At 70.5% G+C, this 132,352-nt stretch overlaps 6 protein-coding genes across 9 annotated transcripts in view; 5 read left to right on the top strand and 1 right to left on the bottom strand.

Moving 5' to 3' along the window:
* The first annotated feature begins 24,088 nt into the window (after positions 1-24,088).
* Positions 24,089-45,822, top strand: INF2 (inverted formin 2). Its single transcript, XM_054567687.1, has 22 exons — positions 24,089-24,186; positions 33,186-33,585; positions 34,568-34,683; positions 34,754-34,913; positions 35,294-35,327; positions 36,058-36,196; positions 36,630-36,771; positions 36,894-37,724; positions 38,049-38,194; positions 38,280-38,341; positions 38,736-38,838; positions 38,927-39,012; positions 39,464-39,564; positions 40,037-40,107; positions 40,188-40,295; positions 40,501-40,571; positions 40,717-40,837; positions 41,069-41,233; positions 41,310-41,412; positions 41,586-41,747; positions 42,206-42,805; positions 45,590-45,822. Exons 2-22 carry the CDS (start codon positions 33,195-33,197, stop codon positions 45,616-45,618), a joined length of 3,741 nt encoding a protein of 1,246 aa, XP_054423662.1. The 5' UTR covers positions 24,089-24,186; positions 33,186-33,194; the 3' UTR covers positions 45,619-45,822.
* A 3,179-nt stretch (positions 45,823-49,001) lies between these two features.
* ADSS1 (adenylosuccinate synthase 1) lies at positions 49,002-63,299 on the top strand. Its single transcript, XM_054567776.1, has 13 exons — positions 49,002-49,244; positions 54,401-54,503; positions 56,472-56,534; positions 57,058-57,108; positions 57,406-57,472; positions 57,918-58,025; positions 58,120-58,201; positions 58,886-59,012; positions 59,348-59,502; positions 60,119-60,243; positions 61,478-61,575; positions 62,705-62,854; positions 62,950-63,299. Exons 1-13 carry the CDS (start codon positions 49,053-49,055, stop codon positions 63,000-63,002), a joined length of 1,374 nt encoding a protein of 457 aa, XP_054423751.1. The 5' UTR covers positions 49,002-49,052; the 3' UTR covers positions 63,003-63,299.
* A 4,836-nt stretch (positions 63,300-68,135) lies between these two features.
* Positions 68,136-72,431, top strand: SIVA1 (SIVA1 apoptosis inducing factor). The gene is made up of 4 exons (XM_054567688.1): positions 68,136-68,323; positions 70,270-70,464; positions 71,044-71,200; positions 72,285-72,431. Exons 1-4 carry the CDS (start codon positions 68,206-68,208, stop codon positions 72,340-72,342), a joined length of 528 nt encoding a protein of 175 aa, XP_054423663.1. The 5' UTR covers positions 68,136-68,205; the 3' UTR covers positions 72,343-72,431.
* A 2,155-nt stretch (positions 72,432-74,586) lies between these two features.
* On the bottom strand, positions 74,587-91,299 carry AKT1 (AKT serine/threonine kinase 1). Its single transcript, XM_054567777.1, has 12 exons — positions 91,082-91,299; positions 88,699-88,821; positions 81,298-81,426; positions 79,242-79,353; positions 78,934-79,081; positions 78,476-78,673; positions 77,802-77,870; positions 77,552-77,677; positions 77,139-77,482; positions 76,816-76,903; positions 75,239-75,341; positions 74,587-75,089 (listed from the first exon to the last, which is right to left on the bottom strand). Exons 2-12 carry the CDS (start codon positions 88,742-88,744, stop codon positions 75,010-75,012), a joined length of 1,443 nt encoding a protein of 480 aa, XP_054423752.1. The 5' UTR covers positions 88,745-88,821; positions 91,082-91,299; the 3' UTR covers positions 74,587-75,009.
* A 5,125-nt stretch (positions 91,300-96,424) lies between these two features.
* On the top strand, positions 96,425-97,663 carry ZBTB42 (zinc finger and BTB domain containing 42). The gene has a single exon (XM_054567690.1). It carries the CDS (start codon positions 96,425-96,427, stop codon positions 97,661-97,663), a length of 1,239 nt encoding a protein of 412 aa, XP_054423665.1.
* Positions 97,664-117,860: 20,197 nt separating this feature from the next.
* Positions 117,861-132,352, top strand: part of CEP170B (centrosomal protein 170B) — a 19,801-nt gene continuing 5,309 nt past the window's right edge. The window contains exons 1-13 of one of the 4 annotated variants that reach the window (XM_054567779.1): positions 117,861-117,945; positions 120,067-120,145; positions 120,855-120,985; positions 125,183-125,272; positions 126,131-126,209; positions 126,934-126,992; positions 127,882-128,017; positions 128,702-128,806; positions 128,964-129,431; positions 129,652-130,376; positions 130,484-130,654; positions 131,043-131,133; positions 131,308-132,352. The exon at positions 131,308-132,352 is cut by the window's right edge and continues 626 nt beyond it. In XM_054567779.1, the coding sequence (XP_054423754.1) occupies positions 120,881-120,985; positions 125,183-125,272; positions 126,131-126,209; positions 126,934-126,992; positions 127,882-128,017; positions 128,702-128,806; positions 128,964-129,431; positions 129,652-130,376; positions 130,484-130,654; positions 131,043-131,133; positions 131,308-132,352 (3,074 nt within the window). In that variant the 5' untranslated portion in view covers positions 117,861-117,945; positions 120,067-120,145; positions 120,855-120,880. Of the gene's footprint in view, positions 117,946-118,441; positions 118,553-119,533; positions 119,649-120,012; positions 120,146-120,854; positions 120,986-125,182; positions 125,273-126,130; positions 126,210-126,933; positions 126,993-127,881; positions 128,018-128,701; positions 128,807-128,963; positions 129,432-129,651; positions 130,377-130,483; positions 130,655-131,042; positions 131,134-131,307 lie in introns of those variants that run through there. The other 3 variants (XM_054567781.1, XM_054567778.1, XM_054567782.1) reach the window with 3 other exon arrangements.

Consider the following 132,352-nt stretch of genomic DNA (forward strand, 5'->3'; position numbering starts at 1 on the left):
GCCTTCCTCCTCCCCAGGTCTCGCTCGCTGCGATTTTAGGGCTGGGGCACTTCCTCCCACGGGGCTCCGAGGTCCCGGCCGGGGCCCGCGCCCTCTGTCCCCGCCGCTGCGTTCATGGGCCGAGTCTGGCGAGACCTGGGAGTTGGGGCTGCAGAGAGCGGACGCCGTGGGTGGGCCTGGACCGCAGGGTGGCCGCGTGCGCCGGGCGCAGGGCCAGGCACAGGTGGGCAAGGCCAGGCTCAGGCCCCGAGGCCCCGCGTGGCGCACCCAGTGCCGGGAGAGCCGGCGTGCGAGGAGGGCGGGCCCCTCGCAGCCAAGGGCAAGGCCACGGCCATGGGGAACAGGAGGCCCCGCCCGGCAGCCACACTCACGACGCGCTGCTTGTACTTTGGGGGTAAATTCTGATCGATCTAGTGCTTTATGGACAAATATAAACATACACATAATTGAGAAAAGTAACAAAATGAAAGACAGGCACCAGGATTGCAAACAGATCATCGGTCATCTCAGGAGGACGAGGGATAAAGCAGGAACAGAGGAAAGCTCACGCGGACGGCTTCGCTCCCTAGAACACGAGCAGGCTGCCATGGGAACGGGGCAGGGGGCGCTGGCAAGTCCCTGGAAATCCGAGGTGCGGCCGTCAGACAAAGCGAGGCGCCCTGGCTGTGTGGCTCCGTGGGCTGAGTGCCAGCCTGCGAACCAAAGGGTCGCCGGTTCGATTCCCAGTCAGGGCCCAGGCCTGGGTTGCGGGCCGGGTCCCCAGCAGGGGGTGCGCGAGAGGCAACCACACACTGACCTTTCTCCCCCTCTCTTTCTCCCTCCCTTCCCCTCTCCAAAAATAAATAAATAAAAATCCGTTTAAAGAAAAGAAAAAGCGAGGTGCAGGCATGGCTGGAAAGCGAAGGCGCCACTGGGAAGCGCGGTGGCGGAGTTGGTCCAGGACTCTCGCTGGGAAGTCGGAGGCGCTGTTAGTCGGGACCACCAGTTCTTCCCTCCGTGGCGCAGCTTCCGCGCTCGCGCCGGCACCCGTCCCCCAGTTTCCCCTGGAGCGAGGGCTTCCACAGGACGCGAGAGACCCTCGGAGGGGCTTCTGGGTGAGAACTGCCCTCTCTCACACACACACACACACATTTAAAAGGTTCCTGAGGACATTGCTGCACACACTCACCTCCCTGCTTCCTTCCTTTAAACAGTGTCTGTGGACCTGATGGCTGGAGCTCTGGCAGCCAACTTGTGACTAAGAGGCCACAAGTCCACACACTGAGGGTGGCAGAGCAGGAGGAGGTCCCAGCAGATGCGGTCGAGCCTCTGAACCCACCCTGGCACCGGTGTCCTGCAGCTATAAACATGTGGGAGACGTCCACACGGTAAAATGGCAAGTGTCCATGTGGCTTAAACTGCTCGCACTTGGGCCTGGTTACTTGCAGCTAAACAAACGCCCTAGAAAGGGTTACAGAAGGTAAAGTGACAGGAGATTCAGAAACCACGTAACAGAAGCTCTGGAAGGCCAGCACGGGGAGACGAGAAGAAATGGGGCGGATATTTTTATTCGTGTTTACTTTTTTAAGATTTTATTTATTTACTTTTAGAGAGAGGGGGAGGGAGGGAGAAGGAGAGGGAGAGAAGCATCCCTGTGCGGTTGCCTTTCGAGCAGCCCCCACGGGGGACCCGGCCCAGAACCCAGGCCTGGGCCCTGACTGGGGATCGAACTGGTGACCTTCCAGTTCACAGGCCGGCGCTCCGTCCACTGAGCCACCTCGGCCACGTACCAACACGTGCAGATGAAAATACTGAACTCAAGAGTTGACGGAGAAAAGCCACCGTCGTGACCGAGCGGATTGCTTACAAAGCCATGCACACCCGTGGGCAAGACGTCCCTTCCGCCACCTGCAGCCGCTGAAGCGCCGTCTTCCGAAGGAAAACCGGGGTCCTAAAGCCTCCGCCCAGCCCCCACCCAGGCGTGAGGGAGAAACGGTGTCCACAGGTGTTCAAAGACTCCGCCCCCGTGCAATGCGGGCGGGGGCGAGGGGGGGGGGCAGCTGCGGATCAGCACGGTCACTGTGAGAAACCGTATGGAGTTGCCTCCAAAAATTAAAAATGCAACTGCCTCGTGACCCAGCAGTCCCACTGCTGGGAATTTCTCCAAAGAATTCGAACACTAATTAGAAAGAACATACATGCCCCTGCGTTCACTGCAGCGTTACTTTCAATCGCCAAGATGTGGAAGCAGCCTAGGTGCCCGTCAGCACGTGGGTGGGTACGAAGGCTGTGGGGCGTTCACACGGTGGGGTGCTACTCGGCCTGAAAAGGGAGACCTTTGAGACAGCCTGGGTGGACCCGGAGACTATTACGCTCCCGGAAATAAGCCAGCCAGGGAAAGACAGGTACCGTAAGATCTCACTCACCCACGTGTGGACTCTAAAGAACACAATAAAGTAACAAACAAACTAGAAACAGAATCATAGACAAAATATGCAAAGGCTAGTAAACTAAACTCCTCAAATGCCCTCTCTGGAAAAAGAAGAACATTCCTCCACCAGCCACATAAGAGACTAAATTCAAGAAAGAAGAAAAAATAAAACTCAAGAAATTAGGTTGAACAAAGAAAGGCACAGTCAGTGCTCTCTGTCAACAACGCAGTCGTGGAGCGTAATGTGACCGTTATGAAAGGGTTTCTGCAGCAGTCGACACGGCAGGTCAGGTCGAAGCACTACAAACAGCCACCGGCTGAACTCCTGGGAGAGGTCGCCCGGGGGAAGGGGTGCGGACGGAAAGCCGGAGGGCACCCTGGGCGCTGGGGTCTGCATCCGCAGAGGGGCGACGGCCAGGAGGCAGACGCCGCATGCAGTGCGCGCGGAAAGCTGCCCCCGGGGCTGTTTTGTTTTTTAGCTTTAGGTGAACCCCTAATAAAACGCAAGTGGAATGTGAAACTTCCAACCACTGGGATCCAAAAGGTCAAAAGTGGGAAGAAAGGGCGGAAACAGCCCGGGACTGAGGGCGTGAGCATCAGGGTGCGGGCCTGGCGTCGGTGGGCTCTGCAGCGCCGTCTGCGACCTTGGGGAGCCCCTCCTTCCGCCGAGCGGGGGCGGGGGATGACCTGCACCCGAAAGTCGGCGCCAGGCCTGGGCCACGCCTCCTGAGCACTTGCTCGAGTGCCCGTAAGAGGGACATGCTGAACTGCAATCACGGAACAAACCCAGGGTTTTTTCAGTTTCTAATTGTGCCTTTATTCACCTGAGTTCATTTAAAATGTACTTGTTTTAAAGATCAGCTCGCGGCCCTGCAGAGCCCGTGGATGCGCTCGCTGCGCCGGGCCTGCTCCCGCGCAGGAAGGCGGCTGGGTTCGCGTTGAGCCGTCAGCGCCCAGTTCACGCATGTTGACGTGATCAGGTACCAGAAACTTGGTTTTGTCCAGGACAGGAAGCCGCGTCGCTCCCTCGCATCGGTCTGCGGTCACGGGACTCCGGTCGCAGGCTGCGCTCGGGTAAGTCGGACGCCTTCCGCTGTTTGTCCGAAGGTGCGGCGCTGCTGAAGGTCTTCTCCGACGGCACCGCGCGGGAGGCTTGGCAGGGACGGCGGGGCCGAGCGTCCCGGCAGCTTCAGGTGGCGGCAGAGCTAATAAAATACTTGAGAAAGAAATTAGCTGTGAGGCTGGCAGACAGCACAGCGGAGCCCCCGCTGGGCCCGCCTGACGCCCGCCAGGTCCCCTGAGACCCCATCACAGCTATTAACCTTTTGCTCCAGAACAGACGCAGAGAAGCTGCTAAAACCCGGGGAAGATCTGCCTGAATGATGGGCGCAGCGGGGGGACCACACACCTCCTGCAGCCGCTGCCAGATCAAAAAGAGTGGAGGGAAGGAAAACGCGAAGAGCCCAGCTGAGCGCCATGGACCCAGAGAGGCAGGACTTCACATTCAACCGAGGAAGGAAGAGCGTCCCTTCCAAATGCCAACGGACAAAGAAGGCGCCCTGGGGAGCCCCCGAGCTCCGCGGCAGGCCCCTCACAGGGGGCCCGCAGGCAGCGCTGCTGAACTCACGCTGCAGAACCAGCACCAGCCCCCGGGCGCTTCGGGAGGCTCCGAGCCCTTCTCGGCGTGGCAGCCGGCTCTGCGGCCCGCGGCTGGACGGCCCTGCTCCCTCCCCGGCGTGCGAGAGCCACGCTGCCGCCCACACACGCCATGGTCCCGAAGGTTAAACAGGATCCAGCGTGTAAAACCCGCAGCACACGGGCCGCGCCCAGCGCACGTCCGCTCCCGTCCGGGGCAACACGGGCCACACGCATGCCTCCGACTCACAGAGGAGATGAAGCTTCCGGTCACAGACGCTCCTGACGGAGTCCACGATGCGGGCGGTGCACAGCGCAGCCACGGCGGCTCCCTGAGGACAGCGGGGACCTTCCAGTGGCTCTGACAGGAGGGAGGATGGAGGGAAGCTGCGTTTTCCTCCGAGAAGCTGGACGCAGGGAAGAAAACAAGGTCTGCAGCCAGGCCTGGGCCCCACCCTCTCTTGCCCCCACCCCCTGAGTGACATTTGCGTGGCACGCTTGTTACCCTGCTGCCTGGGCTTTCACGAGGAACACGCATCCCTTCTCAACTAGGAAAGAGTAGAAGGGACCGGGCGGCAGGGCCACCCCCGCGTGTGCAGCCCAGGTTCCTCCCGGCGGGTCCTCAGGCGCTTTCCTTGCCCACCGACCAGGAAGCCCGCCGAGCACAGGCACAGAGCACAGCTGGGAGCGCTGCTCGGCGACCCCGTGGTCCGCCGCCAGAGGCCACCGTCCCGCGTGCCAGGCCCACCCCCGTCCGACTGTCTGTCCTCGGCCGCCCCGCTTTTGAATGCGGCTCGAGGTGAGCTGCAGGCCCGGCCGCCTCCAGCTCCCACGGACCGGCCCTCAGCTGCCGTCCGTCCGATGCTTGTTTGCGAGGCTGTTGTGTCTTTGGAAGAAAAGGTGCCCGGCCCCGAAAGGGAGGGAAGCTCTGACGCGCGGACCCCGAAACCACGTCGCAGAGTGAGACGCCCGTCACAGAGGCCACCTTCTATGCGGTGCCTGTCCCAGGAAGGTCCAGAAGAGGGGCGCAAAGAAGACCAGCGGCTGCCAGGGCCTGGGGCCACAGCGGGTAGGGAGGTGGCATTATCCCAGTGCCGAGCGACGCGTTCCGCGTAAGCCACCCCCGCCCCCCGGCGAGATTTACAATCGCCGCCGCCCCCAGCACCCCCTCGCGCCCCTCCCAGTGGGGCCCTGTCCCCACCCTCACCCCCAGGGCTCCCCGGGGTATCTGTGCCACCAGGGGCTGGTTTTGCCGGTTCCAGAACCCCACGTGAGGGTGCCCTTGTGTGTAAGGGTTCCTTCACTCCGAGTAATGCCTCTGAGAGTCACCGGTGCTCTGGCTGCGTAACCCCAACAGTGAAGGACAAGCATTCACTTGAGATCGGTAAGAACATTCTGGAAGCACCGCTTCAGGCCGAGGCCCAGGTAGTGCTCCCCGAGGAGGCAGACACCGGGGGTCCCGTGCGAGGAGGGGAGGGGACGATGACTCCCGCGGGCCTAACGTCCCGAGGGCTCGCGGCGGGAGGCGAGGGGCGGCTGCCGGGGCGGCCGGCCGGCCGGGCCCCACTTGCGGCGGCTCTGCGGGCGCTGCCCTCACCCATTGATCAGCGGTTAACTTTGATGGTCAGTCCGGGGTCAGTCTTTTAAATGTACCCGACAAAGCCTGCACGTCACGGTGATTTAATACTCACCGCCGTCCATTTAAAAGGAGAATTCTTTACCAGGGGTACATCTTCTCCTTCTACCTGTGTTTCCCTGCTGCTTGACCGGCAGAAATTCATTCCAATGCAGCAGATTTTGTGCTGAAAAGACTTTCACTGACCACCCACCATCGCTCCTGCAATTACAATGTGTGTATACACTAAAATACCACTTTTTCTTCTTTACCGCAGAAGGATCTTCATTACCTTCAAATATTTTGCTGGATTCGGTTATTTTAAAAATGATTAGCTCACAATTTATCAAAGCCACAGGTTTAGATATACATAATTTATATAATGCATTTTGATATTAAAAAAAGTTGTTAGAAAAGTACATTTTCCTTGGAAAGGCTCTGCCCATGGAACACAGGGGGCTCTTCTCCACCTTATGCCCATATCCGCGTAAATATTACTCACCGCGAAAGACACAGGGCTCCGCATCAGACTGACCCCCCCTTTGGTTAGCACCAAGCAAAGGGGTTCACCTACGTCAGCGCGTGGGGACAGAAGGAGTTTTGTTACCGCAACTCCAAAAATCGTACCGATACGGCATCAGAAGTGACTGTCGCACCCGCCTTCTCGCCGGGTGCGCCAGGCCAGCGGGCGGTGCTCCGGCTGCGAGGCGCGGCGGATGCCCCTCCATCGCGGGCTGCTGAGGAAGTCGAGGTGCTGAAATCCACTCCCCTAAAACGGCCTGCGCCCACCCAGTGCCGGAAGGCCTTCCTGGACGCCCCGAGTTTGGAGACACCCGCCTCCCGGCGCCCTGAGGAGGGACCATGCCGTCAGCGAAGGCAAAGGAGGCTGATGCCGCCTTGCGCCACCAGAGGGCGCGCCTCGCCCCCAACGGGAGGAGAAGGGAGGCCAGGGAGCGCCGTGCACCTGCGGGCGCCGGCCGGCGGAGCGGCCGGGAATGCCGCGCCCGGGTCCGCGCTCGGCTCCACCGGGACCGCCCGGCCCGCGCCCTGCCCCTATGCCCTGGATGAGGGGCTTGGCTGGAGGCCCTGGCCAGCCCCCTCCTCTCACTGGCCCTGGCCCTGGGAGCAAGCCGCTGGGTCGGAGGGGCCTGTGGGCCGCACCCCTGCAAAGGAAGAGGTGCCCCTGCCGGCGTCCGGGCAGGCGAGCGGGGGCCACGGTGCAGTGGGGCCATGGGCGCATGTTTCCCCAGGTGCACTCACCCGAGCCCCCGCCTCCAAGGCCCATTTGACCGGGCGGGACCCACACACTGGCCGCAGCTTGGAGCTCCCCCAGCGCTGCGGGGCTCACCCCGAGGCCGCCCCATTTCCTGAGCCGGTTCTGCGCAGACCGGGCCGAGGTCCTTCCTTCCCGTCGGGCTGGGGAACCCAAAAACAAACGTTCCCCCCAGGACGGTGGGACCCTTCGAAAAGGTCCCACAAGAAAATGGGGACTGACCAAGGCACGGGGCAGGGGGGCTCTGGCTGCTGCTTGGGTGCAGGGCTGGCCCTAACCTGCGGCCAGCGACCACCTGGGGCCTGGGAGGGGGCCCCAGAGCCCGGGGCGGGGAACGAGTTCGCAGCCCGGCAGGGAGCCGGGCTGGGGGGGCAGAGCAGCGGCAAAGGGTCCCTGCTCCTGGGACCCTGAGCCCCCAGAGGCCCGGCCCGGAGAGGAGGCTTCCTTGCCCGAAGGCCTCGCCCAGGAGCTGCCGGTCCCTGGCCATCTGAGTGTCCTCGGGACAGATGCCCAGCACCGCCCCTCGGAGACCTCTCTCCCTGCCTCCCCACAGCGCCAGCGGCCTGTCTGGACAACAGCGCCAGCGGCCTGTCTGGACAACAGCCCCAGCCACTGACCTGGTTTCCCAGTGCCCTGATTTGCAGCCGGCCGGTCCACGCCTGCCTGTGGCCTCTCTGGAAGCAGGGGGGCACGCGGGGCCCTGGAGAGGGGCTGCCAAGCCCTGGGCACTGAAGGGCAGAAGCACTAACCGTAACCCTAACCTCTCCAGGGAGCCCCCACTCCCGTCCCTCGTGGCAGGAGATCCCAGAGGCCCTGGGGGAGCAGCCAGGCTCACTGAGCCCCTCGGGTGAGGAGGGAGGCCACTGGCTGGCGGCGAAGGCCCGGACTCCCGGCCGCGGCTCCCGGCCTTGTCCAGCTCCCCCACAGGACAGGAAGGAGGGCAGCCTGGCAGGGCCCCCGGGAACCGTCCAGGGGCTGCCGGGAGCCCAGCACCTCGCTGACGATCTCACCGGAACGGTGACGGTGGCACTGGCTGGAGGCCCTGCCTAAGGGAGACTCACAGCGTCCGAGACCCTGGAATCCACAGCGTTTAGGGCCACGCAAACGCACACGCTCCCCCCACATCCCCGCACCCGCCGGCCTCCCCCGCGGGGCGTGAGCTGTGGGCTCCGGCCCTGGGGGACAGAAGCATCTGTGTCGTGGAAGCTGAGGGCACTGGAGGGTCAGTGCAGCCCCCTGCCCGGCCCTGGGCGACCAGGCTCCTGCCGTGCAGCTCTTGCTCCCTTGGGGACAACGATCCCAGGCCACCTGCTCCCCCCGCTGGGAGTTGCCTCCTCCAGGGGGTCCAAAGACCAGGGACTCAGGGTCTCCTGGGGTGGCTTTAGGTGACTTGGGGACCCAGGGAAGAGGGGTTGGCTGGAAGCTCTTCCCCTGCAGAGAATGGAGGTTGTCGCCGTGTTGTGTTGCGTCGTGTTTCGCCTGTTGTGTTACACGGTGCTGTGCGTTGCTGCGCCGCGTGAGCCGGCGCCCGAGCGGGCATCCCCGATGGTCCCCACACCCCGCCCGATGTCTCCGCACCTGTGCGTGGACGCCATCTGCCCCACGTCCACGCTCACCCGCAGGCCTAGATTCCCCCCTCGGTGGTTCAGAGCTTCCGCGCCCAGGAGCCTCCATGGGGGGAGCCCCAGTTGGCCGACTGCTGAGCGTCTTGCAGACGGAGCCCCTGGCCGTCCAGGGCCAGGAGCGGGAAGGGGTCCCAGGACCTTGGAATGGGGCGCACCTGGCAGGTCGTTCCAGGCCACAGGCTCCACCAGAAAGACTCCGGATGTGGCAGGGTGACCTGGGGCGACAGGCGGGCGGACGGGCTCGGCGCCCAGCCAGCTGTGACCACAGAGCGTCTCAGGGGACAGCTCAGGTGCCGGGTGCCCAGACGTTCCCATACTTCTCGACTCGGGCTCCCACCCCTCCCCCCACTCCCGGGCCTGCTGACGGCGCCGAATTACCGTGGAAACCAAGGCCACAGGCCCAAAAACGAAGGGAAACGGGGAGCCCGCGGCCCTGGGCTGCCCCTGTGCCACGTGCACGGCAGTAGAGGGATGGGCGGGGCCACCCAGGCGCGGCCACGCCTCCTGCCGCGTGAGGCCCCATCCCCGCCCCGGGGATGAGGTGCTTAACCCACGGGAGCCAAGGACCTTGGCACTTGACGCTTCGGGCAGGCAGGGCAGGGCGAGCCAGGCCTCCTGCCAGGGCTCGGTGTGAAGGTGAATCAATGGAACCCGGGGAGGCGGAGCGGGGCCTGCGGGGCGCGCTCTCACGCCCCACCACGCGTCCTCGATCACCCCGAACCGACGTCTCTACCCGCTGCTCCAGGAGGAAGGAGGGTCTTCTCCTTGCCTGGCGACCACTCTGCCAGTGAGAGACGGTACAGCTCAGCCAATGAAGCGCCGTGACACTTCCAACTCCCAGTCTCCTCCAATGGCCTCTCGGTTTGCAGCAGCCGCCCGGCGCCGCTCTTCCCTCGATAAAAACACACTGCTCGCCTTTGTTCTCGGGGCTCGCACGTGGTCACCGCTCGGTCCCTGTACCCGATTATCACTCTTTTGTTTTGGAACAGTCCATTTCGCTGGATAAATATCGAGCTATTTGCTTTAGATCAGCGGGAGAAAATGCAGGGCGTGAACCCCAAGGGCCTGTGCGCTTGGAAGGACCCACTGCGCGCCCCGGAGACCCAGGGGAGTAGCTGCGGTCCGGGCGGGCTGAGACCCCCGGGGGCCCCCCTGAGTCCGGCCGGGGCTGGAAGGCTCTGGGCAGGAGGAGAGCAAGGGTTAGGGGTCGGCTGGCCAGGTGGGGAGGGATCCTCCACTGTCCTCTTAAGAGCCCAGCCCCACGGGACCAAGGCTGCCCACAGGGTCGGCCAGGTGAGGGCGTGTCCCGGCCCCAGGCCTCAGGCCCCAGGCCCCAAAGCAGTGCCAGTAGGGGAGTGCGGCCTGGGCCCTCTGTGACCAGCTGCCCGGGGCTGTGCGAGGGCATCGGCCGTTCCTCCACGAGGCCCAACTGCCCTCGGCGGACGCGGATTTCAGGTCCGCGGTCCGGGCGCGGGAGTGCTCGTCATTTCTCAGCCCGCAGACAACGGACAGCAGCTCAAAAGAAGTCTCGGCACACGCTGAAGAGCTCTCTGTGCAGGGCCCTCCACTCCACCGTCCGTGAGAAACCCAGTGCGCCTTCCTTTCCGAGTTCACCTCGGCAATTCTGGGAACAGTCCCTCTGTCCTAAGTTAGAGGACAGCAGCCGGACGGTGGAAGGAGGACACAGGACCAGCAATCAGTTAACAGCTGTGCGCAGAAAAACAACAAAGACCGGCAACATTCCTGAATGTGTCGAAACTCTGTTTACGCAGTGATCCAGGGAGGATGTCCCGCAGGCGCCCTCCGAGACCGGCACGCCCGCACGGGGGTCCGGAAGAGAGGCGCCTCTTCCTGGGCTCTGCGCGCACCCCGGGGCGGCCCCTCCACGCCTTCTCCCGCCCTTTATCTGCAGCCGCGGGAAGTGCTTTCAAACTGACTTGCATCCTTCTTCCCAAAACTGTTTGCACAAAAGAGCTTGTCTGCTCCAGGGCAGGGGATGTGTCTGTCTTCACCCAGCCCTGTTGCCGGGGGTTCAGACCTCACCCCCCCCCCACCGGTCCTTTTCTGGCCGTCGGGTGACTCAGTCGTTTCTTTCAGGAAAGCTTTCCGTCGTTAAAGTTTGTAACAACCTCAATATTTCTGATCTACAAAGCGCCTTTTCCTGGTGTCCTCCAACCCAGCGCCACATCTGCCTGAGGTGCTCTTCAGCGAGCGCTGGGTTTTGTTTTGTTTTGTTTTGTTTTGAAGTTTTATTGACTGTACTTGATATTTCAAAACAAAACAAAACAAAACCCTGTGCATGTATAATATAAACCACTTGCTGAGTTTGGAACAAGTGCTCATTTTTACATCTATATGAGTCATAACTTTGCCCCTTTTGGAAAATTACCATTTAATAAATACAACTAGTCACCTGTTGTTATTTATTTAATGCCGCACGCAAAACAGCCTCCAGAATGGCGGCCTTTTGAAAAGTCAGCAGACAACCTGATTTCCTTCCCGACAGACAACTTGGACATTTTGCCTGCCTTCCCACGGGATTTTTTATTCTTTAATATACATTAATTTTACAAAAATATGTCTCAGCGTTGGTCATTCTGGGTCAATTTCCCTGAGTCTGGGATGTATCTTCTCAATATATGTGTCAGATTTTTCTATGCCAGGCAAGTAGTCTTGGATTTTACTTTTTAGTGCTTTCTTGTTTCTTCCAGGAACTGCAATTATACATTTGTTGGCTGCTTCTCAACTTTCTTTTTTTTTTTTTTTTTTTAAAGATTTTATTTATTTATTTTTAGAGAGGGGAAGGGAGGGAGAAAGACAGGGGGAGAAAGATCCATGTGTGGCTGCCTCTCGCGCGCCCCCTACTGGGGGACCTGGCCCGCAACCCAGGCCTGGGCCCTGACCGGGTGTAGAAGTGAGGACCCTTTGGTTTGCAGGCCGGCGCTCAGGCCACGGAGCCGCACCAGCCGGGGCTCTTTCTTTCATTTTTAAACACCTTGACTGAGATAAAATTTATACAGGAGACATAATTATAAGTCATCCATTTCAAATAAACATTTCAACATGTTTTAGTATATTTACAAAGTTGTACAACCAAACTATCATCCTGCTCTGATCTGAGAACATTGTGTCACCCCAAAAAGAAACCTTGCCCCTGTTAACAGGCCCAGCCCTGGCAACCACTAACCTGCTTTCTGTCTCTATGGGATCCCCTATTCTGGACGTTTTGTACAAATGGGATCAGAAAGTGTGTCCTCCTGTGTCATTTAGCATAGCTTCTTTTCTAAGGATTTTATTTATCTATTTTTAGAGAGGAGAAAGAAAGGGAGAGAAACATCCGTGTGTGGCTGCCTCTCGCGCGCCCCCGGCTGGGGACCTGGCCTGACACCTGACTGGGAATCGAACCGGCAACCTTCCGATTCGCAGGCCGGCGCTCAGTCCACGGAGCGGCACCAGCCGGGGCTGACGTTGCGTTTTTCAGGTTTATTCAGGATGCAGCCTGTGTCAGCACTCCCTCCCTTTTCCGAGCGGAATGATACCCCACTGTATAAATACGCCATGTTTTCTTTATCAGTTCATGGACAGCTGGGCTGTTTGCACTTTCTGGCTGTTCCGAGTGCCGTTGCTGTGAGCACTCAAGCGCAGGCACGGTGTGGACGCCGCGCTACTGCGCTTCGACGCGGGCCGGGAAGCACAGGTCCCCTCGTGGGGAGCCTCCGCTTCACTTTGAGGAACGGCCAGGCCCCTTGCCACGCGGCCGCAGCGTCCCCGCCAGCCGCGCCACACCCCCCAGTGCTTCCGGCGCCGTCTCTCGCCAACACCCCCCACGGGGAGAAGGGGGGCTCGACGCAGTTTTGCCGCGCAGCCTCCTTGCGGTCAGTGGCTGCTGCGGGAAGAATGTTGCCTGTGTTGCCCGTTTGCTCTGCTATTGTTTTCACGGGGTCCTTCATTTCTCTCCAGCTTTCTCAAAATGTTTCCTTCCGTGTTTATCCGCTCCTGGGCTCTCTCCGCTTTAATCTTAAGCTCTGAAGGAAGTTTTATTTCATTTGGAATTCTCTAAGTTCCAGCGCCGCCTGAGTTTCTGATTCTGATCTGTTTTTCTTATCAGTGTCCTACTGTCTTCAAGCTTGTTTTGAAGGACTGGGTTGTATTTTCACCTGTGGGACAGCGGCCCCCGCGAAGGCGCACGGATCCCGGGCTCCCCGGGATCCCACTTAGGTGTAGTCCCCACCCCTTTAGAATCAGGGGGACGGGTGTGACCGGCAGCATAGTGACGGTGCCGCCCTCCGCAGCCAGGTCGTAAGAGGCCCTGGAGCCTCCCCTTGATCTCTCAGGCGCCCGCCCTGGGGGGAGCAGGCCGCCGTCAGCATCACCGGGAGGCCCCACAGGGAGGACGCAGCCTGCCCACTCTTGGCGCGGTCCCTTGGAAGCTGACCCTGGGGTCCCGACCAAGTGGGCGGGCGGCCGCAACCCAGGCGAACATCGGGCCCCCAGGCGAGCCCACGACAGGCCCCCAACGCGCCGCTCCAACACGCCAGCCCACAGAGGCCACGATATGTGCGGTCGGCGGGTCGGCGGCTGTTTCCGACCAGCAGCCCCGACGCAGGGCTGCACAGGTGGTGGACAGGTGGGTTCGGCAGGTGTCTCTTCCCTCTGCGGGACGCTCCTCTGCGCCTGGTCCGCTGCTGCTCCTGGCGCGTCCCTGCGCAGGCTCTGGCCACCGCTCATTTCTGTTGCTCGTTTTCTATAAAAGCCGTTTCCTGCCCTGGCTGGTGGGGCTCAGTGGATTGGGCACCGGCCTGCAAACCGAAGGGTCACAGGTTTGGCTCCCAGTCAGGGCACAGGCCTGGGTTGCGGGCCAGGTCCCCAGTAGGGGGAGAGGAATCACACATTAATGTTTCTCTCCCTCCCTTTCTCCCTCCCTTCCCCTATCTCTAAAAATAAATAAATGCAACTTCTTTTTGTAAAAAAGCAGTTTGCTGTGCTTTGGAAGGGGCTCCCGACCGCTTCTCCAGTTCACGCTGCCGTGGGAGGTGTTCCCCAGCCCGGCTCCTTTGTCTGGACCTGCTTCTCCCACATCCCTGCTGTCCCAGGTCCGTCCGTCCGGCGCCTGCTTCCCCGGAGCCGCAGCCGGCTCTCCTGGCTCTGAGAGCTCCGGCCCTCCTGCCGCAGATCCTGCCTGTGAGGAATTTCTGGCTGCCGGGCTGGGAGCACTCGGCCGCCGGCTGCCACAGCCGCTTCCCTGGGCCCCTACAGCTCCAGGACCACAGGTCCGCAAGCGTATGTGGGTGTCTTCCCGCTGCACCGGCGGAGGCCCCGAGGACACTCACGTTACTGCCCAAGGTGGCCGGGCATTGGGCCTGGCTAACCTGGTGGCTTGTGCATTTGTGGGGAGGTTGGGGAGCTCGGTCCTGTGCCACCCCTGCCACATCCTCCCCAAATCCAGGTTGTCGCAGAGTTTTAATGACTCAGAGCAACAATCGCCTTGTGCCCCGGCCCCGGGAGCCAGCAACTCCGCTGTCATGGTGATGGGCTGTTGTTTGGGCAAAATTAGGGGAAAAACCTTACAGGCCACGGAGGCTTCTTCCGTGTAAAGTTGACGGGAGTTAACCCTACACCCCCCCGCCCACCGCCCCGGGATGTGGCTGGAGGGTGCGGAGGTCCTTCAGTCTCCGGGCCCTGGCCCCCCCCAGCCGCCCGGCGCAGACCCGCAGAGCCTTCTCAGGAATCGGCCTTGGATGCGTTACATAAAACACAGCAAGTGACGAAGGAAACGCGTCGTGTTGAAGTACGCATCCCCAAAACGAGTCTGGTGTGCTGTGATAAGTGACGAGCCTCTCTATCCCTGAGCTGATGAGGCCCCCGCGGCAGGGTGAGTGGCCGCGGGTGACGGGGCGGGGGGTTGGAAGGGCTTCCTGCTGCAGCCGCCCCTCCCCCGTCCTTGGCCTGGCATGGACCGCTGGCGGTGCCCGGTCCGGGCTGGGGGCCGTGAGGACAAAGATGTGGCGTTTCCAAGTTCACAGATGCCCCGCTGTCTGAGCTCAGCCGGCCCGGTTCACACGTGGGTGGCCAGGTTTCCCAGGGGCCCCTGTGTGCCGGCGACGTCCCTTCCCTCTGCTTCCTCGCCGTGGCCTGGGGCCGGACTGGACACGCGCTTTGGGCTCGAAGCATTTCTCCTCGGCTCCCCAGCGGCCACACCTCACCCCCCTGCAGAGGCGCTGTGAGAGCCTGGCTTTTGTTCTTTTATCGGAACCCCTTCTCTTCTTGGAAGCTTTTAGAATTTTCCCTCGTCTGTACTATTCAAAGACACACATACACCGGGCTGTCCTTGTTTCTTTCCTTGGCCCCTTCTGAGCCCTGTGAGTTCTTTCAACGTCAATTCTGGTGACAAGCAAAAGTGCTGAGGCCGTGGGGGAAGGAAGAGATGGGAGACAGACCAGCAGGGACCGACCAACAGACAACCTTCTCGAGGTTGGCTTGAAACTCTCAATCAACTTCCCGGTGCTACTTCCTCAATAACCTAAACAGAACAGTAACCAGGCGCCTCCGCCCCCAGGAACCTCCGCCTCTCATACAGGAGCCTTCCAGACCGTTGGCCGCAGCCCCCGCGAGGGCGCCCAACCTCTGCCGCGGCCTTGCCTGCCGCCCTCCACCCCGGCGGCTGCGCCAGCTTCCAGGGCGGCTCGCAGCGGCTCGCAGCGCCTCCCGCCAACACCCGCCGCGTCTGCTGCCCACGGTCAGGTCAGACTCAACACCCCAGCACCTGGTCCTGGGCTGGCCAGCACGTGGCTCAATAAACACTTTCTCTGAGAAGGGTTTTGCACCTGAGAGTTCCTGTTTCACACTGGGAAGCGCGACCCCCTTCGTTTTACAGAAGTGCCCCGCCATGGTCTCCCCTCCCCCGGGGCCCTTTGCTCCAGCAGCCAGCGCCTCCGCGCTCCTCCTGTCTTGCAGCTTTTCCTGCGCTTCCCGTCTCCTCCCCGCCCCCGCCCGCCTCCCTGGGCGTCCTCTGCCCTGACAGCAGCTGTCGGCGGCACCCGCCCTGCAATGCACCCCGTTACCGTGGTGTTTATCCAATACCTACAGTCCCCCTTTGGTTTGATGTGGTTTCCGTGGTGTCCCCGGCTGCTTGGGAGGGGCTCGCGTTAGCAGTGAACCCAAACTGGAGGCAGAGGACGGCCCCGGGCAGGGCACACTGCGCTCCATGGCCCTCCTCTGCCTCCAGAAGGAGGTCCCAGCCTCTGCAGAGAAGGCGCCCGGGGCTGCTTAAGGGGGGAACTGTCCCGGTGCATGTGCGGGAGGGAGCAAAGGCGGGGCCTGCTCAGGGGTCCGATGCGGCCAAGGGGGCTGGGCCCACCCCCGCTGACACAAGCACACTCAACCTTCACACCGTCTCCCCCTGGGCCTTTTCCAGGTCAGACCAACCCCGGGAGGGGAGCCAGGGAGGGAGGGGCCGCTCTCTCAGGGCCGGGAGGCCGAGGCGCCCGGTTTCCTGAAGCAGCACCTCAGCCCCAAGGCCCTTGGCGGCGGCACTTTCTTCTCTTCTCGCTCCGACCAGGAGCCGCCAGGTGCTGTCTGGGCACAGACCCTGCCGCAGCGCCACCGCTGCCCCTGCCCCCACCCCCAGGTCGCCATCTCTGAGGCTGGTGCAGCTGTGGGCGGGGGCGGGGGGGGGGCGTGCCGAGCGGGCAGAGGCTGGGGCGGGGCGCGAGGGGCCGGTGGAACCCTCACAGGAACCCCTCGCCGGTGGGGGAGCCGCTGCCCACCACACAGGCCCTGGGGCGCGGCCGTGGCGGGTACAGCCGTGCCCAATGCGCCTGTTACAGCCCTGAGCGCGCCAGGACTGCTTTGGAGCCGGGCCCCGGGTGCGGGGGGGGAGAGGTTAAATGAGGTCAGAGGGCGGGCCTCGACCCGAGGGGCTCGGGGCCTCTGGCCTCGTGAGAAGAGGAAGGGCCAGCAGAGTTTTCTGCCTCCACCACAGGGCAGCACAGAGGGACGACGGCCTCGCAGCCCAGGGAGCGGCCCGCGCCTGGCCCTCCGCGGCGGCACCGTCGTCGCGAGCTTCCAGCCTCCGAGCGGTGAGAGGCAAGCGCCGTTGTCTCGGCGTCCCAGCCTCTGCCACTCTGTCCGGACAGCCCCGCTCCACGAGGACAGGCCCGAGGCCGGCAGCTGCATCCTGAGAGCGGGCCAACACTCAGCCAGCAGCTGGGGAAGAAAAGCCTTGTGTCCTGGTGCCCCGCCCAGGAATGCAGCCCGTCCTCCCCGCCCCCGCCCCCGCCCCCACTGCAGAGCAGATGACATCTCGGGTACAAAGGCCTTCTGTCCCTCCAGCCAGGTGACCCCGAGCTGACATGGGAGCTAGAGGAAGGGCAGCCTCGGCGGTGGGGGCGGGGCGGCGGCCACAGCCGCTCCCTTGGGCCGCAGAGTCCCCACTGTCCCCAGGCCCAGCGGGAGGGCACACGGAGGAGGCAGGGGGCTGCCGTTCAAACGCCCCCCGCCCCCCGCCGGCTGCAGGCCCCCAGAGGAGCGTGACCTTGACACGCCCTCTGAGAACCCAGGCTGCAGACTGTTGGCTCCTCCAGCGCCAACATTCCCCTCTCTGACCGTTCGGTACCCACAAGGCAATGCAGGCAGGCAGGCCAGGGCCTGGGGGGCCTTCCGACGTGGGGGAACGGCCGCGTCTGGTTCAGGCGATGGGCCGGTGGGCGGGCGGATGGACGGACTTCGATTCTGTAAGCGTTTCCACGCTGTTGCCTGAAGCATCCCGGGACAGAGCCCGAGTGGGAGCCGAGGCAGCGCTGGCCGCCGGGACGGCCCGGCCTCGGTCCCGCCGACCGCCTCCGTGCGGTCAGTGCCCGTCCACGGGAATGCTCTGCTGTGCCCCACGCGGGGCCTGGGCTCTGTGCCCGGAGCCGGGAAGGCCCCCAGGCCGGCCGGGGCCTCTGCCCTCACAGAGATGGGGGCCTCGGGACCCCGGCTCCAGGGAGCTGCTCCCAGAGAGCAGGCCACCCCCAGGGCCGAGCCCGCACTGGCCAGCGCCTCGCTCCAGAGGCCTCCGCAGCCCCGGGGACAGCTCCTGCCGCCTGGGCGTCGGGAGGCACGGGGGCCGCGCCTTCCCTGCGAGGCCCGCCTCCAGCTGTGGGCGAGGGGCTGGTGTCCTCAGGCTGCCCGCAGACCCCACCAGCAGGCCCGTGTCCCCTCCCTTGGAGAGCTGCCCGCCTTGTGGAACCAGGGCCTCCCTGACCGCCCCTCGCCCCCAGCCCAGAGTCCGCGGAGGCCGCCCGGAGAGGGGCCCGGGACCCTGACGGTCCGTGGGCTTGCCCCCGGGACTCTTCCAGGGGGTGGAAGCATCATCATCATCACCCTCACCGTCCTCCGAGGGCCCCAGGCTGTTTCAGGGGAGGGCCTCGCTGGCGGACCCAGCCCCCCCCCCCATGACTCGCCCTCAGCTCCTCTTCCCCTCTGGCCTCCTCCACGTTGGGTGTCTGACAGTTCCAACCGCAGGCTCTGGAATCCACCCCCGACCCAGGATGAGAGCCACGCCCGCCCCTCGCCCGGCGGGGGCCCAGCCCTGTGGGCGCCTCCACCGCTGACTTCCTGCCGACCTTGGCCCACGGCAGGGAGGGCGCGGGGTATGCAGGGGTCCCTCCAGGGTCCGGGCTGGGCTGGGCAGCGAGGGCCACAGGCTGGTGCAGGGCGCAGCCCTGGTTCTCCGGGACGCGGCCCTGCCCAGTGGAGGGCTGGGGACAGGGGCAGGGGAGGAAGCCCCGAGGGAGGAGACGTTTCCAGGGGCAGACAGGCCTGCCGCAGAAGCCCGCAGGCTGGCCTCCTCCCAGGAGAATGCGGGTGGAGGGCCCGACCCCAGAGCCCCGGGCCGCTAACTGCAGTAACTCCCAGCAGCGTGGGTCCTGTGGCTCTAGGCTCCCCGTCTCTCCTCAGACACCCCTGGCAGCCCCCCAAGACACTCTCGCCTCGGGGGGCACCCGGCCAGCACTAGCCACGCCGCCCCTCTCTTCCTCCCCCTCCTGCCGGGCGGAAGCGGCACACACGCAAGGCACACACTCCAACACGAGTACGTGCACACTGGCAGCGACAGGCTCCCGTGTGTCCTCGCCTGCGGCCCCCACAAGCCCAAGCGCACTCACCGTGAGCAGGAGCCCCGGGCCGGCCGCCCTCCCCGCTGGGCGCCATGTCTCCCAGGTGGTCCCCGCAGCCGGAGGCGGCCGCCGCGCTCCCCTTGCCGACCGGCACACACGTGCACGCCCCCACTCAGGCCCGCACACATGCTCCCAGGCACACGCGCCTGCCCAGCCCCGACCACGTCATGCCGGCTCAGCCCCCGCCTCTCGGCCTCACCCGGCCTGGGCTCCCGCGGCAGCCTTTCCAGGCGCCCCCGGCCCGCCCCCCGCCCCTGGGCGTCAGCTGGTCACTGCAGGGCTGCTGGCGGCGGGGCCTCGGGTGACACACGCGGACGCCCCACGCCGGGCTTCACACGCCTCCCCTGTCCGACCCTCCAGCAGCCGCGGGTGGCCCGTTATGTGCACCCCGCCTTTACAGGGGCGCCCAGCTCCTGCAGCCTGTGGCCTCCCCTGGGCCCCACCACACACGAGCACGTGTACACGCCGGGTCTGGCCCAGGCCACGCAGCTACAGTGCCCCAGGCTGGGCCCTGGGCCACACGGCCCACTGTGGGGGCAAAACCGGCCTCGGGGGCCTCCCCAGGCCCCACAGCCCTGCCGGGCCTGGCCGCCGGGGACAGCCCTGCTGGGCGGGGTCAGGCCATGCCCCTCCCTCCCCGTGGTGCCCCTCCCGACTCTGCAGGCCACGGCCTCTGCCCCCGGCTAGGGAAGGCGGCGGCTGACTCAGGCCTTCGTCAGCAGCGCAGGGAGAGGAATGTGACCATCCCTTTGCCAACACGAGGCGGGGGTGGGGGTGCCGCAGGGCCGGGCTCCGTGAGCTCCGTGGGGTCAGCAGGGGCCCCTGGCCCAACGCCCGGGGGCCTCTCCGGGGCAGGCCACGCACTCGAAGCCCACCGTCGGGAGGTGGGGCTGGAGCAACCCGGCTGTTGCAAGAGACACCGGAGGCAGTGACGTGGTGTCTCGGGGCAGAAGGACCTCTGAGGTTGCTCAAACTGCGCCCCAACACGCCCCCACAGACGCTGGGCTGCAGGCGGAGGTCGCCACTCGCCCCTGAGCCGGGCCCAGCGCTGGGGCAGGGCCGGCCTGGCGGGCGGGGTCCGGGGATGCCGGCGGACCCGGGGGGAGCCGGCCGGCGGGGTCTGGGCCCAGGAGCTGGCGCAGCAGGGCACCTCGCCGGCCCTGCCGCTGGCTTCGACCCTGGAGCCCACAACTGCAGTCTGTGTTCAGCACATAAGTTGATTGGATTTAAAACACGAAAAAGATCAGGAACGTTGGTGTGGCGGCCCCAGCAGGAAGCCGGGGCTGCTTGTGGCCCTGCCTCCGTGGCACCAGCCGTGGCTCTCAGGGGCCACGGCAGAGGGGGGCGGCGTCCTGAAGGGACCCTCCCCCCACCCCAGCCCGGCATGGCCTGCCGTGCGCCACCTCCATCCCCAGGCGCCCACGGGCCGGCTGCCCCCTCGACAAGCCACAGCTGCGCCCACGTTACCCAGAACTCGATTTAATCTCATGAATTCCAAGGTCGTAAGGAACTGAAGGGTGAAAGGGATGGTGGGGTGGTGCCGCCGGCGTGGCCACGAGGACCCCCTCGGGCAGCGGCCTTGGCCCTGAGGCCGTGCTGGGGCCTGAGGGCCGAGTGCCGGGCGGGGACAGTGTGGGGCTCTTCCTTGGGCGCCTGGCAGAGGCAGGATGGGCCCCGGAGGTCACGCACGACCCTCACCCCACGCCACCCCCACGGTCGCTCGCGCAGATGGCCCTCTGCCACCCTGGGCCCGGAAGTCACAGCGTGATCTGGGAGGCAGGTCACGCAGGCACGCGCCCTGCACTGGGCCGGCAGGGCTGAGATCAGGGGACAGAGGGACAGAGGGGAGAGCAGGGATCCTTCCAGGGCTGGCAGGGCAGGGCAGGGGGCCCCCGCCAGGCCAGAGGGGGCGGGGGGACCAGGCCGAGGGAAGGGATCTCCCTGCAGAGCCCAGAGCCTGCGCGGAGGCCTGGGGGAGACCCGGCCGGTGTGCGGTGCACGCAGAAGAACCACGTCTGGCTCTTTTTAACCCTTGAACCTCCCCCGGCCCCGCAGGAGAAAAGGGGCGCTGTGAGGTCAGTGGAAGAGCGGGCAGGGCCGCGGGGCAGGCAGGGGGCAGAGCCCTGGCCGCGGCCACTAGGGACCCCTTTTTCCACCTGGGGCCCCTCTTCCTCACGGGAGCCCTGAGGTGCCAGTGGATTTGTTCCCAGGGAGGCGGAGACGCTAACGCCCACCTCACGGCCTCGCCGGGCGGATGGAGCCCAGCCTGGGCCCGGGACCTGCGTGAGCAGGCGGCCTCACTAGGAGGCTGGGGCAGGCCCACGGGCCGCCTCTGCCAGCAGCGGCCCCCCCTCCGTTTGTAAACACCGCTGTGGCCGGCTCCGCTCCCAGAGCGAACCTCCCAAGGGTGCCCCGTGTCTGAGCTGCACAGTTATTCCAGAGGCGACGCAGCGTCTCCCCAGGAACCCCAGGGAGGGACCCTCCTCTCCTTCCTGCCGCTGCACCTCTGCCCTCTGCCCTCCCCTTCTCCCAGCAGGGGCGCGGGGAGCCCCCTCCCTGCCTGCAGCTTCAAGGCCAAGGGCAGGGTGAGCAGGGCCCGGGACGGCGGGTCTCAGACACCCCTCGCCCTCAAAGCCTTAAGGACCCCATGGGGGTTCCGCGCCCCCCGCCTCCGGTCCCGCATTCCTGGGACCCGGGCGGCAAGGCCCACTGGCTTCTCGCCTCTTGCGGGGCAGAGCCTTTTCTCGGAGCTCAAGGTGGGAGGCCTCCACGCACCCCCGCCCCGCCGGTGCAGACCCAGGAGGGAACCCGTCCTTCCCTGGGGCCTCCCTGGGCCACCGGAGCCACCAAGGGACGCTGGGCTGCGGGACGGCCCAGGTCCCCCTGCGGGTCTGCAGAGGCCCAGGCCACTGGCCTCGGCCCAGCCCGGCTGCTCTCCGCTCTGCGGGCTGTGTCGCCCGGCTTGGCCGTGAGGCCCCGCAGGGCGGCAGGACCGCAGGCGCGGCCACTCCGGGGGCTCCGGGGGGCGTCAGGCCACCGGCAGCCCCGCCAGCCGCAGCCTCTGCAGGCCGCTTCCGCGGCACACAGGCTGTGCTGCCCACAGGGAGGCGGCGGCCGGGCCCGCCGGAAGGCGCCTGCCCCCCGCGCTCCGGCTCTCCCGGCTGCGCCCCCCGCGCCCCTGCGCCCAGCGCCGTGCTGGGAGGACCCTTCTCCCTGAGAAACACCTGCCCGCCCGCCCACGGGCCCCCAGCCCAGGAGTGCGGCCCTGACCGCCCAGGGCCGGCACCCGGGCCTCTGAGGGTGAGTGAGCATCGGAGGCGGCTGGCCCGGCGACCGGCCAGCTCCTCCGGGCTCTGCACAGGTGCAACTCCTCCAAGGTTCCCCCGGGGAAGCTGGGCCTGGGGCCCTGCCCCCGAGCCCACCCGCCCGGACAGAAGCCGGCCCTGGGGCGCGGGCCTCCCTCCAGCCTCCTTCTCCCCATCCAGCCTGCCCCGGGGCAGGCTCTGGATTCTGCCTGCTCGCCAGGCCCCGGTGCGTGCGAGCCGGGGTCAGGGGCCGGGAGGCCCCACCCAGCTGGACTGTCCTCCCAGCCTCGGCCGGAAGGCCTGCACGACATGCCCCCACTTCCTCCCCTGCATTCTTTAGCCGACTGGATCAACAAGCACACCTACTGACCAGGGCCCGCAGCCAGGCGCCAGCTCAGGACAGAGATGAGTCAGCCTCCCACCCGCACTTCCTGGCGCCGTCAGAATAGGGATCCAGGGGTGCCTGGGGAGGCCTGAAACCCCGCGGGGCCCGGGGGGGGAAGGCGGCGCAACACAGGAAGGCTTCCCTGCCGAGGCCAGGCCCGCTGGGGGCTGGGGTTCAGCAGTGATGCAGGAGCCCGCGGGGCGGGGGGCAGGCGGGGGGCAGGCGGGGGCTGGCGGCCTTCCAGGCCGAGGCCGCCCTGAGCGAGGGCTCCATGCGCTCTGACAACCAGGAGCCTCATCCAGAAGCAGCAGCCCATTCACGCGTCCCGGAGCTGGAGGGCGTCCAGCCGGCGGCAGGCCCCTCCCTGGCCAGCAATCCTGGGCACGCCCGGCACTTGGGGCCGCCACGCAGCGCTGGCCAGTGGCCAGAAGTGGCCCAAGACTTCCGGGCCTGGGAGTAGGCAGTGCCAGGTGTGGTCCCCGTGCATCGCGGGGGCGCCCTGAGCACCAAGGGGGCATGAGGCTGGCCCCAGGGCAGGAACGGAGCAAGGCTGGGAAGCCCCCGGGACTGGGGCTGAAGTGACTGCACCCAGGGCCCTTCGCTGTGCCTGGGCCCCTCCCTCACGGGGGGCATCCGCGCCCACCTGCTTCTTCCCACGCTCCGCAGCCTCAGGCAGGTCTCAGGGGAGCCTAGCCTCAGCCCAACGGCCAGCGCATAGCGACACTTCGGCCGCCTTCGCTCACCTCGCCCCAGTTACAGCCTCCGGAGGCCCCGGTCGTTCTCTTACAGATGGGGAAACTGAGGCTCGGCAGTTCCTGCCCTGGCGGGTGCGGGGTCACACCCCCAGGGTGCTAGAGCCGGGTGTGCAGCGGGCCGGGGGCTCCCCAACAGGCTGGAACTGGACGGAGCCCTTCCTGTGCCCCCGTCTCGCGCGGTGCAGCCCGTCCCCGTGATGGCGGAAGGGACTTCAGCCAGGGCTTCCCAGCCTGCTCAGGGGAGGCCCCACACCGGGCGACGTGCGGGTCGTGGGCAGGGTGGAGGAGGCCAGGAAGAGAGGGGGACAGAGAGCAAGGCCACGGCACTCACGGTGCCGTCTGCCTGCAGCGCCCTGCAGAGTCCTCCTGCCCACAGACCTCGGCAACCCCACCATGGCAGGCAGGCAGGGCTGCTGCGAGGAGGCGGCGCGGGTCGGCCTGGCCGATGCGGATCCTCTCATCCTAGGGGCCTGAGGAAACCTCAGCGGTGGGCACGCGGGGTCCACTGGGCTGAGCAGGGGTCCCCCATCGGGACAGAGGGAGGCTCGCCGCCGCAGGGGGTGGGCCAGGAGAAGGTGTGACGACAAAGCGCAGCAGAGACCCGGAGAGGCGCACAACGAGGCCCGAGGCGGGCGCAGCGCCTCCAGGCGTGTCCCACCCCCGGAGGAGCCCCGCGCGCAGCTGCAAGGGGCGGACTTCGGCCCGAAGCCGTCGGGATATTTATACACGCGGGAGATCCCCTAAAAGAACCCTCACGCGCCGACTGAGGGGGCGGAGCCTTCTCGGCGACCCCTCCCCGGCCCCGCCCTGGCCCCGCCCCGGCCCACGCTCCCGTCGCACGTGGCCCCCAGCGGGTGGGGCGGGGCGGCGCCTTCGCTTCCTCCTGCGCCGCGCCCGCGGAGGAGCCCGCTCCGGAGTCTTTGGGACCCCGCAGTGGGCCGTCTGCCAGTCCGCAGCCCCGGGCCCGCTCCGACCGAGCCCCGGCCGCACCCCACAGCCCGCACCCCCGGCGGCCGCCCCCGCCCGGTGAGTAAGCGCCTCTGGGCCCTCCGAGGGCCGCGGGGAAACTGAGCTTGGGCGAGGGGAGACGCGTGGCGCGGGGGAGCGGGACAGGGCCCGCGATGCCTGCGCCCCGGGGGGCGGAAAGCAGCCGCGCGGCGCCAGGCGGCGGGACCCCGGCTACGGGGGCGCGGGGGCTCCGGGGCGCCCGCCCGGGGCTGCCACCCCGACGCGGACTCGTCGCCCGAATGAGCGCCGCCTGTGGGCGGTGAGGGGTCCAGCGAGGGTCGGCCGGGAGCCCGGCTGGCAATGCGATTTCCCCGCCTGGCGGCTGCCACATCCTCACCGTGAATCAACCCCAATTGGGGAATCAACGTCAACTTCGGGTCTGCCGCCTTCAGGCCCCGCGAGGCGCGCGGGCCTGGGGTCTCGCCTGAGCGGCTGGATGCGCCGGGGGCCCGGGCACCCTCTCGGACGCCTTAGGGGAGCCGGCCGGGCGCTGTTCTCAGCTCCTCCCGGGTGGGGCTGCTGGGCAGGGTGGCTGGCTAGCCCTCCCCAAGTCCCAGTCCTGGACTCCCTTCCTGAGCAGTGACGCCAGGGCGACCAGGTGGGCCTCCACCAGCCCGCAGCTGCTCCCGGGAGCACGGGCAGGGTGTCTGCCTGGCCCCTGAGGCTGTGCGACCCAAGGCCCTAAGCTCCGTGGTGACCAGCTCTCTTGTGACCAGAGCGTTGGCGCCCCCTCCCAACCCACCAGGGCTCAGAGTGGCCAAGACAGCGGTGGCCCTAGCCCACCAAGACCGGGGACACCCCCAGGGGTTGGGCTCCCCCACACCGGGGCTGGGACCGTTCCTTGCAGCCCGCCCCCGCCCCTCCCCCACGGTGGACCTGTCCAGGCACTTGCCAGGGCCTCAGTATCCTCACCTGCACTCTGAAGGGTGGGGACAGGGGCTCAGGCGTGGACTCCTTCCCTGTCACCCTGCCGCGGAGGCAGCAGGGGCTCCGAGCCCACGCCCCCAGCGGCCCCGCGGAGCCAGGCAGGGCCCCGCCCTTTGGGCAGTGGGCACGGCACCCCCGCTGTGTTCAGGTGTAGTCTGAGGCCGCCTCCTGCCCCACCCCCACCAGGCCAGCAGTGGGTGCAGCAGGGCCCCCCCACCGGGACGCCCGCCGCGGACAGGACAGGGGCCGCGCGGGCGGGTGGACCGGGGGCCGAGGCGGCAAGGGACTGCCTTCTGCGACCCCCCCCCGGGCTGCCGCCCCCACTCCCTCCGAGCAGACCGGCCCCCCTTGCCGGAGGCGCTGACAGGCTGTGGGAGCCACGGCCGCCACCTCGCGCGCCGGGACCTGGGAGCTCCTGCCGGAAACAGACGGCCCTCCCCGTCGTCAGGGGCGCTCGTGACCAGGTCGGAAGAATTAGGGGTGCGGGAAGGCCGCGGGGGGCAGGGGCCGCCGAGGGTGAGGGCGCAGTGCAGCCTCCGCGGGACAGGGGCCCGGGTCAGGGTGGGGACTGGGGACGTTCTCGGAGGCGAACGCAAGCCCCTGGCTTCGGGTGGTGCAGGAGGAGGATCGGGGAGACAGCCCCCCAGTCTGAGGGGGGAGGCCGACTCTGCAGCCGGGCCCTGCCCGCCCCGCGCTCCCGCACGTGGCAGGTGTCGGACAGGTGCCGGCGTCGCACCCGGGATGCAGCAGGTTGGGGGGCGCGTCCGCCTGTTTCAGGACAGGGGTGGAGAGCGTCTGGGGGCACAGGCCGGGGCCAGGAGGTGCGGCCAGGCACCTGGGGACCCCGGGTGTCCGAGGCGAACGGGCCGGTTTCGGCCGCTGGGAGAGAGCGGGTGCCTGAGATGGCGAGCCCCCCCGCTACCGGGGGAGCGAGAGCAGCTGGCCGGCCCCGCCAGCCGAGCGCCGGAGAGACCGCAGAGCCGCTGCCCCGGCCGGGCGGGGGCCCACCTTCCGCCAGCGCTTCCCCGGCTGTGATGGCTCCGGGGCTGCCCGGGCCCCTCTGCCGGGTGCACACCCTCCCCACAGGGCCCGTCTCCCACCTGGCTCCGTGGGCAGGGTCCCCGCTGAACGAGGGAGGGAGCGGAGGAGCGAGCGGGTCAGCCGGCCCCGCCTGCCCCCGCGGCCCCCCTCGGGGTTCCCTGGCCAGGCTCAGGGTCGATCGTCACCGGGTTTCACAGACGGGCAGTCGAAGGCCTGGGCGGCTGGATGGTTACACAGCCCCGACTGTGTGCACCGGGCCGGGGGGTGGCATGCGCCACACGGGGCGCCCAGGGGCACTCCCCAGGGCCAGGGTGAGAGCGGGCGTCCCGGCCCCTCGCCACCACGACAGCGCCCAGGGGCCCGCGCGGCAGGAGGGCTGGGGACAGTGGGCCGGGCGTGGGCCGAGCCCACGGGAGAGCAGAGCATGGCGGGCAGCGCCCCTGGAGGCCCGGCCGACCAAGGCCGTTGCCGGGAGGCCGCCTGGACAACCCGCCCGGGGAGGTGGGGGCGGACCCTGCTTCTGATTTTCCCGCTGCTGCCCCGAGGCCTCACATCGAAGCCTGGTGTGGGGGCTAACCTGGGGCCCGGAGGTCAGGCCCCGGAGGGCCAGGCGTCCAGCTCCAGCCACACACGGCCCTGGCGGTGGCACCCTCCCTGCATGGCCCCTGAGCCTGCCCTCGGCCGCGATGGGCAGAGCCCTGGCCCCTCGCTGTGCCCAGCCAGTGCCTCCCAAAACACAGAGGCCCGGAGCCTGGTCTCTGGGTGCACCCTGGCCAGGTGTGTGAGAGGACCTCTGTCTTCCCACCCGTGCTGGGTCCCCGATCCCCTGGGCTGTGTCCCCGTGTGCTGCCTGCCTCCCCCACCACCCACGTCCCTGCCCCAGCTCTGCTCCAGGCACAGCTCGGCACTGCCGCCCGCACACAGCGCAGGGAGGCAGGCAGCTGCTCCTGGCGGTGGCGGGGGGGCCCTCTCCCCACGTGCACGGCGCCCAAGGCCTGAGAAGGGAGCCCTGGGGGCGCCCTGCCAGGCTGCCGCTGCCCCCGCGGGGACGCGGGGCCCGGCCGCGGCGTCGGGGACCAAGGAGCGGCAGCTGCCGCAGGCGGTGGCCAGGCAGCGGGAGGACGGCCAGGACCAGGCCCCCGAGCGGCGGTGGGGAGAGCACGCGCCCATTCCACAGATGAGAACAGAGGGCCTGGACAGCGCCCAGCCCCGGGGGCCGGTGCGGTGCCGCCAGGAATGCTGAAGACCCGGTGCGTCTGGTTGGGCCGCGCTCCCGGCGCCCAGCCCAGCCCCGCAAGGACACAGCAGCGAGGCTGGGGGTGGGGGGTCCGCATTCACACGCTCATCCCCCTCTGAGGGCGGAGCCAGGGCCTGAGGAGCCTGGTCTCACCCAAAACCTGAGCTGTCCCCTGCCCGCGCCCTTGCCTAGACGTGTGCGCACACCAGCCTCCCTGCGGCGCGTCCCTTCTCCCTGGGCGCCGGGTGCTCCCTGGCTGGGACAGGCCCTTCCTGAGGGCCCAGGGAGCGGGGAGGGGGGGGGTGTGCACAGGCCCCCCTGGCAAGCGGCATTTCCGAGCAGCGTCGGGTGTTGAGCGAGGGAGCCCAGGTGGCTGGCCTCCTGCAGCCCGGCAGGTGGAAGGAGGCCCCGGGCGGGGTCCGCCGCCGCCCACGGCGGGGCCCCCGGGGCCCCGGCCCGCGCGCCTTGACCTCGGGTCTGCGCACGTGGCCCCCTCCCGTGTCCAGTGTCGGAACTGATTCGGCCTGGGGGTGGCGCAGGCGGCGGCCCCCGGGGGCTGGTCGTCGGCCCTGCTCTTTGCGCAGCCTAGGAGGCCGAGTCCCGTGGGCGCCCCGAGAAGCCAGGACAGCGGATCCCCGCCAGCGCTTGGCACAGGTGGAAATGAAAGCCAGGCTTCCTGGCGCGGGCGCCTCCACCCTTCCTGTCCCCCGAGCGGCGCTGGGCCCGCCGCTGGGGATGGGCCCCCCGGGCCGTGGCCCCCCATTTCCTCACACGCAGCGTCCAGCTTAGGGCTGCACTGGCAGGACCCCCGCACCAGGCAGCACTGCCCACCCCGTCCAGGCGGCGTTTCCTGTTTGCCTGAGGCCTCAGCCTGTCCCCTCCGTGCCTTCCACCGGCTTCGGGCCCCAGCCCAGGCGGGGGCGGCCACGGTGTGCCTGACAGTACTCTGACCTGCCCCGGCCTGGCCCCCTGACCGGTGCCGACCACCAGCTCTCGGCCCGCCGGCCCAGGCCCCGGCCCCTGTCCCCCCCGGGGCCCCTGCCATTGCTCTGCCCCGGCACCGTGGAGGCCCAGGGGCCGGCCCTGCCCTCGGCTCCCGGGGACGTGAGCTGGGGCGGCCACTCTGGGAGACGCCGTCAGCCCGCTTCGCTCCCTGTCTCTCTCTCTCTCTCCCTAATTATGGCACCGGCCGTATCGCCCTGGTGCCGCCTCTGTTAGTTTTTGGGCGTGTGTCCGGGACGACATGTCACGTCTTGTGTGACCAGGATCCCGCACAGCGTGGTGGCCCAGCTTGATGCCCTGCTTCTCAGCTGTTTTAGTTGGGCACTGTGCCCCGGGGGGAGCCCACGCAGGTGACCCACTCAGGCCGGGAGGCCCCTCGAGGGCTCGTGGCCCGGTGGGGAGAAGAGGCAGGTGCCGGAGGCTCAGAAGGAGCCGAGGTCGAGCGAGGGAGAGAATTGGGGTCACGGCAGCGCGGCCTTGGCCGAGGGGCTGGGGCTGCCCCGGGGGCGGGGGAGCTGCCAGGAGCACCATCCAAGGCTTGCCAGGCAGTGGAAAAATTTGGGTTCTTGGAGGAGCTAAAAATACAGCATGGCAGCCCCTGCCTCCCCTCCCGGAACCCCGCTCCTGCCACCTTCCCCGCCCACCCACCGGGGAAGACAGGCTCCCTCTCTGCACCCGGGAGGGAGCTGCTGGCTCGGGGCCCAGAAGCACCCGGTCCCGGAGCCAAAGCTGGGCGGGCCGCCCCGAAGCCACCTCCGCCCCAGGGAGCCGCCCCCCACAGGTGGGGGCCGCCTGCCCGGGCCCCCACCCCTGCGTCCCTGAGCCCCTCTGCCAGCACAGGCAGCAGCCCAGCCCCAAGGGTGCCGAGCCCTGGCCCCGAGTCTGGGCTCCCCGCCCCGCTCCTCTGCGCAAGGCCGGGTGGGCCTGCGGGCCTCCTGGCAGCAGCGCCCGAGACGCAGCTCCACGCCCGCGGCCAACCTGGGGCGTGGTCTCTCCATCTGCACGGCAGGGCCTGGGGTCTCTGCAGTCTGGGGGGGCCGGCTTTGACCCTGCCCCAGCCACGCACCCTCACGCAGCTTCCTGCGAGTCCGCGCAGCTGCCCGGGCCAGGGGCCAGCATCGCTGTGCCAGCCCGTCCAGGCTCGGGCAGGGAGGCAGGTGGGTGTCCGGGAGGCGGCCAGAAGCCTGTGGGCCGTCGACCCAGTCTCATTTGCAGGCACTCAGCGCACTCACTCGGACAGCCAGGCCAGGGGGCCCCGGCACCTCCAAGGGACACCCTTCCTCCAGGGGTCCCGGTCCGAAGAGGCAGGTGCAGCCCGTCCCCGGGGAAACCCCACGCCGCTGGGAGGAGGCGAGCGGCCCACCAGTGCCAGAACCTCTCCTGCTCGTTGGCAGAGGCCCTGCCCCTCGTTGCCTCCATGCTGGTGGGCAGTGCCCCGCCCAGCAGGTGGACTCGGTGCTGAAGCCTAACCCTGGGAGCTCAGCCCCACGAATGCAAATTCCTGGGCAGGCCCCGCCCCTCGGCTGGGGAGCAGAGGACAGAGGACGCAGGTCACAGGTCACAGGTCGCATGTTGCATTCGAGTGCGTGGGGCCCGCCTGCTGGGAGAGCCCCATCAGGGCAGGCTGCCCACACGCCGCCCTGGCGAGGCTGAGCCTGGGAAGGTCCCCGCGTCCACCCGGCCTGGCACCAGGCCTAGCTGGGAGCCGGCCACAGCCGCGGGCCGCGCCGGAGGGTGGAGGCCAGGCGGCCCAGACTGCGCTGCCGCGGCCGAGAGGGTCCTGGGCGCGCGCTCCAGCCTCCGGCCGTGACTCCGCAGAGGACGCCGTTGCCGCCTCTGAGGTGCACGCGATCCCTTCCTGGGGCGCACGGCCAGGAGGCCCAGGGCGCTGCCCTCACCCCCCCACCCCCCGCCAGGCGCCCGCCACTGCCGCCAGCAGCCCCCTCGCGAGGCCAGAGGCGGGACCTGCACACGGCGGAGGCTGCGGTTGGGGCTCTGCAGCCCGGAGCCGACCCCCAGCCCGGCCTGTGCCGGGGCCTGGGCCCCTCTGGAGAGCGAGGGGAGCTTTGCAATTTTATGACGTGTGTATATGTTGTCGCCGTGTACATATAACACCGTGTACATATAATGTGTACACACACATAACGTGCATGCAGTGTATACACACGTGATGTTACATATGTTCGTAGTTTAAGCTGCACAGAAAAGAGGCACCGTGAAAGGGGTGGGGAGGCTGGGTGGCCCCAGGAAGTGGGGTGTCCCGGGCTTGGGGCGCCTGTTTGGCTTTCCCTGGCGGGTCCTCGGCTGGAAGTGGGGACGAAGGGACGCCAGCAGTGACTGATCCGGCCGGTCGTTTCCCCCGGGGCCGCCCGGGTGGTTCCTGCGGAGGAAGGACCGGCTTCCTGGGCAGGCTGGGGCCAGAGTCCTATCTGTGCGCGTGGGCGGGCCTCCGTCCTTTCTGTTCCCAGTGTCATCCCGGAAACCAGCGGGAACCCTTCTAGGGAGGCCGGCTTGGCCCCAGGCCTGACTGCTGGGCCTCGGGGTGGCAGGAAAGCGGCCCCCGCTGAGCCTGCGGGACGACCCGTCCCCAGGGGACCAGGCCAGCGGGGCGCTGTGCACGCGGTGCCTGGCGGGGCCTGGCCAGCATGGGACCCTCGTGGACGGATGGCATTGCTCACCTCCACCCCACAGACCAAAGGGCCCCGTAAACAGGGTCTTTCTGGGAACTGAGCCGATGGCCCCGGGGACAGGGCACAGGGCAGGGCTGGCAGGGCAGGCTGTCCCTGAGGCGGGACTTTCCCGCATCCGGGGTCCCCCGGGGCTCTCGGCCCGGCAGGACGCTTGGGACACCGGAGGCCTGGCCTGGGAGCGTTCTCGCTCGGTCCACTCAGCCTGAGCCGGACAGACAGGGACTCCGGCCAACGGGGGCAGGGAGGGGAGGGGAGGCGCCAGGCCCCTCCCTCGGCAGCAACACCCGGGGGGGCCGCAGTGTGTGCGAGGCCGGTCGCTGGGCTCGTCCCGGTGCTGGGAGCGCGGGCTGCCCGGGAGAGACCGGCGGCGGCCGGGAGCTCGGCCGGTGGCGGCAATGAGCAGCCAGGAGAGCAGGAGGAGCGGCCAGGGGCCGGGCCTGGAGTGGGGGGGCAGGGGCAGCCGGAAGGTCTTGCGCATCTGGGTGAGTGGACGGTGCAGGGCCGAGCGGGCGGGCCCGGGGGGGCGGGTGAGCCCGGGGCCACGCGCGGAGGGCGCTCGGGGGTCTCCGCTGGCCGGGCCCAGTGCGGACCGAGGCTCCGGCCCCACGGGAGGGGTGGTGAGTGCCCGACTGCCGCCTCCCCCATGCTGCCTGCAGGGGGCACCCCCACACACTGCCTGTCGGGATGCCCCCAGCAGACTCACGTCAGAGGCCAGGTGAGGAAGCTGAGGCTCGGGCAGGGCAGCGATGTGTTGTGGGTTGCACACGCGGGTCAGCGGAGCCTCTTGTCCCTTCGCCAGGCTGCCTCCCAGGAGGACCCCAGGGGGCTCAGGAGGGCGGTTGGCCAGGCGGGGGGACGAGGGGCTGGCCACCTGGCGTGGACCCACAGCAGACAGGAGGGACGGCTGAAATGCCAGTGTCCTCAAGCTGTTCTCTGTGTCCCGCAGGCCCCGGGGGTGAGGGGCTGCAGGGTCACCGAGACCCTCCCTGAGGCAGGGCGCTGGGGCCTCCAGGAGGGGCCCGGCTCCTGGGCCCCCTCCCCGCCCCCACCTCTGCCTCCCGTGCGACCTCAGGTGGCCCCTGGAGTCTCCCCGTCCCCAGGGCCCAGTCTCACCAGCTCTGCCATTTCCAACTCTGGGCCGTGGGCACAGGACGAGGCGTCCCTGGGTGCTGCCTCCACTTCCTCTCCTGTAGAGCAGGGTGGGCGCAGCCTGCCCTGGGGGGGTGGGACACGGAGGGTCGGGTGGGCCGTGCCGAGGCCAGGCCCTGGGCGTGCGGCGAGGGGCGAGGGGCGTCACTGCTGTGCCTTGTCCCTCGGGTCCCCTCCCCGCAGCTCCACACCGCCCTTCTCAGATGCTAAATATAAGCGCTGGCCGTGCCAGGACAGCCTGAGCCACCCTTGACCCTCGGGGCCAGTCCCCAGGGGCTGTGGCTGGGGACAGCGTCACCGCGCAGAGCCCCAAAGAGAGGGGCTTTGGGGGTGTGGCGATGACACAGAGGCACGTGTTGGGGGTACGTCCTGAGGGGTCGCGCCTGCTGCAGCAGAACCGAGGTCGACCTCCACGCGCCGAGGGCCTGGGGGCACCCGGTTCTCCGCCTGCACCCAGGGGGTCCTCCGAGGCCACGGAAGCCGGGCCTGGCAGGGCCGCTTCCCCGCGGAGCCCTGGCCTTGCCCTGAATTGGGTGGGCGTTGGACTTGACGCTCGGGTCAGCCCCCGCCCCCACGCCGCACCCGTGCGCTGCGGGCAGCCTGGACGTGCCCGGGGTCCGGGATCACCCCACCCGCCCGCCGTGCCCTTGCGACCATCCTCTGGGCCGGGGGAGTGCCCTGCGGCTGAGGTGGGTGTGTCCCAGACACAGCGTTTCTGTTGCTTTGTCTCCCCCGGGTCAAGGGTGTTGCTCAAGTGTGGCTTCTGGGGTTGTGAGGCAGACAGCAGGCGTAGGGCGGTGCCGCTGCGTCCTCGGTCGCTATGGTGATGCAGCGAGGGATGGGCGCAGGGACCCAGCTCTGTGCTTCGGGGCGTCCTGGGAGGCGCTGTGAACCCATTCGGCAGGCGGGGATCCCGGGAGGGCCCTGCCCCAACTGTGCCCGGCTGACCCCGCCTCCCTCTGGCCCCGCAGCTCGGCAAGATGTCGGTGAAGGAGGGTGCGCAGCGCAAGTGGGTTGCGCTGAAAGAGAAGCTGGGGCCGCAGGACTCGGACCCCACAGAGGCCAACCTGGAGAACGCGGACCCCGAGCTCTGCATCCGGCTGCTGCAGATGCCCTCGGTGGTCAACTACTCCGGCCTGCGCAAGCGGCTGGAGAGCAGCGACGGCGGCTGGATGGTGCAGTTCCTGGAGCAGAGCGGCCTGGACCTGCTGCTCGAGGCGCTGGCCCGCCTGTCGGGCCGCGGCGTGGCCCGCATCGCCGACGCCCTGCTGCAGCTCACCTGCGTCAGCTGCGTGCGCGCTGTGATGAACTCGCAGCAGGGCATGGAGTACATCCTCAGCAACCAGGCCTACGTGCGCCAGCTCTCCCGGGGTGAGCGCACGCGGCGCCTGACGTGGGGGGCCATGGGCTGGCCGGCCCGAGCCACGTGGCTCAAGGCTCTTGGCCGCCGCAGGAGGTGGTGGGCGCTCCGGCTGCACAGGAGGCGGCAGCCCAGCCGGGCAGGCAGGGAGGGCTTCCTGGAGGAGGCACTGGTTTCCTATTTGCCCTGAGTCTGCGAACCCCCAGTCGCCTTGGAGTCCTGGTCCCTCCACCAGCCGTACCTCACTGTCGCCTCTGTCTGGTGACTTTGCCCCAGTCCGCCCAGCCCTTTGCTGGTCCAGGCTCCGCCTGCTCCTGGTCTCAGGCCTCCAGACCCTGCTGCCCCCTGCTCCTGCCACCTGGGGCTTCTCGAGCTGTGGCCACTCCGCGTTGCGTGCATGCGGAGCTCTTCTCGCCCTTCACGTTCTGCTCTCTGTCACCTCCTCAAGAAGGCCTCCCCAGGCAGCCCCAGGGTCTGCCCTCAGCCCTCGGGGAGACGCCTGAGGGCCCTGGGTGGGTGGAGGCCACGGGGGTCCCTTGCCCCGCAGGCCGGGGGGTGCTGCGCCCCAGCCGTGCCTGCGGCCCCCATGCTTGGGGCTCCTGGCGCGGCCAGTGAGCTGGCAGTCACCCCGTTGCCATCTGACCCAGTCCGGGCCTGACCGTAGAGTCCTCGTGACTCGCTCTCAGCAGGGCTGGTCCAGGGATCCCCCCGACACGTCCCCGGCTCGAGAGGGGGGGAGGCGGGCAGTGATTGGTGCTGCGTTGGGAGACGTCCCGGGCTCGGCCCAGGGGTTTGTGCTGGCGGGGCCTCTCGGACCTCAGGGTCAGCCCTGGTTGCGAGGTCAGCGCCTGTGGTCCGGGAGGCAGCTGCAACCCGGGAGCCCTGGTGTGAGCGTGGAGTTCTGGGCGGAGGCAGGCACAGGTGGGGAAGGGCTGAGCTGGAGGCCCGGCCCGGACTCCTGGGCCCGCTGAGCCGCCCCCCGGCCCCCGGCAGCTCTGGACACGTCCAATGTGATGGTCAAGAAGCAGGTGTTCGAGCTGCTGGCCGCCCTGTGCATCTACTCGCCTGAAGGCCACGCCTTGGCCCTGGACGCCCTCGACCATTACAAGGTGAGCAGCGCGGAGGGGGCGGGGCCGGGGCGGGGCCTCCGGGGCGCGCTGAGCCCTGCTGCCCCCGCAGACAGTGTGCGGCCAGCAGTACCGCTTCAGCCTCCTCATGACGGAGCTGGCCCACAGCGACAATGTGCCCTACGTCGTCACCCTGCTCAGCGTGGTCAACGCCATCATCCTGGGCCCCGAGGACCTGCGCGCCCGCACGCAGCTGCGCAGCGAGTTCGTCGGTCAGTCGGGCCTGCGCCGCGCCCCCGACCGCCCCCTGCGCCCCGAGGAAGCCCCTGCCCCAGCCCTGGAAGCCTCCCGCCCCCGCCCGCGTCCTTCCGTGGACGGGCTTTTGGGACCCGGACGTTAGTCCTGGAGGCGCTCGGTGCAAGGCAGGGTCCTGCCCCCCGACTCAGCACCTCCAGTTGTGACAGCAAGCGTTAGACGGGCACCATGGTCCATCCAGCGAGACGTGCCCCTCTGAGCGACGCGTCCCTGGTGTCCCGCGGGAAGGGCAGATCCTCTGTCTCCATGGGCTGGGTGTTGGGAGTGAGCCTGGGGAAGACGTCAGAAGGCGCCGGGACTGGAGGCCCCGCCGACTCCGTCTCCCCCCCCCCCCCAGGGCTGCAGCTGCTGGATGTCCTGACTCGGCTCCGGTGAGTCCCCACCCGCTGCTCCTGGGACCTGGCCGCCCGCCTTGGGTCCCAGCTGGAGGCCCGCCCCGCCCTCCTGGGAAGGCTGCTCTGCAGGACCCCCCACGGGGGCGGGGGCTCGGCCGCCGGCCCTCACATCGAGGCTGCCAGGCACGGCACAGGGCGCGGGTACCCCGGGTCGCAGGCCGACGACGTGGTGGGGGCGCAGGCGTGTCCCAAATATCGCACGGGACGCCCTCCCGCGAAAACGCTCACGTGGATCTGAACTTCAGCTGTAAGCGGGCATGTGGGAGCCCACAGAGCTGAGGGCCCCTCGAGGCCTCATCAGGACCACTCTCTGGGGCGTCGGCCTGGGGAGGAGGGTCCTCAGGAGGAAGAGGCGAGGCTGGTGCACCTGGTGCTGAACGGGCCTCCCACAAAAGTCTTTTGGGGGCTGAGAGGGCCCGCCCTGCAGCTGCGGGTGCGGCTCTTTGGCCAGGCTGAGATGACTGGCAGGTCCCAGACCAAATGACGCCCCGCCCCTCCAGGGTGACCCCCGTGCCCCTCGGGTGTGGGCTGGGTGCCCCTTCCCACCCCCCACCCTGTGAGCCTCTGCTCCCGAACCTCAGCTGCCCCTTGGCCACGGTGGCCTCGAGCCGGCCGCAGGCCCTGTGCAGGGGAGTCCGTGCGTCTGTCCAGGGTAGGGGGAGGCTGGTGGGAGCTGCGGCTCAGCCGCCCTGCCCTCCTGCCGCAGGGACCTGGAGGACGCAGACCTGCTGATCCAGCTGGAGGCCTTCGAGGAGGCGCGGGCGGAGGACGAGGAGGAGCTGCGGCAAGCCTGCGGCGTCGACATGAACAGCCACCAGGAGGTCTTCGCCTCCCTCTTCCACAAGGTGGGCCTGGTCTGGAGCCCGTGCCAGGAGCGGCCAGCGGTCAGGGCTGCGGAGGGGAGGCGCCAGGGCCGCCCGAGGGGCGGGGCCGTGCTGGGCCCGGCAGGCTGGCCAGCCTCGGGCGCACGGAGGGGACTTCAGAACCAGCGGGAGGCCGGGGGGCTGCGCTCCAGTCCAGCGCTGGGACTGCCGCCCTTCGCTGAAACCTGGGGCTCTCGGACCAGGGCGGGTGTCCCTGGGGCCTCCAGGAAGGCTTTTGGGTGTCGTATGCGGACGGGGTGCCGCGGAACACCCCGCAGCGCCCAGGGCGGCCCCCAGCCCAGCGAGCGGTCGGCCGCAGGGCCCCGGGGGCTGCGGGGGGCACCTCTGGCTGACAGGTTGGTGGCCGTCGGCGCCCCGGAGGGAGTGGCCGCTGACCGCGCCCCGCCCCGCCTAGGTCAGCCGCTCCCCGGTGTCCGCGCAGCTGCTGTCCATGCTGCAGGGCCTCCTGCACCTCGAGCCCGGCCTCCGCTCCAGCCAGCTGCTCTGGGAGGCCCTGGAGAGCCTGGTGCACCGGGCCGTGCTCCTGGCCAGTGGCGGTGAGGGCCCTGCACGCCCGGCGGCCGCCCTGGGGCCTCGACCGTGGGGGGATGGGGGTGCCTCTCTGCCCCTGCCTGCCCGCCCCCGTGGCCTCGGCCCTGATCCCCGCCGCCCCCCGCAGCCCAGGAGTGCACCCTGGAGGAGGTGGTCCAGCGGCTCCTGTCCATGAAGGGGCGGCCCCACCCAAGCGCCCCGGACAAGGCCCACAAAGGCGTCCAGGCCAACCTAGGCCAGAGTCAGGGTGGCGGTGCCCCCCAAAACACAGGCGCCCCGGAGGTGGGTGCGGAGGGCCAAGGGCCGGTGGCCACCCCCACCACCGCACCTGCCGTCAGTGACCGGAGTCCCAGCAGTGAGACCCCTCCACAGCCGACTGCCCTGGAGCAGCCAGCACCTGCCCTCCCTGGCTCCGCGGCTGCACCCCCGCCCCCCCCCCCACTGCCAGGCCCAGGGGCCTCGATGCCCCCGCCCCCACCCCCGCCCCCCCTGCCAGGCCCAGGGGCCTCCATCCCCCCGCCCCCGCCCCCTCCCCCCCTGCCAGGCCCAGGGGCCTCCGTCCCCCCGCCCCCGCCCCCTCCCCCCCTGCCAGGCCCAGGGGCCTCCGCCCCCCCGCCCCCGCCCCCCCTGCCAGGCCCGGGGGCCTCGATGCCCCCGCCCCCGCCCCCCCTGCCAGGCCCGGGGACCTCGTTCCCTGTGCTCCCTCCACCGCCCCCATTGCCTGGCCCTGGTGGGACTCTGCCCCCGGCTCCTCCGCCGCCCCCAGGCCCGGGGTGCTCACCCACATCCCTGCCAAGCTCCTCGAGCCCTCCTGCACTGGGTGGTGAGGAGATCATTGTGGCCCAAGTGGACCACGGCCTGGGCTCCGCCTGGGTCCCCAGCCACCGGCTGGTGGCCCCCCCCACGCTGCGCATGAAGAAGCTGAACTGGCAGAAACTGCCGTCCCATGTGGCCCAAGGTGAGGATCCCCATCCCCGCTCTGGGGGCCGGCCGGGCCCTGCAGGGGAGAGTGGCAGCTGCCACCCCAGCATGTGCCCTGTACTTGGCCCCCCGGGCCGGGCAGAGTCTGCCCCTGCCCTGGACTGCGCCCCTGTGGGGTCAGAGGCGAGGGACATACACGGGTCAAAGGTCCCCTGTGAGGACCCTTTCCTCCCATACACCCCAGAGGCCGGTGTGTGTCCGATGCCCAGACCTCTGCGTGCTCGCCACCCTGGGGGCCAGGCGGGCGGCAGCCTGGGGGGCGCGTGGCCGGGCTAGCATGCCTGACACGCCCGCCCCACAGAGCACAGCTCCATGTGGGCCTCGCTGAGCAGCCCGGAGGCCGAGGTGGTGGAGCCCGACTTCTCCAGCATCGAGCGGCTCTTCTCCTTCCCGGCGGCCAAGCCCAGGGAGCCGGCAGCGGCCCCAGCCCGCAAGGAGCCCAAGGAGGTGGGGCCTGGGCCTGGGCTCCGGGGCCGCCCCCCTCCCCCGTGCGGCCCTCCAGGGACCCGCTGACGGGCGGAGTGTTTTCCAGATCACGTTTCTGGACTCCAAGAAGAGCCTGAACCTCAACATCTTTCTGAAGCAGTTCAAGTGGTGAGTCTCACGGCCCAGCCTCCCCTGCTGTTCCTCTTGGGCTTGGAAGCGCCCTCTGCAGGCCTCCCTGGGAAGCGCACATCCCGTCTTGGGCCAGACCGTCCCTGGGGGGGCCGGGCGATGCCCCGCGCGCCCACTGCCAGGGAGGCAGACCCGGAGAGCAGCTGGGACGCCCCATGGCCACGGACGGGCGATCGCCGGGCCGGCGTGAGGCTGGCCCTGCTCCCCAGGCTCCCGGTCTCCCTGCAGGTGTCTCCCGCTGGGTGCTGCCGAGCCACCCGCCTGCGCCCTGGGCGGTCCCCCAGGGGAGGCCGAGGGTGCTCTGGCCTATGGGGTGCAAGCTCTTCAGCCCAGCCCCCCACCCCACCCCTGCCTGCCCTCACACCCCCTGCAGCTCCAACGAGGAGGTCACCGCGATGATCCGTGCGGGGGACACCAGCAGGTTCGACGTGGAGGTGCTCAAGCAGCTCCTCAAGCTCCTGCCCGAGAAGCACGAGGTTGGGACAGGAGCTGACAGCCGGGCTGGGGGCGGGGAGCGGCTCTCACTGGAGGTGGGGGTCCCACCGGCGGGCCTCCTTTCCGCAGATCGAAAACCTGCGTTCATTCACGGAGGACCGAGCCAAGCTGGCCAGCGCCGACCAGTTCTACCTGCTCCTGCTGGGTGTCCCCTGGTGAGCTCCCGGCGGCCGGGGGCGGGGCCCAGCACGGGGGGGCGGGGCCCAGCACGAGGGGCGGGGTGGTGAGGGCGGGGCCCAGCACGGCAGCGGGGCGGGGCATGCGGATTGGCCCAGCTCCATGCCCGCCCCACTCACACCCCCCCGCCCCGTGGGTCAGCAGCGTGGGAGGGGACGGTGGACAGGGCCCTGTCGCTTCCCTGAGAGACCCCAGCCCGGGACCCCGCCGTCCTGAGAGGGAGGATCCCCCCTGGAGCAGCGACTGGGTCTCCTGGGCAAAGCCAGTGGCGGGGCGGGGGCCCCTTCGCAGCCCCCACCCATCCTGCCGACGGTGCCTCTGGGGCCAGCCCGCGGGTGTGGTGTGGAGCAGGCCGGGCTCCGTGCCCACGCGCCCTGGGGCCTCGGCCGCCTCGCGGGCCGGCCCTGACAGCCTGCTCTGCCGCCCCAGCTACCAGCTGCGGGTCGAGTGCATGCTGCAGTGCGAGCACACGGCCGTCGTGCTGGACATGGCCCGGCCCAAGGCCCAGCTGGCACTGGCCGCCTGCGAGGGTGAGTGGGGCCCGGGGGGCCGCACGGGGGTGGGGGCGCCCGCCCGCCTCGGGACCGTCCCCGAGAACACCCGGGGCGCCGGCCTCCGTCGCCTCCCGGGCCCCCGCCGGCTCTGAGGCAGACACCGCACACACGTGTGTGCCAGTACATGCAGGTCCCCGCAGGTGCATGCTCAGGCGTGTGCATGCAGGTGCACGCACGCAGGCACACCAGAGGTGTGTACATGCATGTGCACTGCCCTCCCTGAGCGAGGAGCCGTGGCTGGAGCGTGGATGGTCTGGGCCGCCAAGGGGCCGCTCCTTGTGCCGGGGGGGACACAGCAGGGGACGTCCGCGCCCACCCTGCCACGGGCCGGGCGGCAGCCCCTCCTGAAGCCCCAGGGGACGGCGAGCTGGGGACCCACAGGGAAGCCATGGGCCGCCCGCCCGCCCGGCCCGCCTGCCCGCCCCGCCCTGAGCCAGCCCTCCCGCAGGCCTGCTCTCCAGCCGCCGGCTGCCGGTCTTCTGCCAGCTGATCCTGAGAATCGGGAACTTCCTCAACTACGTGAGTGGCTGCACCGCCCCCGCCACGCCCCCCCGCCCCCCAAAGCCAGGAGACTCACTCCCGTCCCTTGTCCCTCCCAGGGCAGCCACACAGGGAATGCTGACGGCTTCAAGATCGGCACGCTGCTGAAGCTCACGGAGACCAAGTCCCAGCAGAGCCGTGTGACCCTGCTGCACCACGTGCTGGAGGTGCGGCCGGCGGGCAGGGGCGCCTGGTGCCTCTGCCCTGTGTCCCCAGGCCCCGCGAGGGCCTGCCCACACCCAACTCCGCCCCGGCCCCCGCGGGAGCCCCCATGCAAGCCCCCGCCTCCCCTGCCCCTGCCTCCAGCTTCCGCCCAGGCCAAGGGGGCGGAGGGGGGTACCCAGCAGGCTCCCCGGGCACGTGCCGTTGCAGGAGGTGGAGAAGAGCCACCCAGATCTCCTGCAGCTGCCCCAGGACCTGGAGCAGCCCTCCCGGGCGGCAGGGTAGGTGCCTCCTGCCCCTGCAGCTGGCCCAGGGCCCCGCGGGCTTCTGGCCTCATCCGTGCGCGTGCGCAGGGTGATGGCCCCCGCGGTCCCCCGTCCAGCAAGGCAGGACCCCAGCTGTCGCTGACCGCGCCCGGCCTTGCAGGATCAACCTCGAGCTCATCCACGCGGAGGTCAGCGGCAGCCTGAAGCGGCTGCTGGACGTGGAGCGCAAGGTGGCAGCCTCGGCCCCGGAGGTGCAGGAGCAGTACACTGAGCGCCTGCAGGCGAGTGCGCGGTCTCCGGGTGGCCGGCGAGCCTGGGGTGGAGGGGCGGGCGCGGGCCTCCCTGGTCCTCGGGCCACGGCACCCAGAGCCCGGGGCCTGCACGGGGGCCACTGCCCACAGACCCGTGCGGCGGCCGACCCCCTCCCACGGCCTGGGCTGTCTCCCCGTGGCAGCCCCCGGGGGTGCCGCTCTGGCCCCCGGGGCAGTGACCCGACCGTGCCCTGCCCCCAGGCCAGCATCGAGGCCTGCCGGGCGCTGGAGGAGGTGTTCCAGGCTGTGGAGCAGAAGAGGCTGGAGCTGGCCCACTACCTGTGCGAGGACGCCCAGCAGCTGTCCCTGGAGGACACGTTCAGCACCATGAGGGCCTTCCGGGACCTCTTCACCCGCGCCCTGAAGGTGGGCTGGGTGCAGGGCTGGGCAGGTGGGGCGGGCGCCCAAGGGCTGGGGTCACCGGCTGCCCGTCCACCCGCAGGAGAACAAGGACCGGCAGGAGCAGGCAGCCAAGGCCGAGAGGCGGAAGCGGCAGCTGGCGGAGGAGGAGGCTCGGAGGCCGCGGGGCGAGGATGGGAAGCCTGGTGAGGCCCGGGGTGGGGGACGGGGGTGCCGGGGGTTCCGCCTGAGCTGCCGCCACGGCCCACCCTCCCCAGTCCGGCAGGGCTGCCCCCTGCTGTGGGTCCTCTCTCCAGGCCACTGGGTGGGCTCGGGGGACCCCGTGAACCCCATCCCTGAGGGTCCTGGGGCTTCCCAGTCAGGAAGGGAGACAGGAAGCAGGAGGAGCCGTGTGTCATCGACGCCCTGCTGGCCGACATCAGGAAGGGCTTCCGGCTGCGGAAGACGGCCCGCGGCCGAGGGGACGCGGAGGGGGGCGGCCGGGCGGCCGCCGCGGAGCCCCGGAGGGACAAGGCGCCTGGTGAGGCCACCGCCCGCCCCGTCACGGCTCTTTGCCCAGCCCCCTCCCCCAGCCATCTTTCCGGCCCAGCGCCCCCCTTTCCTCCGGGGAGCCCTTGCTGATCTCCAGGGACCGTCCCCTGCTGCCCCGAGACGGGACAGCCACGAGCGGGGCTAGAGCGGCCGCTTGCCCCGAGAGTGCTGCCGCGCCTCGGCCGGTCACAGACACCGTCTGGCCCCTGGGGTGGAGGTGAGGGGGGGCCAGAGGGCCCCCTGACAGGGGCCCCGGGGCTCCGATTCCCGGGGCGGTGAGGCAGGGCCTGCCTGGGGGGCCCAGGCGTGGAGGCCGCCGGGGGAGGCTTCGGGGCGGGGGGTGTCCGGGTGGCAGCCGAGGGGGGTCCCTGCTCGGGCATATCTTGAGCAGGTGCAACAGAAAGGCTCCAGGCGCCCTACCCCCACCCACACGCGCTCTGTCCACAGTGGCCTCCGCGGACCCCGCAGGAGGCCCCGTGCGAGGCACCAGCTGCCCTGCCTCCGGACCTGGTCTGGACGTGGCAGCAGCCAGGGAGCCCCAGGACTGGGACCTCGCGGATGCCACCGTCCCCGGCCCACAGCCCCTGGGGGACCGGCCGGAGGAGGTTGGCCCAGGGCCCCAGGAGAGGCGATCTTCCTGGTACGTCGATGCCTGTGACTTCCTGTCCACGGAGGACGCTCAGGCCCTGAAGCCCCTCCAGTTTTCCATGGAGAAGCCTCCTGGGGCCCTGGGTCCGAGCCAGGACGCTGAGGCCCCCGCAGCCCCCCGGGACGTCAGCCGGGCCGAAGCTGACAGCACAGGAGACGAGCCAGGGGACATGGCTGCCCAGGGCCGCGGAGCCGGCCTTCCCGCCGCAGGCCCCGACGGGGACGGGGACAAGGAGGACACGGCCCCAGATTCCGCACTGGACACGTCCCTGGACAGGTCCTTCTCCGAGGATTCGGTGACCGACTCCTCGGGGTCCGGCACCCTCCCCCGGGCCCAGGGCCGGGCCTCAAAGGGAGCGGGCAGGCGGAGGAAGACGCGCTCGTCCCGGGTCCAGGAAGGTAACGCAGGGCCCCTCCCGCCACTCACCCCCCAGGCAGGACCTGGGTGAGCGGGGCAGAGCGCGCTCGGGGCCGGGCCGCGGGGCCAAGCCCGTCGTGCTGACCGGGGCCCTGGGCCCCCCCTGCAGCCAGCAGTGCCCCACCCCCCGGGAGCGGGTGGCGATTCCCTGGGTGCTGCCAGCCCCGTGGGAGCGGAGGGGCAGGGCTGGGGGCCACCGCCGTGACCCACCGCTCCGGCCCCCACCGTCCACTCGGGAGGATGCCCTGCCACGGGCCTGGGCGCGCTGCGCCTTGGTCTGCATCCACGCAGCCCGCTCGGTGTCCAGGGCACCTGGGGGCTGTGAGTCGTTGAGCACGTTTCTTTTATTTGAAAGCAGAGGTCGCCCCCGACTCTGACGATAGTAAAACAAAAAGGTTCTGTGTGATCCAGTAAGGTAGGTCCGCGGCCTGGCGCTCTGCACTAACCGCGGTGGCGGTGGCGGCGGCCCCCCGGCCCCCCCGGACACTAACCCGGCGCCCCGCAGCCCTCCCGTGCCGCTTGGGGTGGGGCCCACCTGGCCCCACCGTCCGCCCTCGTCCCTCCCCGCCCCCCTCCCGGCCCCCGCTCTGGGAGGGCAGGAGCCGTGCTTAGCTGGTGTCGCCTCCGCTGTGGCAGGCGCGACCTCGGGGCTGCCTGCTGGCCTGGGTGCCCTGAGGGACCAAGGTGCCAGGGCCTGGGGAGGAGTAGTTGGCCCCTGGGCCTGGCAGGACAGGCCGAGGTGGCCCTGTCCCTAATCGGGGGCTTTCAGACCCCGTGCCCTGGGGCCCCCAGATGCCACCTTTACTCTGGGTCTGTCTGCCGGGCGCACCCCAGGCGTCCTCTGGCCCTGGTGCTGGCCACTCATATTCGCGGGGGGATGGGCACAGGGGCGGTCCCAGGGACAGGCGCCGCCAGGGACGAGCAGGCCACACCCCCGAGTGGGGTCTGCAAGAGCCTCCCGGGACCCCCGCCTGGGGGCAGGACAGGCGGGGTCTTTGATGTGGCTGGAGAGGCTCACGGATGGACGCCAGCGCGCACACAGGCTGGGTCCCTCCCGCGACCCAGCCTGTGTTGAATCGGGGGCTCCCTGTGCCGGGAACCCCTGCCCCCGGCCCGATCGGGAGAATGGGGTCATCTGCTCCCCACGCACCTCCGGCCACGCCCAGGTGGGCCCGGGGCCCAGCCTCAGCACCAGAGCCTGTGCTGTGGCCAGGCCAGGGGCGCAGGGCCCAGGGGAGGCCTGGCAGGCCCCGGGGAAGGGTGAGCGCCCCTCTCCCGGCAGCCTGTGCTCTCGGCCGCGCTTTCCTGGCGGCGGGGTGGGTCTGGCCCCTTTGAGCTCCGCCCTGGGCCACGCCTGAGCCCCTCCCACAGCGGCGCTCGCTGTGCCGGCTTTGGCGGCAGGAGGGGCCGGCCCTTGTGGCCTGTGGCTGTGGCACTGGCCGTTGGTGAAGGGCCAGTGTGCCAGTGCGGGTCTGTGCCCCTGCTGGCACCGCGGGCCCCGCCTGCGGGCTCGAGGGTTCGGGGCGCCCCCCCAGCCCCCACCCCGCCCTGGGCCCAGGGCGGGGTGGGGGTGGGGTGGGGTGCCTCTTCCTTGTCACCCAGCTTTTTATTTGGAAAAACTTCAGCCTGACAGGCAAGTTGCAAGGAGAGGGAAATGAACACCACTTGCCCTTGACTTTGGAACAACGAGAACTTGCCACACGTAGCAGAATTGTTTGTGTGTGGTGCCCTGTCCCCCACCTTCACGGAGCGACGTCAGGGACCTCTGTGCCGCCCGCCGCTGGCCCCGGAGGTTTCCCCAAAGCCCGAGGCCGCTGTCCCCGGCAGCTGGGCGGCCAACCCTGCAGCCCGGTGTCCTGGTCACTTTCGCAGTGGTCGATTCGATCAGCAGCCTCTGTCGTGCTGACACTGAGATTCTAGAAGACGCCCTCTCAGAGGGCAGGGTTTCGGCGCTCGTGACACATGTCCCGCCTGGGGCGGGCGTGGGCAGCGGCCCTGCAGCCAGCCCAGGGGCGTTTCGCTGGCCGGGACACAGCCTGTGGGCGGTGCCGCCGACACCCGCTCGGCCTGCAGACACCGGCCCCTGCTCTGCGCTCCTCCCACACTTCGCCTGACCCGTCCGGGGCGTCCACGGTGCATCCACGGTGACGCTCCCTGGCCCCAGGGCGCTCCCCGCCCCTGCGCCCGCTGCCTCCCGGCCCCGCCCTGTGGGGCCCGTGCAGACATGCTCAGTCGGCGAGTTCTCACCGTCTCTTTCTGCCGCTCTGGCCCTGTCTCCTGAGCGGCAGATCTCAGACCAGAGGCTGCCCGCCCCCCAGGGACAGCACCCAGCACCGGGGCGGCCTTGGGGCGCAGCCGCGGGGGGAGCGGGGGTCAAGGGCGCTGGATGGGCCCCGGCGCCCTCAGGCTCCAGCTGGAGAAAGACTGGGCAGGAAGGGTCTGGCAGGACGGCCAGTGCGGAGGCAGCTGTTAGAGCCGCAGAGAGAGGAGGTGACAGCGGGGCCCATGAGCAGAGGCAGGGTGCAGCCTGGGGCTGAGATGCAGGAGAGATGAGGGACCCCCTCCCCCGCCTCCAGTGAGACGGGTGGGCAGGCGCCAGCACCGTCCGCCGGGGGGCCTTGCTGCCCGGGAAAGGGCCTGGGTCAGAGCGGACCCGGGCACACGGCCCAGCCCCGGACAGTGAGGGCCTGGGGACCCAGACGCGGGCTCCCTGGCACTGCCCCCAGCAGGGCCGCTCCTAACTGTCCCTTCCTGTCCCCCCACAGGCCTCAGGCCCAAGCCCAAAGCCAAGTGACAGAGCTCGCACGACGGCTGTTCCGCAGCAGCGGGCCCTGGACGGCTGCGGAGAGAGGAGGGCCCCGGCCCGGGCTGTGGCCGGGCGCCAGGAAGCCTAGACTCGGTGCCTTACCCAGCCAGGGAGGCGGGCGTCCGGAGCCGCCGGGGGCGTCGGGCCAGATCCCACACGCCCCGCCAGCCCGCGGACCCTCGGCGCCGCCCGCCCGCTGCCCGCCCTCCTGCCTGCTCTTCGCAGCCGATGCCGCCCCTGTGTGGCACAGTGCCCGCCCGCCCGCGGGGCGTCCGCTGGCTGCCTCCCCATCTTCTCTTAGCTCGCACCCCCTTTCCGGTGACCTGGCCCCCACATAGACGACCCCTTATGGGCCCTGCTCCAGAAGCCACGGGAGCCAGGTGGAGCCGGAGCCCCCGCCGCCCCTTACTGGGTTCCGGTTCCCGCGGCCCGGCTCTGCCCCCAACCTGCTCTGCTGGGCTGGAACAGAGTGATTTTAACAAGAACGTGATTGTGTGTCTGCTGTTCTGTGGCGGCCTTGGTTGGGGTTCTGTGGGTGGGAGAACCCCGGGGCCTCGGGTAGAGGCCGGCGGGCGGGCAGGCGTGAGCTTGGGCGGACGGGGCCCTCTGCTCCACAGGGTCACGGGGGCCGCGTGGAGTTGCGCCGCGTGGGGCCCCCCCACCGTGCATCCAGCCCCGAGGGTGAGGAGGCGTTGGCCCTGGCCGCCATACCGGCCTGCCCCCCTGCAGCCAGGGCCTGGCCCCCTGTCCACAGAGCTGCCCCCGTTGCTGCCCCCAGGGCGGGCTGTCCCCTCCGGGCTGAGAGGAGGCTGAGGGGACCAGAATGGCCCAGCCGAGGGGCTGCCTCCGCTCCTGACCGCCCCGCCCCGGGAGGGCAGCCCGCCTGTGCCCGGACACAGCCCAGTGATGGGCTTGCCACTGGCTGTGTGGGGTGAGGGCCGTGGGCGGGCAGGGCGGGCGCCTGAGCCTCGTGACAGCCGAGATGGCGTGCGTGGACGGCTGGACCGGCGGGTGGGGGAGGGAGAGGGGACCTCCGATAGGGACGGAGCCGCCCTGGGGGCGCAGCGCCTGTACTTGAGCTCCCCGGTCCTAAGTGATGTCAGCAGGCGCACACAGGAAGTTCTCGCCCTGGCCCAGGGTGCAGATGCTTCGTCACCTGCAAGAACGCCCCTCGCCCCGGCCACCGCCGTCCCCAACGCCCTTCCCAGCCCTGTCCCTGTGTCTGCCTTCTGTGGACACTTGGCCTCGGGAGCCCTCTGGCGTCTTGCATTCTGCGTGTTTCTGAGACCCCCCCCGCCCCCGTTGGTGGGGTCAGCACGCCGGTGCTCTGCGTGGCCGCTGTGCCTGCCCGCCCCTGACCCGGCCTCTGAGCGGACGGGGGCTCGTTTTCTTGGGGGTCCAAGCAGGGAACGGCCGGGTCAGGGGCTGTTGTGCGTCACCCCTGACCGAGCTGACCCCCAGGCGGCCGCCCCATGTCTCATTCCCACCCTGCGCTGTCCCGAGCTCCAGGGCAAGGGGCCTGGGTCCCGGTCCCCGCATGTCCCCCGTGAGGTGAGGCCGCACCGTGGGAACCTCGCAGCCAAGCCCACGTGCGCCCTGAGGACGTGCTGGAGGCCCAGCTTGGTGACTAGCGCTGCCGCCACCCTGGTGACAGGCCCGCATGCGCGGGGCCACCGCGAGGGGTGGCGTGGGGGTGGGGGAGGGTTCTAATTCGGGCTGGGCCGTGTGACTGGCAGGGCCCCAGCTGCGGGCCTGGGAAGGGTTGTTTATGGAAAGGCCAGGCTCCCCGGGGCCGCTGGCTATTTATAGCGCCGGGCTTGGGGCACTGGTGCCACCGCCAGCGTCTGGCCTGCAGAGCCCATCCAATGCCAGTGGTGTCCCCTTGGTCCCCGTCTGGGTCTGCCTGGGGGGCAGAGAGGACACCCCCCCAGCGGGACTCCAGGAAATCCTCTCATGGCACCTGGTGGGTGTTTCGGAGGCTCCGCTCCTCCCCTCTCGTCTGGAAACAAGCACACAGAACCCTCCGGCAGTCCCCGGCCCCTCCTGCAAAGTCCACACAGCTAGCTCTTGCACCCCAAACTCCCACCTGAACTCCCAAGCCGGGCGCAGCCTCCTGCCGGCCCCCGGCTCCACCCGCCTCCTGGGCGGCTCCCTTGGCACCTGCTCCGCCGTGGACCCGGAGCCTGCGCCTTGCACCCTGCTGATAACCCACTCTTCAGGGTTCCCCTCAATAGTGCTGAGGGGGAGGGGTAATGGGCGTCCCCGTGTGAGGAGGGGCCATGTTCCCGGCCCAGGGTCACTGCCAGGGCTCCCGCCTGGAGGTGGCGGGCAGGGTGGCCCTCGGCTGGGGCTGGAATCGTTGACGCTCCACCAGCGACCCTCGTGTGACCAGCTGGCGTCCACTCCCTTCTCCCTGAGGAGCAGCTGGTCTCCCTGTCTCCAGCCTGGGAACGCCAGGAGCCCCCAACCCCAGGCCAGAGGTTGGTGGGTGGGCCCTGGGCCCGTCTGCGCCGTGAGCCCCCAGGGAAGGAAGGAGGGGCCTGGAGCGGGGGCCTAAGAGGGCGCTACTGTCCCCAAGGGGCCCGCTGTGTGCAAGCCAGAGTCCACGGGGGACGCGTGTGGGCGTGGTGGCCCACCCCGCTGTCATGCAGCCTGTCCCGGCATCCAGTCCCGCTGCAGCGGGAGCAGGAAAGTGACCGGGGTGGCCCCCCGGAGACCCCGCCCTGGGCATCGCCACTGCGCACCCGCCCTGCCAGGTGCCCTGACGGCACGGGTTGGCCCTTCCTTCTTGGACTCGCGGCCCTGGGGGCCAAGGGCAGCCCGACTCTCAGATGCAGCCCGCGTGCTGGTACCGGCGGGGGCGGGCGCAGCCCCACAGCGCGTCCTGCACCTGGCACCTGGGCCCCGCGCGCGGGGGAGACGCGCTGTCCTCGCCGCGGCCACCAGAGGGCGCGCGCGCCGGCCCATGGGACCCGGGCTCAGCGCGGGGTAGGTGCGTGCCCCCAGTCGCCGGGCGTGCGGACCCTCGCGCGGGGGGCGCAGAGACGCAGCTCCCCTTTCGCAGGCCGCGCGCCCGCGCCGGAGGGGCCCCCGCAGGTCCCGGAAACCCGAGGTCCGGGGCACGGCGGGATGGGGTCGCAGCGCCCAGGCCGGTCCGGGGGCGGGGGGCGCAAACGCCCTCGTGACGTTCTGGGGGCGCCCAGACAGGCCCGAGCGGGGGACCCCGGCGCCAGCCGCCCGTTCGTGTGCCCCAAAGTGCCCGCGGCCCAACTCGGCTCCCGGCGGCGGCGGGGGCGGGACCGGGGGCTGGAGGTCACCGAGCGTCACGGGGCCCGGGGCCCGCCCCCCGCCCCGGGCCGGCGCCTTTTAACGGCGGGGCCGGCGGACTCTCGGCGTCCAGCGCGGCGGGCAAGCCGGGCAGCATGTCGGCGACCCGCGCCTCCAACGACCGGCCGCCCGGCGCGGGCGGCGTCAAGCGGGGGCGGCTGCAGCAGGAGGCGGCGGCGACCGGCTCCCGGGTGACCGTGGTGCTGGGCGCGCAGTGGGGGGACGAGGGCAAAGGCAAGGTGGTGGACCTGCTGGCCACGGACGCCGACATCATCAGCCGCTGCCAGGTGCGCAGGGCCGCTCCCCACCCAGCGAGCCTCCCACCCTGCCCGGACTCGGCACGCCTCTCGGAGCCCTTCCCCCCGGGGACACCTTCCCAGCGGCCACCCCCCACCACCCACCCAGCCACGCGACACCCCCTCCCCGCGCTCACCCTGCCCTCCTTGCGCGGGACACCGCGTCCCGCGGACCCACCTTCCCCACCCGCCCCGCCCCCACGGCTGCGCGGGCCACGGGCAGAGCTATAAATACAAGCCCTGCTGAGTTGGGGACACCCGATCCTCAGGGGGTGGAGTGGGCCTTGGGTGTGCCGCTGGGCCCTCCCGTGGGGGGAGGCAGGGACCCCAGCTCCCAGGTGGCCTGAGGACTGCGGGGACGCCCCCGCTCCTCATTCTGTGCAGCCTGGGATGGGGCTGGCTGTCGCCACACAGCGCTCCGGCCTGCGGTGGGGGCGGGGGGCTGGGGAGCAGGCGGGCTGAGCGAGCAAGGCGTGTCTGGGAGGGTGTGACCCTGGGGTGTCGGCCAAGAGGAGGCAGGGGCTAGGGCAGGACGTGGGGAGGAAGGCGGGGCGAGGAGGAGGAGGGTCCAGGCTGGACGGAGCGGGGGGCAGGAGCCCTGGGCATCTGGCCGGGGTGACCAGCAGCTGGCAGTGCCCCCCAGGAGGCCGGGCTGGGCTTCGTCCCCCGAGGGCCCAGGGCGGGGCCTCTGCCTGCTGCCGGGGGAGGGGGTGAGGGACACGGGCGGTCCCCAGGGATCGCTGCCCTGCCGTAGGGCCGCCCGGCTGTGCCTGCTGCCTTGGCCGACAGAGGTCAGGGCACAAAGGGGCCAGTGGTGGGCGTGGGCATCGGTGCTCCTGGGACTGAGAGCCACCAGCAAGAATGCGCCCCAAAACGGGGAAGGGGCGCCCCTGGGCCCTGGCTCCCTCGGGCTGGGTCCCGCCCCGACGCTGGGCCCCGCCCCGACGCTGGGCCCAGAGCCCCCTGAGAAGGGACAGGCCCAGCAGCCGGGCCACCGCTGCCCAATGCTGACGGGGCTCCCGGGAGACGCTTCCTGGGCGCGACTCAGGACGGTCGTCCGAAGCCGGGGACGGGGGTGGGGGGAGCAAGGCCACCCCCCGCCGAGAGCCCAGCGCAGAGGCAGCCCCCGAGCCCCTGCGGTGTGAGCCCTGTGCCCTGCGGCCCTGCGCGGCGCGGGGCCTGTGGGCTGACCCCCCCTCCGCTCCCCAGCGCACGACGCCCCTCCTCCGGCCGGCCTGCCCGGGGGACGCCCAGGGCCCTCCTCGCCCACTGCTGGCCTGGCCAGCCTCTCTGCCCTTCGCGGCCCGCCCCCTCCTCGGAGTGGCTCTGCAGTTTCCCTGGGCCACCGGGAGCCCGTTCCAGCTGTGCGGACGGAGGGGCCTCGGGCGGAGCTCTGCCACCAGCTCGGCCAGCAGGGCCGCGTCTCCGCAGCGAGCGGACAGGCGCACCCGGGGCCGCGCAGGCCGGGCTGGAGTCCGTCTGGGCGCCGCCCGGAAGGGCTGCCACCGGCCAGCCGCAGTGACCACGCCGCCTGGCCTGTCACCCGGACCTGGGCCTTCCCGGTGGCAGCTGCGTCCCCCACGGCTGCTCTGTCCTCGTTCTCATCTCAGTCGTTGGGGGCCTGCGCCCCCGCCTCGGGCCCTGGGGCCCCCGCCCTCTTCCTCGCCTGCAGGACCTGTTTCAGAGGCAGCCCCCCTTCTCCCAGCCTCACGTCCCGCGTCCCCCCGCCCTCCTTTGCCCCAGGCCTCGCCCCGGGGCCCCCGGGAGGGCAGCCGCTCTTGGCTGGGACTGCGTGAGTGAGCGGACGGAGGGCGGGGCCTGTCAGTGGGAATGGAACGGGGTGAATGGAACGCGAGCTCCCCGGCCGCCCGCGGACCTGGGCCCAACGTCTCACCCGAGCCGGCCCTGCTGCCTGTCCCGCACGGCCTTGATGGAACCGGCCGCTGCCCCCGCTGCCCGGGGGCCTCCTCCCGGCCGCCACAGCCACACAGCGCTGCAGGCCTCCAGCCTCTGAAGGGCTGGCCGCGCCCACCCCAGGCTCTCCCCTGTCCTCTCCGACGCTCCCCTGTCCTCACGGACAGAGGGGGCGGGGTTGTGTCCCCGGGCAGGGAGGCCAGGCCGGCTTCGCGGGAGCCTGGGCCACGTGTGAGGCCAAAGTTGCCGTCCCAGCCATCAGCCATCGAGGGGGCCGTGCAGTGGGGGCCAGAGAGGGAACCGTGGGGCAGGGGAGTGGGTGGGGAGGGCGAGGGGCCTGGCCGGTCAGAGGCCACAAGGGGGAGGCCTCCAAGCAGACGGCGGGAACGCCAGGCAAGGACAGATGCTAGAGAGCAAGGCTGGGGACACATCGGGGCGGCGAGGCTCACAGAGTAGGCTCCATCTGGGGGCCCCTCCCTGTGTTGAACAGGGGCATGAGGAGGGTGTGCGGGGCCCCCCTGCAGGGACATCGGGGACGCCCGGGGCTGCGTGTCGCCGGCCCAGGTCACCACCCACGCCCCCTGGGGACAGGCTCCGTGAGCGGCTGGGCCTGGGCCGGCTGAACGCCAGTGGGGACAGGAAAGGTCAGGCTGGTCTGATCCCTGAGTGGGCCGGCCTTGGCCTTGGCCTTGCGCCTGTGCCTGAGAGGGCGGTAGCCCCCCTTCCTTCGGTCCCTGACGCCAAGGAGGCAGCTGGCCTCCACGGGGGACTTTGAGCGACTGGCCAGGCTGGCAGGTGGGGGGGCTTCCGCGCCCTGGGGGAGCTGAGAGCTGTACCAGACGCCTCCCCACCACCACCGAGGGGAGAACCCCTGGAGGCCGCCCCGGCCCGTGCCGCTCCCGCTGACCCGCAGGTGCGGGGGGCCGACTCCCGGGAGCTGTGGGGCAGATGCTGGCGCGGAGCCCCGGGGACCCCTGGGCTGCCCCGACCTGCGACGGGCTGGCTCGCGGTCACACGGCCGCCCGGGACAGGGAGGCAGAGAGCAGCCCGCAGCCCGGCCGGGCCGGACAGGCCGCCCACGGGCCAGCTGCCCTCTCCAGGCGGCTTTGCAACCCGGGCCGCGGCCCAGCAGCCCTGGCCGCCGCTCCCTGGGCCTGCGGGCAGCGGCCGGGCCCAGCCTGAGGATGGCCCGTGGGGGGCGTCCCTGCCCTGCCACCTGCAGCCCAGGGGAGGACAGAGCAAGGTCTCTGGCATAGCTACCCTGGGCTCCGCACCCGGCCCTGGGGGTGGCCTCTGGGCGGACGCCCGGCCCCGCGCTGCCCGGGGTCCTGTGACGCCCGTTGGTCCACACGGCCAGAGCCTGTTCCCGGGGGCCCTGTTTATACTAAGCAAAGGCGCTCAGAGGCCCCTGCCAGGCACTCAGCAAGGCGGGCCGGGGGGCGGCCCCCGTGGCGGGGGCGTGTCTGGCACCCTGGGCTCCGCTGCCCACTCCCCTCTCTGGGCACCTCGGTTTCCCGTCAGTCCCCGGAGACAACGCCCCTCCCTGCCCTCCCCCGGCTGCCCCTCACTGGGTGGCAAAGGCAGCCGTGGGGGAGGCCTTGTGCAGAGAGCCTCCTGAGGGGACGGTGCCCACGTGGGCGGAGGGCCGGGCGGAGCGCGGGGGTCCGGGAGGCGCAAGGACCCCGCGACCGGGGGCCGTCGGTCACGCGCGCCTGCCTGGACCCCGGCTGCCCACGCCCTGCAGGGCGGGACTGGGGTCTGCGGGGAGGCCCGCCCCGCCGCTCGCTGCCCCGCTCCCCACCCTGCACCTGCACCTCCTCCCACCCCCAGCCCCTCTGGGAGGCTCATCCGGGTCCCCTCCCAGCACAGACTCCACCCGGGGCCCCCGAGGCCTGGCGCTCTGCCCGCCCTCGCTCACGGGGTGTCCCCCTCAGTGCTCGGCCCCGGAAGCCCCTTTGTCCTCTGCTTCCCTGCCCCCCACAGCCCCCACAGCCACGGGGCCTGGGGGAGCAGCAGGTCCACCCTTGGGGCTCGCGCCGGGGGCGAGGCAGGGCCGCCAGGACGCAGGCTGGGATGCTGGTGACCCCGTTCTGAGACAGCCCACCGCGAGCACAGCCTCCACGCCCCGGGCCAGCCACGGGGCGTGTCAGACACCCGTGGGTGCTGTGGGCGCGACACCGGTGTCTGGGACCCTCGAGGGGAGCCAGCAGGGGTGGGGGCGGGGCTGCAGCCCCTCCTCATTTAGCGACTCGCCTCTGCGCCTGCTGCCCCCGCCCCGGCTATTTCGGGGAGGAGCTGGGAGACAGGCAGTCTGTCCCGACACGGGGTGAGGGGCAGGTGCCCCCGCGGGAGCCGGGGAGGCAGCGTGTCCTTCGGCCCGGCCTGGGGCAGGCAACGAAAGGCCATGAGGCCCCACCCGGCCAGGCCCTGCGGGGGAGGCGCTGAGGCCTCCATGGCCTGCAGCCTGGGACCCCTCTGCAGGGCGGGGCAGCGAGTGTGGCGAGGAGGAGCCGGTGTCCGTGGGAGACAGAGGCAGGAAGCGGGGCCGACTGGGCGCGGGGGTCCTGGGGACGCATGAGGGGCAGGGCCGCAGAATGGACACCACCGGCACCTGCCCCTGCCCGGACCCAGCTCCCAGCTCGCTCACTGAGGGGACCCCGAGGGCGGGGCAGCCCCAGGCTGGGAGGACCGGCACCCGGGGACCACGGTGCCCTCTAGTGGTGGGACGTGGGGCTGCCGGCCGGGCCTCTCTCTTCGTGAGGCCTTCCCCGTCCGCAAAATTTCCAGAAAGGGATGCTGTGGCCTGGCGTCCCCCGGGCGGGGCTGGTCCCAGGGCTGCGTCCTCCTTTCTACCCCTAAGTGGAGGTGTGGGCCCTGAGGGATGGCCAGCCCGCCGCCGCGGGGGCCTGCGCCCGTGCGGCCAGCAGGGCCGTGCCTCCGCGTCGGCGGAGGCCCCGGCTCCAGGGGCTGTGGGAGACGCCCCGTATCCGCTCCAGGAGCAGGGCTCCGACCCAGCTCACCCCAGGCGCGCACCAGAGCCGACGCCAGGCCAGACGCCCTAGACCCAGCATGGACGGCCCGCCCGGGCCCCGGGGGGCGGTGCCCCAACCCCACGCGGCCTGGAGGCGGTGCCGGGCGCCGGGCGTTCGCGCTGGCCCGGGGTGCGGCTGGAGGCGTGGACGGGTGGTCCCAGCCCCCGGGCTCCTGGACACTCGGCCGGTTTCTGTCCCCAGGGGGGCAACAACGCGGGCCACACCGTGGTGGTGGACGGCAAGGAGTACGACTTCCATCTGCTGCCCAGCGGCATCATCAACACCAAGGCCGTGTCCTTCATCGGTGAGTGCCCCCGCCGCTCCGCCGGGGGCGTTGTCAGCCCTGGCTGCCCCCGCACACCCTGCTCTCACACCTGGGAGCCCGTCCTCAGGCCCTCAGCCCGATGGGGCAGGCGAGGGAGCCAGGGCACCTCCCAGCCTGGGCCAAGGCGAGGGAGGGTGCCGGGGGCTCCGCCGAGCTCCCAGCCTCCCCGAGGGTGCTGAGCAAGCCCACGTGGGGGTGCGGTGTGGGCCTGGGCGCGCGTGCGTGATGGGCCAGGCCTCCTGCGGTGGCTGCGTGCGGGCAGCCGGGCCTGGGGGAGGAAGCTGTGCTTTCCTGGCCCTGCGTGAGGGCCTCGTGCCCTCAGCAGCCCCCCGCCCCCAGCCCGCCTGGTGACTCTGCGGTGCCCCTGAGAGGCGGAACCCCCTCCAGGCTGCGTGGGTGTCTCCAGCCCCGCCCCCGCCCCGTTGCCCCCACGCCCTCGGTGAGGAGGCCTGGCTCCCTCTCCGCGCTCGGCTCTCAGCCTCCCCTGCCCGGAGAAGCTTGTCCTGGTCCCCGGGCCAGGCCCCTGGGATGTGCTCGAAGAGTTTCCAGTGCTTTTCCTTCTGGCTCTTTCCTTGGCCGAGCCACACTCGTGACTCATCTCTGCCCACCCCTCCTGGGTCCGGAAGCAGGGGCTGCAGTGCCCAGGGGCAGCCTGGGGCCCGGCCCCTGGACGGGAGGCGTGGGCCGCGGGCTGCATGCTGGCGGGCCGAGCAGGGGTCTCCGAGCACCCGCTCCACGTGGGGGCGGGCCCTGGGCCCCGGCCTGGCCCGTCTGCTGCCCCCACCCCGCCTGCTCGCCAGCAAGCGAGGCCAAAGAGGCCCCACTTCACGGGGTGGGGGCGCTCTGCCTGGTCTCGGAGGAGCTGGGGACTCGGCGGGGCCCGTGCCCGGAGCCCAGGCTGGACGGGCACCAGGGCACATCAGCAGGGGCCCGCATGCCAGGCACCGTGGCTGGACGGCGCCCGAGAATCACACCGCGTGAGGGCTGAGGGAGCTGGAGCTCAGGCAGCTGCCCCTGAGCTGGCGACGCTCCCTGGCCCTGCCACGTGGCCATTTCAGGACGTGTGGCATTTAGGTGACCTTCTGTGCCTGGCGTGGCTCGCGCTGTCGGAGTCACTCCCTTCTGGACCGGCGTCCTGTTCTCCTCGGCCAAGCCTGTGCCACGGGAGCCAGTGGCCTGGCCCAGCGGCCCGGGTGCTAGAGGGACGGGCCCGCGTCTGGCTGTACCTGGGCCCCGCGGGGACGTGCGGCCCCGGGGCCATCGGCCCATGTGCCCGCTCGGCCGTGTGGCGGGACCCCAGGCTCCGGAAGCCAGCTCGCGCCTGCAGCGCGGGGCCGGCCTCTCGGTGCTCCCGCCTCAGGCCGTTTCCGTGACTGGGGCGGCGTCCGTGAGGCTCGATCTCCGCGCCACGGACGTCACCCGCCGGCGGGCCGCTGTCACCGCAATCTGGCTTCAGAACGTGGCTGTCACCCCAAGCCCGGCCCACCGCTCCGCCCCGTCCCTGCGGGTGCTCTGGCCGCCGTCCCCGCCCCGTCTCCAGAACCTTCTCTCCTTCCCAGACCGAACCTCATCCGAGTCACGCACGGACCCCCAGCCCCACCGCCAGCCCTGCGCCGCCCTCTGCCGTCTGTCCCCGCAGACCTGCCCCCTCCCCGGGACCCGTGTGGGTGTGGCCACACCCGCCCCCAGTGTCTGCGGGGTTTCACTCAGCACGGCGCCCCCAAGGCCCATCCCGTCGCGGCGTCTCCTCATTCAGGCCGAGGGGCCTTCCGGGGCCCGGAAGGACCACGTGAGGTCACCCGCCGCCCCATGGCGCACACGGGGCTGCGTGCCTGTCTCAGCCGCGCGACCGCGGCTGCTCGGAACGCGGGGTGCGGATTCCGTGCCATGGTGAGCGCGGGTCCCCCGCGTCCGTGACAGGGCTCCGCCTCCACCCGTGTGTTGCAGGCAACGGGGTGGTTGTCCACTTGCCGGGCTTGTTTGAAGAAGCAGAAAAGAACGAGAAGAAAGGTAGGTCTGAGTCCCCAGAGACACGCCCTGTCCTGACACCTGAGTGTCCCCAGCGGCCCAGTTGGCCGACGCCTGGCTCTGCGGTTTCTCTGGTGGGCTGACGACGCCTTCGGGGAGGGGTGTGGTTCCCGGGGGCTCCTCGGGGCCAGGAGGCAGGCGGGCAGTGGCTGAGGGGCCCCGCAAGGGTGGTGCCGGGGCAGGCTGACCGCAGCCAGGCAGCCCGCGCCCCCGAGAGAATCGGGAGGGAAGCAGAGCCTCGCCCCAGGCTCAGGTCACGGCAGGTGCGAAGAGGGTGCCCGGGCGCCGGGGACGCAGGCGCCACGACGGAGGCCCGGGGGGGCAACAGGTGCCTGCGGGATGCGGGCAGGTGCCCCCGGGGGCGATGGCGTGGGACCGCCGGCGGGGAGAGGCCACGAGGGGAGGGCCCGTCCCTGGGCACCCCTCGGAGGTGACGGCGGTGGCTCCTGCCCGGGCGGGCGCGGGCAGCCGGCCGCCTCAGCCCCCTCGCCTGCGCCCCCCGCAGGCCTCAAGGACTGGGAGAAGAGGCTGGTCATCTCGGACCGCGCCCACCTCGGTGAGTGCCCCGGCCCCCCGCCCCGCCCCGCGGCGAAGGGCGCCCTCCGTGGCCCCGTCCCGGACGCTGAGCCCACGTGGCTCTGCTCGGCCTTCCTGAGCTCAGGGTGGTCGGGATCATGGTGCCCCTGGGCAGCCCACGCCCCGGGGGGCTCGCGGTCCCACAGGGGTGGGGGGGGAGCGGCGTCCAGATTCCTGTTTGTCCCCTCCCACACCGGGCCCCTCCCCCGCCCCGAGGACGCCCGGTGCGGCCCCTGACGCCCGGCCTGTCCCCGCCCGGGGCCCTCCCGGCCCGCAGTGTTCGATTTCCACCAGGCGGTCGACGGGCTCCAGGAGGTGCAGCGGCAGGCCCAGGAGGGGAAGAAGTGAGTGCCGGAGTGGCCGCCAGCTGGCGTCCTGCGGGCGCGGCCGGCCAGCGCGGCCGGGTGGGAGGGGACTGGACCGGAGCCCCGGAGCCGCCGGGGGGCAGCCGCCGGGGGGTCGCCCCCGCCCCGAGTCCTGCAGGCCGACCGAGCCCGCCTCCCCCTGGGTCGTGCCGTCCTCCCTGGCCACCGCCCCCGAGGAGCGCCCTGCTGCCCGCTCCTGCCGCCGGGATTCCCGGCCCACCGTGACCCCACGCACGGCCTGTCCTGCCTGCGCCTGCCCCCTCCCGGCCCCCGGGGCCCTGAGAGCTGGCCTGTCGGTCCTCGCAGCCGCCCAGACTGCCGGGCGCCGCTGCTGGACGGGCACCTTCCATGGCAGGGGTGGAGATAGGTCGGGGGCGCTGGCCGGGGCCCAGGCCTCCCCTGCTCACAGCCACCCGTCTCTCAGCATCGGCACGACCCGGAAGGGGATCGGACCCGCCTACTCGTCCAAGGCGGCCCGCACGGGCCTGCGCATCTGCGACCTGCTGTCTGACTTCGACGAGTTCTCCTCCAGGTAGCTGGCCGCTCGCAGCCCCGGGCGCCTGGCCGGCGAGAGGGACTCGGGGCTCCGGCAGGCTGCGGGGGCTCAGTCGCTGTCGCCTCGGCAGGTTCAAGAACCTGGCCCACCAGCACCAGTCCATGTTCCCCACGTTGGAAATAGACGTTGAGGGTCAACTCCGAAAACTCAAGGTAGAGCGGGGAGGCCGGGCAGCCTGGGGCTCGGGGCGGGGGGGCCCCGCCTCGTTCTGCCGGCTCCCGGAGTGCACACCTCGGGGCGCCATCTTGGGGTGGCGGGCCTCCTGCGCGAGCCCCCCACGGGGGTGGTGAGTCGGGAGGCCTCCTCGGGGCTCCGGCTCGCCCGCCTGGCTGGGCCCGCGTCCTCTCTGGGGGAGCTGGGGGAGGGAGGCCGTCCCTGTCCCATCTGAGGCAGGAGGTGAGGGTGTCCCACAGGCCCCGAGAGGGCCAGGCGGGGCGGAGGGCAGGGAGCAGTCAGCACAAAGCCCCCCCCGGAAGTTTCCAAGGCCGGGATCCTGCTCCTCCCGCCCTTGTCTGGGGCTGTAGCGAGGACGGGGACGGACCCATAGGGACCTCAGCTCTGCGGGGTCAGCTCTGTGGGGTCAGGGCCTGCCTGGCGCCTCGTCTGCGCTTTGATTGCCTCCCGGGCAGCCCCATTCTGAGCGCCTAGGGGTCCGGGCCAAAACATAGGAATTGGGGAACACACTGCACGTTCCCTGAGAAGAGCGCTGGGCCTCACAGACCAGCCCCGGACGGTCCCGTGTGCAGACCTGCTTGGCGGGGACTGTCCGGGTGAGCCGGGCTGTGGGGAGGGGCGGCGCTGGGGGGCTGCCACCCGCAGCCACGCTGCTCCCGCAGGGCTTCGCCGAGCGCATCCGGCCCATGGTCCGAGACGGCGTCTACTTCATGTACGAGGCGCTCCACGGCCCCCCCAAGAAAATCCTCGTGGAAGGTGCCAACGCAGCCCTCCTGGACATCGACTTCGGTACGTCCTGGCAGGCTGGGCCCTCGTGTCTGCCAGGGGACGGGCACAGGGCCGGGCCCCTGCCTCCACCGTGCTCCCCTCCAGCCGCGAAAACAGTGGTGCCGCCCCTCATACTGACTGACGCTGCGGGGGCGGGAGACCGGGCGGGGCGGGGATAGCTCCCTCCTGTCCCCAATCCTGTGGGGCCACTGCCCCCGGATGGCCCCTGAGACACTCTCCTTGGAGACCCCTGAGGGGCCGGGGGCTCATCCACCACTGGCCTCTGCCCGAGGGTCCCCCGGGCTGGGGGCACCTGGGGGGGTGGCGGAGGGTCCCCGACCTGTTCTGTCCTGCAGGGACCTACCCCTTTGTGACGTCATCCAACTGCACGGTGGGCGGCGTGTGCACGGGGCTGGGCATCCCCCCGCAGAACATCGGCGACGTTTACGGCGTGGTCAAGGCCTACACCACACGCGTGGGCATCGGCGCCTTCCCCACCGAGCAGATCAACGTGAGCCCCCGCCCGGCGGAGCCCCTGCGGACGGGGCGGGGGCAGGCGCCCGTGGGGGCCATGCCAGGACAGGCCGTGCCACACAGCCCTGCCCCCAGGGCGTTGCTGGCGAGTGGCGTCGGGGCCCCCCCTTGGCTCAGAGAGGACCCTCAGGATGCCGGGGACCCGCCTGGGGCACCTGGCCTTGTGTCCTGCCGGCCTCGAGGGCAGGAGGCCGTTGCCCTGACCCGCCCTGTGTGAGGGCCGGAGCAGGAAGAGAGGCGCTGCGTCCAGAAGTATCTGGCAGCCTTAACAGGCAGGGGACGCAGGCATAGGGGCAGGGACCACGGGGGGGCAGACTCGCACCCGCCAGCCCCCGCTAAGCTTCGCACTGGCCCCTCCTGCCCTCGCCCCCTGCACACGAGTGCCGACGGGAAGGGGGTGAGCAGGGCCCGTGCCCCCCACCCCCGTCCGAGTCCTCCTGTGACCCCCGCTGGCCAGCAAGGCGCAGCCCCAGCCGGGGCGCCCTGGCCTGCGAGGAGGGGCCTGCAGGGGGCGCAGCCTTAGCGGCGAGGACGCGCGGGGGAAGGCCGGGCACCCTTTCCTGCGCCCGCGGACCTGCCCTGTCCCCACGCAGGAAATCGGCGACCTGCTTCAGAACCGCGGCCACGAGTGGGGGGTGACCACGGGCAGGAAGAGGCGCTGCGGCTGGTTGGACCTGATGATCCTGCGATACGCTCACATGGTCAACGGGTTCACCGCGTAAGCGCTTGTGCCGCGCCGCCGTCCAGCACCGCCCGCCCACCCCGGGGACCCTCACGAACCCCCCGGACTCCACCGGGGCTGGGTGTCGGGGCTCAGGGCCACAGTCTTCCCCCTGGGGCGTTGTCAGCCCGTCTGCACCCGTCGCACGGCGGGGCCCCACTGGGTGGTCCGTGGAGCCCTGTGCCGGGCGCCCCGAGCCGTGAGCAACGCCGTGGAGGCCACAGGGCACCTTGGCCCCTGCGAGAGGCTGAGCTAGTTCACCTGTGGACGAGGGGGCGGTGGACCCAGAGCCACAGGGCCCCGCACGCTGCCGCGCGGGAGCTGGCCCGGGCGGCCGAGCCGGGCTGCGCGGGCCTCTGGGGTGTCAGGGGCGAGGCGGGGGCCGTGGGCAGGGGAGGCCCCGTCCCAACACAGCGTGGGACCCAGTGCCGGGGAGGCCTCGCCCTGAGCTCGCGGCCCCGGACAGAGGCCCCTGCTGCAGGCGGCGCAGCCTCTCCCGAGCCCCGGAAAGACCCGGCAATTTGCAGAGACGGGGCTGGAGAACCGCCGATCCAGGGCGCTGACGCGAAATGGTGTTTTTGTTTGTTTTTGTTTTTAATCCCCACCTGAGGACACGGTCACTGATTTTAGAGAGAGGACAAGGGAGAGAGACAGAGGGACAGAAAGATCCACGTGAGAGAGAAACATTGATAGGTTGCCTCTTGCGCGACCCCTACTGGGGACCAAACCTGAAACCCAGGAAACCCTGTGCCCTGCCCAGGAATCGAACCGGCGACCTTTTGGTTCGCAGGACGATGCTCCAACCCACTGAGCCACCCGGCCAGGGCATGAAATGCTGTTTGTAGGCAGAGCCCGGCTGTACTCATAGGCACTTCAGAGCCAGGCTGAAAGGGAGACGGGAAAGGGAGAAGCTTGTGTGAGGTCCTGGGCCCAGGGCCTGCTGGGAGGGAGGGCGGCGCAGCGGCCGCCACCGTTGGCGTCAGTGGCGTGGACGCGGCTGGGCCTGTGCGGGCGGCCGGGCAGCGGGCAGAGCCTCCTGAAGGCTCCTGGGCCTGGGGCAGGTAGAGGGCCGATGGCGTGGGAGGTGCGCCCCAGCCTGCCCGCCGTGCCTCTCCCTGAGGGCCTCGCTTCATGCCCTGTCCTCGGAGCGGAGGGGAACGGGGGAGGGGCCGGCAACGCCAAGAGCTCCCTGCCCACAGCCCCTTCCCTCGTGTCTCCTTGGTTTGGACAGGCTGGCCTTAACGAAGCTGGACATCCTGGACGCCCTGGACGAGATCAAAGTCGGTGTCTCCTACAAGCTGAACGGGAAAAGGATCCCCTATTTCCCAGGTATGCGCAGAGGGGCTTCCCGCGTGGGCGGCTGCACCGGCCCGGGGTGGGCGTGACCGGCGGGTCCCAGCGACCAGAGGAAGGGCCGCCCCTGGAGTGCTCGCCTGACCCCGGCCTCGCAGGCTCTCAGCCACGAGGGCGGCCCTCCCGGTCTCTGGGCGGCCGCAGGCACGTCCCGCAGTTCGGAAAGAGCTCGGGGGCCTGGCCCGGCGGCCGGTGGAGGGCAACTCGGCACCAACCCGGGCAGGGGACCCGCAGGCGCCTGGGCGCCAGGCCCGCCTCCTGTGAGCAGATGCGACTGCTCTGGGGACCTAACACTGCGATGGGAAGAGGGCCCTTTGGCCTAGGAAAGCACCCTTTCAGGGGGCTGTGTAAGACCCACCGGGGCCTCGCTGCCTCCGTCCCTCCCCGGACAAAGCCTGAGTGTTGTGCTGCTTTCCTGAGTCTCGCGGTTCCTGAGGGATCACGTTCCGGCCCAACTCCCGGCGGCGGCTCCCTCCCCCGGTTCCGGTTCCGGCCCGGCCCCTGCGGTGGGCGAGCTGCCCTGCCCTCCCCTGGCTGTGTGGACCCACCAGTGGCTCCCGAGTGCCCGCCCTGCTGACCCTGACCTCTGAGAGGGCGCAGCAGGAGAGCCATGGGGCCGAGGGTCAGGGCCCCGGGGCGGCACAATCTCAGAGGGGCTGGGGCTCAAGACCCGCGGGGCGGACGGCTCATTCCAGCGTCTTCCGTCAGTAACAGGCGGTCGGCATCTGCTGCGAGCCCAGTGTCCCTTCCAAGCGGGGTCCCTGTCCTGGGAAGGGCCGGGGACTCAGCTCAATCAGGGTTTCTTAACAGGGCAAACTCAGAGCCCCTTAGAATCTCCAAGCAGGGTCCTTGGCGCTGCTCAGCTGAGTTACCCACGGACAGTCCAGCAGAGCACGTGACGAGTCCGTGTGCAGCGTGGACGTGTTCCCCTGGCTTGGAAGGGGTGCCCCTCCCCAACCCTGAGAAAACCCAGGAGGGCGACTTGCCCCCCTCGCCACGGAGCCCCCAGGGAAGCAGCCCGCAGGCTGGGGGTCCCCGCGACCCAGGGTCCGCGCAGGCGAAGGAGCAACGCCTGAGGGACGTCACCGCCCCCGTGTGCCCCTAGCTAACCAGGAGATCCTGCAGAAGGTCGAGGTGGAGTACGAGACGATGCCTGGGTGGAAATCAGACACCACGGGCGCCAGGAAGTGGGAGGACCTGCCCCCACAGGCCCAGAGCTACGTTCGGTTTGTGGAGAACCACGTCGGAGTGGCAGGTGGGTGCCGCGCCACGGTCCCGCCCCGCCCACCCCGCCCTGCCTGCCCGACCCGCCCCGCCCCGCCCCAGCCTGAACGCCCTCCTTCCTTTCAGTGAAGTGGGTTGGTGTCGGCAAATCAAGGGATTCGATCATCCAGCTGTTCTAGACGGTGATCGCGCGGCCCCAGGGGGCGCGCCCGCCCACGTCCTGGGCGGCAGAGCAGGCGCGTGAGACCGGGGCAGGGAGCTGCTCCCCCGCGTGGGCGTCGGCTGCGAGCCCTGGCTCAGCCCGCGGACCCTGCGGCTGCGCGGAAGCCCGGAAGCCGGTGCGGCGCACGGCCGCACGCCCCTGCCGCTCGGAGCGAGCCCCGCGCTGGAGGCACGGACTCTGGCGGCACGTTCGTGCCACGTGGCTGTGTGTCTGGCCAGAGCAGTTTAGCAATAAACATCCAAGGGCCATTGAATGGTAGTGGTCACGCATGTTCTGTTCCAGCTCGGTCCTTTTGTTTTGACTCTTAAACACTAAACATCGCCACCGATGCTTTGCCGGGACAGCCGTCTGGGTGGCACACGCGTGTGGCTCACAAAGCCAGGAGGTTTGCCAGAACCAGCCCGTGTGAGAGAGACCACGTGCGTTTTCCAAAACCAAATATCACAGGATTTTGATCTGGAGCCCAAGCATCCCCCCGACACCCCTGCCCCACCCCGGTCCCCCCTGGGTCTCAGCGGCTGGACTGAGCCACCGGTCACGGGCACGTCCCTGGCTGTGCCCCAGGCACCCAGCTGAGCAGCTTCCTCAACAGCTCCTCAGGGTTTGGGGTAAATCAAGAAAAATGGCTGTCCGTTGGATGTCATTGAGAGAGGGGAGGAATTCCGTGGAGAGGCCCCACGTCAGCAGGGTGGGAGCGGGCTTCTCCGCGCCCAGAGTACTGGCTGGGTCACTGAAGCCGGTTTGAGCCTCCGGTGCGGCTGGCTCCCCGAGGGAGACGCGGAGCCCTGGGCTTCACCGGGCTTGTAGGCATCTCCAGCGGTACCCAGAGTGGTTGCAGGGACTTGAACGAAGTCAGGAGAACACCCATCACCGGCAGCTGGGCTCTGTGGGGCGCAGGTGACAGGCACACACAGGAACGGCCTGAGTTCGCAGAGAATTATCCCCCCCCTTCCACAGCCCAGTGAGGAGACAGGTGAGCTCTGGGGGCCCCGCCCCTCACGGCCCCCAGGGAATGGCTTCTCCTTGTGAGGGGACTGTCTGGCAGCATCTTGCTACCCCTGAGATGCACGATTCTGGTGGTCGACCAGAGTCGGCCTTTTTCAAAGGAAAGAGAAAGCCCTCCACGCTGCCAGCCTGCGGTTTTAAGGTTTTAATTCGGGACCGGCCAGAAGCTTTCAGTCTGGGTTCTGCGCTGGCTGCTGACCCTCCGCTCCGGCCCAGGCGCGTGCCCTATTTCCTCCATCTCGGGACAAGACCTTTAGGAGGAAGCCCCAGGCCGCGGCGAGGCGTGCGTCAGCGCAAGGAAGACCCGAACCTTTGCAGACTGGAGAAAGAGGTTGTATCCGGGCCCAGCAGAGCGCCGTCCCAGAGCGGGGCTCCTGGCGGCCTGGGAAGGGTCTGAGCGCAGGAGCGGCCGCGGTGCTCCCGGGGCCCCAGGGGCGCAGGGAAGGGCTGGTGTGCACCCCCGGTTCCAGGGAGCCACGAGCCAAGGATGAACAGGGTCGCATCAGCGGCAGATAAGGTGGGGTCTCGCGCCCTGGAGGCAGGAGTCTGGCATCGGTGTTTTTGAAACATTTATCAAAATGTTTCTACAAAAATGTAGAAAAAAGAGGCACACCTTCTCTGATCACTTAGCTTTGCCTCTGGGACTGGGAGAGAGTGGAGTAGCCAGCCCCACGCGGCCTCAGTTAGGAATGCACTCTGTCCCCTAGGCCACTGAGCAGGTGGGGCAGCTTAGACACCCTTTTGGGTCTCATGTACCTGCACAGGTTTTACAGGTGAAAGGACATCAACGCAGCGGAGAAATAATTCTCCCCCAGCGCTGACTGGCTCCCTCCTACGGCCCAGGGACAGGAGCCTGTGTCCCTAATGGGGGGGGGGCTCATACAGATGGCCCCGGTTTTCCCATACCAGAGGTTTAGAGGGTCTGAGTCATTATAATAAGGTGTCTCTGTACTTAACACCAATAATGCAGCCCCAATAATGTGGACAAACTCAGAGTGGGTCCACTTCAGTACGTGGATGAAGAGATCTGGCAATGTAGTTTGATAAAATGTGTTTTGTCCCAGCACCTTGGGAAGCTGTTAGTTTCCTTGGCATAAACACACATCTACCCACCCCCGGCCACCCCCCACTCCCAGGCACTGACCCACAAGGGTGAACACGGGGTTCCGGAAAGTCTCACACGAGCATGTTCAGCACAGCTGCCTCCACTGCCGCCCAAACCTGGCCCTGCTCCAGGCACCCATGGCCAGGGAGGCCAGCTGCGGTCCGCCCACGCGCGGAGCACATGCAGCCGCCCGCAGGGCGGGCCACCGGGACCACGTGGCCACGGGCAGCCTCGGAGTCCGCGTGCTGAGAGGGGCGAGGCACGGGGCGCCCTGAGGGTCTGGCCTGGCCGAGCTTCCCGGGCGGGGTTGGAAGCCCAGTGCCGGTGGCTTCTGTGGGGGCAGGGAGGGTGCCTGAGTCACCAGGCGCGCCTCTCCTAAGGCAGGGGACTGCACACATACCTGCGGGCAACCCGTTGGGTATCAATACTACAATTTCACTGAATTACACCCCCATTCAGAAGTTACTAAAAGTAATACAATCACATGGCACAGCTTAGGAACAGCTGAGGCAAAAGTTACTCAAATGGTTTGGCCCTTGAGGCAAGTCTGATTGAACATCCGGCCTCCGCCTCTGGGCACTGGTGGGAGGGGCGCCTGCTGCGGCTCCTGGGAGGCTCCCGGGACCGCAGCAGGTGCCACCTTCCTCGGTCGGATGGATGCTCGCTCCCGCCCCGCCGGGCTTTCTGAGGCCAGCTCTGCCGACTGGCAGGTGCGGTGCAGGAGCACGGGACCAGTGTCCCCATGTCCCCGCCCCGGGGTGGAGGGGGGCTGCTGACTCAGGGCCTCCCCTCTGGGATAGCTGTCCCACCAGAGGGCCGAACTCGGTCAACATACCCAACGCCACCCCCAAGGGCCTCGTGCAGAGCTTGGCACTTGGGGGCTGAATGGTGTCCCCTTAAAATTCATGTTGATCCCTGGCTGGTGTGGCTCAGTGAACTGAGTGTCGGCCCGTGAAGCAAAGGGTCGCTGGTTCGATGCCCAATCAGGGCACAAGCCTGGGCTGTGGGCCAGGTCCCCAGTGGGGGGTACACGAGAGACAACTACACATGGATGTTTCTCTTTCTCCCTTCCCCGCCTCTAAAAATAAATAAATAAAATCTTTTTTTAAAAAAAAGAAAGAACAAGGTGCAGGGAAGGAGAGAGGCAAAGGGCCGGATGCACCGGGAGCGCACACCAACTCCCCGAACTGCCGCTGGGATCTGACTTTTGGGGGCTGGGCTCTTCACGCAGGCGCAGAAGGGAGTGCTTTGCTTCCCCGGTTCACGCAGTGGGGCGCTTTGGGGAGAGCCCGAAGAAAAACTTTGAACTTCACAAACAACCGAAGAGCGTTCCCTTCCGTTTAAGAGAGGTTTGGCCGTCTCAGACTGGACCTCTCGTATCCAATAACGGAAGTTTGTGCTCTTTGACCAATTCCTCCCCACCCCCGCCCCCAGCCCCTGGTGACCACCTTTTACTCGCTGCTTCTGCGAGTTCAACGATTTCAGATGCCACATGTGAAGTCACACCGTATTTGTCTTTCTCCGTCTTATTTCACGTCGCACAATGCCCTCCAAGTCCTTCCACGTTGTTGCAAAGGGCAGGATGTCCTTTCGAAGGCTGAGCAATACTCCCCTGTACGTATGCGTGCACCGCCTCTTCTTCGCCCGCCCGCCCTCTGTGGGGCACCGGGGTGGCGCCCGTGTTTTAGCGCTGCCGGTTACGCTGCAGTGAACAGAGGGGCGCAGGCCTCTCCTGGAGAAAGTGATTTCACTTCCTTCCTGCGCCCGAGAGTGGGCTTTCTGGTCAAATGGTCATTCTATTCCAGTTTTTTAAAGAACCAGGTGGTTAAGCTTTAAAATGGTCCTATGGGTTGCGTCCTGAGCTAGACTGATTGGTGACCTTATAACACGAGATTGGGACACAGAGGGTGGCCACCCACGTGCCCAGGAGAGAGGCGTTGGAGGGAAAGATGCTGCGGCAACCTGCTCTGGGACCTCCAGCTCCAGGACGAGGGGCAGGGTCCAGTGTGAGCCCCGCAGGCCAGGCGGCGGTGCTTCGGCCACCGGAACAAACGAATACAACACTCAGTGGACCCTGGACAAATACGTCTTCAAGTTAGACTAAAATGCAAGAGCTGCAAACGTGTTTTTTATTGACTTTACTGGGGTGACACTGGTTAATAAGATGATATGTTTCAGGTCTACAGTACATTACTATATTATAACATATCATCCAATGTAGCGACTGCGCGCCTGCGGAGACACCCTCCCGCCCACGGACGTGACGTCATGCGTGACGCCACTCAGACCAAGGCGTCCGAGCTCGTCACCGGAAGTGCGTGTGACGGCGGAGCCGGAAGGAGCAGGCGGGAGGGAGCGGCGCGGCGGTGGGGCCGGGCGGAGAAGCCGTGGGCCGGCCCCTTCGGGCACGGAGGACCCGAGCACGGTGCGCCCGTGCGCGCCCCGCGGCTCCGTCAGAGCAGCCGCGCTGGCGTCGCGGGGTCAGACGTGAGGTCAGGCCTGCTTCAGGGACGCCCCTGGGGCGTGCCCAAGTCACTTTCCATTTCCGTGAGGATGGGGATCCTGACCAAGTAAAAGTTAGGAAAAAGGGAATCGTCCTCTAACCCAACCTCTAAGGGGACAAACTGGAAATGCAACCAGTTTCGATAGTTGTTTACCAACCACAAGGGAAAAGGCTGAGACACCCCTCCTCTCCCGCCCCCGAGGTAGCCTCCGGCCTATCACGCGCCGCCTCTCGTGCGAGTCTGGCCCTCAACCAGCCTATCCCGGGCTGCGTGCGCACGACACCGCCCTCTCCCAGCCCCGGCGTGCCCACTGGGCTCCTGGTATTTTCCCGCGCTGCTCACGAGCACCGCCCCCAACATCTCCGCCGGCCTATCCTGAGCCCTGCTGTGCACAAACCCCGCCCACGTCCTCTCCCTCGGCGTATCCCGTGCGGCACCGAGTATGAGCCCCGCCCCCGCCCTGCGCAGGGGTTGGCGCGCGTCTGAGACGTCACGAGAGCGGCGCGGCGCGGCGCGGCCACCGAGTTCCCCCCGGGCCCGCGGCGATGCCCAAGCGGGGCAGCCCCTTCGGGGATGCGGCCCCGCTGCAGCTGAAGGTGCGCGTGGGCTGGAAGGAGCTTGGCCGCGGCGTGTGCGCCGAGCGTTACTCGCAGGAGATCTTCGGTGAGTACCGGGTAGGACTTCCTCCCCGCGACGCGGGGCTTGGGCAGGCGGTCCCCAAAGGCCGCGCCCCCTGGGTCTGGGCGGCCGGGCACCAGCCGCGAGACCGGCGGTCGGGAGCAGTGAGTGGGGCGTGAGTCGCGGCCAATGCCCGTGAGAAGAGTCCCTACATCCCCTAACGGGCGGCCTCTGCGCGGTGCCTCCTCCCAGCTCGGCCCTGCGGGGACGTCGCACTTGCGCCAGAGCGGTCCCTGGCCAGGGTGGTGCTGCGGCCCCTTAGGCCGGCGAGAGGGCGGGGAGCGAGGCGTCCTGCGTGGGCCGAGGTGGCAGCTGGACCCGTCCTAACCGGAGAGTTTTGCGGAGCGCGCCCTGCCTGCCGGGCACTGCGGCTGCGCGCGAGACGCCCCCAGCCGGGAGCTCCCGGGCCTTGGGGGGCCGGCCGCGGAAGGGCGGGTCTGGGGAGGGCCCCCTGCAGGGGCGTCCGCTGCCTCGAGGAGGGCCGGCGCCGAACCTGGTCCCGCGGGGTGAGGGGAGCCAGCAGGCAGGCGGGGCAGCAGGTGCGAAGGCGGGAACCGAGGTGCTGTCGGGTCTCGTGCGGCTGGAGGTGCGGTTCGGGGTACGATGGGAGGCGCCGGGGGCCGCCTCGCCCGGCCTCCGTGCAGGTTTTCAGGTGGGCTGATGTTAGTAGCCGTCGGTTTGGGCTGGTTGGTATTCCCTCCGGGGCAGCGATGGCGGGGAGGTCGCGAGCGTAGGTGGGTGCCCGCTGGCAGTGACAAAGTTCGTGATGGAGGGGGCGGCTGTGTGATAGGGGCGCGGAGCGCCCGCCATGAGGACCCCAGTTCTCGCCTCGGGACGCCCCGCCGCGCAGCTGCTGTTTCCTCGTGCACGCAGGCAGCGTGCACAGATGCTTCCTCCGGCCTGGGGGTGACGACGAGGGGAACCACGGGGCTGGCGCCGCGCCGCAGCGTGTGCCCCCTGTAACCACGGCGCGGGCAGCTGGACTGCCGGCTGGGCGTGGTCCTCAAAGGCAGAGTGTCCCCCTCCATGCCCATGGGCGGCCAGGCCTGGGTTGCTGGCCAGGTCCCTGGTTGGGGGCTCCCGAGAGACAACCACACCTCGATATTTCTCTTCCTCTCTTTCTCCCTCCTTTCCCCTTTCTAAAAACAAATAAAATCTAAAAGAAAAGAAAGACCTAAAAGTGGAAACCCAAAGAAAGGCCTGGCTCTGGGCCCCCCACCCTGGACCACCGTCTGGGAGGGCGCGCAGGGCTCTGTGACCGCAGGCCCCTCAGGGAGGGTGGCTGGGCCTCTCGCCACGTGGGCAGGACACCCCGTGTGAACTTGCATCGCACATGTAACGAATTCCGAGCCCGAGGCCGTCACGCTGACTCCCAGGCCTTGAGACAAGCGTCGGCCTCACAGCGAAGCTCCCAGCCGGTGCCCATCGCCCGGGGCTGCTGGGGCCACGGGGGAGCCGGGTGCGCTGAGCCACCGACGGCTGTCCTGTCCGTTTCACGGGGAGCCCGTCTCTGGCATTTGCAACCCAGCTCTGGTGGGCCGGTGGGGGGGAGCTGCTGCGGGTGCCGAGCGACTGCGCCAGCTCCGGGGTGGCCGCCAAGGGCTCTAGAGAGAGCGCAGGGCCCTCACCAGCCTGGGGGTGCTGGCGGGGAGCGGCGGTAAGGGCAGGCCGCCGCCCCTCCAGAGTCCGCGAGGAAATGAGCAGCATGGCCGGAGGCGGAGCCCGGTGGGGCCGTGGGTGGGGCCAAACCCTCCGGGGGGCGGGGCAGCAGGGCCTGGGTAAGGAAGGGCCGCAGGCAGGGGGGACCCGTTCACTGGGGAGCATTGGGAGAGGCAGGACCGAGCACACGGGGCGGGGGGGCTCTGGGGACCGGTGGCCGTGCAAGGCTCCCCCGCTTCGGGGGTGCAAACGGGAGGGCTTTGTCTCCCCAGAGAAGACCAGGCAGCTCCTTTTTCGTGGGGCCCAGGCCTGCATGGACCACGTGTGGGAGGAAGGCTGCGCCATCGTCGACTTGCCAGAGTCCCCAAAGCCTGGCCCCATGGAGGCCCCTCGGGCCACCCGTGGGCAGATGCTGATTGGACCAGACGGCCGACTGACCAGGAGGGGAGCCCAGGCCTGCGAAGCCGGTGAGTGCGGCCGACAGCAGACCCTTCCCGGTGGAGTGCTGGGGACGCGGCAGGTGCCGTCCCGCCAGTGGGGGCTGGAGCTGGGCGAGCCCCGGAGGCCCGGGCCTGCGAAGGCTCTGTCCCCTGGGCGACCCGCCTGAGGGCCCCGCCCACCTTCCCTGTGGCCGCAGGGTCCTGCCTGGGTGGCCACTCCAGGTCACGTGTCAGGGCGCGTTTCAGACTGTCGCCCGACTCTGGTTACAGTCTCTGCCCAGGAGCCTCTGTGAGTCTGACACGAGCCGCATGTTGCGACGCGGGCAGGACCGCCGGGGGACGAAGGCCGAGAGGTGGCCAGGGCAGGCGGGGGGGCTGGCCCCCAGCAGCGGCGCCCAGAGCGCGGGCATTGGTGCGGGAGCCTAAGACCGCCTGGGCTCACTCCTCCCGAAACGGCTCTGCGCGCGCCTGCTTGCGGGTGGTCCCGAGGGTCCAGGGAGTCGGGTGCGGTGGGGTCAGCCTGTCCTCGCAGGAGGGGGTGGCCCCGCGGTCCCCAGCGCTGCGAGGCCCCGGCTCTGGCTGACGGGTGGCGTTTCTCCCTCACAGACGCGTCTGGGGCGGTGTCCAGAGCCTGCTTCTCGTGCGTGCGAGCTGTGGACGGGACGGCGGCGTGCGGCCAGTGTGAGCGCGCCCTCTGCGGGCGCTGCGTGCGCACCTGCCGGGGCTGCGGGGCTGCGGCCTGCGCCCTGTGCACCCTCGTGGAGTAAGTGCCGGGCCCACGGGGCGCGGGGGTGTCTGCAGGCCACGGTCAGTTCCCCGGGAGGTGCCTTTGCAGGCGGCCGCCGTATCCCTGGCGTGGCCAGCGGCCCTGGCCTAAGGACACGGCGCGCGGCTCTCCTGCCCCGGCCTCCTCGGGTGCCAGCCCTGGTGGGGATGGTGGGCACGCTGTGCTGGCCTCCGCGTCTGCAGGGGAGGCCGGGTGCTTGCTGGGCCCGCCCCTCGAGTGTGTGTCCCCGCCCAGGGCCTGTGCCCATGAGAAGACTCGCCCCCACCTGCCCGTCCGGGCTGCAGCCGCAGGCTGGGTTCCCTGCCCTGTGTTTAAACCGCCGACTTGGTCCGGGTCGCACGGTGTCCTGCCCTCACCCTAGCTGTCGGGCGCGGCCTTGCGTCCTGCGCCGGCACCTGGCTGTCCACAGACTCACAGCTCAGCTGCTGGTCAAGGCAGGAGCCGGGGGCTGGTTCACGGCTCGCCGGTAGACACAGGGCTTGCCTGAAAGCTGTTGAGCTCCCGGCTGTGACATTTCAGTGACGCCACAGGTCCAGTGGCCTTCCTTGACTGCCTGTAGCACGTTGCCACCTTCCTGGCCTTTCAGGACCCTCCTGACACACGTCTCCTGCAAACCCTTTACTTGACGAGAGCCGCCCTGGCCCTGGCGGGCTCCAGGAGGTGCCTGTGGGCCCCAGCAGGCTCTTCGGCGGTCTCGGCCCACAGACCGCAGCCTGGGTCCTCGCGCTCTGGTGGCCGGGGGTCTGGGGTGGGCGTCGGGAGCCGGTGCCTTCCCAGCCGCGCCTGGCCTGTCCCAGCCTCCGGGGCTGCCGGTGCCCTGGGGTGGCCTCCCCGCGTCCTTGCATCGGCTCCCTGCTGCGTGTGCTTCTCATCACGTTTCCTTGTCCTTTGGTCCCCTCCTGCAGGGGACCTCATCCTAACTCACGGCACCTGCTGCCAGGGGCCCTGTCCCCCCATAAGCCGACAGCGTGGGGGTAGCACCTCCACGTGTAAACGTGGGGGGACCCAACCCCTCTCCTGATGCCGGCTCCTCTCTCCTCTCCTCCCTGTGCTGACCCAGCTGCGGCGACCTTCATGAGGAAGTGCTCTGTGCTGGCTGTGCCGTGTTCGAAGCCTGAGGGCTGGAGTGGCGGCGTCACCTGGACGGCCTCCCTGGTGTCTGCGCAGAGGGCGGGGCGGGGGCCGGGGGCTTTCTTTTTGGTATTTGTGTTTCTAGCGACAGAGCAAATAAATTCTGTATATTTGGACCAGAGGACTTGCTGATGCTCAGGGTCCTGAGGGTGCGGCTTGCTGTGGCCAGCTGGGCGCTGGGGCCCACGGAGGAGTCGGGGCCTCTGGGCAGCGCCCGCTGAGCTCCATGCGAGGTGCGTGCCTGGGCACCCAACCTCCCAGACGGGCAGACTGAGTGACCCGGTGGGTCACTCGCCAGCCCACCCGGCCAGCCCTGGTAAGGAAGGGCTGGAACCCTTCGTCGGACTCCAAGGAGGGTGACCGTTGGGCCAGTGCCCCTCGGGGGGAGGGGCGGCGCCCAGGCTTTCCCTGAACTCGTGCCCACCCCCCGAGCGTCCCCGTGGACTCACACCGGGAGCAGCGTGGGCGGCGCCAGGGCTGAGGGCACTTCTGTGTCCATCTCCCCGCCACACCCCCCTCCGAGTGCAGCCTCGAGAGGGAAGGGCCCCCTTGCCCTGCAGGGCCAGCCTGCTCTGGCCTTGGTCTCTGAGGGGCCTGTCTGCTGGCAGCCCAGACTGCTCCCCCCGGGCGGCTGCAGGAGGCGACCCACCTGGGCCGGGGACCCAGGGCAAGGCCACGCTTGCGTCCTTCCCGTGCCCTTGAAGCCGCCTCTGACCATCGTACCGTCCCGAAGGCCGGCCCCCGCACGCAGGGTCCCGGAAGGAGCAGCGCACGCCCCCTGCTGGCGCCCCGGCTCTGAAGGCGCCTCCCCGTGTCTGCGCTGCGCCCGCCGCGCTCGGGGGCTGTGTGCCGCGTTTCAGGAACGGAGGGGCCACTGTTCCCTGGTTTCTGGAGCGCGCTTTTCCCGTTTACCTGCTGGAAGGCGCACCTCAGTGGCACCCAGTCCACTCGCACGGCTCTGCCCCCAGGGGCCTGTGCTCCCGCGTCGGCTCGCTGCACTGGGCGCGGTGCCGGCCCGTCAGGCAGGAGACGCCGCTGGGTGCGTGGCCACCGTTGGCGCTACCCGTCACCCATCGTGGACACGGGGCCGCGTCCTCGTCTCGGCTGCCGTCACCGAGGCCGCCATGCACGTGGGGCGGCCGACGTCTCTGGGGGCCCCGGCTCTCAGTTCTCTGGGGCGTGTGCCTGGAAACGGTGGCAGGGGCGCAGGTGGTGGTTCTGTGGACACAGCCTGCATGTCCCCCACGCGGGCGCACAGGGTCCCGTCCGAGGCACGTGCCTATCACCCGAGACCCGAGTTGGACCTCCAGAGCCTCGCGTGTGCGTGGCTGTGCCTGCGGCTCACGGGGGTGCGTGGCCTTGTCGCTGCTGGGACAGAGCTCAGCCTGTGGGGACTGAGGCGGGGAGGGACTGCCCAGGGGACCAGGCCTGCGTCTGATGTGTCCCCCCACCCCAGGGACGCCACAGGGTTGGGAGGCAAGTGCTAGGCCCTCGGGACGTCGGGGCTGTGTGGCTACACCTGCGGGAGCGCCCACGTGGGAGGGGGGAGCCGGGTCACGCTGGGGCGGGGCGGCCAGCTCCTCCCCTCGCCACCAGGTGGCGCCCGCGGCGCGTCCTGCAACGTCGCTCTGCTGTGCGGGGTGGGGGGCGGGGCGCTGCTGCTGGGATGGGACGCCCTCAGCCCGGCATGACCTTGGCCAGCGCTGGGTCCCGTGGGCTCCTTCCTGGTGGTCAGGTGACCCCTGGGCATGGGGCGGGGTGAAGCCACTGGGGGCAGGGACAGCCTGGACGCCACCCTCCAGCAAGTCCTGCGGGAACGCGGGGTCGGGGCGTCTCCCCTCAGCAGCTGTCCTGGGGCCTCAGCGCCGGGAGAACGGGGTGCTTCCCACAAGCAAACCAGCCACAAAGTTGAAAAGCCATTTTTATTGAGGAATTTGGAGGGAAAGTCTCATTATAATAGTAAAAATACTAAAGTTGAATGTAAAAAAACACCATGGTGCAGCGCAGTGTCTGGCCGGGGGGACGCAGTGACGGCCCCTCAGGGGCGTCGGGCGGGGCGGCGGGCGAGTGAAGCTTCTGTGGGGGACGGGTGCTACACCGGGGCGGGGCGTCCCGGAGGGGGAAGGGGCGGGGGGCTGGCTGCTGCCAGGTGCGGCCCCCCACTGCACGTGAACGGCGTGATGCGCAGCAGCAGGTTCGCCTGCCGGGCCTCAGCCCCGCGCCAGGCCCGCCGCGGGGCCTCTGTCCCCAGGCGGCACCCTGGGGCCGCTGCGTGCCGCCCCGAGGGGCCACGGCCGGGTGGCCTCTGGGGCCCCCGGGGGGGGCGGGGCAGGTGACAGCCTGGGGCAGCTGGCGAGAGGGACGGGGGCCACAGGAGTCCCCGAGATTTCTCGCGCGAGTCTCGCCGTCTGGAGGCCGAGGCCACACCTGGGGAACTGGATGAAATAAATTAAGAGAAACCGCAGGGCAGCCTTCCTCCCAGCGGCCGGGCGCCCGGCCCACGGCGCGGAGGCCTTCCCGCTGGTGCCGGAGGGGCGGCGCGGCTCCTCCTCACGTGTCCAGAAAGAAAAACATTCAACGCAGGTCGTCCGCGCGGCTCCCTCCCGGCCCACGGAGCCCGCGCAGCGTCCGCCGGCACGCCCGGCGGGCCCTCCTCAGGCCGTGCCGCTGGCCGAGTAGGAGAACTGGGGGAAGTGGGGCCTCCGCTCGCTGTCCACACACTCCATGCTGTCGTCTGCGGGCGGGGGGGCGGGGGACATGGTTCAGACACGGGGCCAGGGGGCCAGGGGAACCGAGGCAGCCCCTGGAGACTCAGTGCCCCCGCCCCCAGGGCTGTGGGCAGGGCAGCGTGGGCCCCACTGTGTGGAGGGAGGTGGCCCTCACCTTGGTCCGGCGGCGTGATGGTGATCATCTGGGCGGTGAACTCCTCATCAAAGTACCTGGTGTCTGTCTCGGAGGTGACCTGGGGCTTGAAGGGCGGGCTGAGCTGTGGGCGGCGGGGGCGGGAGGTCACAGGCTGGCTCTGCGCCCGCTGCCCGCCCCCTGCCCCCCAGGATGCCGAGCTGAGGCCTCAGCCAAGGGCAGGCTGAGCCCTGCTCACAGCGGCCCCTGCAGGTGGCAGGAGGCAGTGCGGCGCCGCTCTGCGGGGACCCCTGTCCCCTGCCGCCACACACACCCCCGCTCCCCGGCAGAGGGGACGGGGCTGCTGGAATGTCCCCAGCTCTCTGACTTTCCTCTCTGACTTCCTTACAAGCTGGAAGGGGGATGAGGAGGGCACCTTGGAGCAGAGTGCAGAGTGGGCTTCCCCTCCCGGCGCCCCTCACAGCCCCGCGGCTGGGGGCTTCCAGTTTGCTCATTCGCGGTACAGGGACAGTCCTGCCCCGCGGCCCCCTGGCCCGCCTGTGCTGGTGAGCGGCAGCCCCATGCGGTGGGCCCGCGGGGCGGTCGTGCCTCCACAGGCCCAGGGAGCAGAGGCCAGTGCCAGCCGCGTGGAGAGCAGGGCTCAGGGGACACACCCCTGCCCGGGGAGCAGCTGGCCAGTGCTGGTGCCCGCCCGTGCCACCAGCTCGGGGCACGGGGGGACCTGCTCTGCCCAAGCGCCGCCCTGACACGTCCCCTAAGCCGCACGGGGCCCCTGGGGCCTCACTGCAGCTCCCCCCGCCCCTGCCGCTGGAGGTGAGGAAGGAGCCAGGGCTCCCATCCCCACGGGCTGTGGGGCTTTGCCCTTCAGGCCCCGCCTGTGCGGCGGGGGCAGGGACGTGTGCTGGGTGCGGGGCCTCTCCAGCCTCACGCACGGCTCAAGGACCACCGTGTGGCCTGGCTGAGTCTGGCTGCAGAGAGGACGCACCATGACCCAGGACACAGGGGCAACCGATGGGACGTGGGCACGGGAAGACGGTGCTACGGGCCGGCGCCCCCAAAGCTCCCCAGACCCGGGCCAGGGCGGAGGCTGCCCCTCGTGAGCTGGCAGGGTCTTTGTTCGAGGCCGGGCCGGGGGCAGAGCCAGGAGGCAGAAGGCCTTGGGGCCGGAGCTGGGCAGGGTGCGCGTGCTGTGCCACAGGCAGGACAGGGCCCTGGCAGCCAAGTGGGGCCTGCAGGGGAGGCCGGGCCAGAGACGGGATGGCGCCTGCCGCCAGCACGGCAGCCTGGGCCAGCGGTGGGAGGGGCGCGTGCAGGAGCAGCTGCCGGCTCCCGGGCGGTCCCCCCGGAGCTGGACGGGCAGGCGCTGCCCCGTTCCCGCAGCCCGGAGGGCAGGCCTGGGCTCCCCCGGCCGCTGAGGGATTGAGGTCAGACAGTGGGAGGAACTGGGGCGGCAGGGCAGGGCCCCCGCCCTGCAGCACCGGGGGAGGCACCCACGGCGCCCAAACCCGACAGGGCGCCGCTGGCAGAGCCTGTACACAGCTCCTCCCAGGGCGGGGGGAGGGTGTGGGCCTGTGCTGTGGGGGAGGGGCGGGGCGCACCTTCTTCTCATACACGTCCTGCCACACGATGCTGGCGAAGAAGCGGTGCTGCATGATCTCCTTGGCGTCCTCCGAGCCCCCTCCGAGCCTGCAGGGGACACAGGCCGCGGTGACAGTGCCGCCACCGCCCACTCAGGGCTCCAGTCACCCTCCAGGGCTCTCTGCGGGGGGGCGGGGGGGCGGCGGGGCGCGCGGCTCTCTGGCTGAGCCCCGGCAGGTACGGGGGGCCGGGCGCGGGGGCTGCGGGCGCCGGGCAGTCTCCCGAGAGGGGCCCTGGACAGAGCCGTCCCACAGGGTGGCCGGGGAGGCCGCCGGGCGCTCACCTCTGCTTGGGGTCCTTCTTGAGCAGCCCGGACAGCAGGGCCTTGGCCTCAGGGCTGAGCGTGCGCGGGAAGCGGATCTCCTCCATGAGGATGAGCTCGAAGAGCTTCTCGTGGTCCTGGTTGTAGAAGGGCAGCCGGCCGCACATCATCTCATACATGACCACGCCCAGCCCCCACCAGTCCACGGCGCGGCCGTAGTCGTTGTCCTCCAGCACCTCGGGGGCCAGGTACTCGGGCGTCCCGCAGAAGGTCTTCATGGTGGCCCCGTCCTTGATGCCCTCCTTGCACAGCCCGAAGTCGGTGATCTTGATGTGCCCGTCCTTGTCCAGCATCAGGTTCTCCAGCTGCGGGGGGGCCCAGTCAGCGCCCGCCCCTGCGGCCCGGCCCCGCCCCACCGCCCACGGCCGGCCCACCTTGAGGTCGCGGTAGACGACGTTCTTCTCCGAGTGCAGGTAGTCCAGGGCCGACACGATCTCGGCGCCGTAGAAGCGGGCGCGGTCCTCAGGGAACACCCGCTCCCGTGACAGGTGGAAGAAGAGCTGGGGGGGGTGGGGGTCTGAGCCCGCGCACGTGGCGCCCGAGGCCCGGGCCAGCGGGGCGGAGCCGTGGGCCTCGCAGCGGGACGGGCCGGGGTACGCCCTCCCCCTCCCCCGGCCGCCCTACCTCGCCGCCGTTGGCGTACTCCATGACGAAGCAGAGGCGGTCGTGGGTCTGGAAGGAGTACTTCAGGGCCTGCGAAGGACACAGGCTGAGGCGCGGCCCCTCCGGCCGGCGGGGCACCCCGGCGTCTCCCTGCCCCACGGGCCGGGCTCAGGGGCGGGGGGCGGTCTCAGGGAGCCGGCCTCTCCGAGGCTGCCAAGGTCCATGAACCCGGAGGTGCCCCGACAAGGGGAGACGCCCCTCCAGGTGCAGCTGCCTCGCTCTAACGGGAGGGGCCTGTGCCTGGGGCGCCCGGGCGGGAAGCGGGACCCTGAGGATGGCTGGGCGGGGGGCGGCGGAGGCGCCTGGGCCTTCCCAGAGCTGCTGGCTCGACAAACCGACATCTACGTGGCTCCTTGCTCCCAAAGGCGAAGGGCTCCCCACACAGGCCGCCTACGCTGAGCACCCCCAGCCCTGGGGAGGCAGGGCAAAGGGAAGCCCCCGGCCACCTCCCCCTTTTACCCGCGGCTCTGCGTCAGCCTCTCAGAGGCCTGCCCGCCACTGCCCGGGTGCCAAAGCCCAGGAGGCCCCAGGCCCGGGAGCACGGAAGCCTGTCCCGAGACGCAGGCTGGGTCTGGCCGGCCCCGCGCCCGTCGCCCACGCACTCGCGGCCACAGGGGGCGGCCGGGGCCACTCACCGTCAGGAAAGGGTGCCGGGAGTTCTGCAGGACGCGGTTCTCCGTGAGCGTGTGCGCCACCTCGTCCTTGGCCACGATGACCTCCTTCTTGAGGATCTTCATGGCGTAGTAGCGGCCGGTGGCCTTCTCCTTCACTAGGATGACCTTCCCGAAGGTGCCCTTGCCCAGCAGCTTCAGGTACTCAAACTCGTTCATGGTCTGCAGGGCGGGGGCCAGGCCTCGGGCTCAGGGCTCGCGGGAGGACGCGGGGCTCTGCGCCCCAACGCGGGGCGCTGCGGTCGGGGGCAGGGGGAGGGACAGCACCCGGGCCTCCTGGAACCCAGCGTCCCAGCCTCGCTTCCGACCCAGGGCTCGGACGGTCCGACCGTGCTGCCCGCGGGGGCAGCCAGGGAGGGGCGCGGGGGCGGGGGCAGCCCGAAGGGACCCGCTGACCGCCAGGCGCCTGCGGGGGGGCTCACCACGCGGTGCTTGGGCTTGGCCAGGGACACCTCCATCTCCTCAGCCCCCGAGTTGTCGCTGGGCGAGCCCGACCGGAAATCCATCATCTCCTCCTCCTGCCGCTTGAGCCCGTCGGCCACCGTCTGGATGGCCGTGGTCCACTCCTCCCTGCGGGCGCCCAGTGAGGTCCCAGCCCGGCCCGAGGCCGCCCCCGCACCGCCCGGCTCAGAGGCCCCCGGGGGGCCCGAGGAGGCTGCCCCTCCTGAGACCTGGGCCCCAACGGGGCTGCGGCCTCCCCGCCAGGGGCCCGGGTGCGCCCGCCGCCTACCGCTCCTCGGGCGTCTCCACGTGGAAGGTGCGCTCGATGACCGTGGTCCACTGCAGGCACCGGATGATGAAGGTGTTGGGCCGCGGCCGCTCCGTCTTCATCAGCTGGCATTCTGGGGGCGGGGCCGGCAGGTGAGCACCCTGGGCGCACGCCCCAGACCCACCCCCAGGTCCTGGGAAGCCCTATGCCTTCCCCTCTCCAGGCCTCAGGGTCCCTCCTTGCAAATGGGGCTGGGACCCCTGCCCCCCGCGGACGCTGCTCTGGAGCTGCCCCAGCAGGTGTCGGGCACAGCCCCGCCCCCCACCTTGCTGCCGCACTCCCCGAGCCCCTGCTGCACGGCCCCCGACCGGCCCGGGGGCTGGGGGGGGCGTCCCGGGAAGGCGGGCTGCCCACCGCCGCCCTGCTGCCCCTCTCCTGGCGGGCAGCCCCAGGGTGGCGGCTGCCTGTCCCGAGGCAGCTGGAGGGCGCGGCGCGGCCCACCCCACTGGGCCCAGGGAGCTCGCGCAGCGGGAGGGCGGGCACGCCTGCGACGCGCCCACACCTGGGGCACCGGCACCCCTGCTGCCCGGGACCGGGGGACGCCTCCGACCCGAGGGGCACGTGTGAGTGTGGGGGCCACTGACGGCTCCAGGAGGGATTCTGGCCCAGCCTGTGAGGTGAGGGGGTGGGGCCAGCGCAGGGGCCTCTGACATCCCGGCACCTGGGTCCGGGCAGCAGGAGGGGCCCTCGGGCTCAGCCGGCTCGGGGCTCGGGGCTCGGGGCTGGCTGCCCATGCAGGGCCGCAGGCCGCCGACGCCGCACACCCGCCCCCTCCCGCTGCTGGAGACCAGCGGGAGCTCCCGGGACCCAGCACCCCTCCCAGGGCCTGGCGGCTCGACCCCCATCCCTGAACCGTCCCTAGAAAAGCCCCTCAGCCGGCGCTCCAGCCCCACCCCCACGGCCTAGGCGGCCCCTCGGGTTGGCGTCCGCCTCCAGGTCCTCCAGAGGACCCCTCCCCGCCGGCCTGCGGCCTGGGGAGCACTCCCGTGGGGCCCCTTCCCCCAGCAGGGCGGCCCCACCAGCAGGGGGCATCTGCCTCCTGGGTCCCCCTCACTTGGGCCCCAATCTAATCACATCAGCCCTGAGACGTGCTGGGCAGCAGGTGCCCCCGGGGGGAACGGCGGCGGAGCCCGAGCCCCCGAGGCGCATGCAGGGCAGCCCAGGTGCCAGGACGGCCTCGCCTCACACACCTGCAGGCGGGGGCCCGGGGTCCTTCCGTCCGCCGGGGCCCGGCCCGCTGAGATCCCAGGCCAGAACTGGGCGTCCGGCGAGGCCGGGCGGCGGGAAGGGCAGAGCTGGCCGGGGGTCGTACCTGGGGTGCAGCCAGGACCCCCGCAGTGGGCGCTGCCCCCCGAGATGGACGTGGGGCTCAGGCAACGCGCCCCCGCTCACCCAGGCGGCGGCCACGTGGCCGGCCGTGCCAGGAGGCCCACCCAGCTCAGCTCCCCCACCGCCTCCCAGCCCGTGAGCAGGGCCGCCCCCGCCCCCGCCCTGAGGCAGAACAAGGCCACAGCTCAGGAAAAGGGCCTGTCTGCCCAGCAGCGTCCCCAGGGCCAGCCGTGCCCCTCCCCCCAGCCGAGGACATCAGCTGACGAAACAACACTGAGGTGGGGGGGGCAGGGCCTCCGACAACCTCCCCGGGGGCGACAGGAGATCCCGTGAGCCCCCCCGGGCGCTCACCCTGCCTGCCCACCCGAGGGCCGCGCAAGACGGGCCACGCTGGCGCCCCGGGCCCGGCTGGCTGCCCCCGCTGGACTCTGCCCCGCTAGGCCAGGCCTTCAGCCTCCGGAGCGGGAGCGGCCAGGGCGGTCACCGGCCTTGGGCCTCGGCGCACGGCCCCTGCCGGCAGGAGCTGCACCGCTCTCTGGGCGCTCGGTCCCCGCGGGGCCTTGGGGCCAGCCCTGCCCAGCCTGGCTCCTGGCAGCTGCCGGCCCCAGACAGAGGCCCAGGGAGCCAGCAGCTTGGGGGCCGGGCCCCGCACCCGGGTTCGCACACAGGGCGCCGCGGGCTCACTCACGTGCCACAGAGAAGTTGTTGAGGGGCGACTCCCGCTGCTCCACGTCCTGCGGCCGCTCCTTGTAGCCGATGAAGGTGCCGTCGTTCTTGAGCAGGAAGTAGCGCGGCCGCCAGGTCTTGATGTACTCACCTGAGGACACGGGGGCGTGAGGGGCAGCCGCGCTGGGCCCGCTCCCCTCCTCCCGCGGGCTGGACCCACCCAGAACCCCCAGACGTGCAAGCCGTGCTCTGGGGGCCGTCGGGGGGAAGGGCTTGAGCGACGGGAGGCCCGTCCCATCCAGAGGGCCTTCCTGGAGGAAGCAGCGCCGAGGCAGTGTGTCCCAGCAGCAGCCCAGGCACTGGCTTCAGCCCCTGCCGGGGGCCTCAGCACCAGGGGCCCTCCCTGGGTCCGGCCATTTGTCAGATGAAGGAGACACTGTGGAAACCACAGCTGACCACCAGCCGGGAGGGTGGACCCGGCATCCAGCAGCGAGGGGGGCAGCACCACGTCCCGTGGGACTTGCAGGCCTGTCAGCAGCACCGGGGACGGCGCTCGCTGCCCCGGCGCCCGCAGCACGACCGGCAGGCCCTGGGGCCCTGGACCCCGCCTCCCACACGCGGGTCACCCAGGTACACGGCGGAGTTTCCCCAAGTTTTGCGACATCAGCCGCACGCAGCACAGGCGTGCACGCAGAAGCAAGCAGATGTCCTCGGCGATGTTCGAGCGACTGTCATTTTTCATACTGACACCCAGAAAAAATGTTTCATTTACATTTTGCCGAGCAAGGAGTTTGAACAACAGTGGAAAACTTACTAATGAGGCAGCCGCTTCCTCAGAGGAGCCGGCGGGCGGGGAGGGGGTTGGGGTCCCCGAGCTCTGGGCCAAGCTGAGCCCGGGACAAGAGCAAACATCCCTCCAGAACCACCCGCCACGCGGCCCAGTCCTCCCCCCGCCAGCCCTACGGCCTGGACCTTCCCGCCCAGCGTCTGTGCGTGTGACCCCCGGGGCCCCTCGCTCTCCGTGACCCTGGGCGGCTGGGGGGGTCCCCGGGAGCCCACCCACAGGCCACGCCCCTGGCTCCAGGGGGTCGCCCGTCCCACCCCAACAGCACTCGGGGGGTCTCCACCTGGCGCAGCCCTCCAAGCCCCTCGGGGCCGCGCCGGGGGTCTGGCCCCACACCCCGGCCCACGCGGTGCCGCCAGCCTCCCAGGCCCCCTCCTTGCCCGTCGGAGCCGGGGTGGGAGCGAGCAGCGCAGGCTGGGGGGTGCCGCCGCCCGAGCCGCGCGGCCGACCGTGCTCGCTCCCACCCGCCTGCGTGCCGGTCTGGAGCTGTCGGCCCTGATGGAGTGCCTCCCATCCCGCCAGCTGCCGCTCCCCGGGACGCTGACTGAGCGGGGAGAGCGGCGGGCGCCGCAGCCGAGCGGCCCGGGCATCCATCTTGATGCGCCAACTGTGCGGCCTCCCCCCCGCCCCGCGCGGCCCCCAGCGCCGCGCCCGCGCGCGCCGACGCAACTGCGGCAGTGCCCGCGCGGGGCGCCGGGCCCCCGGGGACCTGACCCGGCCACGCGGCCCTGCCCCCGCCCTCACCCCACAGGCCGCTCCAGTGCTGGGAAAGTTCCAGAACCCAGCGCCGGGATGGGGCCCGAGGGAGCAACTCCAGAAGAAAGGGGCTGGGGGGCCTGGGGGACGGGCCTGGGCCTGCTGGGCCCCCCCCCCACCCGGCACTGACACAGGCCACCCCCCCCCCCCGGCGGTGTCCCGGGACCCCAGCCCTGCCCACTCCCGGGGCTGAAGTGGCCACCCTGTGCCCGGCCGCCGCTGTCCGCTCCACCACAGGATGCCCGGGGCCCCAGGGAGGGTCAGGCACGCACACGCGCACACACGCGTGTGGCAGTGCCGGCCGTGGGAGGCGTGGAGCCACCTCGGGCAGATGCAGGCGCCCAGCAAATGGAAGACCCAAGCCGCTCCCTACCCGGGGCCCCCGCCGCCCCCCAGGCCCCGCACCTGCCCACACCCGGGGGCTCTCTTGGGCCCAGGGCCCACCTCCTGGCGCCCCAGCACTCAGCCCGGGGCCCGGGAAGGGCCCCCTCCCCCTACAAACACTCCAGCCCGGGGCCCGGCACAGCCCGGGACCACCCCGCACCGGCTGCCAGGAAGCGGAGCCACAGCCGCCTGGGGCTGAGGCGCACAGGTCCCGGGGCTCCGGGCAACTCTGCCTGAGGGCGGACGCGCAGGATGGCAGCAGACCGGCCCCCCCGGGCCCCTCAGGAGCCCCGCCCCAGGCTGAGCTAAGGACAGGCAGCTCGGCCCCACCGAGGCCTCGTCCGGCTGAGCCCCACGGGGGAACCCGAACCCCCAGGTGGCCGCGGCCTGGGCGGGCGGGGGGGCTCACAGCGGAGCCAGGCCTTGTCTGGACAAGGGCTGCCCGCCTTCTCCTACCACCCAGGCCCTCAGCGCCGAGCCGCCTCGTGGTCCCCATGCGGTTCCCTGGGCCCCTCCCATGGCCCTGAGCCTCTCGGGAGCCGGCCAGTCCCGCAGGGCCTCCTGACGGGCCACAGAGCCCCCGCTCGGGGCCAAGGCAGCGTGCGCCCTGGCCTGACGCCACGGGTCAGGCACAGAGGCCGCGGGCGGGGGCTGCATGCGGCACGGCCCGAGGGGCAGCCAGGACGCCCTGGCACGCGGGCCCGGCCACGGCCACCCCGGCGCCACGCCCCGCGCTCCACGGACCCCTCTGCAGCCCCCAGTTTCTCAGGGAAACTGCTGGATAAACACTTTGCCGCAGCGGTGGCAGGCGCTGGCAGGGCGCCAGGCGGTGCCGAGCTGTTCCTCACAGCAAGGCGAGCCCCAGCAGGCCCGGGGAGCGCCGCCAGCTGACAGCGGCGACCGCACGGTCCCCCGCCGCCGCCGCCGCCATCGCGCTGCCAGCTGCCGGGCGCCCATTTGCCTTCCCCCGCGCAGCACGCGTGCGGCCCTGCTGACAGCAGCCCCCCCCCCCCGCTGCCCACCAGGCAGGGCGCACCGGGGGCCCCTCTGCTTGTGCCCAGGCGGGTCCCGGGTCCCCCCACCAGCAGGGCACCAGGCTGGGGCGGCGAGGGGGGGCCGCCCCGCCCCCCGCCCCCCGGTCTGTCAGGGCGCGGGCAGCCAGCAAGGACGAGGGAGGACGGAGAACAGGAGAGGCGGCAACTCCGGGCCCAGCGGCGGCTGCGACGCGCCTGGGGCCCCGCTCCTGCCGCCCCCCCGAAGCCCCCGCCCGGGCGCCCCGGGGACCGGGGGGATGCTGAGCCCCCTCCACCCCCGGCAGATGCGCCTCTGGGAAGGGCAGGGGCGCCCGGCAGGCCCCCCAGGGCTCTGGCTGCCCGGTGCACCTGCAGCCAGGACAGGGACCTGTGCGCGTCCCCAGGCGCACCGGCCACACCCACAGCCGCTCCCTGCGAGCCCCCCGGGGAGCTGGAGCAGCACCCCTGCATCTACCTAAGTGGCCCTGACCCTCAACACCCCCGGGAGGAGGCGCACCCTGCGCGGCGGGGGCCGCCCAGGGGGGACGCAAGTCCAGCAAAGGCCGCGCCGCCACCTCGCAACCCCAGGGGCGCCCCCCCCAGGCCGAGCCCCCCAGCGCCCAGCCCTGTTGTCGCCCCCCCGCCCGCCCCCGCCCACAAACCCAGGCTGCCGCGCCCAGCCCCTCGCAGCCAAGGCTCCTGGGCGGGTCTCTGCCTGGGGCCCCTCCGGCGCCCCCGACCCCCATGGCGCATGGGGCTCCGCCGAGGCCTGTGGGCCGGACACCGGGGCGGGGGAGCGGGGGTGCGATGGTGAGCGAGGGCCTGGGTCCCAGGCCGCCCGGCCGTCCCACCCACAGCCCGCACCCGCCCTGCGCTCCTAAGCCGTAGGCCTTTTACTCCTCGCGTTCACGTTCACAGGCTGCCACCGAAGGCGGGAGGGACGGGCGCAAGGGAGGGGTCGGGGGCCGGCCTGTCCCTCCCCAGCCCTGCAGCCCCACGCCTGCTGCCAGCCCACCAGGGGTGAGGTCGGGGCTGGGGTGCGCGGCGGAGGCGGCGGCAGCATGTGCCCCCCGGGGGGCGGCCCTGGGAGCAGAGACAGCGGCAGCTCTAGGGACAGGCGGGCCCTCGCGAGGGAGCTGGCCCCGCGCCCGGCCGGGTGTGCCTGGCCCAGGGGACGCGCGGGACAGGCCAGCTCGCTGCCTGGCCCTTCTAGGAACTGGCCCCGCGGCCCCTGAGAGTGGGCGGCGGCGGGGTGTCAGGGTGGGGAGGGGGCTGCGCCCCGCCCCCTGGCCCCCTCTCTGTCCGGGCCTGCGTGTCCCTGCTGGGCACACGCACTCGGCGGCCGAGGCTGTCCCCGGGCCTTCCCCGTGTGCCCCCATCGCGTCCGGCCCTGAGCGGGGCCGCTGTGCCGAGCGTGCCCGGCGCCCAGGAAGGAGGCAGGGGTGCCACCCTCTACGCGGGCCCCCAGGGCTGGGGCGGGCTGTGGCCCCTCACCCCTGCCCCCGCGAGAGGCCCCAGCTTCCTCTTTTGTTGTTTGTTTTGAAGGCACAACTCAACACGCTCACAAAACAGGAAACTCAGCCCCACAGAGGCTGCCCGGCCTTGGCCACAGCCACGGCCACACAGCACGACCGGCCGGCCGGGCGCCCGCCCTCCCAGGTTTGTCCGCCCGCCAGGCAGCCTGTGCGGACCTGCTGCTCGGGGCGGCTCTGCGCCCCACGGACGGGGCATCGCCGGGGCTGCCCAGGGCCCAAGGGGACTGGGGGGACCCGAGCCTCAGCCCCGGGCGGGGCGCCCTCTGCCCGGCAGCCCAGCCCGGGAAGCCGGGGCCCTGCTGCACCCTCGCAGGGGCGGTCCCTGGGGCTGAGGCGCCGTCCGCGCACGAAGTGGGTTACACGGGCCCCGGGTTCCCAGTGTGTCCTTGGCAAACCGCCGTCCCTCCCCCACGGGACCATGTCACACACATGGGACCCCTATCCCCCATCTCAGGGCCACGGGGGGGGGCACAGGGGACAGCACTCCGCGGCGAGAGGCAGGACCGGCCACGACGGAGGGCCGGCAGCGGAGGGGCCCCGGGAGCCCACTGCCCCCAGGACCCCCCTCGGGGCCCGCGCGGCAGGGCAGCCAGGGCTCCTCTGTGGCCTGGGGCCGGGGAGGGTCTGTGCCGGCCACGGGGTCCGGGCGGGCCAGGCCGTGGGCCCGCTGAGCTCCGGGCACACAGCTCCCCCTCCCCCCAGCGCAGCTCCTGGGGGTGAAGGTAAACTGAGGCGCAGAGGCCCAGCAGACCACACAGGGACCCCTTCGAGGCAGGGACCCAGAGACAGGGACCCACACCCACAGGTAGGCTCTCCGCGACCCCACGCCCCACCCCTGGCCTGCCGGGTGCCTGCGGCCCCCCTCATGCGGTGTCCTCGCGTCTGGCTCCCCTCCTGCCCCTTCCAGGCCCAGCTGGTCCGGCCAGCCTGGCCGTGGGCTGGGGACACCCCACAGGCTCTGGGTATGGGGCCCCTGTGGGCGGGGCGGGCAGCCCGGGACCCCCAAACAGGCTGGGCCTCGGCCCGGTCTCACAGTCCGAAGGCACGGCTGGAGGCCACGGGCCAAGTTCAGCCAGACCCCCTCCTGAGAGTCGACCTTCAGAGCTCCGGGGAGGGCACGGAATAGACCGAATCTTTGAAAATGCAAGTTCTTGAGCCACGTCCGGCCACCGGACCCCTGCACCAAGGGCCCGGGGCGTCCACCGTCGCTCAGGGCGTCCAGCTCTTGCTCGGCCAGACTGCCCGGCACAGGGCCACGCCCTCGGGGCTCGGAGGCCCCCACCACAGGGCCACCTGCCGCGCCGGCCTCGCGGCGGCCTGAGCCCTCAGCACTTTCCCGGGGACGAGCTCCCCGCCGCACACACAGGGACACGGGGACCCAGAACTCGACCTCTGGCCCCCCCATGGCCTAGAGTGCACAGTGCTGGCCCCCCGGAACGTGGTCCGGCCCACCGCCCCCAGGGGCGGGAGGAGCCAGGCCCAGGGTCATGCCCAGCAGGGGACCAGCCTCCCGCCCCTCGGCGGTGCCCAGGGCAGCCGCTCGCCAGGTGACCGGCCCGGGGTGGGCGGGGGCGGGACAGGAGGAGGCCCTCGCCCGCGGGCCGGCGGGCACGGAGTCAGGCCCCACACACCACACTCTCGGCTCCAGGCCTCCCCTGCCCCACCCCCACCGCGCAGACAGGGTCCCGAGGCCGGACCCCGACGCACGTGCCCTTGAAGAGGGACACGTGGCAGGGCCCTCGAATCGGGACGCCCCTTGGGCCGACCCCGACCCCCAGCCCCTCCCGAAGGCACACGCCCTGCCTGGCGGCCGAACTCCCCCAGGCCTCGGGGGGCACGCCCGCCAGAGCTGGCTGGCCAGCGGCGCCCCGGTGACCGGGGCAGCAGCCCAGGCACGTCCGGGGCCAGCTCCCGAGCTGACGTTCAGCCCGCGCACGTTTGCCGAGGTCCAGGCACCGGTCGCAGGCTCCAGGTGGGAGAGTGTTTCTGGGCCTCTCGACGCAGAGGGGAGGGACGGGGCCGGGGTACGGGGTGCAGGGTGCGGGCCCCGACCCCGAGAGAGCAGGACCTGCGGGGGCTGCCGCACAGGAAGCGGGGCTCCTGGGGCGCCCCGAGGGGCAGCCGTGCGGGAGGGGCCCCGGGCCGCGGGCCCCTGCAGCCTCCTGGCCTTGCCCCAGGGCCCGGCGGGCTGCCCGCGGGCTGAGCCCCCCGGCCGGCCACACCCTCGACGCCCGCTCCCAACCCGGCCGCGGCGGCCCCCCCGCCCCCCTGCACCCTGTGCACCCCACGGAACCCGGGCCCACGACTCCCACCTTCACCGCCCACCGGCCACCCCTGGGGTCCCCTGGGGCGGGGGCGCCTTCCGCCCACCCCCACAGGGGCCAGTGGGCTGCTGGCATGGCCACCGACCCTGAGGGAGGGGGCAGGCCCGGGAGGCAGGAAGTGAGGGGCCTGGCTGCTCCACCCCTGTCCTGGGGCAGCAGGGAGGGGCTCCCTCAGGGCAGGTGGATGGGGGGCAGGGGCCGGGCACGGCCAAACCCCCAGCCCTGCCCTGCAGTGCTCCCCCGGCCCAAGCCCAGCAGCCCCGCCCGCCCTCAGGAGCCCTCGGGCAGTGCCCGGGCCACCAGCGAGCCAGGCCTTGGCCTGGCCCCAGCGTCCCTTCTGCCTTCCAGGAAAGCGGGCAGGGAGGCGGCCGCGGATGCCCGGCCAGGCAGCCACCCCATCGCCGCAGGGCAGGCCTCGGGCCCCCCCTGCCCACCGCGCCACCCCGCACGCCCCGGGGAGACCCTGCACGGCCCTGCACCCCCCGGCGGCGTGGGCTCCCGGACACCCAGGCCCCCTCCCAGGGGAGAGCCCGCAGGCCAGAGCCGCCCGCCGCCCCGCACACTGACCTCGCTTGTGCAGCCAGCCCTCCTTGACGATCGCCACGTCGGCCATGGTGCCCGGACGGCGCGCTCGCTGCGCTCGCTCCTCTCGCCGGAGGGCCTCCCTGGGCCCAGCAGCGCCCACAGCCTCTGGGAGCAGCAAAGGGAAGCGTGAGCCTGTGACCAGCCGGGGAGCCCGGAGGCCCGACCTGCCCCACCCGGGGTCTTGACCACCGCCCACCATCCCACGCGGCACCTGGCGGGGCCTCGCGCGGCAGAAACCTCACGGGAGCCTGCTCCCCGCCACGGACCCTCGGCCCTCACAGCGCCCGGTGCCCCTCGCCGCCTCACACCCACGCCCCCCGCCTCTGTACAAGTCACTGCCATCCCCAAAAGGCCCTCCCAGCACGGCCCGGCCACCCCGACCGGCCGCCCCAGCAAGCACCCCCTCCTCCAGGAAGCCCCCACCCACCGGGCCCCAGGCACTCGGCCTCCGCAGCCGCTGGTGAGGGTGCCTGTCCCCCGGCCCTTGGTGCTCCCACCCACGGGCTGGGGTCCCCGGGCAGGGCAGCCCCCCCCCACCCCAGGCTGGGAAAGGGGGGAAATTCAGACACAGGGGCGGCAGGGCCAGAGGCGCGGTGGCGGGCACCACGGGAGCCCCCCGGGCGATGGGAACCGCCCCGGACACCCCAGCCCCCCCCGAACCACAGCCCTCCGCCAGCCTGACTCTTGCCCATTCATTCAGCCGCTGTGGGCCAGGCACCTCTGGCTTTGCCAGGCTCGGCGCCGGGGACAAAGAGAGGTTCAGACGGCCCTGTCTGTGAGCGGCACCCGGTCCAGGGTGGTTACAGGCCCGTAATTACAGCGTCCAGGAGGCGACAGACGGGGGGCCGGGCAGACGCAGAACCGGCGCCGCCTGCACTGGGCCCGGCCGCCCTGCCCTGAGCAGACACTTCGGCCATTCATCAGGCCGGCCTCCCCCGCTCCCCTGCTGGGTGGACTCCTAGGCATCCCTCAGAACCCAGGCCGGGCTTCCCAGTCCCTGCCGGCCCCCCAGACAGGCGCCCAGAGGGCTGGCCCTGGAGGGCTACTCCCTGGGGCCCTGGCAATGCCTGGAATGGAGCCCGACGTGGGTCCCGCTCCAGCCGCCCGGCCCTCCCGCGGCACCGCACCGGGGCTGGGCACCGGGGAGGCTGCTCCGCTCCGACAGCCCGAGGCTACACATGGGGGGTGGTCAGGCCAGGACAGCGCCGATGCGCCCGGCAGCGCCGGGGCACAGCGTGGGGACAGGGCTCCGAGCCCCACGTGCTGGGCACAGGGGTTCTGGTGACACTTGCGTGGGCGTGGCCTCGGGGCAGTGGGCTGGCCTCAGAGACCTCCGGCCGTGCCCCTGCCCCCACCGGCCGGCCGCTGACAGAGTCAGACAGCTGTCCGGGCCCGTGTGTGAAGACGCGTCCGTACACACACGGGGGGGGGCTGTGCATAGGCACGGCCGCCCCACGCCCGCCCGCCGCGCCGCCCGGGACTGCGGGACCGCGGGACCGCGGGGCTGTTTCCTGCAGTCCCCGGCCTGAGGGCCTCCACTGCCTGCTATTGTTACAAAGTCACAACTGTTAAAAACACAGTCCGCCTCCGAAAAGGCCCGCGTGCCCCCCGGCATGCCGGCCTGCAGACAGTCCCCTCGGCTGCGGGGCAGGGACCAAGCCCCCGCCCTTCACTCGGGCCAGGGCCGCAGAGGGTCAGGGCAGCCTGGGGTCAAGCAGGGCCCCGGAGAGGAGAAAGGGGCCCTCCGGCCGCAGAGCACAGGCCTGTGCTCCAGCTCGCTCCGCCCCGCCCCCGATCCGGGCGCCTCTGCACGCTGGGCAGCGCCTCCAGAGCCCACCGAACTCAGGAAGCCGTTCCGGGACCCGGGAGGGCGAGTCCCCTTTCGTGGGCTCCCCGGGGCACCACAAACAACTTCTTGTCTGTGGCGAGATGAGGTCTCCTTCCAAGGGCCCACCCACAAACTTGAACGAGGGCTGGGGCCGGCCTCCTCCGAAGGCCCCTGAGCGCCTCCGGGACCAGGGGCAGGTCTGGCCCGGCGCCCAGAGAGCGCCCGCGGGGCCCCCGCCGCAGGGGCGCCCCCCGCCCCGGCCTGGCCCGCCCTGGCCGCACCCCTCTGCCCCAGCCCGGGCCTCGCCGGCCGGCGGGCCACTTCCCCAAGGTCAAGAGGAAGGCCGGGGCCGGCCCGCACCCCCGGCCCGCGCGGCCCCGCTCGCCCTCCCCGCCCAGGCCAAGCTCGGCCACTTCCTGCTCCCGCGCCTCCATTCCGGCAGCGCGGCCCGCGCCCGGCCCCGGCGGCCGGGAACAAAGCGGCGGCGCGGGGAGGAAATCCGGGCCCCGGCGGCGGCGGCAGGCGGGCGGGACTCACCGGGCGCCGCGTCCGGGCGAGCGCGGGCCTAGCCGGGCCGCGGCCTCCGGCGCCCGCCGCTCCGCATCCCCGCGGGCCGGGCCGGGGGCGGGCTGGGCGGCGCGGACCAGCGGCGGGCGCTGTCGGGCGGGCCTCGCGCCGGGCCCCGGTGCTCGTGCGCGGCCGCGCTCGCGTCCTCCGGTGCCTGCTGCGCGCGCGCTGGGCCCGCCGCTGCTCCGTCCCGCCGCCGCCGGCCCGCCCCGTCCCCGCCCCGCGCGCCCCGCCCGGCCGCCCGCCCACATCCGCCTCCGCCGCCCGCGCCCCCTCCCGGGCCAGGAGGGCGGGGGCCGGGGTGCGGGGGCCGCCGACCGGCGCGCGCCGCCGCCGGGACCGGCCCCGGCCACGCCCTCCCTGGCCTCAGTTTCCCTGTTTGTCCGCCAAGCAGTGCTTCTCGGCCCCGCTCGGCGCGACCAGAACGGATCCGGGCTCTGCTTCCCAGGGTTGGGGGTGGGGTGCGGCAGGCGGCAGGGTAGCGTGACACCAGAATGCGCCCTAAGGGGAAGCCCCCGCTGGGGGCCCGGGGCACAGCGGCCGCGACTGTCCTGGAAGTCCCAGCCCGAGGACCCTGTGCCGCCGCGCAGCGGCAGAGGCGGTCGGTTGGGGTGGGTCTGCGGGGCCGGCGGCCGCATTGCGGACCTGACACGGGAGGCGGCGGAGGCCCCGGTCCTTGTGCCGAAGGTCGGGCTCTGGAGCGACGGGGGTCCGAGCCCTACGTGCGGGGGCGGGGTGGGGGGGACGCTTTCCAGAGCTTCCCCTCCCCCAGGAGGAAGATGCCGACACGTGGCGGCTACAGAAGTGGATGGGGACTCCTTCGCAGGATGACAGACAGAGCAGAGGGCGCGGGGACCCATGCAGGGCACCCACTGGGCTGCTGAGCAGACGCAGCCGCCAGCAGCAGGGGCTGGGTGGGTGTCAGGCTCAGGACGAAGGGCTGTGACAGCTGAGGCCGCTGAGGGCCCGCCTGCGTCTCCATGGGCCCTGGGCACCCCCAGTCCACTGGGAGCAGCTGAGGGACCCGAGGCAGAGGGTCCCTAACCCCTCCTCTCTCGCATTCCCTGGCGCTGCAGGCGCGTCCCACCTCCGACCCCGGCCCTGCCCCCCCACTCAGAGCCTCCGGTTTCTCCTATGGCAGCCCCTCCCCCCAGCCCAGCGGCTTCTGAGTTGATAGTAACCCTTTTGTAAAAGGAAGACGCAGTGAATGATCTTCCTGGAGTTGGGATGTACGAGGGGTGGGCACTTTTGTTCTTCAAGGGCCAGAGTTCAGCCTCAGGGGAAGCCACTCCGTCTGGGCCAGAGGCAGGTGCGGCCCGGCCGGCCCCCCGACAGCGTCCGCGGCGGAACCTGGGGCGCAGGCCCAACCCCTGCTGGGAAGGGTTCTCCCGGCCCCGGGCGCTCGCCCCCGGGGTGGGGTGCCCCGGCCCGGTCTCTCGCCGTCACCCCTCTGGCCACGCCCCGCCCTGAGCAGCTGTCGCGGGCTGACTGTGCGCCCTCAGGCGGCACCCGCCTCCTGGGCCAAGGACAGGCCCGACCAGACACCTGACCTGAGGGCCATCCCCCAAACGCCCGGTGTCTGTTCACGGCTCACCCCCCCTCCCGCCTTCCATGGGGACCCCTGGGGCCCCTCTGGGCCCGCCCCACCCACCCACCGCTCTCCCAGGAGGGGCTTCCACATCCACCCCTCACCCTGGCTCTGCAGCGCTTTGGAGAAGGCGGGAGGGGGCGAGGGGGGGCAGGCAGAGGGGAGAGGATGCAGCGGGATGGAAGCGAGTGGCCAGGGTCCAGGAGGGCGCCCTCTCGTGGACGATGTAGGGACTTGCCAGGCCTCTCTCGGGCCTGCTGACGGTTTGAGGAGCGGCACCTTGGCCAGGAGGCTGCACTGAGGTGGCCCAAGCCTCCTGGGCCACTGGTTGCTGGCCCAGCTCCAGGAGGCCCCCTTCCTGCGGGCGCCCAGCGGGTACCAAGGACCCCTGTGCGCCCCAGCCCCTCCGTGGGCAGCACCCCGGGTGAGCTTCGCCACAGCCAGGCGCCCTGGGGCAGGACCAGCCCCCCTCGGTGGGCCTCCTGGAGGGAAAGCAGGGCCTGTCCCCAAAGACGCCCCTCCCACCGGCAGGCAGCGCGCGAGGAGCAGCCCAGCCTGTGCCCGGCCGGCCGGCCGCCGCAGCCGCTGGGGAGCCCTGTGGCCAGATGTTCCCGGCAAGAACGCCTGCGCCCTCCGGGAGTCCAGGCACCTCCATCCCTGTCACCGTGTGCAGCTGCCGGCCGTCGGCAGGACTCGCGGCCGGCGCCCCGGGCCGCCTGGTCCCGGCAGCAGCTGCAGGGCGGGACCCCAGGGCAGCTCCCAGGCCAGATGGTCGCCCGGCCCACGGCACCCCGGCAAGCGCTGTCCGCTTGCCGTGCCTCCCGCCGTCCTAGCGCCCGGGGCCTCCTCGGGCGGCTGGGGGACCCGAGAGCACTGGGGTGCCCGGCTCCGGGGGCCGCCGTGGAGCTGTCTGGGACGGCCCCTCCTGGGGCCAGGAGCACGGAACTCAGACCGCATGGCTCCCGAGGCTCAGAAGGCCTGTCCCACGGCCACGCTCGGCCACCGCTCCCCTCTCCCAGGCCAGCCCCGGGCTCTTGCTGGCGGCAGCCTAGCCGGCACGGCCCCTCTCTTTGTCCCCCAACCTCTGTCCAGGTGCCCAAGGAGCGCACTGTCCCTCCAGCCAGGCAGGGCTCTCTGCCCGCCCCAGGGCCCTGCTCCAGCTCCAGCTGGGGCGCACGCAGGCCTGGCCGGCCCCCTCGGGCCCCGGGGTCACGCCATGGTGGGGGCCCCATGGCGCAGTGGGATTGCCACCAGCCCACATTCTCTCAAGAGACACTTCGCGAAGCCCCACCTGGTGCCGGGAGCTGCATCACAGAATGGTCACCCCACACAGACAGGGCTCTGGGGCAGGCTGAGGTCCCAGGACGGGACGAGGGCCTGGGGGCGTCAGGGAAGACCACTCTCGGGTGCCCACTGTTCCAGGCGGGTTTGGGGGGCCCAGGGAGAGCCCTCTGGGAGGGGCCCGCGCAGCCGGGGAAAGGCACAGGAGTGCGTGGAGGTTCAGGGTGAGGGTCGCGACCAAGGTCAGGAGGGGCAGGGCTCCGAGAAGGCCAGACCCCGGGGACCGTACCATCCGGGACCCCTCCGAGGGACTAGCATTCGGCATCCCGTGCAGGGGGCTGGGGCGGGGGGTGGAGGCAGGAAGGCTGGCCCTGCTCGGGGAGGGCCCCCACCAGCGTGTGGGGTGCGGGAGCCGGAGCGGCCGTTGCCGGATTTGGGGAATGAGAATGAGGGACGTCTAGGCCGATCTGCGTTTCAGGCAGGGACTCGGTTTCCAGTGTAAGGATGTGCTCTGTCTCCTAGACCCTGACTGGGGCGGTCCTGGGCTCCGGGGGATCCTCGGGCCGCCAACCCCCAGCGTGTGACCCGGGCAGCTGCCCCCCCTGCCCACCCGACGCCTCTGCCCCCGAGGGCTCCCTGCCCCTCCTGCCGGCTGGGGTCCCAACCTCTGCAACCCAGCCCCTCCCCAACCCCAGGTCAAGGCCCGCCCCCCCACCCCAGCCCTGGCCGGGGCTCCCTCTCCCAGCCCACTCTCCATCCAGGAGCTGCCGGCGGAGGGAGCGCGGGTAGGGGTTCAGAGGAAAACCAGGGTTCGAACCAGGTCCAGAGACGCGCCCGCAGCACGGCCGCGGGCTCCTTGCCGGACACCCCCCGCCCTAACAGGCAAACTGTTGGGGGCACCGTCCGCAGAGCCCGGAGGCCACCCCCCCAGGTGGCCCCATAGGTCAGGCCCGGGGAAAACGCTCCACCGCCCCCAGCCCCGTGTTCCTCTCTGGCTGCTCCTTCCCGCGGCAGGACCGGGGGTCCCCTCCTGCGGTCAGCGACCTGGTGCCCAGGTCACGGCTGGGCCGCCCCACGTGCCTCGTCCTCCCTGAACACTTCCCCACGGGCTCCGGGCGCCGCGGGCGTCCCCCACGCTGCGGCGTCTGCTGGACCTGCCGCGACCCCGAGCCTCAGACACACAACTCCGCCCGAGGACGCTGAGAGGGGGTCCGCGGCGCGCGTGGGAGTCCTGCCCGGCTCTGGACTCCAGGTCGAGAGCCCACGGGAGCGTGTGCGAGGGGGTCCCAGATAAATTACATGTAAACAGCAGCTTTCCGCAAAAAGGGGGCGTCTCCTTTTCCAAATTTATGATCCCCCCAACAGACCGCGCCCCCTCCTCCACCCCAGTGCCGGCCCCCCGCGAGGTCCCGACTGCGCCCCCGGGGGACCGCGGCAGCGCGAGCCGGGCGACGAGCCTGTCCCCGGAAGGGGTCCCTTAGCAGACGGGCGCTGCGGGAGCCCCACGGGGGGGAACGCCAAGGCGGAGGAGGCAAGTATCGCGAGAGAGCCCCCTCCCGCGCATCGCCCCGCACCCCCTCCCAGCCCGGCGCCCCAGCTGGTGGCACGCGGGGCCCGGCCGGGCGGGGCGGACGAGGAAGGGGTAACGAGGGTGACCTCAGCGGTTCCGCCGCTCCGGGAAGTCGGCTCGGCCCGCCCCCTCCAGCCCCCGCCCCGAGTTTCGCTCTCTCCGGGGCGGGGCGAGAGGCAGGCGGTGCCGGGCCGGCCAAGTTGGAGGGCGCCCCGCCCAGCGCCCCGCCGTCCTCGCGCCCTCCCCGCCCGCCGGGGCGCGCTGCCCGCAGCTCCGCGCGTCGGGGCCGCACCGGGGAGGGCGCGCGGCGCGGGCGGCGGCCGGAGCGGAGCCGGGGCGGCGGAGGTGAGCGTGCGGGGCGGGGACCGGTCTCCGCCCGCCCCGCCCGCCCGCCTGCTCCCCGCGGCCGCGCTGCCATAAATGGGTCCCGCGGCGGCGGCGGTGGCATCTGGCGGGCCGGGCGGCAGCTGGAGGCGCGGGCCGGGGGCGGCGATTCGGGCGTCGCGGGACGCGGCGCGCGGGCGGGCGGCCGGGCGGCCGGGCGGGCGCCGCCAAGTGAAGTTCGGGGGCCGCGGGACCGGGAGGGGAGCCCCGGGCGGGGCGCGCCCAGGTCCGCGCGGCTCGTGGCCCCGCCGCCCGGGACCCGGGACCCGCCCCCGCGGCGCGGCGTCTTCTGTTTACTTTCGATCGAGTTTTTCCTGCTCGGGGCAGGTGCCCAGGGCGGCTCCGGGCGGGCGGGGACGCGCGGGCCCGCGCCCCTCTGCCCGCACTGCCGGCCCCGGGAAGGGCGCGCCGGGCGGCCGGGGCGGCCGCGGGCGCGCTCACGGGCGTCCGTTTGTGCCCAGGTGATGACGGCGGCGGCGGCGGCGGCGGCATGGAGTTCCCGGGGCACGGCGGGCGGCTGCTGGGCCGCCTGAGGCAGCAGCGCGAGCTCGGCTTCCTCTGCGACTGCACCGTGCTGGTGGGCGACGCGCGCTTCCCGGCCCACCGCGCCGTGCTGGCCGCGTGCAGCGTCTACTTCCATCTCTTCTACAGGGACCGGCCCGCGGGCAGCCGCGACGCGGTGCGGCTCAACGGCGACATCGTCACGGCGCCCGCGTTCGGCCGCCTGCTGGACTTCATGTACGAGGGCCGCCTGGACCTGCGCGGCCTCCCCGTGGAGGACGTGCTGGCCGCCGCCAGCTACCTGCACATGTTCGACATCGTCAAGGTCTGCAAGGGTCGGCTCCGGGGCGAGGACCGCGCGCTGCCTCCGGAGGCGCCCGCGCCGGTCTCAGAGCCGCTGGGCCGGCCCCCACGCCCCCTGCCTGCCTGGACCCACCCCGAGCTCTGCCCCACCGCCCGGAAGGCCCGGCTGCCCGCGGCGGGGGTCGAGGCCTCTCTCCCTCCGGGCGCGCGGGCGCCTCCGCCCTACCAGGCCCCAGGACAGCCGGACGGGGCTCTGGACCTGTCGCTGAAGCCGGAGCGGAGGAGGGAGCCAGTCCACACGCCCTGCGCCCCCCAGACACCGCCCTGCGCTTGGGTGCAGCCAGGGGCGCGGCCGCTGGTGAAGGACGAGCGGGACTCCCTGTCGGAACAGGACAGCGCGGGCCCCCTGCGCCCCCGCAGTCCCCTGCGGCCGCCCTGCGCCCCCGCCGCCCGCCGCCCGCCGCCTGGCGTGGAGCCGCTGCCGGTCAGCGGGCTGGGCGCAGAGCCGGGCGCCCACGAGGACGAGCGGGCGCCCGGCGGCCGCCGCCTCTGCGCGTGCCCGCTGTGCAGCGAGCTGTTCCCCAGCGCCCACGTGTTGCAGCTGCACCTCAGCGCCCACTTCCGCGAGCGGGACGGCGCCCGCGCCCGGCTCTCGCCCGACGGCGCCGCGCCCACCTGCCCGCTCTGCGGGAAGACCTTCTCCTGCGCGTACACGCTGAAGCGGCACGAGCGCACTCACTCGGGCGAGAAGCCCTACACGTGCGCGCAGTGCGGCAAGAGCTTCCAGTATTCGCACAACCTGAGCCGCCACGCCGTGGTGCACACCCGCGAGAAGCCGCACGCCTGCCGCTGGTGCGAGCGCCGCTTCACGCAGTCCGGGGACCTCTACCGCCACGTCCGCAAGTTCCACGGCGGCCTGGTGTGACGCGCGCGCCCGGTCCGGTGGCGCCGCGGGGGCGGCCTGAGAGGGACCCCGCACTGGCCGGGTGCAGGTCCCTGAGGCTGGGCCCGCCCGGCAGAAAGCACCCCGCTGCCCTCCACCCCTGCCTCCTGCCCTGACTGTGATGCTGTCTTCCTCTCCAGCCGGGTCTGGGGCGTCTCAAGGGCCCCAACCTTGGCTCACCCACCTCGCCATGGGGCAGCTCGCCTGTCCTACCTCCGGGGCTCCCCCGACCCCCTCACGGGCGAGCACAGGGGCCCCCGGTGAGCCTCGCCCCACTCGGTGAAGGGTGCGGGTCACAGGAGGCGTGCGTGTGGGACACCGGGGGGCACGGGGCTGGGCTCGGCAGGGGCCGTGGGGCACCCTGTGGTTGCAGCGTGCGCAGGCCCCAAGGGGACGTCTGGGCAGCGGGAGCGGAGCTGCCCCGAAGCTGAGTGGCCGTGGAGCCCCAGGCGCGGCGGCGGCAGGCGGCCTGCGGTCCCGCCTGCTCTGTGAGGCAGTCAGAGGAAGTCGCAATTTGGAATCGACCGTCTGGATGCAGAGCCTCCCAAGGCTGCCAGATGTCTGCGCCGGGCCGCGGGCGATGGGCCGGGCCGCCCCTGCGTGTCCCCAGGGTGGCCGCAGCTGGGCCTCGGTGGGCCTGGCCCTGCAGGTCGCCGGTCCACCCCGGGGCTGCCCGTCCTTTCCAGAGCACAGGGCCAGGCCGAGGCTGCCCTCAGCCCGGGGCAGTGCTTGGAGGGGCTCCCTCCCCGCAGCGGGCCCTGCCGCCGCGGCGCAGGGCGGAGCAGGGGCGGGCCTGGGGCAGGACCACCGCCCCCACCTTCACGCCCAGCCCTGGGAGGCTGAAGCTGCTGGCCTGCGGTGGGCGCTGGGCCTGCGTCTTCGCTGGGCCGCGGTGCCCTGCTCGCCTGCTCACTGGGGGAAGCCTGCCGCGCGAGCCTCGGGGGGCGGCGGGGGCTCTCGCGGGGGCGGAGCCGCTTGGACTCCTGGTTCCCCAGACCCCAGGGGCCGTTTCTGCTGTGCCTGGACGTGGTGTGAGGACAGCGTCCGGCCGAGTTTAAGTTATTTTCCCCTCTCCTGACAACACTTGATACCGTATTTATTTGTCTTCCTGGCGTGGAGTGAAAGGACCTTCCCAGCAGGTGGGCGGCGGCCCCGCCTCCCCCCACCGAGGGCCAGTGGGGCGACGCCCGGCACAGCGTGCCCCCGACCAGGTTTCCTGTGTGCGCGTGTGTGCACGCACGTGCGTGTGCAAGCCCGTCTGCGTCCAGCGAACGGGCGGCCGCGACGTGGCCGGGCCTGGTTTTCCCCAGGGGCTTCCGTGGGGGAAAAACGGACTTTTCTGGGGCGGGAAGTCGGCCCTGAGTTACCAACACTGGACCCATTGTCTTGTGCAAGCGGCTGCTGTGAAGCTAATGTGAAGTGCACGGTTTTCATTTGGTGACCGGTACAGGCCAGGTGAAATACACGTATTTAAGATGCTGACCATGTGGGAGCGTGTGCGGCACAGGCGGCGCAGTGGGTGGGGCCTCCCGCCTCTGCATGGCACGGCCCGGGGGCAGGGGCTTCGGCTCCGTCAGGTCAGGCCGACGGGCGGGCGGGAGGTCTCGTCTGCACACCCCCCCCCCCCGCGCCTCCCTCGTCTCCGTGGCGATGGCGGTTAACGAAGCCCCCCAGGTGGAGACGCCCGGTGCCTTCCAGGGTTGGGAGCGCGCGCGAGGCGTGTGGGCACCACCAGGTGGGACGGGGGGTGGTTCCCGGGTGCCACTGCCTGCCGTGCCCCGTGGGGCAGGGTGCTGGGCCGGGCTGCGGGTGGCTGGCACGCCCTCTCCCCCCAGGTTGCCCCCGCCCCGCCCCGAGTTGGGGGAGGGGCGCCCCAGGGAGGCAGGTTTGTGGTGCGGGCAGGAGGCTGACTGGGGCCAGGCTCGGGGGCTGGGGGCCCTTGCCCTGAGGGGCCGCGGACCTTGCTGAGAAGAAGCCACCTCCCAGAAGCCACCCTGACCCCCGGCCCCTGTCTGCCCTCCCCCACAGCACCCCCTGCCCCCCCACCTCGCTCGGCCCCTGGCTCCCTCAGGGTGGGACCGGGCCCCCCAAGGCCTGGGCTGGTGCGAGAGCTGGGGAGGCGTGGTGCCCGCCCACTCAGGCCTGCCTGGTCTCGGGGAGGCCTGAGCAGGGGCAGATGGGCAGGCGGACTCCTGTGTGTGCCAAGCCCGGGCCTGGCCCGTGTCCTCCAGCTGGGGCAGAGCCCACGGGCAGGGCTGGGGGGGCCCTGCTCGCCCGCGGGCCCTCAGAGGTCGTCGGGCCGAGCCGAGCTGGCGCTGAACGGCTGCCGGTTCTTGGGCCGACCTTCGAGGCCTCCCCAGTGCTGACCCCAGAGGCGGCCCTTGCTTCTGGAGGTCGTGCCCAGCACCTCCCTCGCTGGCCCGCCTGCCGCTGTGGAGCCGCTGTCCTGCGGGGAGGCCCTGTCACGCTCCCAGTTGGGCCCATGACTCAGCCCGGCCTTCTCAGAACTGGGAGGTGGCTGTCGTCGAGCCAACCGGACGGGGGAGGGGGCCGCGAGAGGCCCCTCGAGGGCAGGGGGCTTCCCGGGCCCAGCCCTCCCCAGCTGTGACTGCCGGGTCCTGTTCCTGGGCAGAGCGACCCTCTGAGCGTCCCCCTGGGCACCGTCCACACGACCCCTTGGTTGCGTGGTAAACTGAGGCAGGAAGGGCCTGGCTCCAGCCCTCGGTCCCAAAGCCAGCGGTGGCAGACACAGGACTCCCTTCCCTGGGCCTCAGGGATCCTGGCTGCTGCCCGGCTGAGCTGGCATGGCCACGGCCCTGTCACGCCCTCCGCGCACGGGGGCTCCGCGGGGCAGCCCCGCAGACCCCACACGGAGCACGGGGGAGGGGGGCGAGGGGGGCCCAGAGCCGCCCCCGCACCGTGGGCTCCGGGCAGACGACAGAGGGGTCAGGGCAGGCTGAGGCCACTGCCGAGGGCACAGGCAGGCGGGTGAGGGGCCAGGGTGAGCGGGGTGCCGTGTGGGGCGGTGACAGTGGAGAAGCTTGGGGACAGCTGGATGGAGGGCCGGGCGGCTCCAGACGGCGGGGCCGGCAGCAGCAGGGAGGGCTGCCCGCGGGGCTGGCCGGGGACAGAGCCCACCCAGGCTGACGGAAGCAGGACCCAGCTCTCCGCGCCGGACCGCGCCCTGGCCTTCGGCGGACACCTCTGCTCCTGGCTCAGGCCCTGGCCCGACTCCACCATGTTGCGGGGGAGGGGGGGGGCGGTCCAAGTTCCCACCCAGCGAACACTTGCCCGGCCACGGCAGGCGTCCACTGTTCAGCTGGACTGTGACTCTGCCGTCGCCCCGGAGAGAGCACCGGGCAAGCGCTCTGCCCCGCAGGACGGCCCTGCCCCCGGTGCCCCGCGTCACTGGCCAGTCGCACCGCCAGGGGGTCACCTGCCCTTCTGGCCGGGTAACGGGTGACACGCGGCCCTCCTCGGGTTCGATCAGTTTGCTGGGGCAGCTCCCCGGGCTCGGGAACGGCGTCCGGCCCGGTGACAGGCAGTTGCGGAAGGACGTCGGCGAGGGCCCGCCGGGCGAGGAGCTGTGCAAGGCTCGGGGCCCCACACCCGCTCCGGGCACCGCGCCCCCAATCGCCACGTGGCCCGCGGCCCGAAGCTCTCCAAACCTGCTCCTTCTGGTTTTCTTTTAGAGATTTTATTTTTATTTATTTTTAGAGAGACGGGGTGGGAGGGAGAAAGAGAGGGAGAGGAACAACCCTGTGCGGCTGCCTCTCGCGGGCCCCTCGGCCGAGGGCAACCCCTCGGTCGGCGGACGGCACCCGCCCCACTGACCCGCACCAGCCGGGGCTCCTCTTGGTCTCCGTGGAGACCTCGTTCCAGGGCACGGCCGACGAACTCACTGGCAGTGGGTGGAACCCCCCGCCCCTCCCTCCCTCGCGGTGGGGGGAGAGGACACAAGTCCCAGCCCTGTAATCACAGGACCGGCCACCAGCCCGTCCTGCCGTGACCTAGGTCTTTCCAGGTCACCTACCTCACATACGGAAGGCCCCTTTGTCACGCCCTTCACAGGAAATGCCAAGGGGAGCGGGATGAAGACCAAGTGTGTGTTTCTTGCTGGCAATCACCATGCCCCCCATTTGTCCGTCCCGTGGCCGTGTGACTTTGCTGAGCGGCCGTAACACGGGGCCCTGGCCCGGCCTGAGGGGCTCCCGCTGGACTCCGTCCCCGCCCCGGGGCCGGGGGTCCCAGGTCAGGTGCCGCAGGGCTGGGTCCTCCGAGGCGTCGCTCCTGGGCCGGCGAACGGCCCCTCCCCTGGTCCTCCCGTGGCTGTGCCTCTGTGTCCTGGTCTCCTCTTAGAAGGTCACAGACCCAATCAGGGGGACTGTCTTTAAACTTGGTGGCCTCCGTAAAGACCATTCTCAGAGGAGCCCCGCTCGGAGGTGCTGGAGGTTAGGGCCCCCGCAGCGACCTGGGGGCGCCTGGTGTTCCGGGGAAACCGGGGCGGGTGGCCGCGCCCCCAGCCGGGCTCTGCCCGCACCGGGGCGGCCTGCGGTTTTCCCGTCAGGAAGGTCTGTTGATGTTTCCGTTTTCGCCCTCTGTGCTGGGCAACCCACGGACAGTCGGGCCCCGCTCCCGGCTGCCAGGCCGCGTGGCTCTCAGAGCCGCCGCCCAGGGACCGCCTCCCTCAGCAGCCCCCATGCCCGGCCCGCTCGGCCCAGGCCCTCCTCGCCCGCTGCCCCCCAGGCCGGTGTGCCGGCTGTGGCGTGGACACGCCCCCACGGGCCCTCCCCAGCTGTCCCTGCTCCGGTGCCTCCCCTGCAGAGGGTCACTAGGCTTTTCTCCCATCTGCCCCCACCAACCAGGGCGAGGAGGGGAGGCGGAGACCCCTCTCCCCAGCCCCCGGGTGAAGTCCCAGCTCCCCGAGGCTCCTGCTGGCCCCGCTCTTCCCCCTCGTCCTCAGAGGCTCCAGCTCAGGTTCCGCCTCCTTCCATCCCCCTGCAGCCGTAGAGGCCACGGCCTTGGACGCCCCATATGGGGAGAGTGTGCTCGCCCTGCCCCGGGCTCCCGGCCACCCCTCGTGTCCCCCCCCCCCACCCCGTGGGGCTCCCGGCACCTGCCCGGCGCCCCGCCCAGGCCTCCTGTCTCCGCCCCCTTTTTCCCTCTACTCCTTGGCAAAACCCAGAAGTGAGGAAGGTGGACAGTCCCCTGGCTGTGCTTTCGGGGACAGCGGGGACACATGGCTCCGGGACAAGAACCTCGCTCGGCCTCCTGCAGCTGCTCGCCCCACCCCCGTGGGCAACGGTGAGAAATCCTGGACGGAAACACTCGCGTTTGGGAGCTCGCTGGAGACCCGGTAAAAGGCAGGACCCGGACGGGAACCTGCCTGTGAAAGAGGCTGCACCCGCGAGCTGTGTGCGTCAGTGGCCCCAGGTCTGACACACGCCTCACAGAGGAAGCGACACCACACACACACAGACAAGAGCTCGGCACCGGGAGTCGCCGGTGGGCGCACGCGGCAGCCCCCTCGGGCCCCTCCGCACCCACCCTGACGCCCCAGGCCTGGCAGCGCCCAGCCGTGCTGGGGACGTGGCGCGCAGGAAGGCGGCCCCTGCGCTGGAAGGGACTGCCGGCTCCTTACCGGCTTCACCACGCAGCTGTCACGGGCCCCAGCAGCGGCACGCCCCGGTGAGACAGCAGGCGGGAGGCCGTCTGCAGAGGGGCCACGCTCCCACGGGCATAGCTTCGTCCCTGTCACTCAACCACCGGGAGCAGCCCCAACGCCCAGCAGCCAGCGGATGGACAGGTCCGTCACCCGGCGGGCGGCGGGCGGGGGCGGGAGCAGTGGGGCGAATGGCCGCTGTGAGGGAGGCAGGCCCCTGGGCGCTGCATGGCCGGGGCTGCAGGCCAAGCGCGCGGACCGACCGGGAAGGCTCCAGGGACACTTTGGGAGACGAAGACACTTTGAGGGCTTTGCACAGAGGCGAGCTCCGTGGCAGCTGCCGTTTGTCAGATTTCAGTTAAGATTTGCGGATTCCAACGCACGTCCGACAAAGGTGAATAAAAACAGACGACGGCCTGGGTGCACCGGGGGGACGGCCCGCGGCGGCTTGGACGGCGGTGACGGGCGCAGACAGCGCGGGCGACAGCACCGTGTCCGCCACCTGTCACCGCAGGCTCTACGTGGGCGCTCGCCTGCTTCGAGGGGCAGCTTGACAACTGCGGCCCCCGGCCCTCGACGGCGAGCTCACAGGGCGCACGGCTCCGCGAGAGGCGAGGCTGCGGGGCTGCCGCGCACAGGTCGCTGGGCAAGGCCTGTGGCCCTCGCGGGGATCACCGCGCCGGGTCCGCAGGCGGAACGGCCCGCTGCGCGGCGGCAGAGCGGGGCGGCCTGTCTGCCTGGGTGGTGCCTGACCTCCACGTTAGGAAGCGGACGTGACAAGGTGCGGACAAAAGTGACAGCGGCGCATCCCCCGGGGAAAACGGGGAGTGACACGCGTGTAACGTATTCCTGGAGGGAGAGACATTCGAGCAGGTGACTCGGGAATGTGGTCGCTCACGGGGCGGGAGCTCGGGGCCTGCCCCACAGCGGGAGGCGAGGCCCTTTCTATTTCTATCCCTGTTGCCAATCACCGGTCACCAGTCCGAACGGTCAGCATGAAGCGGGAACCTCTCCCTTCACGTCCTCCCACCCGCCTGCCCCTTCCGGCCGTGCCGCGCACAGCCAATCTGTGCCCGTTCTGTGGCCTTTCCCTCAGTAGCGTGTTGTTCCCTTATTCTTTGTCATTAAAAGACATGCATTGGAAACACCCCTCCTGCCGGCCGCTGTGCCCCACCCCCAGCCCGCACCTTCCCTGCCCGTTGTTCACTGCTCGGGCATTTGCTGGTGCTGCTTTGTGTAAACGCAGGCACACGTCCTCTGCCGCCGTCACCTGGGAAGGTGGCGGACTGTGTGCACTGTCCTGCATGTCACCTTTTCCCACTTAAAGGGTGTGGCGGGTTTGGAGGCTTCCCCACATCAGCACAGAAACACTCGTGGACTCCTTTATTTCCCGGCGGCTGCACCGCCTCGCAATGTGGCAGAGCCCCACGTCCTCCCCCAGAGACGGACACCTGGGCAGCTTCCTGCCTTCTGCTGCCATAGCAACAGCCGAGACCGTGGGTCGCTTGGCATGGGATGGGGGGTGCCGAGACTCCCGGGGCGGAAGCGCTCGTGCGGCGGCACAGCGCCCAGTGCCCCCGCGGCGGCGGCGCGGCCTGCACACCCCGCACGTTCCCTTGCCCCTGCAGCGCGTCCGCCAACAGCGGAGGTTTCAAAGCCTGACGTGTGGAAGACGGTGCTCCAGCGTCATTTTTGTCTTGAACAGTTTATTGGTGCTCCCCAAGACACAGCAGCTCCAAGTGTTCTTCAGAAAAAACATACTTACCAAGGGCTGCTTTAACTTGCCTTTCACTCATCACGAGCAGAGCTCAATAGCTTTTCCTACATGCACAGGGCACTCAGACTTCGTCAGGGCTGACCTGTGTCTTTTCGTCATTTTCCTACTGGGCATTTCCACTCCCACGTTAAACGTCGCCTTTGTTCCCTAGCATTTCTTTTGCTTTGCTTAAAAGTTTTTATTTTTTATTTGTAGAGGGGAAGGGAAAGAAAACATCCATGTGTGGTTGCCTCTCGTGCGCCCCCTGCTGGGACCTGGCCTGCAACCCAGGATTGTGCCACGACCGAGAATAGAAGTGAAGACCCTTTGGTTCCCCGGGTGGGGGGGGGGGTGCTCAGTCCACTGAGCCACACCAACCGGGGCTCCCCCGCATTTCTTAATAGTATCACTTCTTTTACGTTTGCATTTTTGCTCTGTTTAGGATTTTCCTGTTTGATTTTGGGGAGAGAGGGAAACACTGATTTGTTGTTCCACTTACTGATGCATCATTGGTTGATTCTTGTACGTGCCCTGACCTACGATCAAACCGCAACGTAGGTTATCGCGGTGGCGCTCTAACCAACTGAGCTACCCGGCCAGGGATGATCTATTTAGTTTAACTTTATCATTGTTCAGACGGGCAACTCCGTTGATTAAAGTTGTCCGTCTTCACCTTCCTCGTTAGAAAGCAAACCCCATCCCATCCAGTGCCCCCGCGTTGCGGCGCCTTGGCGACTGTTCCTCCACGGTCGGCCCGCTCCGCGGCGTCACTGAGCCGGTTACCACACCGTCCACCTGCCGCAGAGTCAGCGTCTCGCGTTCCTCTTCCTTCCCCTTTTCCACCCCGCCATCCAGTCCCACTCAGCTTCTCACCCAAACTGCTCAGGACGCCAGCAACCTCCGGGCTGCCCGTCAGAGGGGCCCTCGCTCATTCTACCCGCCCCCGCTTCCAGGCAGCATTTCGGGGGCGAGCACTGCCTCCGCCCACACCCCTCGCCCGGCTTCTCCGCCCCGCCCCCCACCTCTGCACGCCCCTGCTGGGCTCTCTCTTGTCCAAGCCTCTCCCGTGCGGAACCGCTTCCCACTGGGCCTCTCGCTAGCGCCTCCGAAGCAGGGGCTGCGCGCCGCTCTCCCCGAGCCCACGCACGTGCGCAGCACCCGCATATCTCCTGAGCGCCTCCCAGGGGCGCGGGAGGAAAGCGCAATTGTCCGTGAGCTCCCCTCGCTCGCTGCCCGCGCCTCCGACGGTCCTGTGGGCCCCGCCCGCGGAAGGCGGCCGGGCCGCTGCACTCCCGGGCGCAGCCACCCTCCGAACGGACTCAGTGACACTGTTGCCCGTGAGCTGGGGGCCGTCAGCCGGCTCGCCGCCGCGCAGACCTCGGCCTCTCCCTAGAGGCCCGCACCCCGTCCTCCCCGACTGGACCCTGCGGACAGCGGGCGCCGTCCCGACGACGGGAAGACTTAGAACCCTGCGCGGCCGCAGCTCGCCCGGAAGCCGCCGCCGGGCGGCGCATGCTCACTCCGCTCTCGCGCGCCCGTGCGTCACGTGGGGCGGCGTGCGGGCCGCTCCGGGAAGGGCCCCCCGGGAACGCGAGCCGCGGCCGCGAGTTCCGCCCGCCGCGCTGGGTGGGCGGGTCCCTTGTTGCCCGAGCCCCGGGCGTGCGCTCCGGCTGGACCGGACCGTGCGGGGGTCTCTCCCGTGCCCTCCGGGCCGACGTCCCGCGCGCTCCCCAAGCGTCACTCACAGAAGGAGGCACGGTGGCCACCGGCCCTCGGCGCTGTCTCTACCTGGCGGGTTTGTCTGTTCGCCTCCTGCTGGGCGGCGGCGGCCTCAGGGCCGGGCCCCTCTGTTTTTCGCCGTGTTTATCAGTGCCTGGCACTGTCCCTTCATTCGGAGGCGTGAACGGGAGACGCGGTGGATGAGTGACGATCACGCGCCCTGCGGCCCCCACCGTGACTGCAGCAGGAGGGCGCGGAGTCCTGGGTGAATGGGGTCGGACCGCAAGCCTGCGGAGGCCACGGCCTCATTCACACTCCGCGCTGAGCCCTCTTGCTTCCCCGGCGCAGACCGCACCCCGCCCCGGGACCTGGCTTAGCCCTGGGCGGGGGCGCCCTGCCTTGCCCCTCCGCGCTGCCCGCGGCAGCCTGCACGTCCTGCTCAGCTCTTCCGAGCCCGGGCCTCTCGAGACAGGAATCTCCCTCCAACCTGGCGGGCCCGCTGGCCGCTGGCACCCTGAGCCTTGCCGGCCGGCCTGGGCGTGAGGAGGCCGATGCAGCCGGAGGCCAGGAGGCTCCGTGCAGCGCGGGTTTCTGCGCAGGGCGCGCGGGGCTGATCCAGAGGCAGCAGCGGGATGGAGGCGCTTTGCGACCCCGTCTCCAGAGGCCGAGGTACCTGAGCTCACGGAGAAGAAGCGCCTCTGCTCCCGAGGGCCGCCTCCTGCTGAGGACGCGGCCCTCACAGGCCCCTGGGCCTCCGCTCCCGGCCCACCCGGCCTTTATGGGTCTGCGTGCCGCCCCTTCTGTTCTCCCTGCCGCCTCAGAAGCCAGCTCAGCCGGTGCATAAGCTCCTCACGTGGCCCAAGTCTCACTAACTCCAGGCCGCACGCGCCGGCGGCCAGCCTACTGGAACTTCTGGCTTCCAGTAGGGGACCTGCTGACAAGCGCTGTGGTTCCAGTTGATGGGGGTTTCTTGTTCTCGGCAAATGAGAAGCCTGGAGGCGGTCATGTCCGTGCTGACCAGCCACCCCCGGGGCCTGGGCGAGCGCCTCCAAAAGGCCGGTGTCCTTTTCCTCGCAGACCCAGACAGCTGCCACAGCTCCAGACGCCACGTCCATGTCCCAGGCCGGCTGCCGGGGCGCGGAGGATGGTGGTAGAGATGCCCATCCTTTTACCACGAAGGCAAAACTCCCATCAGCTGCCCAGCATGGGGGGCAGGCTCCCCGCTTTCCAGGGTGCACAGTGAGGAGGGGGAGAAAGCGAAGTCGGCGCTGCCCAGCGTCCTTTGAATGTCCTCTCTGCCTTCGATGGCTCCCCCATCGCGACTGAGGACTCAGAGGTGAGGTGTCAGCCCGCCTCTGCCCGAGGCCGGGGCAGGCGTGCGGCCTGCGGAGCGCGCAGCCGTGGGCCCGGCCCTGCAAAGGCTGCGTCCTTCCGGGGCTGCGGCGGCGCCCGCCTCCTGCTGCCGCAGAGACAGAGGGGCTCCCGGCTCTGCGGGGGCAGCAGACCTGAGTGTCCTCGCGGCTCTGGGGGCGCCCGCGGCGGCTTCAACGAGCCGGAGCGATCCTGTCGCCTGCGGCGGCTCGGGGTGCACGGCGCCCCTGAACGCTCTCGCGGCGTCGCGCCCTCAGCCTCGGCACCTGGCGGTGAGACCGCATTTGGACAGCGGGCGTTCACAGGTGCAGTCAGATCAGGACGCGGCTATTAGCCTGGGCCTCAGCCCGATCGACTGGTGACCGAGGAGGGAAATTTGGACACAGACGCACGGGAGGACGCCGTGTGACGATGGACGCAGAGTCGTTCTGCAGCCATGAGCCGAGGACTGAGCGCCACCGGCAGCAGCAGCTGAAGAAGGCAGGACCGTCCTTCCCTAGGGCCCCAGAGGGCGCGCGGCCCTTGCTTGGGGCACCTCGACTTTTGGCCCCAAGAATGGGAGAGAGTAAGCCACTCGATTGCGGTCCTTGCTGAAAGCCCCCTGCCGCCCCCCAACTGACGGAAATTAAGCCCCCGGCCCATCCCCCAACAACAGTGTCTGCGGGAGTGGACAGGCACCCGAATACCGAGCGGTGGGATTTGCTCGTGGTGAGGTTCCCGCACCCTGAGGACGCCCAGGCTCCACCGGGCAAGGGAGCGCGCGGGGTAGGGGGGCCGGCGGTGGCGGCCGGAGGCGGGCGCGGGCCCCAGCCAGGGGGCCGTGGATCACTTCGCCAGGCCCTGAGGGGCGACCCGGCACTGTCAAGTCCCACAGGAGGGTTCCCAAGGCAGCTATGCGGACGGGGACAGCGGGGCAGGGGCGTCCCAAGTCACCCTGAGGCCACGCAGAGCGCCAACCAGGAGCGGGGTCTGCCGGGGGCCCCTTGGCCAGGCGCTGAGCGGCCTCATCCCGCGCTCCGAGCCGCCCGGCCCGGTCCTCGCGGCCCGCGCGCACCCTGGTGGCTCCGCGGCGCCACGGCAGGGCCCCCGCCGCGGGCCGCGCTGGGGCGCTTTTCCCGCAAACCCGGAGCGGAGCGCGGCCTGGAGGGGAAACGGCACCATCTGGCGGCTCGCGCCGCCCCGAGGATGTTGGTGGGGGGGGTGCAGATCCCGGGCGCCGCCGCTCCATCCGTGCCAGGCAAGAGGCCCGGAAAGGGGTGGGGTCCACGGACATGGGCATCAGGGGCGCGAGGGGCGGGCTGGCTGGGGTCTCCAGGAACAAGGGCGTCCCGGGGGGTGACCGCGCGGGCCAAGACCCGCGGCAGTGCCGGGCTGAGGGCAAGCAGAGGGGGGGCGGGCCGAAGGGGGATGTGCCGGGCGTGGGGGACATCGTGGGAGAAATGGGGTGCGGGGGCGCAGGCAGACAGGCCGCTTTGTGCGCCGCCGGTGCAGCTGGGGGCAGCAGCTGCCACGGACGCGAGTGAGACCCCGCGCCCACCTCGGCCTGTGCGTCCCGCGAGGGCGGACAGTGAAGGGGCCCCGGGCTGGTTCAGGGGACAGGGAATCTTGGGGGCCACCAGGGCGGTAACCTCGGCTCCGGTCCCGGAGTGGGGGCTGTGATGGAGCAGGGTGGGGACCGGGGTTTGGGGACAGCCGGCACAGGCCTGGGGGAGCCCGGTGGAGCGCGGGGGCGCCTGACGCGCAGCGCGGCCTCTGCGGGCGGCCGGCGGGCCACGACAGACGGCAGCCGGGGGCAGGCCCACGTGCGTGTTCCCGGGACGGTGGTGCCTGCCTGCCACCGCCGCCTCCTCTCCTGTCCCCTGGAATCCGGGCAGGCAGGCCCCGTCTCCCCTTTCTTTGCTGCCGGCCTCCACGGGGCTGCCCCCTCTGGGGCCTGTGCAGTGGGATGGCCCTGCCCCCCCCACCCCGCCGCGCCCACACTGACTTCTCGAGTCCAAGGCCCGGCCTAGGAGACCCCGGGCGCTGTCCCACCCCATCCAGGGGCTGGTGCTGGTGGGCGTGGCAGTGACCCGGGCTCGGGGAGCAGAGGATTAGTGTTCCCTCCCTGTGGCCTGGCAGCCACAGGAGGGAACCGGCTGGAGTCTGGGGTGGGGGAGCTGCGAGGGGCGCCGGGGCCTCGGTAAGCGGGGGCCGGTGGCTGGTGTGGGGGCGGGTGGGTGCTGTCACCGAGGCCTCTCTGGCCACGGAACCTGAACGGAGGACAGGGCTTGGGAGCCCGATGAGCTCCAGGCGCCCCCCCCCTTGGACCCGGGTTCTCCCCCCCAAGTTTGGCTGCTCCCAGAATAAAGTGAGTTTCAAAACTGCTGAAGCTTATTCTGCGTGTGCGTTAAGCGACTGTGAACAGCCGAAGCCGTTTCTTCGCTGAGGCGGCTTCCCTAGGGCGCAGCGAACACGCAGAACTGAGTCCAGTTCGACGCTTGGACGCGCGCAGACGCCCCTGCGCTCCCGTGCCCCGGGGACGCCCCGTGCCCTGCGGTCGGGCCGCCGCCCCCTCCTTGGCCCGCGGCCGCGGTGCCGCTTCGAACTTCATCCAAGAGGCTCGCGCCTCCTCGCGGCTCTGCCCCTGGCCATTCAGCGCCGCGCTGGGCCCAGGAGGCCGCCCCCGCCCACGGGCGGGGTGGGCGGGAAGGAGTGCAGCGCCGCAGTCCTCCTCGGCCGTGCTTTCGGGGGCGGAACAGGCTGCGATTTTGTGTTTCCTTCATTTTTTGCTGAACTATAACGCACATGTGATGAAAGCCACAGGTCTTCAGGCAAAGTACTTCTAAGGCGCTGTTTCCCGGAATGTCTCTCCTTCTTTTCATTCTTTTTAAAAAACTTAAAAAATTGAGATGTAATTCACATATTATAAACTTCACTCCTTTAAACTGTATAATTTGCTCTGGCTGGTGGGGCTCAGTGGATTGAGCACCGGCCTGCGAATCAGAGGGTCACCGGTTGGATTCCCAGGCAGGGCACCGGCCTGAGTTGGGGGCCAGGTCCCCAGCAGGGGGCGCACGAGAGGCAACCACACAGATGTGTCTCTCCCTCTCTCCCTCCCTTCCCGCTCTCTCTAAACATAAGAAAATTCTTTAGAGAAATAAAGTGTATAATTTAGTGCTTTCTGGTGTGTTCACAGTCGTGCCACCATCCCGGGTAGCATGACCTAAATCCAGAACGCCCCGTTCCTCCCTCCCCCAGACCCTGGCAACCACTCTGTCTCTGTCGCTGTGGAATTGGGTATTTCGGACATTTCGTATAAACCAGCTGCAACGTGTGGCCCCTCGCGTCTGGCTTCTCGCTCAGGGTCGTGCCTCCCAGCTCCCCACGTTGTAGCAGGTGCCAGCACCTCGTCCCTTTTCAGGGCTAAATAATATTCCCCGGCACGGCTGGGCCCCGTGGGTTTGCCCACCCACGCATTCCTGGGCGCTTGCGTTGCCTCCGCTTTGGCTTCATGGGTAGCGCTGCTAGGAACGCTCCTGTGCAAGTTCTGCAGGGACATACGCTTTCAGTCTCTCGGTTACACATCTGGAGGTGGACTTTCTGGTAATTCCGTGATTAACCTGTTGAGCAACTTTTGAGCCATCTTCCAAAATGCCCCGCACCATCAAAATGCACCCCAGCAACGCTGTACCCAGGTTCCAACTAGGCCGCACCCTCCGGCCCTTGCCACTGGGTTCTCTACGATTGCACCCGTCCCAGTGGGTGGGAAATGGCTCTAGTTTGCATTTCCCTGATGCCCGATCATGTTGAGCATCTTACCCTGTGCTCATTGGCCGTCTATGCATCTTTTCTGGCGAAAGGTCTATTCAAATCCTTTGTCCCTGCTTTAATTAGGTTATTTTGAAAATTATTATTATGGAGTTGTAAGAATTCTTTGTATATTTTGTTTACAGTATTAGACTTTTATTACACATAGGATTTGCAGGTGACCTCTCCCATTTTGTGGGTTGTCTTTTCACTTTCTGGACAGTGTCCTTTGAAGCACAAAAACAAAAATTGAAAAAGGTATTGTTAACACCATTACAGATGTCCCCATTTCCCCTCCCCCCGACCTCACCACGCTGTGGCCTGTGGCCGCGGGTCCTGCACACGTGTTCTTCAGCTGATCCCTCCACCGTCGCTCACCTCCACCCCCCCGCCCGGACAGCGGTCAGTCCGTTCCATGTGTCTGTGCCTCTGGTTCTCTTTCATTCACTTATTTTGCTCAGTAGCTTCCATATACGAGTGACACCCTGTGGTGTGTCTCTTTCTCTGACGGGCCTGTTTTGCTCAGCATCATCGCCAGGCCCGTCCCTGCTGTCGCCAAAGGTAAGAGTTCCTTCTTTTTCACAGCCACGTAGGGTTCCATTGTGTCTGTGACCACAGCTCTTTTTATCCACTCATCTGCTGATGGACACTTGGGCTGTTTCCAGATCTTGGCTGTTGCAAGTAATGCTGCAGTGAACAGAGAGGTACATGTATTCTTTCGAATTAATGAGGCCATACTACCCAGAATGCGTCCAATCTTGTCAAATTAGTGTTTGGGATTCTTAGGATATATTCCCAGAAGTGGGATCACTGGGTCAAAAGGCAGTTCCATTTTTAATTTTTGAGGAACTACTCACTGGTTTCCACAGGGGCTGCCCCTGTCTGCATTCCCACCCACACGAGCGTCTTCCTCCCTCCTCATCCTCGCCAGCACTTGTTTGTTGATCCATTGATGGTGGCCATTCTGGCCGGTGTGAGGCGATGTCTGATTGTCGTTTTAATTTGCATTTGCCTGATGATTAGTGACGTTGAGCATCTTTTCAAATGTGTGTGACTCGTCTTTCTGTCCTGTTTGGAGAAGTGTCTCCTCAGGTCCTTTGCCCATTTTTGAATTGGACTGTTTGTCTTCCTGGTGTTGAGTCGTGGAAGTTCTTCATATAAATTAACCCCTTATCAGAGGTATCTAATTTCCCATTTCTAAGAACGCATTATTGGAATAGAAAAAAAAAAAAGATGATTCCACACTCTCTTCTCCTTGTCAGATTGCCAGGTAATTTTGCTCGTATCGGGGGTTTTTCCTAGCGTCTCTTGGACTGCCCGGTGTTTAAAGGCACCATCCTCAGAGGGTGGCTTTGTGACCCTTCTTCGCCACGTGCATGCTCGCCACGCCCCTGCCGCCCGCGCCCAGGGGCGGCCGGCGCCCCTCGCTTGCCCGCGGTTACCAGCTGCGGGGGCGGGTTGCGCCTTTCCCCGCGGGACAGAATGCAGGCAGCCTCAGAACCGCTGGCTCTGGAGGCGAGCAGAGCCCTGCCCCTCCTGGACGTCCCCAGCCGCCGGGGCTGGGTCCCTGCAGGACCTGCCGCCTGCTCCCTGCCCCGGGACCACTCACCAGAGGCGGGGGTGGCCTGGGGCTTAAGGCCGGGCGATGGTGGGGCCAGAGCGAGGGGCTGGGTCAGGGGGGCCCCTGCCCAGCTCGGCGGCGACTTGACCCTGAAGGCCACAGGGAGTGGCCACTCGCTGCTGGTGGGCACCGGAGCCAGGGCACAGGTTCCGGCAAAGGGTGGAGGAGGCCGGGACGCCACCTGCCCACCCAGGGTCCTGGGGGGGGCGGGGGGGGGGGCGGGGGGTGAACAAGCCGCTGTCATCCTGCGTGGGCTCAAGGGAGGCGGCGGGCCGCCCCCCGTCAGGGCGCCGGCAAGGCTCCTCCGCCCCGGCCTGTCCCCGCGCCCGGGTCTGGTGCAGGCCCGGGTGTCCTCGCCTTGCCTGCAGCTGGCAGCGGCCAGCTCCCCGCCCCAGCCCGAGCCAGGACGCCCTGACGTTGGTCCTCCCCAAGCCCGCAGGGTGTCGCAGCACAGACCCTCGGTGCTCCCTGCGGGGAGCGATGGGGCAGCGGGAGCCCCGCCTCCGGGGCCGGTGGGGGCGGGGCTGGAAGTGCCCGCGGGAGCCGGGCCGCTGCTCCCAGGGTCTGCTGGCGCTGCCCCGCGGCCCGTCAGGGTCCTGATTTCAGTTATTTTATCGTTAATTCTAGAATTCCCATCGGACGGGGGGTTTTCCCATAGACTCTAGGCCTCTGGTAAAATTCTTCAACTTGTCATTTATTTGTGGAGCGTTTATTCATAACTGTGTCAGGGGCCACGTCTGGCAGCCCCAACACCTGGGTGGCCAGTCCGTGTCTCCTGCCACCGCCGCCGTGTCCCCCTTTCCTTGCTGCGACCGTCCCATCTCCTGGCCTCCTGGTCATCGGGCGGGCAGATGGGGGACCGTGCGCGTGGACGCCAGCGGAGGGCAGGGCGGGGCCGGCTCCTGGTGCCCCCGCGGAGGTCTCGTCGGGCCTCGGCCGCGAGCCTGGGCGACGTCCAGGGGCGTCTCCTCGGTGCCGGCCCCCAGCGTCGTCCGCGACCCCGGCTCAGCCGTTCAGGGCTTCAGCGGCAGCTTCCTGCTTCGCGTCCCACCCCGAACCCCTGAGGACGGGCCAGCACCGCGAGGGGAACCGCACACGCGGCAGGCGCCTTCCACAGCCAAGTTCGCCCCCCGGCCGTGGGAGCCTCCGGTTCCGGCACCACCCACGCGTCCGCAGCCCCAAGGGCCAGGTGGGACGCGGTCCCCGTGAGCACACGCCCTGCGCTCGGCCGGCCCTGCGTCCTGGCTGCCTTCGTCCTCACCGACCCTTCAAACAGCTGTTTTTCAATCTAGCTCTTGGACTTGGGTGGTTTTTGAAAAAATAATCTTTATTTTAAACGTTTTCTCGTTGATTGATTGTTGAGAAGGGGACATCCACGTTGCTCCACCCATCGGTTGCTACCCTGCCGGGGATCGAACCCACGCCCCGGCCTACACATGCAGCGGGACGTCGGCCCACGCACAGCCGGGTGCCTCTGGGGGCGCTGCGGTCCTGGCTGCAGCTGACCTCTGGCCTCCGGTCAGCGCCGGGCGTGCAAGGCCGGACAGAGCCCGGGGAGGGGCGAGCTGGCCTCTGGGCCTGACTCCTGGAACCTGCCTGCGTCGGGGCTTCCTCTCCCTGCCAGCAGCACAGGCCCGGCTCGGAGGGCTCGGCTGTGGCCAGAGCCGCCGCGCAGACCAAGACTGGTGACCGAACGCAGATCCCCGGAGGCAGAGGGCCTGCTGGAGCCACACAGCCCGGCCCTGGGAGGCCAGGGCCGCGGTGCCGACAGGGACCCTGGCCCGAGTCCTGGATGGCGGCCGTGGGCTCAGGAGCAGCCAGACAAGTGGGGGCCACCCCACCCTGCCGGGGCCGCACCCCAGGCTGCCAGGCCTGCGCTGGGGACAGGGCGGTGGGGGCGGGGCGGCCTCTGCCCCCCCCCCCCGGCCTTTCTCTCCTCCTCGACCCCTGGCTCTACTCCCCCGCCTGGGAGCAGGCACCTGCACACCTGCCTCACGCCCCAGGCCCCTGCCTGGCCCTGAAACCCAGCCCCCTGGGCCGCATTCTGCAGGGGGACCCCCCGCCACCTCCTGTGTCTCCCCAAGAATGCAGCAAACCTTGTCATGGTCCACACGGCTTCCCAGTTCAGGAAATTCAGGCAGAACCAAGGGCAGACAGGAAACCAGGTGCAGGTCCCACATGCACAGGATGGACATGCGGCCGAGCGGCTTCTCGCCTCGCCGTTCGGGCCGAGCAGCGATCAGCGACGAAAGTCGAAGCCAGGCTGGGCGTCCGCTGCAGAGGGTCCGTCGTCGGCAGGACTGGGGCGGGCGTGGCCCACAACCGCCTTTGGGGAAGTTGCCGGGCGCCGTCTCTCCGCCCGAGCCCACACTCCCTGCAGCGAGGCGCTGGGGCTCCTGGCGCCCCGGGCCGTGCTTGCTGGTCTGTGGGGCCCCGAGTTCACAGGCCCGGGCAGGTGGTTTCCTGCCACAGCATTTCCCTGACCGCCCGCCCGCACCGGACACGCGGCTGCCACCTGGTGGCCGCTGGGAACACTGCGGCCGCGTGTGTGCAAATGCCCTCGGCGTTCCTGATTCCAGTGCTTTCGGATCCATACTCGCAGGTTGGATTGCTGGTCACCCGGCAGTTCTATTTTTTGAGCTTTTGAGACGCTCCATGCCGCTTTCCAATTCCGTGCCCGGGCAGTGACCGAGGGCTCCCTGCCTCCACGTCCTCACCAGCACTTCCTTCCTTTCCTCTCTTCCAGGACAGCGGCGTCCTGGGGTGCAGGGCTCTCCCACTGGGCTTCGCGCATTTCCCTGCTGGCTGAGGAGGCTGTGCCTCCTTCCCGGCGCTGGTTGGCCGTTTGCATATCTTCTCTGGACACCTGTCTATGCAAGTCCTTTCAGGCTATTTATTCTTTTTGTGTTTTTCAAGGGCAGTGTGCATTCCATGTTATGTTGTCTTAGTTCCCGGTGCACAGCGCGATTTATTCTTGCACCACTCTTCCTCCTGGACTTTAGACTTGGTTCGCGTGGTTATAGAAACACCCTGTACCTTCTGTGTTGGGGTGCAGTCCCTGTATGGGTCCGTTTGGGGAGGGTGGCCCCACCTGCCTTGGTCTCCCCTGCAGGTGCCTGGCTTGGTCTGCCTCCTCCCTCCTACCCATCTGCCCCCGTGGCTCCAGCTGCCACTAAGAGCTGCCCCCTCGCTCCGTGCGGAGCTCCCCGACAGTCCCAGCCCGTTGACTGTCCTCAGGCCTCTCCGTCCCTCTGTGCCCAGCTCGGAACCCCGGCCCTGCACACTGGCTCTCCGGGCCTGTGCGCCTGCGTCCTGCTGAGAGCAGGGCCCAGGTGACCGCTGGGCACCGGCCTTTCCTCCCCACCCCACACGCTGGAGGAAGGCTGGGCCTCGGCTGGTGAAAGATGTGAAGGAAAACAGGGCTTCTGTGAAGGGCCATTTCCCGAGGCGTCGACAGGGGGCCCGAGAAGCCTGCAGGTGGTGGGAGTCCTGGGAAGGCAGAGGCTGGGGCCTCGGGGCGAGGACAGGCCACCCCCAGGAAGACGAGGTCCCCCGACTCCTGGGCCAGCGGCCACACTCACTGGGAAGCCAGTGGGGGAGGAGCATGGGCCTGGGGAGCCAACCCCAATACCCAGCTCGACCCCCTCCCCTGTCCCGGCCGCACCCCTCACAGCCCGGGGCCTCTAGCTGGACGCCTGGCACGCCCCCGCCCCAGACCAGCTCCCCCAGACTCGGCCGGAGCAGGCCTCACACGCTCCGGCGGCGCCACACAGTCCTTGGAATGAAGTCCAAACTCCTTGATCACCTGGTACAGGTCCCTCCCCGGCCCGCCACCCCCACCCGGCGGGCCCTCTCCACGCCTCCGCCCCGTGCGCCCGGGGTTCCCGCCACCGGTCCCGCCCACTGCCTGGCGCGCGGCGCGCCCTCTCCCAGCCTCCCCACTGCAGGTGGGTGTCCCCTCTCCGGGGCTCTCCCCCCAGGCCAAGGCCTGGCCCCGGGGCAGGGCCGGGGACGGCCGGCGGATCGCCGAGTGTGGCCGCGGGCGGTGGGGCGGGGGGCGTCGGCAGCAGGCCGGGGGCCGGGCAGGGCGGACTCTGCGGCCCGTCTCCCGGCCCAGCGTCCTCCGCCCTCGCCGCTCACTCCCCGCCTCCGCTCAGGTCTTCCCCACCGGCGGGACCGTCCCTCGGCCGGGCGTCTCCCACGCTGCCCCGCCCCCGGCGGTCACCCCCTCCCTGCGCCCGCGCTGTGCGGGGCCAGAGCCCCGAGGACTCACCCCAGGAGCGGCGAGCACCTCCGGGCCCCCACCAACCGCACCCCTCGGCAGTGTCTGGCTCACGGGCGGCGCGCAGGTAGGATCGTGTCGCCCTAGACCCCCGGCTCCGAGCACCCAGCCCAGCCTGGGACTCTGGAGTCCCGGGCCGGGGTCGGGGGGGACGCGCGGGAGGAAGGGTCCAGGCGGGCGGGCCGCGGGGGTCCCGCCTCCTTTCCTCTCCACCCTCCTTTGGGCAGCGGGGCCAAAGGTTAGGGATCGGGGGCGCGGCCGAGGGCCTGGACGCGCGGCCCCTGGACACCGTGCTCCCGCCAGCGCGGGGGGACGGGTCCCGCCGGGCACTGGCGGGCGCGGGCCGGTCGGCGGGTCGGCGGGTCGGCGGGCGGGGGCGGGGCGCCGGGAGCCGCGCGGGGGACGGGGCCGCGCTCACCTGGCTCTCGGCCCGCCCTAACCTGAATTTCCGGGGGCGGGGCCAGAGCGGGGGCGGGGCGAGGGCGGGGCTGGCGGCGAGGGCGGGGCTGGCGGGCGGGAGCCCGCAGACGTCAGGGACCCCGCGGCAGGAGGCCGCCGCTCTGCCCGGGGCTCGGCCGGGGCTCCGCGCGCGTGCGGGCCGCGCCGGGCAGGTCCTAGGCGGCGGCCCGGCTCAGCGCTCGCCGGCCGGACGGGAGGGCCGGGCTGAACCGCAGGTAAGACGCCCGCCCTCGCCCGCGACTGCCCGGGCCTCCGCCGCACGCACCTGTGCGCCTGCGGGGCCGCTCGGACAGGGGTCCTGGGCGGGGAGCGGGATCCCTGCCGGACCGGACAAAGACGAGTGGGGTGGCCGGCGCACCTGGCCAGGCCGATCGCCACGCCGCGGAGGCGGCCCAGGTCTGCGCCAGGCTGGGCGGGGCCGCCGGGGCGCGTCTCCGCGGCCTGGGAGGGGGCGCGGGCCCGGCTCCGGCTCGGCCAGGCCGCCCGGGCGAGCGCTGATTCAGGGGCAGGCGCGCTCCCTCCCCCTCCGGCCCCGCTCCCTGCGGCCGCCTCCCGGCCTGGTCTCTCTGCTCTGCGGTCCCTCCCTCCGGGTCCCTCCTCCTCTTTCCAGTCTCCCGATTTCCCTGCGCCGCCGCCGTCTCCGCTGTCCCCGGCCTCCGATCCGTCTGCTCCTTCCAGCCGCCCTGCCGGCCGGCCCCGCCCGGCCCCGGGCCCGGCTCCCATCCCTTGCCTCTCCCAGGCCCGCGGCTTCCAGAACCGGCCCCCAGCCCCCATACCCCTGCCTCCTGGTGGTGGTTCTCGCGGCTGGGGGGCGAAGGGACAAGTTTGGGGTGTTTATTATTCTCCCTCCTAGCAGCGATGGCTGCTCAGCCCTGGACCGGCGGCAGGCTGTCCGGAAGCCTCTGTGGCTCCCAGGCCTGGGCCTTTCGGGATGCGCTGGCAGTGGCTGGGCGGCCTGGCTTTCAGGCAGCGTGACCGGGCTCTGGGGCTTTGGCTTCCCTTTGCCACAGGCCCTGGGTGGTGTCTCCGTGCCTGCTGCCTGCTGGGAGCCCGTGGCAGGTGATGGCAGAGCGAGGACCTAGCCCGGGCCGGGGCTAGGAAACGCAGCAGCGGCTGGCGGAGGGGGGGGAGGCCGTGGTCGCCGCCTCTGCCGGCTGAGGGGCTGTGGAGGCCTGGGGGGTGGGGGCTGCGCCTCCGTCGCCAGTGTCACCCCGAGTGAACCCTGAGGAAGGGCCCGGTGAAGGGGCCTGACCGGGCAGAGCTGCCTGCTCCTGGGGCGGAGTTTTCTTTCTTCCCACGTGCCTGCCCCAGGTGACAGGAGAGTATGCCTGGGGCGCATGGTCTGTGGCCTTCACAGATGGGTGGGGCCTGGGTGTGGGCCTGCGGGGCCAAGGCCTGGGGAGACCCCCATCTGGCGCGGCACCAGCGGCCCGCCTGCTGTCCCTGTGGAACCAGGTCGGGGACTCGGGACTGTGACCCCCCCCACCGGGGCTCGCAGCGGCCCTGCCCTCAGACTGGGCCTGCAGGGCTGCCCCTCCGGCTCCGGCTCCAGGGCCAGCCGCGGACTCCAGGGGCTGCGGGGCTCCGCGCCCCTGCCCTGGCTGCCCCCTTGGCCTGGAATGCCGCCCGCCGCCGTGCCCACACCCCACCTTCTGCCTGTGCCTGTGTTGCCCAGAGGTCACCGTCCCCGACCGCCCTCCTGAAAGAGACCCCTCTCTGTGCCCCTCAGGCCTTCTCGTCCCCTTGAGGGGAGCCCCAGGATGTGCGCGGTGTGAGCGTGCGTGCAGAGGAGAGCAGCCAGGACACCGGTGCGTGTGGCCGTGGGCATGCGGGCCTGGGCTCTGGGCAGGGACACAGTGACCGCACGGGCCGGCGCCGCCCCAGGGCCTGGTCTCAGGTGCTGTCGGCTCTTGTCGTGGTCCAGGTTGCTCCCACTGTGCCCCTCAAGCCGCCGTGCGGTCCCGACCACATCATCCCTCAGACCCGCCTTTGCCGGGGCCCTGACCGCTGCTGCTGCCCTGGCCTGGGGCATTTGCGGGGCGGTGACAGTGGCCGCTGAGGGACGTTGGGCCTTCTGTCAGCGGAGGGGCCGTGGCGGGCCACGGCGCCTGCCTCCAGCCGTGTCCCCAGCCCCTGGGCCCAGGGCTCGCCCCAGGCTGTTGGGCTGGGGGGCCAGGTTCAGAGTGGGTGCCCTCGGCCCGGCCCCGTGGGGACCCCAACTGCGGGGGCTGCCCCTGGTCGGTCCACACGCAGGCGCTGCCGCCGCCGCCCCACAGACACGGCCCCTCCTGCGCCTACGAGAGGGGAGGGGCTGTGGGGCCCGGGCGCCGGGGAGGACCAGGCCGCCGTAGCTGGTGGGGCCCGCGGGGGACCCACACGCTCGGGGAAGGACGGGTGGCCGGGAGTGGCTAGAGCCCAGCGTCCCTGGAAGGTGCTGGGGCCTGGGGGCGGGGCACCTGGGCTGGGGGGCGGGGCGGCGGGGCAGCGGCCCTGCTCTGACGGCTCCTTCACCCCCAGGGCCTGACGGCCTCCCCGGCGCCAAGATGAGCGCCACCTCCTGGTTCCTGGTGAGCAGCAGCGGCACCCGCCACCGGCTGCCACGAGAGCTCATCTTCGTGGGGCGGGACGAGTGTGAGCTGATGCTGCAGGTGAGCGGGCGCCTCTGGGGCCCGGAGGGCACGGCCGGGGCGGGACACCCGGGGAGGGGCGGGGCGCACGGTGGGCTCCGGGGGTGCAGGCTGCTGCCCGCAGGCGCTCTTCCCTTCAGAGGGTGCTGGAGAGTGGGTCTGCCAGCGTCCTTGTTGCCTGGAGCGGCGACCTGGGCTGCCAGCCTGGTGGGGAGCCACAGGCCAGTCCGCGGGGGCTGGTGCCCCTTCGAGGGGCCGCGGGGGGAGGGGTTTCTCAGGCACGAGAGGCTGAGACCTGGCAGTCAGCTGGGCACCGGGCCCCCGGTGGTCGGAACTTTCTTTCTGGTCCGGGTTTCAGAGTCCAAGTTCGGCTTCCCTGGGGCTCACGTGTCGTGACTGTTTGGGGACAGGGTGGGCAGGATCCGGGCGCGGGGGTGGGGGCGGTGGGCCCGTTCCTCGGCGGTCCTGGTGTGCCGGGCGGGCTTCCTGCGGCCCTGACAGGCCTGGCGGGGCCCTGGGTGTGCAGGACCTGCGGGTATCGGGGGCCAAGCGTGCTCCTCCTGCTCCCGCCCGCTCCAAACGCACACATGTGCACGTGTAGGGCGTGCAGGACACGCTGGCGGCACACACACGCGCGTCGGTGCACATGCGTGCTCACTCCTGTGCATGGCAGGGTGTCCTCCCTGTTCCGGCCCGGCAGGCCCTGTGGCAGCGGGGACGGCGGGACCTGCCTGCTCGCAGCCTGCCCTGCAGCCACGTTCACCCTCCAGGCTGGCTGGAGCCTGGGGCGGGGCTGCTGTGACTGGGCGGGCGGAGCTTCCCCACGGAGGGCAGACCCGGGTTTTGGAAGCACATCTTTGTTTTGTGTTAAGAGTGAGTACAGACAGGCCCTTTTCCCCCCAAATCTGCGCGTGTGGAGCGTCAGGCCACTCCCCGGGTGCCTCTCCGGGTGCCTCTGGGGCGGGCTCTCGCAGCTGCTCCTCTTCTGGAGCTGCAGGTCCCCCCCACCCCCCGCCTCCCGCGGCCTGGCTGTCGTCTCCCATGCGTCCCCAGCCGGGGGCTGCCAGCCCCTGAGTCCCCAGCTCCGCGGGGGGGGCCAGGAGGGAGGCTCCGGGGCAGGGCTCTCCCCACTGTTCCCGGTGCCCCCGAGGTCTGGGGAGGGGGCTGGGCGGGAGCTGCCCCGGCGAGGTTACTCTGGGGGGGTGGGCAGGGCAGCCCAGGCCTTGGGTGCCAACTGGGGGGCGGGCTGTGCCAAGCCCCAGGCATTGGAGGGTGGATGTGGGCAAGGTGGGGCGCCGTGCCAGGAGGAAGGTGGGCGCAGGGAGGGTGGCGGGCCCTGGGCAGAGGACCCAGGCTCAGGTGCGGGCTTGGAACCTCCAGAGCCTGCAGAGGCAGCGGGCCCGCTGGGGCGGGTGCGGACAGGAGAGGAGGCCTGGCGAGGCCTCCGGGGCCGCCTCGCATGGGACCAGGCTTGGCCTTTCCTCCCCGGGAGTTTCGGAGAGTGTCAGGCAGGGCTGACTGGGGGCTGGGTGGATGGGAGAGAGGTGGCCGCAGGGAGGAGGCAGGTGCCCAGGTGGGGAGGAAGGCCCGTGGGCACCAGAGCCTGGCCTGAGAGGGGGTGTGGCTGGGGCAGCCAGGGGCTGGGCTGGTGCCATCCCTGGAGGAAGGCGGGGGTCGCAGTGTGGAAGAGTGGGGTGTGGCGGAGCTGGGCTTGAGCCACCTGGGGGCCGCGAGGGTAGTGCCCACGTTGGGGGCTTCGGCCTGGGGCCGGAGGGGTGCTGTTCAGGTGGAGAGGGCAGCCGGCATCCCCTGCAGCGGCCGGTCTCAGCGGAGGCGGCCCCCCACTGGGGGACGGGGCGCTGTTGCTGCTGCCCAGCGCGGTTTGCCTGGGGCCCCCGCCCCCTCCCGTGTCCACCCCGAGGCTGGCGCGCCCCCATCAGTGCCCCTTCTCGCGACGCCCCCGAGGGGCTGGAGCCCGGCCCCCAGGTCTCGGGGTTCGCTTTCCTGAGACAGTGGGTCCCTTCGGCTCCGTGGCATCTGTGTCCTGGGCAGGGCCAAGCGGGCAGCTGGCCCGTCTCCGAGCCCTGGCTGGGTGCACGGGGAGCGGAGGAGGGGTGAGCCCGGTTCCCAGGCTGCCGAGTGGGGCAGTTGCCTGGCCTGAGGCGGGGCGACCCTGTGAGGTGCTGGTTCTTGCTACCCCCACCCCCGACGGGGTCCTGGGGGAAGCGCCAGCCACGCCCTGCTGGCAGGAGACCGAGGCTGGGGGGGCACGCAGGGTCCCAGAATGCGCCAGGCTGGGCAGGCCCAGGCCAAGGCCAGCGGCAGGGTCACCAGGGTAGCGTGTGGGGGAGGGGCGTGCCGGGCGACCGGCACAGGGACAGAGCGAGGAGCCCAGCAGCGGAGGGGGTGCTTGGCGTCCAGCGGCCGGGAGCTGCCTCGCCGAGGGCGCCAACCTGAATAGGGAATTCGGGACGGGGCCAAGGGGAGGCCTGGGGACAGGGCAGTGGGTCTCAAGGCTAGACTCGCCTGGCCAGAGGCCAGCTGCTTAGGGGGGCGGCAGGAGTCCCCCCCAGGATCATCCCCGGGGCTTCCAGGGGGTCGTGGAGGGGGGCGGACCATGAACCTGTGCCTCCCGGGCCCCCCAGGTGGTGCTGGGCGGGTTGCTGGGGGCCCTGTGTCCTGGGGGCTGCTCTGCACTGCGCCCAGCAGAGACCCTGCCCCCCCGCCCCTCCAGGCCGCCCCCAGGGTCATCCTTGTGGGTCGAGCTGCCACCTTGGGGGCCCAAAACCCAGGACCGGCTGGAGCGCGGAGGCCGAGCTCAGGCCCAGGGCCACAGCCTCAGCCTGGCTGGCGACGCCTCTGCCTGGCTGAGCGACCTTGGGTGGGGGCGGGGCGGGGCCGGAGCCGCTCTGTCCCCCCCTTGCCCTGCCCTGCCCCGGCTCTGGGCGAGGAAGGAGGCCCTGCCCTGGGGTCTTCCAGCCCTAGGTGGGGCGGGGGGTGCTGAGGCCTCCCCGGAAATGCAGGGCGGCGCCTGAGGGGCTCGGCAGGCCGAGTGGCTGGGAGGCCTGGCCTCTGAGGTGGTGGCCAGTGGCCTGGGGGAGGGCAGGCCTGGGCGTGCGCACCTGTGGGAGCTCAGCCTGCGGTGGGGGACTCGGGACCCAGGTCCGGGCTGCCCTCCCACGGGGGGTGCCCCCGCCCAGGCGTCTGGTCCTGCGTGTGCCCGGTGGGGAGGTGGGGCTGGCGGCTCCTGGGGGCCCTGCCGGGCGGGCCCGCTGGGGCCCACGCGGTCACCAGGGCCAGGGCTGGGCAGCGCCCTGGGTTGGTCGGCTGTGCGGCCTCCCCTGGGCGGGGTCCAGGCCTGCGGCTCCTCAGGTGGCCGGACGCGGTTGCCACCCCAGACGCGGGGCCCCGGCCGAGCGGCGTGGGCCGAGCCGGGCAGCCCTCTGCTAAGACCGTGAGGCAGCTGTGCGGGCAGCACCTGGGCAAGCGGATCGGGACCCCGGGCCCCGGCCCCGCCTCTGTCCCCAAGCCCTGGTTGTGGGGGGTGGCGTGGCTTGGCTGTGGCCCCCCCCCCACTCGTCGGTGTGGGGGGCTGGTGGCTGTCCTCGGGGCGCGGTCCTGAGCGGCTGGGGCTGGGCCAGGGCTGGTCCTGCTCAGGACGGCGGCACCTGCGCGCGTGCGCATTCGTGCACGGCAGGGGGCGGGAGGCCTGCTCAGGGTGTGTGCGTCCCGTGCGTGAGCGTAGAGCCAGTAGGGTGTGAGAGGCCCCCGACGCGTGTGCACGTGGAGGTTGTGTGGGCCCCGTGGGGCAGGCTGGGTGTGCCAGGAGTGGGGGGAGGCCTCTCCGCCAGCCACCCCAGCGCTTTGATCCTCCCGCTGGGCGCCGCCCGACCTGCCCGGCTGCCTCGCCTGCTCTGGGCGCGGGAGGGGTGCGGCGGGTGGGGGGGCGCGGTGAACGCCCATCCCAGGTGCCCGGAGCATTCCTAGCCCTCCCACGGCAGAGCCCGGAGCAGCCACGGGGACCGGCGGGGCTCTGGCCTGCTCAGGTCAGGTGTGGGTGCGCCTTGCAGGACACACACCTGCTGAAGGTGGGAGCACACGTGTGGGGGAGCTTATGGACTCCCGCCCGTGGGCGGGGGCTGGTGGTGTTGGGGGGGGTCGGGCCGGGGGTCTCTGCCTCCTGGGAAGGCCGCCTGAGGTGCGTCTGTGTCTCCCTAGTCCCGCAGCGTGGACAAGCAGCACGCCGTCATCAACTACGACCAGGACCGGGATGAGCACTGGGTGAAGGACCTGGGCAGCCTGAACGGGGTGAGTGGGCCCGCCCACGGCGCCCCACTATGCCTCCCTCGCGCAGATCCCGCCCCTCAGTGGCCTCTCCCCTGCACAGGCCCCGCCCCTCGGTGGCCCCGCCCACTGCTGGCCCCGCCCCACAGTCCCTCTCCGGGGCCGCCTTCTCGGAGACCACAGCCCCTGCTGCGGCCCCCCTGCCCCTCCAGGACCCCTACCCAGATGGGCAAGCAGCCACCCTCAGGGGCGGAGGCCACAAGACCTCCCCAGGAGGGACCCTCCGGGACACCTGCCCGGGAGCCGCCCTCCTTCTGGGCCTAGACCCTCTGTACCGCGTGCAGTCCCGCACGCTCGTGGGTCTTGTGCCCGACTCCAGGCGCGGCAGCCCTCCCGTGGGCGCCCTGACCTGTCCCAGCAACGCTCTGAGCCCGCGGGGGCCCCGCTTCCTCCGAGCCCGCGTGGTGTTTGGTGGCTCCTGCTGGGGGAAGAGGGTGTCCAGGGACTGGCTTTTCGATGCCGTGGGCCTGTGTGGGGGCCTGGTCAGACAGCCGCGCATGGCCTGACCAGCCTTGCATGGGGCCCCCCTGGGGGCGAGCCTTTGCCGTGGAATTTGGGGGGGGGGGCTGGGGGGTGCGGCACAAGCCTGTGTGGTCAAGAGGGAGGGTTTGTTTCCCAAAAACGTCCACGGACGTTCTGCTTGAGCGACTGCCTCCGTCCCTGGGCACTGCGTGAGGCCTGGCCTGCGACGCCCGCCCGCCTGTCCCTTCGGGCGCGAGTCGGTGCTCAGGTGTCGGGGGACGCGGCCACCCAGAGCCAGGGCAGGAGGCCTCCGGGCCCGGGCACCCGCCACCTCCGCTCAGCGGCCTGCCTTCCCTGCAGACGTTCGTCAACGAGGTGCGCATCCCAGACCAAAAATACATCACGCTGAAGCTCAACGACGTCATCCGCTTCGGCTATGATATCCTTTCCCACCGGTGCCCTGGGGGCCTGGGAGCAGGTGGGGCCTCAGCAGCCACAGCTGAGTTAGAGGGTGGCAAGGGTGAGCCCCAACCCCAGTCTCTGCCACCCGCCCCTCACGTCCAGGCCCCGGGCCCCTGTGGGTGAGTCCTCCCTGGGACCCGGAGTCCCGTGTGGCTGGGGGGGGGTGCTGCCAGGCGGGCATTCTGTGCCCCAGCAGGAGGGGTGGGGGAGGCACCCCACCGCGGGAGGCCGGGGCGCTGCGCACGGAGGGAGAGCCTGCTGTCCTTGGCCCCCGCTGGAGCTGCTGCACTGTCTGGGGGCATGGGCCTGGCCGCCGGTCAAGGCCCTCCCCACCCCGGGGACCTTGGGTGGCTGGTGGCTGGCAGGCGGCTGGGGACGGCTGGACAGTGGCGTAGCCTCTGGGGCTCTAAGTGGCCTGCCCGCCATGCCTTGGGCCGAGGGGAGGGGGGAGCCGTGCCCGGAGCCCTGGGCATGCATGTGCAGCGACCTGGAGGGGCCTCCCACTCCCCCCGCCGTGTGGGGGCGGCCTGCACCCCTGCCTGGTGTGCACGTGGGCTCGCAGGCCTCTGCACTCAGGGGCGGGGGGGCAGCACCATCCTGCCTGGGGTCCCCCGGGGCCCCCCTGCCTGGGAGCGACCCCTGCACCGCCCGGGCCTGGGCTGCTGCCGCGCCACTGCCTGTTCTCCTTAACTCACAGCCACATTCCAACATGTACGTGCTGGAGCGCGTGCAGCACCGGGTCCCCGAGGAGGCGCTCAGGGTCAGTGCCGCGCTTGCCCTGGGCCGGCCCCCTGCCCCCAGCCCTGCCGCCCTGGCCGACGCCCCAGGCCTCCGGGTGGCCCGGCCTGGCTGTGGTGCCTGAGCCTGCCTGGCCTGCTCGACAGGGTCACCCAGCCGTGCAGGTGGGGAGGCCTCAGTCCCCCAGGCACGTGCAGCTGCGGCGGTGGGCGTGGCCGGTGGGCGTGGCCAGAGCCCTGGCGGCTGCTGCCGGGAAGACCCGGTCAGGCCAGTGGGGCGGGTGGCCAGGAACAGGCAGGATGGGGTGTTTGAGGCCGGCCATCGGGCTTGAGGGTCCTAGGTGGGGCGTGACCGCGGGTGGGGCGTGACCGCGGGTGGGGCGTCACGGAACACAAACTTGGGGGAACCCTGTCCAGAGCTCTGCTTGGGAGCCCTGTGCTGGGGCAGGGAGACTGGCTTCAGCCCATTTTCCTGAGGAGCCTCAGGCAGCGCAGGGACCGTGGTGGACAGCCCAGAGTCCCAGGGCCCCACATGCACAGACACGCAGACACGCACACGCAGGCACACACCCTGTACAGACACTCGTGCCCACGTGGGTGCACGTGAACTACGCACCCACAATCTGCTCAAATGGGCCGCTGCTCCCCCCACAGACCCCAAGTGGCTGACCCCGTGCCCTGGGGCCTGTCCCGCCCCGCGGGGTCCCGGGGGGCCGGCTCCCCTTTGGTGTTGCTGCCCATCGGCCCCTCCGGCCCCCCGCCAAGCAAGCCCCGCTCCCTCCCGGAAGCTCTGTGGTCCTGGGGATCCTGCCAGGCTTGGGCCCGGGCCAGACGGTCTCAGGCCGTCTGCCCTGGGAGGGGGTGTTCCCCCAAGGAGGCCGGCCGCCCCTCACTCCCACCCGCCACCCACAGCACGAGAAGTACACCAGCCAGCTGCAGGTGAGCCTCAGGGGCGCGGCCCCCAAGAGGGGCGAGGCGCTGCCGGAGCCCACGCCGTACTGCGAGGCCGCGAGCCCCAGGCCGGAGCGGGACCGGAGGCCGGGAGCAGGTAGGACGGCCGCAGGCCCAGGGCGCACACCTGTCTTCCCACAGGCCCCCCGATCCCCCTCGCCCGGGAGCCGTCCTTGTGCCCCCACACAACCCCTCGCTGCCCCTCAGCCCCTGGCAGGCCCCGCCTGGCCTGCTCACGCACACGCCCAGGTGCCCCTGCACGTGGCCCCACGCCCAGCAGGCGGCCCCCCACCCCGTGTCCCTGCATTCCCACACCCTCGCACGTGCACCCGCCCGTGTGCGCCCCGTCACCACGGGTCTGCCCCCTCCCACCCTTGCACACAGTGTGGTCCAGCCAGACGGGGTGGCTCCCAGCCCCCAGGGTCACCCACGCGTGGCCTGAGCCATTGCAGAGCCCTGGCGACGGGGTCCCGTTGGGCAGGCTCGGGAGGCAGAGGCCCTGGGCCAGAGCCAACGGGACCCTCCACCCCAGGACGGGTGCTGCGGACGGTGCCCCCGAAGGTCCAGCCTCCCCGTACCCATCACCCGACAGGGAGGCCCAGGCAGGGATGGGGGGGGAGCCGGCGCGTCTAAGCCGTCGGTGTGGGAGCAGCGGGCTGCTGGCCAGGGTGCTGGGCGCTGACGCCAGGTCCCCCGGTGCCCAGCCTGCCCCGCCCTGGGGCTCCCCTCCCATCGGGGCTGGGGCGTGGTGACCTGGAGTCCAACGCTTCCCCCTCCACAGAGACCGCGGCCTACCGCACGCCCCTGTACGGGCAGCCGTCCTGGTGGGGAGAGGATGACAGCGGTGCCCCGCCCGAGGACCGGCACCAGGAGGGGCCAGGCCCAGGTAGGCCCGTGGCCGGCCCGCAAGATCCCCGAGCTCCAGGGGTCCCTGGGGCTGCCGGCTCTGGCAGGCGGGGCTGGTGGGCCAGCAGAGGTGGGGGGCAGGGCGCTACCCCTGAGCCCGAGTCCCCCTGAGGATGTGTCCCGCCCGCCCGCCACAGAGCGGCCCAAGGAGCTGGCGCCACAGGACGTGGACCACATGGGGACCGCGGCCAGCTTCCGGGCCCCCGTGGAGCCCCAGGGCTTCTCTCTGCGCCGGGAGCCCAGCTACTTCGAGATCCCCACGAAGGAGGCCCCCCGCCCGCCCGAGGCGCCCGCCCACGAGGCGCCCGCCCAGGATGGGGGGCGGGGAGGGGCCGCACCTGTGGTCCAGAGCCACGCCTCCTTCACCATCGAGTTTGACGACGGCAGCCCCGGCAAGGTGAAGATCAAGGACCACGTCACCAAGTTCTCCCTGCGCCAGCGGCAGCCCCCGGGCTCGGCCGCGCCTGTGGAGGTGGTCTCGGCAGAGACCAAGGTGGCCGACTGGCTGGTGCACAGCGACCCCAGCCTGCTGCGCCGGGCGGGCCCCGGGGGGGACCGCCACAGCACCAAGAGCGACCTGCCCGTGCACAGCCGCACCCCGAAGGGTGAGTGCCCCGCCGGCTGCCCCCACGTCCCCTCCCGCTGGGGACCCTGATCAGCTTGACTGATCGCAGTTTTGAAAAATTCCGCGACACCCACCGGCCCCCTCGGGGCGGCTCCTGTGCTTGTCTCAGTCACGAGGGTGGGGCTCCCAACCACGCGGGATGGCTGTGGCTCTGTGTGTCGGCCCCCCTCGGCCTGATGAGTCGGGGTCCCCACCCCCAGGCCACAAACACGAGGACGGCACACAGAGTGACTCAGAGAACCCCGTGGCCAAGGCGGCGGCGGCGGCGGCATCGTCCGGGGTCCCCGCAGAGAACGGGGAGCAGGTGCGGCTACAGAGGCAGATCAAACGTGACCCCCAGGACCTGCTTCACAACCAGCAGGCCTTCGTCATCGAGTTCTTCGACGAGGACACACCCCGCAAGAAGCGCTCCCAGTCCTTCACACACACCCCGCCCGGGGACCCCAAGGCCGACAAGCGCCGAGGCCCCGGGCCAGCCGACAGGGACCGCCCGGGGGCCCCAGCCCCGGCCCGGGGTCCGGGCAGCAGCTCGGGGCCCCAGAGGGCCAGCTCGCTCAAGCGGGAGAAGACGGAGGAGCGGCTGGGTGGCCCCTCGCCCCCTGCGCGGGCCTCGACCCGCCCCTTTGGCAGCGTGGGGCGCCGCTCCCGCCTGGCCCAGGACTTCATGGCCCAGTGCCTGCGGGACGCCTCCCCGGCCACGCGGCCTGGCCCCGAGAAGGCACCCCCGGCACTGCCCGCCCCCCTGACGCCCCGTGGGGCCAGCCCCGTGACCCCCTCGCCCCCGCCGGGCCCCCCTGCGGACCCCCAGCTGACCAAGGCCCGCAAACAGGAGGAGGAGGACAGCCTCAGCGACGCAGGGACCTACACCATCGAGACGGAGGCGCAGGACCAGGAGGTGGAGGAGGCCCGCAGGATGATCGACCAGGTGCCTGCCCCCGGCGGGGGGGGGGGGCCCGTCTCGGGGCGGGCGGGGGGGCGCGGCGGGGGGCGCGCAGCGGCTCTGACCTGCAGCTCTGCTCTCCCTCCCGGCAGGTGTTTGGCGTGTTCGAGTCCCCTGAGCTCTCCAGGGCATCCTCGGCCACCTATCGCCCTGTCATCAGAGGGGACAGAGATGAGTCTGGGGACGGGACGGCCCAGCGGGTGTCGCTGCTGCCGGAGTCGGCCCCCCGGCCCCCGGGCGTGGCCGCCCACGTAGAGCTCCAGGTGCGCAGACCCAGCTCGGCGGCACCGGCGCCTCATCCCCGTCTGCCCTCTCTGAGCCGGACCCCAGGCCGCGGTGAGGCCGGACCAGACGCGCTCCTGGCTGTCCTGGAGCGCGCGCCCCGGTAGGGGGCCGGCCGTGTGCCCTGGGTCGCATCGGGCACTGGGGTCTGAGCTGCCCTTGGGCAGGGCTGAGCTCAGCTGCCGCTGCTGACCTCAGAGCTGGGCTCAGGCATAGGCAGGTAGCGTGCGGGGCCCCACAGCCCGGGTGAGGCACCGGGGCCTTCTGGCTGCGTGCACAGGGGGTGCAGGTGGCAGGCGTGGAGGCGGCACAGATGGCACAGGTGTTGGGGGGGCTTCCTTTGATGCCCCCCTGGCCTCCTCCCTGCAGGGCCTCCCGGTGCCGGGCTCCCCTGGAGGTCAGAAGTGGGTGTCCCGCTGGGCCAGCCTGGCTGACAGCTACTCGGACCCGGGCCTGGCAGGTAAGTGGCTCCAGGGCTGCAGTGAGGAGTGAGGGGTGGCCAGGGTGGCCTCAGGCCGCTGACCAGGCCAGGGCAATGAGCTCACACCAGCCGCACCTGGAGCAGGGTCGGCCTCCCCTGTGCCCGGGGGCCCGCGGGCCGGCGCCACTGACGGGGCTGCCCTTGTCCCCACAGAGGACGGCCCCGGGCACAGAGCGGGGGACCTCGAGGGGGCCCTGCCTGTGCGCCAGCGGCGACTGCTCCCACAGCTGCCCAGCGACCGGACGGACGGCCCTGCCAGCACTGAGGCCGCCAGGAGGAGCGGGCCTGGGCCGCCAGAGCCGGACGCTGGGCCGGCCAGCCGCCTCTTGTGCCAGGAGGACTTGGAGCCCGACAGCCTCAGCGATGCCAGCGGGTCAGACGGGGGGCGGGGCCCGGAGCCAGGCAGGGGCCCCCAGGAGGGGCTGGTGTGGAAGAGGGGCCGGTGCTCGCCGAGGGCTGCCGGGGAGCCAGCCCCCGGCTCCGTGTTCCCTGGGGACCAGCACGGCGAGGCGGCCTTTCCCCGGAGAACGCCCGCAGCTCCCGGGGAGCCGGAGGGCCCGGCGCCGGCGGCCCTGCCGAGGGACGGCGTCTCTGTCAGCAGTGGCAGCAGGAGGGTCATCCAGCTGCAGACGAGGCGGTCCCCAGAGCCCGAGGGCCCCGCCCAGGCCAAGGAGGCCGCGGCCTTCGTCCGGCAGGAGAGCTTTACCAAGGAGCCGGCCAGCGGCCCCCCGGCCCCTGGCCGGCTCCCAAACATCTCCAGCCACCCCCTGCTACGGGACCTGGCCGCAGCCCGGGCCTCGCGTGCCGCCCCGCACTCCCAGGACACCCAGCAGATCCTGAAGGAGACTGAGACCGCCCTGGCGGCCCTGGAGGCCCGCCTGCTGTCCCCGTCCGCGGCCGAGGCCCCGGGCGAGGCGGGGAGCGCCCGGGGGCCGCCTGAGGACTCCCTGTCTGGGGACTCAGATGTGGACAGTGCCAGCACCGTCAGCCTGCTCAGCGGCAAGAACGGGCCCAGCCTGGCGAGCTCCCAGCTCACGGGGCAGCAGAGGGAGAAGCCGCCGTCCCCGCCGGCGGCGCAGGACCCGGGTGGTGCTGGCCTGAGCAGCACCCGGGAGCGGCTCTCGGAGAGGCTGCACCGCCCGGGGGGCCCCACAGACCCAGGCCGGGCAGAGCCCGCGCGGCGCCTGGCCGCGCGGCG

Source organism: Pteronotus mesoamericanus, unplaced genomic scaffold, assembly GCF_021234165.1.
Source record: "Pteronotus mesoamericanus isolate MK-2021 breed Mesoamerican mustached bat unplaced genomic scaffold, CSHL_Meso_final contig_192, whole genome shotgun sequence".
NCBI classification, from domain to species: Eukaryota; Metazoa; Chordata; class Mammalia; order Chiroptera; family Mormoopidae; genus Pteronotus; species Pteronotus mesoamericanus.

Coding starts and splice junctions, on each gene's coding strand:
- INF2 (XM_054567687.1), top strand. CDS start 33,195: ATGTCGGTGAAGGAGGGTGCGCAGCGCAAGTGGGTTGCGCTGAAAGAG. Junction 39,013..39,463: donor CTCCTGCTGGGTGTCCCCTG/GTGAGCTCCCGG, acceptor CTGCCGCCCCAG/CTACCAGCTGCGGGTCGAGT. Junction 40,838..41,068: donor AGTACACTGAGCGCCTGCAG/GCGAGTGCGCGG, acceptor CCCTGCCCCCAG/GCCAGCATCGAGGCCTGCCG.
- ADSS1 (XM_054567776.1), top strand. CDS start 49,053: ATGTCGGCGACCCGCGCCTCCAACGACCGGCCGCCCGGCGCGGGCGGC. Junction 49,245..54,400: donor ACATCATCAGCCGCTGCCAG/GTGCGCAGGGCC, acceptor TTCTGTCCCCAG/GGGGGCAACAACGCGGGCCA. Junction 60,244..61,477: donor ATGGTCAACGGGTTCACCGC/GTAAGCGCTTGT, acceptor TGGTTTGGACAG/GCTGGCCTTAACGAAGCTGG.
- SIVA1 (XM_054567688.1), top strand. CDS start 68,206: ATGCCCAAGCGGGGCAGCCCCTTCGGGGATGCGGCCCCGCTGCAGCTG. Junction 68,324..70,269: donor TTACTCGCAGGAGATCTTCG/GTGAGTACCGGG, acceptor TTGTCTCCCCAG/AGAAGACCAGGCAGCTCCTT. Junction 70,465..71,043: donor AGCCCAGGCCTGCGAAGCCG/GTGAGTGCGGCC, acceptor TCTCCCTCACAG/ACGCGTCTGGGGCGGTGTCC.
- AKT1 (XM_054567777.1), bottom strand. CDS start 88,744: ATGGCCGACGTGGCGATCGTCAAGGAGGGCTGGCTGCACAAGCGAG. Junction 78,674..78,933: donor CCAAGCCCAAGCACCGCGTG/GTGAGCCCCCCC, acceptor CCCGCCCTGCAG/ACCATGAACGAGTTTGAGTA. Junction 77,871..78,475: donor CCCGGCACCCTTTCCTGACG/GTGAGTGGCCCC, acceptor TGTCCTTCGCAG/GCCCTGAAGTACTCCTTCCA.
- ZBTB42 (XM_054567690.1), top strand. CDS start 96,425: ATGGAGTTCCCGGGGCACGGCGGGCGGCTGCTGGGCCGCCTGAGGCAG.